Raw genomic sequence first — 124,490 nt, forward strand, 5'->3', positions numbered from 1 at the left:
ATTGACTTAGGTATCTTTAAATAGTAGATTTTAGTCTATGAAATCAGATTCTAGGTTTAGGAGTATGGTTACACATAAGAAAGATTATAGCACCCTCATAATATCCATCCAAAGGATGGTACTGATTTGATTTTAGATTATCCAAACCTTAACCATGTTTATGATTTACCAAAATATTAAATATTAAAATTAATCTTAAAATTACTCTAATAGTTTGGTAGTAATTTAAGATAATTTTTTCACCTTAGGAGAATTCATGGAGACTAGTTTCTCACTTTAAAAAGGTTCTGTTAATGCATTCATTAATTTATTTTTATTTAGAAAATAATTAGTAAAATCCTCTAATAGTTTGATAAGATTTACTTTGATGTAGATTTCTTAATAGTTTGGTGAGAATTTATTGTAAATTTATTTTTAGAAACTGTATTAAATTTTTTAATATTTTGAAAAGATTTAATTTCAGATACAAATCCTCAAATAGTTTGGTAGGATCAAAACAAAATCTTTTATACATTTCTTTTGTAAAAAGAATTTAATTTATGAAATTCTCTAATAGTTTGATAGAATCCATAAGAATTTAAATTCATGAAAAATCCTCTAATAGTTTGATAGGATTCATGAATTTAATTTAGAAATATTTTTTGGTCATTTTTTAATATAAACAAATGAATAAAATAAAGGCATTAAAAATAAATAAATAAAAATATAAATTATTTAGTTTAGGGTAATAAGTAAAATAATAATAATAATAATAATAATAATAATAATAATAAAATCTAAAAAAATAAATATAAAAACAAAGCAAAAATAAATAAAAACAAAAAATAAAGAAAAAGAAAAGAATTACTTATGGAATAAGTCAGAACTATAGGCAGGCAAGCACGCCAGTCAAATGCAGATCTAGGTCTTTAAAATGCTGTTGTTTAGACTTTGTATAAAAGGCAAAATTTTTGTTTTTTCTTCAATTGCCTCAGTTCCCTCTCTTTCTAGCTCTTTGGCTCTTTTTTCTTTTTAAAACAGCCTCAGATCCGGTCGTTGGAAACTAGGTTTAATCACCGATTTTTGGAAAATTTGTTGGAATCTAATTAGAAACTTCTAACCTGGTAAAACAACTTAATGAAAAATTCAATTGTTCAAACTGTCAACCTAGATTTCTAGATTTCCTAAATAAACCAACAATCAAATAAACCAATCCTTTCAAAGAACAACCTAAAAACAAATTATTCAGACAAAACCTAAAATTTACAAAAGCAATATCTTAGTAGAGAAACCTTTTGCTCCAAAAAAACTAAAACCTCTACCAAAAATTTTTCCCAAGAACCAAATGAAAACACAACCCTAGACTAAGAAACAAAAACCCAAAATCCCAAACTGATTCTTAAAAAAAAAACTTAAATGTAAAAAAAACCTTTAATCCTTTCTCTATCTTGTTTGTGGATTTTGTTTATTTATAGGGATTGAATCTTTTTAATTTTTGAAAGATAAATCAAATTAATTATGATTTTATTGTAATTTTGTAATATGTGATTAATTGTGTGATTTTATTTGATTTTGCATTGATTGCATGAATTAAGGCCAAATATTCATTCATAATCAACTTAGAGATGAAATCCCTAATTCCTTGTTTTTTTATTTCCTTTCTTTTTTTGACTTTTTTTTAAACAATAAAATTAAAATTAAAAATTCCTGTTGGGCTTAAAGTTTCACAATCAGGCCCAACCTACAATCAAAAGTCCATTTTTGATGCTGGAGAAACTCTCGGATAGAATGGGGTGTCTATAGGACCTTGATTGCCAAAACCAACTTTAGAGTAGGTTGCTCTTGATTTTGAATCGGCTTGTAGTAGATTGTGAGAGGTTTGACCCAAGCCTTGTAAGGTCAATCTTCTCTTACTACATTCACCATGTTTTTATCAACTTTCTCATAAAACTCAATTTGAGAGGCATCCATAATCTTTTGTAACTTTTGGAAAAAAGTATCATAATGCTGGATAGAATGTCCCAAAGCCTCTTCATGATATTTGCAAAGACTAATTCAAATCCATCTTGTCAAAATAGTTTTTGTGACTTATGGGTACTGGACAAATCATGTCTATATTAACCAAAGCTTTAAAAACTTATTCCAAAGGAGTTTTGACATCATCGACACTTCTCTTAACATGGCAAGTTTTATCACCATTTATAACATTAGTAGTTTTAGCATGAGTTTGGTAAGGGATTCTTACTAATGTTTGATCCCTCAGAGGTATCAAATTTTAACACACATTAGTTAATGAGATGTTGCACCTTATATTTCAAAGTAGGGAAATTTTTAGTTGAATGACCTATATTTCTAGCATGACAGTCACATTTGGCAATAGCATCATATCATTTAGGGTAGGAGTTTTTAATGGTGCCACATGGTAAGGTACTATAAGGTGACCTTCTACTAATTGAGGGAATAGTTTAGTATAAGTTATAAGGATGGGATCAATCTAGGTTCTTTCTTAGGTAGCTTAAGGTGCCCTTGAATAACTGGTTTATACATTTAGCATGGTAGTAAGAAAAGGGGCAAGGCCACATATGAGGGTTATGGGTTGAAAACTAGGTTGATAAGTAGGTGGTGCAAGATGGTAAAGATAAGTGTTTGGTGAAATGTTATGGGTGGAATGGTAAGGGTTTTGGTATGTGGGGTATAAAGGATATTGAGGGTACTCTTTAAATTATGGCCCTTCACGAGATACAACTTGAGCATTAGCCTTATTCTTTTGGGTGTAACTTTTTTTTTTACACTAAACTTTTCATTCCCTTTCTAGCTTCTTATTCTTAATAACATTTTTAATGATTTCTCTAGAGATTACCATATCAGTAAAATTCTTAGTGGTGTTGCCAATCATTCTTTTATAGTAAAGGGCTTTGAGAGTATTGATGAATAGAACTGTGATTTTTTTTTCAATCAATAAGGGTTGAACTTGGCCAGCCATATTCCTCTATCTTTGAACATATTCTTTGAAACTCTCACTTGCCTTTTTCTTGATGCTTTAGAGAGATGTACGATCTGGTGCCATGTCTATAATATGCTTATATTTTGTAACGAAAGTTTTTACAAGTTCTCTTCATCCAAGGATGTAAGATCTATCCAATTATACATAGCACCTAATTGCTAAATCAGTAAGACTATCTTGAAAAACATATATGAGTAATTTTTCATTATGAGTATATGTAGCCATTTTTTAACAATACATCTTGACATGTGTAAAGGGCATTTGGTCCCATCATACTTATTAAACTTAGGTACTTTAAATTTTGATAGAATTACCACATCAAAGACTAAACAGAGTCTAGTAACATCTATTAACCCATAAAAATCTGTCATCTTAATAGATCTAAGCCTTTTTTCAATCATGTCTATATTTTAGGTTTCATAGTTTTTTTTAATTGCAACAAGGCTAATCTTCAGCTTTTTTTGCTCTTTAGGATCATTAAGATTTGAAACTTATGTAGGATCAAGTATCTTGACGTCAAAAGCAAGGGTAAGGGGAGCAAAAGCAACAGTTGTTGGAGTATTAATCTATATATAGGGATAGTTTGTTGTGAATGGCATCTGATGCTGGGCTCTTTGAGATGTTTGTGTTGAACATGGGCCAAAACCAAGGGGATATAATGGATTAGCCTAATTTTGTATCACCACCATTTCCACTTTCTTCCACTTGTTCATATTTTTCAACAATTTAGTAATAGTTTCCAATTGTCTTTTCAAATTTTCTTGTGACTTTTGTAACTTTTAAAGATGAAAAGTGTTTTCTTCTTTCATGATCCTTACCTGATATGTAGTATTATAATACCTCAGATTGTTTAAAGATTAAAAGATCCTTAAACCTTGATTTATCATAAATTTTAAAAAAATTAGGATGACTTATTATCATGTACTTTAAAAAGATATTTATGTATGAATGCATGGATGTATGAATGCAATAAGAAGGATTTACCGCATAACAATTATTAACAAAGAAAATCTTTATTGAATTGAAAGTTATTTCTAACCAAATCCAATATTACATCCATGAAAAGTCTAAAATTTATTATGGAAAGACATCCTTAATTTGTTGATATTAGCCTAGCACTTCATTAAGGAAAGCTAGTAGCTTTTGGCCATGTGTTCCATTGGTGGTACCTTTGTCTTCCATTTTTTAACCTTTTTTACTATGTCTTTGGCTTTATAGGTAGCCATAGTGATTTGATCAAGCAGGCACTCAATTAGTTATGTTTTCTCACAAATGCTTCATTGGTTTGTTCACATTCTTAATTTACAGCACCTATTTGGGTTTTAATTTCAACCATTACCCCATTGAACATTTGGATGTGCTTTTGTGTTTCAGTGAGTGTTTTATCTTTTTCTTGCATCTATGCTTACAATTGTTCATTTTCTTTCAACAGTTGGGTTAGCTCACAATTGGTAGAGGATTGTGTGATGTTGAGATAAAAAAAAAAGATTCTTCCATTCATCTCTTTATTGTATAAGTGCTTGAATCTTTTTGTCCATCTTTTCCTCTAACTTCTTTTTTAGCCTTTTGTTTTTAAGCTGCACTTCATCGTTTTCAACTTAAAGCTTTCTTTTAGTGGTTTCTACTATCAATGAGGGATCAAGAAGAGATGATTTCATTGGTTCATTTGGAGTTGTTTTTTCAAGAATTTTAATGTCTTTACCTTGCGTAGTGTGCCACATAAAGTACTCAAAGGTAACTTCATTTGAGTGTCTCTTCTTATCTTCCCTTTAAAGTAAATTCCAAGTTTGTAGGGCTTTAGTTATCTTTATGGAGGCATCGATTTCAACATGCGAGAACTCTATTTTATTAAGTCCAAAATTGGCTGGGATAAACTGCTTATAGCCATATTGTCATTGCACCTTGGTGAGAGAATAACTCACTGCATCCCAAAGACCTAAGAAAGGAACCCAAAGCTTATCTTTACAACCATACAATACTTGTCCATATCACATCTTAGCTAGTGAGCTTGTGTAGAAACAAGATCTACGCTTTTTTGGATTTTTGTGTAAGTCATTCATTCTCACAAAATTCTTTAATGGGAGTACCTGTAGTGAAATAAGGCTTGTGAAATTTACCTTCATTATTTTCAATATGACTTTTCATCCAAATGATTAACAATTACGCACATCCAGTAAAACGATCCTTTCCATGCCCTTCCATTATTTGAGCAAGCTTTTTTTGGTAACCAATTTTTTTTTTATTTTTCTAATATATCTTATTAGGATTGAAGAGATCCAAGCGAAAAAGAGTTGAATATTTTTCAATAGTTGGCATCATGTCAACCTCATTATACACAAAGTAGCAATATGAAGGGTCACAAAATTGAACCATGGTCCTAATAAGCTAATCATCAACAGGGATTGAAAAAAGTAATGCAAGGTCCCCAAACTTCTTTTGGAAAATCTCTTTGGCAGTGACACTCTATTAGTTCCAAATACTAACCAAATCGCTAAGATCATTTTGTTTAAGATTAAATTGGATTTTGGCAGGTAGAGTAGTTATATAATTGACTGGCAAACAATCACCTTCTTTAAGCTGAGCTTCTTCAAACTTCATTTTCAGGCTTATAGGGAACTTTGATAGGGATGTAATTAAGATTTTTTTTTTTTGAAGATTGTTTTATGGCAATCACTCCTTATGTAAATCTAATGATGCATCCATACAAAATAAAGTAAAGAGAAAGGTTAGTTAACATATACAAGGAACAACATAATATATACAAGGAAAGATATATACAAGGAATAATATAAATTTGCAAGAATAATAACTATCCCATCATGTGTTCTATTTAGGTTCTTTTTAATTAAAGGGAACTAGGGCTTTAGCCTAGGTTTGGATCTTTAGGTTTATGTATATGCTAGGTTCAAAGGCTTGACAATCTAAAGGCTCCCAAACTGTTCCTTACATCATCATTCATTATAGACCAGTAGGGCACTCCTATCCTCGCCCACCATTATAGGCTCAAATGAAAATGGTTCAATTTGAGTGAGAGTTATCGCTAGCTTATTTGGAGGTTATCATCTCAAAAGAGTGTAAGTATCTACTTCCTCATAATAAAGGATAAAGCCCAAGTATAGAGTTTATACATGAATGCAAGTGTGGTGTGTGTAAAGGGACATACCGAATAATCAAATAAATAGGTGTGAATAGATAATATTTATAAAACAAACAAATAAGAAATCACAAACAAATAGGTTAGTAATATGAAAATCACAAATAATTACATAATAAAACCATCAAACCAAGGCTTAAGATAGCACATAACTAACTAATAGCTTGACTCTCTGATGTCCCCAGTGGAGTCGCTAAATTGTCATATCGTCTAGGTTGGGAAAACTTACCCATTAGACATAAAAAATTGTTAAGTTACCATTAATCTTTTTTACCTAGGCATGATTGGCCACCCATGTGAAGCTATCCTATTTAAAGTTGTTCTAAGTGTAAATTAAGGATCCTTAAAAGAATAGATTCTGATCTACATTATTAAAACTAAGGTTTAAGAGTCCGTTACATACAGGGAAAGTGTTAACACCCCATTATGTCTAAAATTGATATCGCATTAATTAGGTGTTATCTTTCTAAGCCTTGTCACAGAAGGTCATTATCATGCAAACCAAAATCATAACATGGTGATACAAAAAAATCTATCAAAATATTAGGCAATCATGCAATAAATATTAAATCATACCATGCAAAAATTATCATGCAAATATATTATAAATCATACCAAATATCATATAATAATATCATGCCTAGATCATGCTAGAATATTCATGCAAGAATACCATGCAAATATATTAATTATCATGTAATAATAAAATTATATATATAATATCATGCAAATATATTATTATGCAATAATATAAAATACCATGCAAATATATAAACATGAAATCAAATATAATCACACAAATATATTAGTAATTATTTAATGAAATATATTCATGCAATTATGCACACAATAAATATAAAAACATGCAATTAGACATCATTCAAAAATCATGTAATAATGTATAATATCATATCATGCAATAAATATAAATTCACGTAATAATAATAAGTAAATAAATAACTAAGCAAATAAATATATTAATGATCATAAAATCACACAAATAAATAAATTAATAATCATGCAAATAGACATGCAATTAAACATATAATCATGAAATTAACAATGCAAAACATTCAATTAAATATATAATCATGCAATTAATAATCTAAGTCATGCAATTAAATATATAATCATGTAATTAAATATTTAAATCATGCAATTAAATATATTATCATGAAATTAACAGTGTAAATCATGCAATTAAATATATTATAACAATATAAATCATGCAAATAAATTTGTAACTAAAATATCATGCAAAATAAATATAAAATCAAAATATTTTCTTTTCAGCATCATATTAGTTCCATTAATATTCAAAATAATAAAATTAACAGAAAAATAAAATCAAACAGATAATCAAACCAAACAAAAAATAAAAATAAACCCAAACAGAAAATAAAAATACAATAAATCAAGAAATAAAAAAATCAAAATGAAAAAATAGTCTAAAAAGAGAAAAAGGGAAACCTGCAATTCAAGTTAGTGTGTGGATCTCAAACGAGTTGAAGTCTAGGTCCAGGTTTGCTAAAACGACACTATTTCATATTGGTATAAAAGCAAAAAATTTCCCATTTCTTCAGACTTACCTTGCTTCTTCTCTTACTAGCTTTAGAATGCTTTGCCTTCTCTCAAGGTTTTTCTCCAAAACATCCAAACCAATGCAAAGTTCAATAGGATTCCTAGAAACCGGCACCTAAAAAATAAAATGTTATTAGAAAATTCAAAGAAAACACAGAAACAATCATAAGTTCTAGAATATAACTACCTTAAAATTGCTCCGATCGATGTAAGCCCACCGGTAAATTTAAGTTTTACTTGAAACTTTAAGCGTGAACCTAGAAAACTCCAATTGATTATGTTTTCTCACATATGCTTCTTGAGCTTATTCACATTCTTTATTCAAGCACCCATTTGTGTTCCAATTTCAACCACTAACCCATTCAGCATTTGGATGTACTTTTATGTTTTGTGAGTGCTTCATCTTTTTTTTTTTGCATCTATGCTTGCAATTGTCTATTTCTTTTAAAAGTCAGGCTAGCTCACGATTAGTGGAGGATTATGTGATGCTGAGATCAAAAAAAAGTTTCTTTTATTCATCCCTTTCTTGTTTGAGTGCTTGAATCTTTTTGACCACCATTCCCTTTAACTTGTTTTTTAGCCTTTTATTTTCAAGCTCCACTTTATCTTTTTTAACTTGGAGCTTTTTTTTTAAAAGGCTTCTACTACCAATAGGGAATCAAGAAGAGATGATTTCATTAGGCTATTTAGAGTTTTTTTTTTAGGGATTTTAATGTTTTTACCTCACCTATTATGCCATACAAAGTACTTAAGGTAACTTCATTTGAGCGGCTCCTCTTATCTTCCCTTTGAGGTAAATTCCAAGCTTGTAAGGCTCTAGTTATCTTTGTGAAGGCATTGATTTCAATATATAAGAACTCCATTTTATTAAGTTCGAAACTGGTTGGGATAAACTATTCATAGCCATGTGATCTTTGTACAATGGTGGGAGAATAACTCACTGCCTCCAAAAGCCTAAAAGAGGAACCCAAAGCTTATTTTCACAACCATACAACACTAGTCCATAAGGCATCCAAAAAGCTTTCATATCACATCTTGGCTAGTAAGCTTACGTAGAAACAAGATCCATGCTTCTTTAGATTTTTGTGTAGGTTATTTATTCTTATAGAATTCCTTAATGGGAGTGCTTGTAGTTAAATAAGGCTTATGAAATTTACTATCATTATTTTCGATATGACTTTTCATCCAAATGGTTAACAATTGAGCACATTCAGTAAAACAGCCCTCTCCATTTCGATGACAATGATTTAAAAGATCTAATAGTCTCAGCCAAAATTATAGGAATATGGTTGATTTGGTAATTAAATTGATCAAAGAAATTCACCACTGTAACATCAATATAACCCATTACTTTTGCAAATACCATCCTCCCATATAAAGTCAATGCTATCAAATTCATTCCTCTTTCAGTGCCAAAATATTTGTATATAAAGTCACAAATAGTAGCTCAAAGAATACCAACACTTTCACCTTTTTCTTTTAACCAATTATCAATAGTTTGGATGTTTACGACCATCATTTGAGCAACTTTTATCGGTAACCAATCTTTTTATTTTTTCAATATACCTTATCAAGATTAAGCGAGCGAAAGAAAGTTGAATATTCTTTAATAGTTTGCACTATGTCAGCCTCATTGAATACAAAGCAGTGATATGAAGGGTCTCAAAACTGAACCATGGCTCTAATAAGCTGATTGTTGACAAGGACTGCAAAAAGTAATGCAAGGTTTCCAAACTTCTTTTGAAAAATCTCATTGGCAGTGGCATTCAATTGGTTCTAAATACTAACCAAAAAGCTAAGATCATTTTGTTTAAGATTTAGATAGATTTTGGCAGATAGAGTAGTTATATAATTGACTGGTAAACAACATCTTCTTTAAGTTGAGTTTCCTTAGACTATATTTCAGGCTTATAGAGAACTTTGACAGGCTTTCCATAGATGTAATTATGATTCTCTTTGTTAAGAATATTTTGTAGTAATCACTCATTATGTAAATCTAATGATGTATGTATGCAAAATAAAGTAGAGAAAAATGTTAGTTAACATATACAAGGAATAACATAATATATACAAGGAACAATATAAAAGGTTAGTATGCAAAAATATATATAAGGAATAACATACATTTACAAGAATAATAACAGTTACATCATATGTCCTATTTAGGTTATTTCTAATTAAAAAGAAGGTAAGGCTCTAACCTAGGTTTGGATCTTTAGGGTTAATGTATATGCTGAGTTCAAAGGCTTGACAATCTAAAGGCTCTCAAACTATTCCTTACATCATTGTTATTTATAGACTAGTAGGGCACCCTAATCATTACCCATCATTATAGGCTTAAATGAAAATGGTTTAATTTGAGTGAAAGTTTTCACTAGCTCACGCGAAGGTTGTTACCTTACGAGAGTGTAGGTACTTGCTTCTTCCTAATAAAAGATAAAGTCTAGGTATAAAGCTTATGCATGAATGCAAGTATGGTGTGTGTAAAGGGACATGTCAAATAATCAAATAAATAGGTGTGAATAAATAACATATGCAAAACAAACAAATAAGAAATCAAAAACAAATAGGTTAGTAATATGAAAATCACAAATAATTAAATAATAAAACCATCAAAGCAAGGCTTAAGACAGCACATAACTAACTAATAGCTTAATTCTCTAATATCCCCAGTGGAGTCACCAAACTGTCATAATGTCTAAGTTGGAAAAACCTACCCATTAGACACAAAAAATCATGGAGTCACCACCAATATTTTTTACCTAAGTGTGATTAGCAACCCATGTGAATCTATCCTATTTAAAGTTGTCTTAAGTGCAAACTAAAGATCCCTAAAATAATAGGCTTTAGTCTATATTATTATAACTAAGGTTTAGGAATCGATTATATGTAATGAAGGTATTAGCACCCTGTTATACCCAAAATTAGTATTACATTAATTAGGTGTTATCTCATCTAAGCCTTGTTAAAGATGGTTTTTATCATGCAAATCAAAATCATAACATGGTGATATAAAAAAAATTATCAAAATATCAGACAATTATGCAATAAATATTAAATCATACCATACAAAAATTATCATACAAATATATTATAAATCATACCAAATATCATGTAATAATATCATGCTAGATCATGCTAGAATATTCATGCAAGAATGCTATGCAAATATATTAATTATTATGTAATAATAATAATCATATATATATATATAATATCATGCAAATATATTATCATGCAATAATATAAAATACCATGCAAATATAGAATCATGAAATTAAATATAATCTCACAAATATACTAGCAATTATTTAATTAAAGATAATCATGCAATTATGCTCATAATAAATATAAAAACAAGCAATTAGACATCATTTAAAAATCATGCAATAACATATCATATCATATCATGCAATAAATATAAAATCATGCAACAATAATAAATAAATAAATAATTAAGTAACTATGCAAATAAAAATTTTAATAATCATAAGCCCACTGGTAAATTTAAGTTTCACCTAAAACCTTAAGCTTGAACCTAAAAAACACAAAGATTTTTCCAAAAAAAAAAATTTCAAACCCAAAAATTCTGATTTAATTCTAGAATACCAAAAATGTTAGAAACCTAAGACTAAACCTAAAATCAAACTGCAATTCTCAAACAATCAAATTAGAAATCTCAAAAACCAAAATTTATAAACCTAAGCATAAATAAAAACTAAAAATTTTGATTACTTTGATTATGAGTCTTTTTCGTTGCTTCTGCTTCTATTTTTCTAATTACTTCCTTTTATCCCCTTTCAATTGCCTTTTTCTTCCCCTGATTCACAGATTGAGGCCACTTTTTATTGGGATTTCATCCTTTTTGGTTTAAAAACTAAGAAATCTTACTAAATCTAGGAAAGTTTCCTATATTCTATTTATTATAATCTTTCCTTTTTCCATTCAATTGGAATCAAGTTTTCTTAAATTAATTAAGTTTTACAAAATCAGAATCTAAACAAATCATATGTTCTGATTTGATTTTTTTTTCAAAATATTGTTTCTTTTCCAAAAAATTAAAAGTAACAACAAAGTCGAAGTCAAAAATTAAAACCAATTTTTTTCTCTTTTTTTTTTTTTTGAATTTTGTTTCTTTTTTTTACTAAAATTAGAATTGAAATTAAAAACAAAAACCAAAATTAAAAATTAAAATTAAAAGTAAAATCAAAATCAAAATCAAGATTAAAATTAGATTAAAAATTTCAGGCTTTTAATCATTAGGTCAAAATTCACTTTTTGTATTATGGCCCAATTACTCGATCGAAGCTCATTTTATCACCAACAATTTTTTTGGACAAAATGGGATGTCTACATTGTCTTTAGAGAAATTGAAATGCATCGTTTTGAAGGAAGCCAAAGAAACTAATGTGGCCCAACCCAAAATTAAAACCCAGTAGGTCAGAACCCATGCCTGGTGACCTAGTCTGGGTCTAGCCCTAATTGAAATAATTTGCTTTGGCTCGTGTGAAAAAAAATTCAAGTCCTTTCTTTTTTCAAGATTAGATTAGGATTTAATTGGGGCATTTAAGGTTCAATGTTCTTGGACTTCAATTTGCATTTAAACCAATAACTGGTACAATTTTTTTTTTATCTTGTGATATTGTTCATTATTTATTTTAATTATAGATATTTTAAAACTATAAAAATAATAATAATAATTTTTTTTTTTGAAAATAAACTCAAGATTCCTACCAAATGATTGGAATATTTAAATATCAAATTACGAGTTCTACCAAATGATTGGGGAATTTCATAATGAATTTTTTTTAAAAATAAATTTTTAATCCTACCAAACGATTGGAGAATTTAAATCTCTGAGTTAAATTTTACCAAACTATGGAAAGATTTAATGACATTTTTTAAATTTTCATAAAAAGGTTTTTAAATAAAAATCTCACCAAACTATTGAGGAATGTGCATTGAAATAAAATCCTACCAAACAATTAAAGGATTTTATTGATTATTTTTAAATGAAAAAATATTAATAAATCCAATGATGAAGCCTTTTTAGAATGGGACAAGAGTCTCCATGAATACTTTTGAGGTAAAGAAATTATCTTAAATTGCTACCAAATAATTGGAGTAACTTTAAAACCAATTTCAAATATTAAATTTACTTGGTAAAATTACAAACACATTTTAAGGTTGGCTAACACAAAATCAAACTGGTGTTGTCTTTCGAATAGGCGTTGTGAGGGTGTTATAACTTTTTTCATATGTAACCGTACTCTCGAACCTAAATATGATTTCGTGGACTAGAATCTACCTTTTAACGATATCTAAGACAAGTTTAGGACGTCTCTTTAAAATGGGATAGATTCGATTATGTGACAAATCGCACTTAAATAAACAAAAAGATTGATGAAGACTCTTAAAATCAAGTCTAGCTATAGGTCTACAGATTTATACGTTATGACAGTTTGGTGACTCCACTAGAGACAGCCGGGAGTCAGGCCATTAAATGGATATGTGTTGTCCAAGCCTAATGTTTCTTTAAAAAGATTTTTTTTCTTTTCTCTTGATTTATTTTTTTTAACTTTTAATATTCTATCATTTACTTGCATATGCATAACATGAGCTCTATAATTGAGCTCCATCCCTTAAGAGAGAGAAAAGTGCCTATATTTTTGTGAGATTTCATGTCTCCACATAGGCTACTGAAATACTCTTACTCAAATTAAATTATTTTCGCTTGTAGTGTATAATTAACAAGGATTAGAGTGTCTTACTAGTCTATAATAAACAATGATGTAAGAAACAATTTGGGAACCTTTTGATTTAACCTAAATCACATGTAGTAAAACATAAGAAGCCAACCTAAGGTTAGAGCCATATCTACCCATCATTGAAATGTAACCCTAGTGAGGACATATGAGTGAACCTTTTTAAGCTTTATATTATTTGATCTCTTATTTATTGTTAATTTTTTTTTATATGTTATGTGTTGTATTTTAATCTAGTGCCATTAACATATGTATTCATCCATGCATTATAATATGACAAACATCAGTACATGCATTCATTTACCTATTCATACATTGTTATACATGCAATCATGTGTTTATATATCACAATTTATTGTGTCAAGCATTCAATGCATTTATGTATCATGTAGGATTCTTAAACAAGTTAGGTTAATCTTGAAAACTTTCGCATAAACACTTAATAATATATGCATGTTAATTATGGTACATAAAGTTTAAGGATAGCTTGACCATCTAAGAACCTTGGTCAAATGACCTACCATTAATACAATACTAGAGTCTGAGCTAGACAAATGGAACAAAAAAATGCAAATTGTTTAAAAACATAGAGAAAACCCAAAAAAAACTCGAGAGGGAGTTGAGTAAAATTTTAGAAGCCATAAACAAGTTGAACAAAAAAAATCGTAAAAAAAAAGTCATCCTACAAGACCATCTATCACAAAAGGTTATTAATCTTTTTTATCCTCTTAGTTATGGCCTATATCAGGTTTAGTCTATCGAAGGCATTCCATCGCAATAGTTTACGTTTTGTGAGAATATACTTACCTAAGAATGCCATATACATTAAATCAAAGGCATTACCAAAGTTTTGTAAACCTCATCTTTATTGAAAAAGTAGTAGAGCTAATCCAAGTCCCCAACTTAGATGATCTTAAAGAAAAAAAAATTAAAGCTGAAGGTGATTAAGTCTTTAGAGGACTTAAAACCTTATCAAAAAATGAATATGCTTGAGAAAAAAATTACGAGCCATGGATAGAATTGATTTTTATGGCTCCATAAATACGATCAAACTTTGTTTGGTTCTTGATGTGGTTATCTCACCAATGTTTAAAGCCTTAAAGTTTGAAAAATATAATAGTACTAAGTGTTTAATGACTCATGTCACTATGTACTATCAAAATATGGTTGTTTATACTAGTGATGAAAAACTATTGATGTATGTGTTTTAAGATAGCCTTAATGGTTATGCTATGAGATGGTACATCTAATTAGATAGAACTCACATTATTTCATGAAAGGAATTGGCAAATGCATTCATCACCCAGTATCGGTATATCATAAAATGGGCTCCAGACCATCTCTCTTTACAAAACTTGGAGAAAAAGGTCATAGAATCTTATAAAGAATATGTTTAGAGGTAAAAAGATATGGCTGCTCATGCCCAATTACCTTTTATTAAGAATAAAATCACCGTCCTAATTTTCAACACCCTTAATGCTTTTTACTATGAGAAAATTATAGAAAATGCTACTAAAAATTTTGCTGACATGGTAATCTCGGATGATATTATTGAAAACACCATAAAAAATGACAACTAGGTGGAAAAAAGTCAGCCAACATAAAGAAAAATGAAATGTTAAAGAAAAAAGAGAATGAAGCTCAAGCTGTGAGCTATGATAATCAACAATTCATAAGTTTTCCCTAATACTTGCCACTAATGTACCCAATTCATTACCCATCCATGAATAATGTAACATTTTACCCCTATCAACCGCTCTTGCCATTTGCTTATCCACATACATTTTTGTTAATTTATACCTATAACTCACCACTGCACCTATTGTGAGGTCCACCCCAAAACTTTATAATCAGACCAGCTATTCAAAAGAATCATGTAAAAAATAGAAAGAAGGCTTCTTTTGATCCTATTCTTATTACATACGCATACTTGTTACCACAACTAATGAAAAATCATTTGTTGGTCCCTGTTCATGTTGAGCCAATGAAACTTCCTTATTGGAATGGTATAATGCTATTGCTCAATGTGACTATCATTATTAAATCATAGGTCACTCAACAGAAAATTATGTTGCCCTGAAGCATAAAGTACAAGGCCTCATCAATGATAGGTTGATCAAGTTTGACGATAATGAAGGGCTAAGTATCAATAAAATTTTTATCCAATGATACAAATGCATGATTTTGAGAAGATGTTTTTGGAGCTTCTTAGAATGGTCTTTTACGTGTTTATCTTGTGTTTATCTCAAATTTTAATAAAATGATAATTGTATTTCATTACATATTTTTTTTAGTTTGCTGTTATCCTTACTTTTATATATTCCTTCATATTTCACTCATTTTTATTCTAAGTAATGAATGTTCAGACAATTGTGACAATAATTTAGGATTCAATCTTGAAAATTTCATTCATACTAATGAGATTGACAATTCAAACCCCTAATCTGTCAGGTGAATTAAAAATGATATGCTTTCTTTATCCAGTAAAAGTATAAATAAATCCACCATAAGAGAATATAGTCATTTATATTCACAAGTTTGCTTTCATTTAGTATAGGTTTTTCAAAGAAAGTATTTACATTTGAGATAAAAAATGATCATTTTTCTTCTACCTTTCACAAAAGTGTAAAATCATGCATTTGCTACTCCTTTTAAGCCTATTGTGATATATTTGAAAGAAACCCATCAAGGATTACCCTCCATTTTGAAAAACAAAGGTTGAGAAAAAGATCTATTTGTAAAAAATATAAAGTCACAAATATTGTTGGGGTAAAAATATGAAAAAAAAAATCTTTTGTTTGTGAATCCTTATTGAAAAGGAAAATTGAAAGGAAAAAATGAGATGAAAGGAAAAAGGAAAAAGGAAAGAAAATATGAAGGCACTTGATAAAAAGTGGGGTAAAATGCCAAGAGGCTTTGGATGATCTTTTGGTTTACCCTTCAAACACATATATTTGATCCTATTTTATCAATTTTTCCATAAACCTTCACCATAGCCTAAATTACATGCCTTAAAAGTCCATTTCGATCAAACATGAATGCTAAAATTAAAGAATCATATATTAAATTGAGGCATACTTAGGGTATAATTAAATGACAATAAGGGCAATGAGGTATTATGTTTTAGGAATTCATATGAAATTCAATGGGAATACCAATGGGAGATAAAGTAAAAAAAATTAAAAATGAAAAATGAAAAATAAAAAAATAAAAAAATGAATGAAAAATGAAGAAATAAATAAAAAATGAAAAAGTAGAAAAAAAGAATACTTAAATTAAAATATCAAAAGGACAATTTTAGTAAAAAAAGATGTATTCGTTGGAAACAAGAAAAAGTTAGAATCCAATGAGCTAAGGGGTAAATTTTGGATTTTAAGCTTGAAAAGGTCAAATGTGGCAATAAAATGAGTTTTTAAGAAAGAATTCTAGATTATCGTAAAAAATTATCTGAATATTCATTATTTTGGATGTTCAAATCCCATCCAAACATTTACCTTATCAATAAGGTTTGACATTATCCATTCACCTACTATTCCTCACTAAACTTATTATTTCATCAAACATGAATGCTAAAATTGAAGAATCATATATTGAATTAGGGCATACTTAGGGTATAATTAAATGACAATAAGGGCAATGAGGTATTATGTTTTAGAGATTCATATGAAATTCAATGGGAATACCAATGGGAGATAAAGTAAAAAAAATGAAAAATGAAAAATAAAAAAATGAAAAATGAATGAAAAATGAAAAAATAAATAAAAAAAGAAAAAAAGACTTAAATTAAAAACTCAAAAGGGAAATTTAAGTAAAAGAAGATGTATTCGTTGGAAATAAGAAAAAATTGGAATCCAATGAGCTAAGGGGTAAAATTTAGATTTCAAGCTTGAAAATGTCAAATGTGGTAATAAAATGAGTTTTTAAGAAAGAATTCTAGATTAGTGTAAAAAATTATCTAAATATTCATTATTTTGGATGTTCAAATCCCATCCAAACATTTACCTTATCAATAAGCTTTTACATTGTCCATTCACCTACTAGCCCTTACTAGACTTGTTCTTTCATCAAACATGAATGCTGAAATTGAATAATCATATATTGAATTAGGGCATACTTAAGGTATAATTAAATGACAATAAGGGTAATGAGGTATTATGTTTTAGGGATTCATATGGAACTCAATGGGAATACCTATGGGAGATAAAGTAAAAAAAATGAAAAATAAAAAATAAAAAATAAAAAAATGAATGAAAAATGAAAAAATAAATAAAAAATGAAAAGGAGAAAAAAAGAAGACTTAAATTAAAAGCTCAAAATGGCAATTTAAGTAAAAAAAGATGTATTCGTTGGAAACATGAAAAAATTGGAATCCAATGGGCTAAGGGGTAAATTTTGGATTTCAAGCTTGAAAAAGTCAAATGTGGCAATAAAATGAGATTTTAAGAAAGAATTCTAGATTAGTGTAAAAAATTATCTGAATATTCATTATTTTGGATTTTCAAATCCCATCCACACATTTACCTTATCAATAAGCTTTGACATTGTCCATTCACCTATTATCCCTTACTAGACTTGTTCTTTTATTAAATATCCTTATTCTTCAAATCACCATGTTCTTTATAATTTTTTTCTTGTTTTCCCATAATGAGAAAATATATGATGAATCACATTTTTCATGAAATTAAAATGATGAAAAATAAATGAAAAAAAAAACATAAGAGATCCTTACATTACTTTGAAAAAAAAATTGATAGTGACAAGGGCAAAATGAAAATCATGTGAGCTTGTGCAAATGTTATCCATAAAATTTTCAAGAAGTATCTCGAGAAAAGTTTATATTTAGGGAAAAGATATTTTGGATTATAGAAGGTTTGATAGAAGTTATGAAGATAACCAGTTTTTGAGATGAAAAAAAGAGTCCTAAAAACTTTTTTTTACCATAATTATGGATGCATTCATTGCATTTACGACATTCATTGCAAATAAGAAGTTTGAAATAGCAAAAGGATAAGAATTTTCTAAAAGATTTGGAACCAGTAAGTTCTCAGTTGAGGGAAATTTTTAAAAGATAATTTTTTATTGAAAAAAAGATAAGACTTTAACTTTTGATTGAAAAGTTTCACGAAATGTTCCTTTGTTTCAAGAAGCATATTTTTAAAGAATGAGTACGATTTGTAAGTCCTCTAAGCATGATTATTAAAACCTGAGGTTGTTATTTTCTAGATCATTTGATCTTATATTTGGACTTAGGCTCCGATTTAGTCATTGTCGACCTCGGTTCAACCCAGGTTATTTAATTTTTTGACTTACGCTTCAATCTTGATCACTTATTTTTTACCTTAGTTCAGTCTATGTCATTTAATTTCTTGACTCGTGGTTCAATTTTGGTCACTCATTTTTTCTCGATTTAGTCTAGTAATTTAATTTTTTGATTTGCAGTTTAATCCTTGTCACTTATTTATGACTTGTTTCAATCTGATCATTTTCATTTTTTATCTTAGCTTACTCTAGTCATTTTCGTTTTTGACCTTGGTTCAGTTTGGTCATTTTTATTTTTGACATTGGCTTAGTCTAGTCACTTTTATCTTTGACCTTAGTTTAATCCAGTCAACTTTATTTTTTAATTTTTGGCTCAGTTCAAGTCATCATTTTTAGCCTTTGACCTTGGCTTAGTCTAGTCATTTTTATCTTTAACCTTTGTTTAATCTGGTCACCTTCATTTTTCAATTTTTGGCTCAGTTCAAGTCATCATTTCTATCTTTAACCATGTCTAACACATTTCATTTTGACCTTCGATTAGGTTCAAATAGCTTTATCTTCGAGCCCGAACATAATGGATGTCTATGTCTTTATACAATTCCTGTTACATAAAAAATGTGCAAAATAGAGGCAACTGTAAACACCCCAAAGGCCCAAATTGGTTGGGCTCAAACCTATTTCATGACTAATTATATAATTTCCTTTTATTTATTTATATACATATTTATCTTATTTATTTTTGTATTAAACTTTTATTTTTATTGAGGTTTATCTTTAATTTCATTTATTTTTTAATATTTATCCTTTCATCTGATTAATTTTTATTTTATTTTATTATTTATTATTTATATTATTTATTTTTTATCTTTCACTTTTTATTTTTTTATTTTATTTATTTATTTATTTGTTCATTAAAAAAAAAGATAATGAAAAAATGATGGATGGCTGAAGAAAAGATCAATGGTAATGTGGTATTATCATGATTAAATTAAATTTAAACTTGTCAAGATAAATTCTATTTTATCATAATAATTTTAGTTTTTTAACTTTAAATTCATCTAAAACTCTTATTTAGTCCTATAAATAGGACTTGCAATTCACTACGAAGAAAAACAACAGTAATTTAAGGTGAAAAACACACAAAATCAGAGAAGAAACATGCAAAGAAAGCAAATCGACAAAAAATAATCACTTCCGTTTGTCATCCTCGTCTAAACCACAATAAAAACCCTCTGTTCTTGTTGGCTAAACCTATTCTGCTTGCATTAATCTTAATTTCACCTTACGGCCAAACTAAATCACACAGCCCCAAACCTGAGTTTATCTTTCACTGTAGAGAGCCCACATTAAGTATACAGAGGTGAAACCAATACAAGCCAAAAAGATCTAAGAAGCAAAATCTTACCACTAACTTAGTCGAATCTATAACCCAAAAGTAGCTATAATCCTAGCCACAATCTAAAAACATAAAAAATTAAGAAGCCACCTAAACTGCTTCATCTTACCACCATTTGAACCATCATAATCAAGAAATAACCACCATCAATAGCCACTACCATCAGCAATATAAATATACATAGACATTCCTAACCCCACAGAGCATCCTACCATCCACCAACCTATCTATTCACTAATCCAGTAGTTTCATTAGCATAGGCAACTTAAAAATAGGCAATAATTGCAAAAGAAATCAAGGAAATAAGTAAACTTGTAAAATTATAAAAAGTAATACATTTATTTTTTTAGGCAGCAAGTGTTCTGTCAGATCGAAGAACATTAGAAAAGCTTTTCGAAAGCCTAAGTTCACTAAGTTGTTGAAAAGGTCTTTTTCGAAGCTCTTGGATAGACACCAATGGCGACAACATTATGACAAAAACAGTGTGCCTGTGGTGGTCAGCATGACTTTTAAGAGATTTGAATGGTGAAAATGGAAAACTTGATGAGTGTCACAACATACTAAAAGTTGGGGAAAATTAAATAGCAAAAAGTGGTTGAAACAGTAGTGGCAAAGTCCCATTTACGACTTCAGATTTGAAACATTATGAGGTAATTTTTGAGAAGCTGACTCCATATTTGGGACGAGGAAGCCAAAAAAGAGCTTATGGTGAAATTTGAGTGCCAACGAAGATCAGCAGGCAGCAATTAGTGGTTGGCGATCAATGATAACTTACAACGGTGGTGACAATGGAGCCTTGCTAGTTTCTGGGCTGCTTGAAGGATTGTGGTGGCTGGAAAACCTTTTTAGAGAGAAGGTTAGTGAACTTTTAGAAAAAGAAAGAAAAAGGCCTAATAAAAAAAAATAAGAGAGGTTTAATTATCTTTAATGAAATTGAAATGCACTGTTTTGAAGGAAGCCAAATAAACTAAAGCAATTTGACATAGAATGAAAACCCAACAGGTTAAGAACTATGTCTAGTGACCTGGTTTGGGTCTAGCCCTAATTGAAATAATTTGTTCTGGCTAGCATGAAGAAAATTCAAGCCTACTCTTTTTTTAAGATTGGATCAAGATTTTATTTAGGCCTTTCAAGGTTCAAGGTTCTTGGACTTCAATTTGGATTTAGATCAATAATTGGTTTAATATTTTTTATTTTGTGATATTGTTTATTATTTATTTTAATTATGGATGATTTAAAAATGTAATAATAATAATAATAATAATAATAATAATATTTTTGGAAAATAAACTCAAGATTCCTACCAAATGATTGGATGATTTAAATATCGAATTATGAGTTCTACTAAACTATTAAAAAATTTCATAATTAATTTTTTTAAAAAAATAATTTTTTAATCTTATCAAGCGATTGAAAGATTTAAATCTCTAAGTTAAATCTTACCAAATTATTGGAAGATTTAATGACTTTTTTTTAAAATTTTCATGAAAAGATTTTCAAATAAAAATCTTACCAAACTATTCGGGGATGTGTATCAAAATAAATTCATATCAAACGATTTGAGGATTTTATTAATTTTTTTCAAATGAAAAAATATTAATGAATCCGATGACAAAACCTTTTCAAAGTGGGACACAAATCTCCATGAATACTTTTGAGGTAAAAAAATTATCTTAAATTACTATCAAATGATTGGAGTAACTTTAAGACCAATTTCAAATCTTAAATTTACTTGGTAAAATTACAAACACATTTTAAGACTTGGATAATACAAAATTAAACTAGTGCCATCTTTCGGATGAGTGTTGTGAGGGTGCTTTAACTTTTTTCACACGTAATTGTACTTCAAATCTAGATATAATTTCATGGACTAGAATCTACCTTTTAAAGATATCTAAGATAAGTTTGGGATGTTTCTTTAAAATAAGATAGATTTGGTTAAGTGGTCAACTGCATCTAAATAAACAAAAAAAATTGATGATGACTCTTAAAATCAAGTCTGGCTCTAGGTCTATAAATCTATACATGATGATACTGACATGTAAATTTTCAAATATCAATATTACTTAAAGCATTCATAAAATCATCTATATAAGTAAAAGTTATAAATGTCTTAAATTGAGTCCCTAAATAAAAAATTGAGAGGTCTTAAATCGAGATATGTGGATGAAGAGGTGTTGAAAAGGGAGATAGACATGAAGAGTAGATTAAATGACTTCATGTAGTGGGAAGAGATTTATTTAAACATAAAAGAAGCGAAAAACTTTCATGCACAAGGAGGAGATAAAAATATTACTTTTTTTCATGCACAATCATCAAGGAGGCGAAGGACAAATCACATCCAAAAATTGGAAAATGAGAATAAGGTGTGGTGTGAGGGGGAAATAGAGCTGCAGGAAGTGGCAATGAGGTATTTTAAGGGTATTTTTAAATATCGAAGACCATCTAGCTATGATGATATCATTGAGGCAGTAACTCTTAAAGTAGCAAACAAGATGAACAAATTCCTCTTATCAGAGTTTATAACTAAAAAGATTTTTGAAGTTTCAAAACAAATCCATCAAATCAAGGCAACGGGTCTTGATGGTATGTCAGCTTTATTTTTTCATAAATTTTGGCATATAATAAGTAGTGAAGTCACTAGGTTTTGTTTGTCTATTTTAAATGGGGATGGGAGACCAGGTGATGTAAATGACACACACATTTGTTAATCCCTAAAGTCAAGAATTCCAAGTGTATATTGGGGTGATAATGGTTCGATCCAATTCAAACTGAATTTTATCGGTTAAGTTCATCGATTTTTAAAATTTTTTTTTGTTTTTTATATATTATTTTAATATGATTTTTAATATATTTAAATTGATTTAAATATAAAATAATTATTTTAATTTTATAAAAATTTAAATATATATAAAAGCTAATAAAAATATATAATTCTGTTTGATTTGATTTTTTAAAATTTTTTTCTTTTCAACCTGAAATTCAATATGAACCTAATATATACATTTAATATCCAAATTTAATTCAAATTGACTAAAAAAAATTGATTTGAACCGAACATTATGGTTTTGAATTGATTTTCTATTTTCTTAGTTTTTTCTTTCACATCCCTGCCTATTAGTCTGTGTAATGTAGTTTAAAAATCATTTTTAAAACACTGGTTAATAGGTTGAAACACATTTGTGTATTGGTGAAACTAGAGTGCGTTTGTACCAAGAAGGTTAATTATGGATAATGTGTTGATTGCATATGAAATTTTGCATGCCTTGAAGATGAAGAAAAAGGGTAGAATAGGTTGGGACAATTAAATTAGGTATGAGCAAAGCTTACGATAAGGTGCAATGGAGTTTTATAAAAACCATGATGAGGAAATAGAGGTTTAATAGACATAGATTAGGCTCATTATACACTATGTTTTGTCAATGTCTTATAGCATTAACTTTAATGGTTCTATCATTGATCAGTTTCATCCAGAAAAGGGCATGAGATAAAGAGACCCTCTTTTTCCCTATTTGTTTTTAATTTGCACAAAAGGACGTTCTAAGCTTTTGGTAAAAGACCAAGGAGAAGGTGTGCTACAAGGGGTTCGAGCTAGTGTGTATGGTCGAAGGGTTACTTATTTATTGCATATGACAATTTGCTTTTTGTAAAAGCATGTAATAGCAAATGCGAAAAATGAGGCACTTATTAAAGATTTATGAAACAAGGCCTGGGCAGAAAATTAACTTCAAAAAAATTAGGGTTATTTTTTAAGAGGAACACTAGCAATGACATGATAGACATGGTGAAAGGCATTTTTGGAAATCAAGTGACAAACAATCTTAAGAAATATCTTGGTCTACCTATGATAGTTGGCAGGAATAAGAAAGGAGCTTTCAAGGATATTCTTAATAGGTTAAAAGCTAGAATATAATGCTAGAGTCAAAGATGGATATCACAGGAAGGGAAAGATGTTTTCATAAAGGTTGTTTTACAAGCAATACTTTATATACAATGTCATGTTTTATGTTTGCAAATGATTTGTGTCATAAAATTAACATGATCCTCTACAACTACTGGTGGTGACGAGACCCGAAATAGAAAGGAGTACACTGGGTGAGTTGGAGCTGAATGTGCCTTGGTAAGAAGGATATAGGCATGAGATTTAGGGATATAAAGATGTTTAAGAAAGCTCTTATGGCTGAATAGGGATGAAGGCTGCTACAAAACACATCTTCATTGGTCTACAAAATCCTAAGGGCAAAATATTTCCTAGGGGTAGCATTTTTTGAAGCTAGGTTAGGGTTTTATCCATCTTACTCATTGCGAAATATATGTGCAAGGGGAGATGTATTGCAAATAGGGTTACGTTGTAGGGTTGGAAATGGCACACAAATTCAGGTTGAGAAAGAAAAGTGGATACCAACAGTAGACAATTTTGTACCAATTCCCAGGAAAGTTGACATTAAGGGTGAATTTAAGGTTATTTAATTTAATATTAGATGACATAAAGCAATAGGATATGGTGAAGCTAAAATCACATTTTTCACGTTGGAAATAGCCAAGAAAGTAGAGCAGTTCCCATTAGCAATATTGATAATCCAAATGTAATGGTCTGGCAGTATACTGACAATAAAGTGTACAGCGTGAGAAGTGGTTACCATATGCAGATGAATAGGTCAGTAAATGATGGAAAAAAACATCAGTGGAGCACATTGGGCTGGAGCTCAAACACAGGAGTGGTATTATTATGGAAAGCGGACATTCCTTCCAAAATAAAGGTGTTCAGATGGAGAATGTGCCATGATAGACTTGTTGTACATTCAAACTTGAAGAGAAAGAACATTGCCGATACGACAGTTTGTCCACGGGGCAAATAGCATGAAGAAACCACGTTGCATGGGATTAAGAATTGTGGCGCTGCAGTAGAAGTTTAGGAAAAGACTTAGGTAGAACAAGACTGGTTGATAGAAAATCCAAGAAACATTAAGGAACGGCTATAACATGTAGTAGAAAAGGTTGATAAAAAAAGTTTTGCTATGGGGATTGTTATTTGTTGGTCGATTTGGTTTCGTAGAAATGGGGAAGTCAAAGAAAACATTCACAAAAATTCTCAAAGCACAATTGAGATTGCAAGAGAATATTTGAAAAAGTACAATAAAGCTCAGAAAATGAGGTGTGGAAATATGGAGCTTAGGGTCGCGGATTGGAGTAAACCACAAAGAGACAGGATTAAAATAAATTTTGATGGAGCTTTAAATATTCTAGAGGCAAAAAGAGGTATTGGGGTGGTCATGCAAGATAAGCATTGAAATGTTCATGGAGGTTTTAATAAGATCATTCTAAAAGGAGATGCTTTAGATGTCATACAACATATCAATCAATATGAGGAAAACATGTCAAGGATGGTAATCTGGTTGAAGAAGTGAAACAAAAAAGAAATGTTTCCAAAAATGAGTTTACAAACATGTTAGAAGAGAAGCTAACGACGTAGCTAATTAGTTAGCAAAATATGCTTTTGAAAGTAGAGATAATGGGTGTTGGATAGATGAATGTCTAGGGATTGTGGAATCTATGATTGTTGAAGATTGTAATTGATTTTTGAGGAATGAAATTATAATGAGTTTATTTTTAAAAAGATTAGATATGATTTGGAATTATGTATTTATGTTTGTTAAAGGTATTAGAGATAAATTATTTATATATACATTTGAAACAAAATCATTTGATCGTTTTGGATGGAATTATGCCAACGGATTTTTTTTTTTTTTAACCAAAAGATGGCAAAAACGTTAAAATAGAGAGCCTGATAATAGTGCCCAAAGAGGCCAAGACTTCAAAACACGAACAGCCCGAAAGAGAACACACGTACACGTCAGCAGAGATGATGCGTTCCGTTTTGCGCGCGGTCTGAAATCCTATTGGTCAGAGCGCGTGGGAGCACATTCAAACGCCACGTGCACAGAAGTCCTTGGGACCCGAACCATCCGGAAGTTTTCCGATTCCCCGCGAGCCTATTTATTTTGCAACCGTCATACCCCTCCTCGTTCATTCATGCAACCGATACTCCAATTCAAAAATCAAGATTCATAACTCAAGAAAAATCCCCACCAGCGTTTCAGGTTTTGCGAAGATGAAAATTCGATCGCCATTGTCCTTTGCGCTTATATCAATGCTATTAGTTTTATACGGAGAAGCCAAAACTATTGATCCTTACAAGGTAATGAACTTTGGCCCCCTTCTAATTTCTGCTCTATTTCCTCAGTTCACTTCAATTTTCCCATATTATGATTTATGAGTCGTTTTTTTGGAAGTGCTTTAACGGGTAATCGTGAAATCTAAAGATATGCACTTCTAAATTGCAAAGAAGGAATTGTTGTAGAGATTTGTTAAAAGCTTTAGAGAAGCGTTTAGGAGATGAAGGATGAGCTTGAGCTCTCAATGAGAGACAAGAATATGTAGCATATTGCACATTCTTGGGTTCTTCAGTGTAAAAATTTTTATAATTAATTTTCTTGATCCTCAGGTGCTTGGCGTGGAGAAGAACGCGAGTCAAAGAGAGATTCAGAAAGCTTTTCACAAGTATGTTTTACTGTGAATTCTCATTTATTATGAAAACTTCGAATACATTCCTTGGTGATCTAGGTTCTGAATTTGTCATTTTTTTTCTTTCTTGATGTGTTTATGACACTGTAACATACATCATTTGAATGGCGGCCTTGATCAAATTGCAGTGCACAATAAAAGAGCCACAAAGTGTGTCAAAGTTTTTTACCATTCTAGATGAAGCATGCCCACTGTTATTTGCTTTGAAACGGAAAGAAGGTTATACCATTTTAATTAATTTGATTTGCTATAAATATGCAATGAATTAAATGCCTTTTTCTGTTGAATGAGAAATGTTTAATTTGTGGCATTACCTTATGGTATTCCTCCTTTTCATTCTTCTTTCTTTCAGTACATATTTCTTTTGCCATTTACTTGCACCTCAAAATGTTTCTTATTGCCATTTAAAAAAAAAAAGAGGAAATTCTATTATAGTACCCTTTTTTTGGATTTGTGTTGATCTCTTTTAATACATGCATGCTTCTGCATATTCATATATAATCATGTAACCTCCAACACATGCACACATGTTTCATTGTTTTTCCCTGCTCATTTTGCTTGAATTGTATTTGATAGGCTCTCTCTTAAATACCATCCTGACAAGAACAAAAGTAAAGCTGCACAAGAGAAGTTTTCTGAGATCAACAATGGTATTCTTAACTTCTTAATTGTTGTCCTCTTTTCTTTTTGCTGCACTTTCTCTCATATCTATTCTTTCATTCTTTCTCTTTTTCTTCCCTGAATTAGGAAGTATAGTCTTGAATCTATATGGTTCCTGAGCATATTGCCCAGATGTGAAATTATTAACTAATTTATCAATATAAGAACAGGATTGGGGTTATTGGACCTTTTAATTTTTGTGCTGTTATTGTTGTGGTTTTTGTTTGTTATTAAGAGATCTAATTCATCCCTTCTTGTTTGATCAGCATATGACATCTTATCAGATGAACAAAAGAGAAAAAATTATGATATGTATGGGGATGAAAAAGGTGCTCCTGGATTTGATGCTGGCCACCCTGGGGATCATGGTGGATATACTTACTTCACTAGCGGTGGACCTGGACAAAGTGAGTTTACATCTGGACCAGGTGGATGGCAGCATATGGGTGGGCAGGGAAGTTCCCAGACTTTCTCATTTTCCTTTGGTGGCGCTGGTGGGTCAAACACATTTGGTAGCCGTGGCCGACCAAGTTCCTTTGGTTTTGATATTGATGATATTTTCTCTGGCTTCTTTGGGGGTGGTATGAAAGATCAGGGTCAATTTGGTGGTTTCAGTGGTTCGAGCAGTTCTCAGTCTCAATCTGGGAGTTCACCTAAGAGCTCCAGAACCTTAAATTCTGAGGTCTTTAGAAAAGAAATAGCTGACCAAGGGATGACTTGGCTTTTGTTATCTTATACACCATCATTGCAGGGGAAACAATATTATGAATCTATCATAGAGGAGGTGGCCAGTTTATTGGAAGGAGCTATAAAGGTAATGTTGCATTTTTAAATATTTCTATAACATGTATTTGCTAATCAATGCTTCAGATATCTTACCTTTCTTTTGGTCTCTTCAACAGGTTGGAAACATAAATTGTGAAATTGAGTCGTCTTTCTGTAAGGATCTTGGTATGCATCCTGGGAGAGCACCAAGGTTGTTTGTTTATTCATACAAAGGAAGTGAGAGGGGTTCTCTGGAAGAATACAAGGGTGATTTGATTGCTAAGAATGTCAAAACATTTTGCCAAGATCATTTACCAAGGTTTTCAAGAAGGATTAGCCTAAATCATTTTGTCATGTCTTCTAGTAATGTCGAAAAATACCCAAGGGTGATACTTCTTTCTACGAAAAAAGATACACCAGTTATTTGGCGTGTTCTCAGTGGCTTGTATCATAAAAGATACACTTTCTACGATGCAGAGGTATGTTTTCAAGATCTTAGTATGTGGAAAATTTTTTTATACCTGTGAAAATTTGGTGCTTCGAAACCTTATTTGAATTAGAAACATGCCTGCTCTATTCAATTTTGTGCCTGGAAAGGAATTGATTTCCTATTCAATTCAGGCTCTTTCACTATTTATGTAGGTTCAAGATGTTTCTGATCCAGCCGTGAAGAAGTTAGGGGTTGATGCACTTCCAGCTATAATTGGGTGGCTGTCCAACGGAGAGAAGCACATCCTGAAATCTGGTATTTCAGTAAAGGATTTGAAGTCTGCAATCAAACAACTCAGTATGATGCTTGATAGTTTTGAGAAGAAGAATAAAAAGGCAGCTTCTTTTCAGACAAGCGAAAAGCAGACAGATGCCACAGAGAGACAATTACCTTTGTTGACAGTGTCAAACTTTGATTCTCTTTGTGGGGATAAAACTCCTGTCTGTATTATAGGTGCATTCCGATCATCCAGAGCTAGGGAGAAGCTGGAGTCCCTTTTATCTAAGGTGAGAAAAATTCCTCTCTTCAAAGAGAAGACTGTCAATTGATGAAAAATAACTGAAAAGGTGCAAGAGGAATGTTTTAGTTTCTAGATATGTTAATATTGTCCTGTTTAATTATAGAGTACTGGGTATGTTTTGATGATGATTTTATGTGTTTCTCTTTTTACTTTGCAATATGAACACACTAGTTGATGGTGAATCATGTAGATACCACCATTATCACCATATTGAAAGTTTGGATTGGAGATTGCTTACTTAAATGTCAAATGGCCCTTCTGATATATCATACATGAATTCAGTTTTCTTGTTGCATGATATGTACTTTCAGGTTTCTCAGAAATCACTATCAAGGAGCCTGAATGTGGCATCTGGTTCTAGGGATTCTGTATCCTATATCCTCTTGGATGCTACCAAGCAACCATCATTTATAAGTGTGTTTGATAAATCTGGATTCAAATCATCAGATAACTTCCTTGTGGCCTACAAACCTCGGAAGGGGAAGTTTGCAGCATTTACAGGTGACATGACCATGGAAGAGGTAGAGAAATTCATAAGCTCTGTTCTTAATGGAGATGTAAAATTTACCAGGACAAGGCAGAATCCTATACTCAAGTGAACCAGTCAATGGTTATGAACTCAGATTCTGGTTTTGTATACCATGTACAGAGTGTAGAGTCATTGCATCATCAGAACTCGTAATGCCACCTTGGGTGGTGTTCTTCCATCATATTCGTTTTATGGGTTGAGGAGCATCTGCATCATGAAAAGGTAGATTACAGAGGCATTGCTTGAATCTGGGCTGGAAAATCCCGGACCCATGGCACATTTTTTTCATATTGTTATAGTAATTTATCTTTTGACTTGTCAATGTAAATTCTGACCTTTTCTCAACAGGCACTAACATTTGACAGTATAGAAACAAGAAAATCAAGATTTCAAGGTTTTAAGTGACATTAAAATTTTTGGTTCCTTGTTTACTGTGTCAGCCCTTGGAAGTGAAGTTGATGCTTTTTGGTATATTGGTGGTCTTCTGCTTTTTGTGTCAAGAGTCAGAACACAAACAATTCCAACATTGCTTCCTCGCATTTGGTAACTTTTCCACCTTGTCCTTGCCTCGTGAAGTTGTCTCAGGATACTATTCCTAAAGCAAGACACTTCACAGCTTATCTTATCAATGGCTCACCCACCAAACTGACCATTGTTTCAGAAATTTACAGCTTTCTATTGGCTTCCTTCTTGCTTCATTCACTGCAGCTATGCAGCCACGCTTTGCATGCTAGATGTCGTTTTGAAATATCAAAATGGTTATTCTTGTTTTGGTACATTTTAACTTACCTAAAGCAAGAGACTTCACAGCTTATCTCATCAATGGCTCACCCACCAAATTGACCATTGTTTCAGAAATCTACAGCTTTCTATTGGCTTCCTTCTTGCTTCATTCACGGCAGATGTGCAGCCACGCTTTGCATGCTATATTTCCCTTTCAAATATCAAAATGGTTATACTTGTTTTGGTACATGGCAAAATGATTATTCAAGTAATTATTGTTTTATTATTATATACACTTTTCAGTTTTTCAATTGCACCAAACTTGGATTTTGGAAGTGAATTACGGGATTGTAAATTAATGGAAAAAAGGAAATACTAAAAAGAAAACAAATATACGAAATTTGCCTTTTCCGGTGTTAGAATTTTTTGATTTGGCACGCATAAACCCTATGGAAATAAATGAATAATGCAGATCTGAATAAGAATTTTCATATTTATTACTTACACTCTTCTAGTTGGGCAGCACAGATCTCTTCCATTGGCTGCCCTCCTTCCAATCACAGCACATGCTCGTGCTTCTTGCTGCGACAGCGTTATACAATGGCCACGTTTTGTGGCCACTCCACCCTCCACGTTTTACATTGTACCGTTTTCCTGTTTTTGTTCATGAATCATCACAAATCTTCATGTTCTTTTTCATGTTTAACCCTCTGATTTAAACAGATATTGGTTCTATTTATATCAGTATAAACATTATTAGTACTATTCTTAAACATAAAATTTTACAACCCATTTAAAGATATTAGACTTTAATACAAGCTTAAAGGTCGAATTTGATTTCAAATTCTCAGTACTTTTGCCTCTCTTATCTCATTTACATGCTTATAGTTTCACCAAATCATCAACACTGATCTTATAGATTGACTCGTTGAATTAGAATTCATTCGGTAGTGGAATGAAAAAGATTTCTACCGTGTTAAAATATTATTTTATAATTGAATTTTTCAATCACAAAACACAATTATAACACTATGAAAATCAGTTTATTGGCCAAATAAATACTTGATCAGTTTTTTTTTTTTTTTGACATTTTGATATAATTTAATTGATATATTGAATAAAAAATATATTTATGGAAAAAAATAATAGCATTACAAATCAATCCCCTTAAGACACTTGGTTGTAGAGTCCTGTTATGATTTTTGAAATGGAATTTCCTTTGTATGAACAAGCTTTTCAAATGGAAGAATTCCCAGCAATTCCTATGGCTTCCAAAAACCAGTGGATGAAATAAAAAACTTGTTTTGCTCCTGGTTTTTCAACCGAAATATGGAACCAAATCATTTACTGCATAGGATTCGGTCGGATACTATAGTTTTAATAAAAAAAAGAAGGGAGTGCTTTTTATGGGGGTTGGATTGGTTAACTGTCAATTCACGAGATCCAAAAGAGGCAAGTAGGACAGAAAAACAAAGTGGAGAACTAAATAAGTGCTGAAGCATTCAAAAACCATGGTACAGCTTAGCGACCGAAATTGCTATGTGTTTGACTGATGACGCTCTGATTCACGCCGCTTTTCTTCAGCACCACGAATCTTTTAACATGCCAACCGCCCTTGCATCCTTTGCCCGTTGACAATGCCCGTCGCCATACAAATCTATCCCTGATTAAATCTTGATCAGCGTAATTAACTATTATCTTACTATGTTTTCTCTGGGTGATCAAAATAAAAAATTATCATTTAATAGTTAAAATTAAATATGATATATATCTTTTAATATATAATAAAAAATTTACTAATTTTTTAATTGCATTTAGAAAATTAAAAAATTATAAACGTAAGTGAATATAATAATATAATGGAAGTAATGTGATGCATAATAATTATTATAAGCACACAAATTGAAATCGAATAATTAATTTTTATTGAAAATAATTATAATATTTGTTTCAGGGGTGTTTGTTGCGTCTACATATAACCTTTCTCGACGTTTGGAATTTGGATCCTTACAATTAAACAAGCGCGTGCTTCACACAGTTCTTGACCGACATTCTTTATAGTCTCTTCACAAAAAATCTCCGAAAAATTAATGTAATTTTGGTACGAGGGAAATGGGAATCCATAGAAAACAAACCTCCATTACGTCAATCAAAATATTATCACTAACAAAAACCGCCCGCAGTATCGTTTCCCACTCACTATCGTCCTTATAAATTCCTCCTTCATTTTTTTTCCTTTCACCAAAAAAAAAAAAGGAAAAAAACCCAACAACAAATTTCCCTATTTCGTTGAAAAAAAAAAGAAAAAGAAAACATCAAGCTTTTTCTCTCTTTTTCTCTAAGTTTGTCTCCGCCAGCTCTATTCTTGATTGCTAAAGCGGTGAAAAATCTCTTTTTTAAAATGGATATCAAGATTGGATCACTCGACACCTGTAAACCGACTTCCAACGACGTTGGCAGTCCACCAAAAAGCGCGGTTGCCACCCTTCAAAACTCCATTTCCCCCACCGTCATCAACTCCCCAGAAGCCACTATTGGCCGCCACTTAGCTAGACGGCTTGTTCAGATTGGAGTAACTAACGTTTTCTCTGTTCCAGGGGACTTTAACTTGACTTTGCTTGACCATTTGATAGCTGAGCCAGGGCTTAACTTGATTGGTTGCTGTAACGAACTCAACGCTGGATATGCAGCTGATGGTTACGCCAGGTCACGTGGCGTTGGCGCTTGCGTTGTGACGTTTACCGTTGGTGGACTCAGCGTTTTGAACGCGATCGCTGGTGCTTATAGTGAGAATCTGCCTCTTATTTGCATTGTGGGTGGACCAAACTCCAATGACTATGGAACTAACAGGATTCTTCACCATACTATCGGGTTGCCTGATTTTAGCCAAGAGCTTAGATGTTTCCAGACAGTTACTTGCTATCAAGTAATATTCTCTCTCTTTTCCACCTGTTTTTATAAATTTGCTGTTCTTTTGGTTTGATTTGGAGGATGATAAAAATGGGCCTTTGGTTTTTGCCAGGCTGTGGTGAATAACTTGGAGGATGCTCATGAATTGATCGATACAGCTATTTCAACTGCTTTGAAAGAATGCAAGCCTGTTTATATAAGCATCAGCTGCAACTTATCAGCAATTCCTCACCCTACTTTTAGCCGCGACCCTGTTCCGTTTTCACTCTCTCCAAAGTATATTTTTTTTAATCTTTTGCAAGTTTAGGATTATGCAGTGATTAGTTTTTACGTAGAGTAAATGTTCTTTTTTTTTTTTTTTTTTTTGTTAATGTGTGTAGATTGAGTAATAAGATGGGATTAGAGGCGGCTGTGGAGGCAACAGCAGAGTTATTGAACAAGGCGGTGAAACCCGTATTAGTAGGTGGACCAAAGCTGCGTGTTGCAAAGGCGTGCGAGGCTTTTGTTGAGCTGGTTGATGCTAGTGGTTATGCCCTGGCCGTGATGCCATCAGCTAAAGGGCTTGTCCCTGAGCATCATCCTCATTTCATTGGGACATATTGGGGTGCTGTTAGTACTGCTTTTTGTTCTGAGATCGTTGAATCTGCTGATGCTTACTTATTTGCTGGACCTATTTTCAATGACTATAGCTCTGTTGGGTACTCTCTGCTTCTTAAGAAAGAGAAGGCCATTATTGTGCAGCCTGATCGTGTAGTGGTTGCTAATGGGCCTGCATTTGGTTGTGTTTTGATGAAAGATTTCCTTAGAGAGCTTGCCAAGAGTCTCAAGCGCAATAATACTGCTTACGAGAATTACCATAGGATTTTTGTTCCTGAGGGGCATCCTTTGAAGTCAGCACCTAAAGAGCCTTTGAGGGTTAACGTTCTGTTTCAACATATACAGAAGATGCTCTCTAGTGAAACTGCTGTGATTGCTGAAACAGGGGATTCTTGGTTTAACTGCCAGAAACTGAAATTGCCTAGAGGATGTGGGTGAGTATTATGAGAATAAACACTTTTTAGCTTATTTTAATCCCAATTTAGACTGTGAATCAAGCAACAAAAGGAAAGAAAAAGGGCCAGGGTTTTGAATTTGACATTGAATTCGAATTGTTTTGCAGGTATGAATTCCAAATGCAGTATGGATCAATTGGCTGGTCAGTTGGTGCCACTCTTGGGTATGCACAGGCTGTTCCAGAGAAACGTGTAATTGCTTGCATTGGTGATGGTAGTTTCCAGGTACGCGTGGTCAATTTTGGCCTGTTGTTAAGATATTTTTGCGTGGGAAAAGAAGCTATAGAAAACCAGTTCACTAAGATTCATTCAGGTGTTTATAATATTCTTGGTGATTGGTTTAATAGGTGACCGCGCAAGATGTGTCAACAATGCTGCGATGCGGACAGAACACCATAATATTTCTGATAAACAATGGTGGTTACACCATTGAAGTTGAGATTCATGATGGACCATACAACGTGATAAAAAATTGGAACTACACTGGCTTAGTCGATGCAATTCATAATGGTGAAGGCAAGTGCTGGACAGCCAAGGTGAGTCAATTCAAACTTGGTACGTTGCTCCACCGTATCAAATCAAATCCTGATATAGGTGAATGCTGATTTCTATAAATTTGTTATTCTTTCAGGTTTTTTGTGAGGAAGAGCTCATTGAAGCAATTGATATGGCAACCGGAGCCAAGAAAGACTGCTTATGTTTTATTGAGGTGATAGCTCACAAGGATGATACTAGCAAAGAGCTGTTGGAGTGGGGCTCTAGGGTCTCTGCTGCCAATAGTCGTCCCCCAAATCCTCAGTAAACTCTTGGCGCTGCCTTCAGCAGGGAATTCTATTAGCTTTAACCTTTCAAGTACATGAGAATTTCTCGCATTACTGTGTGGATGAGTTAAATCTGTATTTTCAACATCTTGTGTAATCTGCGGAGTGCTAGCTGATGTTTGCGTACATTCGCTTTTAATTTCATTTCTAGTAATGAATGTTTTGGTTTCATTTCTCTTTGTTTTGGTTAATTTGATTATTAGTCAAGACTCGAGAGCGAGAGCGCAAAATTGACACGACAAGTAGGGACCAGTTGACATGATAAGGAGACCAAAAGGCGATTCGAAAATGTAGCGTGCGGCCGTTTTAAGGCACCTACGGATATTTTTGATAGATTGACCCTCCAAAAATCCCCCAAATGCTTTTGTTCTTTTCTCAGAAGATATTGGAAGGCAATTCCTAACGACCAAATAGGTTGCAGTGGATAGTTTAATAGGTTAAAATTTTTTTTTTTTATGAAAAAATTTTAAATTTCAATCTCATCGATTATTATTTATTAAAATTATTTTAAATATATAATTTATATTTATTTATTTTAAATTATTAAATATGATATTTTTATTTTTTATTTAAAAAATTAAAAAATTTATTTATTTTCAAATTTTTTCTTAAAAAAAAAAGAACGGCTGCAATGTGAGGTGCATTAAAAAGGTGTCATGAGGATGTGACTTGCCTTCTTAAGAAGCAGATTTTTTTGATTCTTTCTAACGTTGGGAATGAAGGAAAACTGATTATGTGGGTCATATCGAAAGATTAAAAGGCAAGGCTCTGGGTTGTCAGAATATAATAATGTTCCAATACAATCACATGTGGCCTCTTATTCAGTCAAAAAGACAGTGGCTGCACGATAATCTTTCATTCACCTCCAGATGTTTTCTTAGAACTAGTAAAATTTTCTTAGACTTTGACTTTTTCATAATTTCTGTTGTGCATATATTCAACGAGGAATATTGGTCAGACGTAATTATATTTTGGTATTTAAAATTTAAAAAATATATATAAATTGATATTTAAAAAATAAAATATATCATTTTTATTTTGAATTTTTATAAAATTGTATAATTTGCTCTTTAAAATTTAAAATTATATATTATGTTAATTTAAATTTTAGTCCCACCAATCTTATAACATTTGATAAATATTATCAAATTATGTATTAATCATATATATTATTAATATTTTTTTAATAAAAAATAAACAATATCTTTATTTAAACTATAAAAATTATCTAAGATCAATCAATATTATTTGTCCCATGGTATCACATAGTTGTTTACATAAAATAGTTTATATTTTTATTTAACAAATAACATGCATAAAATAAAATTATACTATTTAGATACCATATAAGCAAGTTAAATTAATAATATTATAATTTGAATTAAAATGATATATTATTTGAAAATTTAGGATGTAAATTTTATATTTTATTTATTTAAATATCAATTTATTTTTTTCAAAATTCAGATAAAAAATTTAATTAACTCTATTGCTAATATGGCTCCTGTTTTGACTACATCCAAGTGTTTGGGTTTCCAACTAAAGACGAGAACAAAGATTTCTAGTCCAGCTATATATAGTTTACCATTCCAGTAGAAACTGCCGACCCTTTGGAGTCAAGTCATTCTAGTTTAAATTTTAAACTGTAGAGAAGAAAATAGTTAAAAACTAGGAAGTAAGTCTCACTTCGATTGAGTACAAAATAATTTTATTCTAAATTAATGTTGAACAATTAAATAAACAGATATATATATTTATAATTAAACAAATTACAAATTTAACTGACAGATCTTACTGTTATATAAACAAGTAAGAACAATAAAAGTTAATATATACATAAGTAAAATTATTAAAATCAAACTCACGTTCTATGCTTCAAGTTTCCAATCCCACAACTCTAAAAAAGACTTCCACTTTATACATTAAGCAAGGTTCCATATATAATTGACTATTCTCAATGATAATTTGATTTAAATTGAACTTATAAAAAAAAAATCTTAATTGCAAGTTCGCAACTTTGAATCATAGCTACACAAAAAAATTTTAACATTATGCTAGGGGCATTTTATGTTCAAAGGGATAAGATAAATAATTTATTTTAAAGTGTGAGTCATCAGTCAAATGGGAGCAACTCTATCTTTTTGGTCCAAGTTGATATGTCGAGTCAACATGAAATTTTGAGATTAATGCCAGATCTTGAAATTTGATTTTAAAGGGGTAAAATAATAATATATATGATCTTAATTTTTTTTTTCATAAAATGAAACAAATGTATAAAAAATAAAAGACATAAAATAAATAATTATATTTAAAATTGTGAGTAATTATTTTAAATATATATAAATAAATCAATTGTTAAATAATATATTTTTATCAGAAATAAGAAAAATAAAACACACCATTAAATGAATAAAGTTAAAATTTTAAAATTATAAGTTAAAATACTTTATAATCTTTTCTAAAGTGCTTTCAATCTTAATTTTTATAAAAATCTACATGACAATAAAACAAGAGATTTAAAGTAGAATTATTGAAAATAAAAAATTATATGAGAAAGAGAAATTTTAGTCCCCAAAAGGAAAAGCAAAACATGTTTCAAGATTTCAATTCTGGTTGAATTAATATCGTTATAATATAATAAATTAATTTTAACTTTTTATAATAATGAAATGAAAATAATAATCACGATACTAAATTAAATTAAAAATAAATTTTAAATTCAATAAATAAATTATCTAAACCAATTAAAAGAATATTAAAAGAAATTGGGGAAAGGGATGTGAGTGCAAATTCCCAGATCCTGGGATAATACAAACTGCAAATAGATTTCATAGAGAGTACATAGCGATGCAAATAATATAAGCGATTTTTCGATTTGACGTGGATGTAGGTATTTAATTTGATTCAGGTTCAAATCAATTGGATTTGATTCAATAAGTTCAGTTAAACTCAAAAATTGAGTTTAATTAAATAGTTATTTATTTACATATTTATTATGTTATTTATTTTATTTTTTGAGATTTTATTTGTTTCTAATTAATTTTCAATTGATATTAAGAGATAATGATAAAAGATTAGAATAATTAAAAATAATAAAAAATAAAAATAGATCCTATTGTGAATAAGGATGGTAGAGTCATAGGTGAATTTAATCAGTATAGGATAGATTCAATGATTAATCTGATAATCCAAAAATCTAATAAAAAAGAAATCTGAATTAGTGAGGAACTTTGAGATTGATCTTTATAAATACCCATTGATCAGAAGAGAACACACAAAAAGCAGAACGACAAAACACAGAAGCAAAATAAAATTGTTTAGAAAAGCAGTGGCAGTTCTAAAATTTTTAGGATTTTTTTTTAAAATTTTGGTTTTTTTCTGGAAATTTTTTAGAAATTTCCTTAGATTCCGATTAAATTTTCGGCGTCATTTAAATTTTCTAGTGAGATTCTGACAAACTTTCCAGTTTCTGACCAGTTCCCTAGTTTCCAGCATCATACTCCAGAAACTGTTGAATTTTCTGGCTAACTTTTGGTGACCCTATCCAAATTTCGATGATAATCCCAAAATCCAGTGAAAGATTCAACCGATATTCTTGAATCCTAGCGAGATAAAGAGATAAAATAAGGGGAAGAGAGAGAAGGGAGAAAAGAAATCTGTTGAAAAGGAGAGCGAATTCAACCTTATATATCCTGTCAACATGACGTCGTTTTGGAGTTAAAAAACATTTAGGATTCGCGCGTTTTTATTCGGACCGACCCGACCCGAAGCGTTGACCCGCTTTTTACCCATTTTTAACTTTTGACTTAAGCCAAGTTGAGTCGTGAGCCGTGCCTCAAGCCGCGCCATTCCAGCCTCTTCTTATGTCTGTAGCTGAGTCGTCCTTAGCCGTTCCAGCTGAGCCATTTTTTGGTATTTTTTTTAGTATTTTATTTATTTATTTATTTTTATTTATGTGTTTTTTTTAGTATTTTTGCATGATTAAATTTAGGAAAAAATATAAAAGTAAAAAAAATTTGAGAATAAATAATAATTATCCAATGATGGGATTTATAGAAATTTCAAATAGTAAATTTTTGTAAAATTTTTAGGTGAAGAATTTTGTCTAAATTTGTCCCAAATGGTGGAATAATTTAGATAAAGTTTCAATAATAATAATTAATATTTATTTTCAAACAAAAATAATAAAAACAAAAAATATAAAAATATAAAAAATATAAAAATATATATTTTTTGAAATTAAATACAAATTACCCAAAGATGAGATTTTTGAGAATTTCAAATGGTAAATTTCTAAAAAATCTTTAGGTGAGAAATTTTATCTAAATTTATCTCAAATGGTGGAATAATTTAAGTAAAATTTCAATAAAAGTAATTGTATTTTTTTTTCAAATAAAAATTTAGGTTGAAAATACTTGATAATTATTCAAGAATGAGATTCTTAAAAATTTCAAATGGTAAATTTTTAAGAAATCTCTAGGTGAGAAATTTGTTTAAATTTGTCCCAAATTGTGGAATAATTTAAATGAAATTTCAATAAAAATAATTGTTATATTATTTTCTTTAAAAAAATAAAAAAATAAAAAAAATTTCTAAATAGGCCCAAATAATAAAAAATTTAAAAATTCTAAAGGAGAAAATATTTTTAATTTGGCCCAAATGGTGGAATAATTAGATATATTTTAGACAAAAAAAGAATAATAATTAAATTTTTCGACGACGGAGCCTCTTCAAAAAAATAAATGAGATTCTTAAACACTCTTGAGGTGAGAAAATATTTTAAGAGTTCTACCAGATTGATGAAAGATCTTATAAATTATTTTTAATATTTAACATAAAAATCAGAAACCATTAGAATCAAGACCCTAGGATAAATTTAAAATAATATGGTACCATCATTTGGATGGGCATGTGGGGATGCTATAACATTCTCTACATGTAACCGAACTCTCGAACTCTATTTTGATTTGTAGACCCGAACCTATTCTTTTAGGAACCCTTTGTCAAGTTTAAGAGCTCTTTAAAAAGATAAATTTCTTAGGTGGCCAATCACACCTAGTTAAAAAAAAATTGGTGGCGACTCCATCCATTTGTTAAGTCTAGCTATCGATTTACAGATCTATATGTTATGACAATTGAAAGTACACAAAGTTACAGAATATATACTATGGTGTTTTTAAAACTTTTGGAGGGGCCAAGGCCCCTTCTAGCTTCTATTATAGTCCGTCCTTGTTCAAGATCTATGTTAGCTTGACTACCTCAATTGACCACCAGATAGCACATGGGAATGTTGATTTGTCATCTCTAATAAGGTTGTCGATTGCCAGCTTAGGTTAGGTCAGCAACATAAGCCTTAGCTTTACCACTTAGAGTTCAAGCTACCTAGGCCCAACACTTTTCATCACACAGGTATAAATAACCTTTCGCAGGTACTATTAACTCATTTCCATAAATATCTACTTTAAAGTTTTTGCTCCTTCTTTCTATCTTCTCGAGTATTGACTTAAATGTCAAAACATAAAGTTTAAAGAAACCTTTAGCCTTTGTTATTAACCGACCTCCTATTTTATGATTTTAGGTTCCTGCCTTCACCAAGACAACTCGACACCAAAATTTTGGTGCACCAAGTAGGGAAACTTTAGTTTAACCAAGCTAACATGGCACCTAGGAATAAAGTTGTTGAATATGAAGATAATGTTGTAGCTTTGACTGACACCCAACTTAGTCAGCAAAACCCTGATTGACCTGTATAAGTAACCCCAACAAATAAAGTAATTTAAAGCCTGACCTAACAGTTATAATCCCTAAAATAGATGACAAAAAACTTAACTCCACCATAAACCTCTAAAGCATTGAACCCTACCAATCTTGAAAAATCCACTAACACGAAAGTTACCAACCTATGATGATAGTGTTGCCTCGTCAACACTTAATAAAGATGAAACACTTTTAAGCCATTATCCCACAAATACTCAAACACACAGTACCACCCAAAAGTTTAAATAGGCCACTTCAGAGCCACAATCTAATAAAAACTTGAAAGTTAAAATGGAGGCAATGAAAAAAAAGTTGAAGAATAAAGCTTCACATTTGATAATAAGCTAAAGTTCTTTGAAACTTCTCTATTTGTCGAGGTTATTGATCAAGTTTTACCACAGATGGGATTCAAAGTGCCAATTTTACAGACTTATGACAGTACCTCTGATCTTTTTGATCACCTTGAGCTTTACAGAATTAACATATTAATATAGAGGGTTAACGAGCCTCTCATGTGTAAAGGGCTCACCACAACACTCAAGGGGAAAACTTGGTCATGGTATACTAGTCTCAAATCGATGTGCATCTCTTCCTTCAAGTAGCTTGGTCATTTTTTTTATCTCACTTTATCATCAGTTGACAAATAAAAAAAACTATATTGAGCTTAATATCTATCTACCAATGAAAAAATAAAATTTTGAAAGAGTATGTAACATGTTTTAAAGCTGAAGTTATTTAAGTTAAAGATCTAGAACAAGCTATAGTAGTGGCCACCCTAAAAGTGGATTGAATGACAAGGACTATCATTTCAAGTTAGCCCTCTCCATACAACCACCAAAGACTTTAGCCAGCGTGTTCCTAATCATTGAAAAGTACATCAAAACTAAAGCTAAAATGAAAAATAATATACGTGAGAGAAGCACATCACCCTACCTCGACTTTAAAAGAGGAAGAGAAATCAATCATTTTAAAAAAAATCTAAAAGGTACTATAAGGTAAGAAGCTCGAGTAAAAGATATAATGACTACACTAAACTAAATACCTCTAGAAAGATGATTCTGATACAAATATAAAAAGATTTTGAGCTTAAATGGCTTAAGCTACTAAGAAAGAATAGCAAAAAAGACTCGACCAAAAGATGTACTTTTCATAGAGATTATAATCACAACATTAAAGATTGTATCAACCTAATGAATAAAATAGAAAACTTGATCAAAAAAGATCTACTAAACAACTTTATGGACTTAAAAAGGCAAGGACAAGGGAAAAGGGATTTTAGAGGTAAAAACAGTGAATAATAGTTAAAAAGGAATTAAAATGATAAAAAAAGAGGTGGTGACTATGGTAATACCAATTGCAAGGTTGACTAGAGGGATGAAAAAAGAAATGATATGCATAACAGACCCATTACAGGTATCATTAATATGATAATTGGCGGGACTTCAGCTTTAGCAAAAAAAAAGTTTGATTAGGGCACAGTTATGGCTATTAGATCCAAGGTTTCATAAAAAAAGTTAAAAAGATGAGCCAATCTCTTTTAACTTGAAAGATTTGAAAGCAATCTAGTTCTTATATGAAGATGCCATTGTTATCGATCATGGTGTATAATTATATGGTAAAAAAGATCCTATTTAATAATGGGAGTTTAACTAATGTCTTTTGTTATCCAACTATGTTGAGGATAAGGATTATTGAGGAGATGTTGAAACCTTTTACTACCACTTTGATTAGATTTAGAAATAAATAAATGCTAGTGAAGGGTATAATCAGCCTACCAATTACATTAGGGACTAAGCTGAAAAGTATCACCTTAGTCATTGAATTCATGGTAATAAAATTTTTTTCAACATATAACATGATTTTAGGTTGACTGAGCCAATCTATTGGCTTAGCTATTCACCTTAAGATAAAATTTTCTATTCTTAACAGGGTTGAAGAAGTTCAAATAGACTAAGCCATGGTAAGATAATGCTATGTTACAACCATGAGAAGAAAAATTGAAAAGCAAATAAGAAGCTTAGCTAAAACTGAGGTGACCTAAGCCAAAAATGAAATAGAGGTCAAAATCAAGACAATGGAAAAAGACATATAGGTTAAGAAGCATAAGATCGACCAAGTTGAAGAGAAATAAAAAATACTCTTTTAAGAGCCAACAAGCTCCCAAGTTCAAAATTTGTAAATATTTTTTAAAGGATTTTTTATACTGAGCTTTTAAATTGTTTTTGAAATTATACAAGTAAAATTTCAAACCAAGTTATCAAGCTAATTCCATGAATATACTTATAACTATATTTGCTGATTGTGAAGCTCACGTATTCATATTAATGCACAAATATTTATAGACAAATAAGTTAAAGAAGATGCTCGCATCGAGATTTATCTTTCTCGTAAAAAGTAGTTCAACTAAGTGAATAAAAAGAAATCATTGATTAAAGGTCTAAAATTAATATCAACTGACTAGATCTGATAGGACACCTTATACTCATGCCATTTTTTAAAAAATAATAAGGATAAATGAATGCAAATAGGAGTTAAGCTCGATCAAAAAGAAAAATTAGTACAACCATTAATAGATAATGCTGACTTATTTGCATGGACCCTATTAGATATGCTTGGGATCGATCCTTCAGTAACGGTCCATCGATTGCATACTAACCTAAACATGAAACCAATTTGACAAAAGAAAAGGGTTTTGCCCATGAAAGATAAAAAGTCATTAGGGAAGAGGTTGGCAAATTGTTAAGGACTGGCTTCATCAGGGAAGCATATTACCCTTAATGGATAGCCAATGTTGTAATGGTGAAAATACACAATGAAAAATGGAAAATATGTGTTGATTTCACTGATCTTAATAAAACCTACATAAAGGATTTTTTTTACCAAGTAAAGATTGGTTAATGGATGACAATGTTAAATATGGTCTGTTTAGATTTATGGATGCATATTTAAGGTATAATCAAATTAAAATATTGATAGAAGATGAGGAAAAAATGACCTTTGTGATCGAGAAGGGATTGTTTACTATAAGATGATGTCGTTTGGGTTAAAAATGAAGTAGCAACTTACTAAAGGTTAGTTAACAAAATATTCAAAGATTAGATCAATTATAATGTCAAAATGTATGTTGATGACATGATTGTGAAAAGTAAAAGCTTGGCCAAGCATTTGGGAGACTTGAAAAAAACCTTTAATACCTTAAAAAAGTACAACATAAAGTTCAACTTGAGTAAATCTGCCTTTGAGGTTACGTCGAACAAATTCTTATGATACATGATCAACTAAAGGGGCATAGAATCTAACCTCAAAAAGATTTAGGCCATTTTAGATATGAAGGCACCAATCTTAGTAAAAGATGTACAAAGGTTGACTGGGAGTAACTGCACTGAACAAGTTCATGTTAAGGTAGGTAGATTGGTGCCTACCAATTTTTAAGATATTCTGACTTTAATAGACATCTTAGTGTTAATGAACTTTTAAAGAACTCATGGGATTCCTCTTCTACCCTCTCATACTATCAAAACCTAAGGTTTGGTGAAGTGTTATACCTCTGCATTGTGACCATAATTAGGTTATTAGTTTAGTACTTGCTCGAGAAGAAGAAAAAAGTGACGTCAATATTTTTTATGAGTAAAGTATTAATTATAGTAGAGCTCAATTATCAAAGAACAGAAAAACTAACCTATACAATTATAACCTAGGCTAAAAAGCTTAGACTATATTTTCAATCCCACGTAGTGAATGTCTAGACTAACCAACCACTTAACTAAATCTTGTAAAAGCTTGAGTTGTTAGGCAGACTGATCAACCAACAGTTGAGTTTAATGAATATAACTTACACATACTCCTCAAATTGGCCCCATAGTCATAGGTATTAGCTGATTTTATTGTTGAGTGTATCTCGATCGAATCAAAACAATAATCCAGTATGATTGACGACTGGAATAAAAAAAACACGTGAAAAGTTTTTGTAAGTGGGTTGACCACTAGTAAAAAGAATGAGGTTGATCTGATTTTGATTAGTCTAGAGAATATATAGTTTTAATACGTGTTAAAGTTTGGGTTCAAGGCTTTGAATAATGAGGTAGAGCACGAAGCACTAATAGTAGGCTTGAGATTAGCTGTTGACCTGAATGTGAAAACCCTTTTGGTGTACAATGATTCGTAATTAGTGGTTGGACAAGTGAATAGAAAATTTGAAGCAAAAAAAGAAAGAATAAAGAAATACCTAGACAAAGCACATATGTACTTAGAGATGTTTTTAAGGGTTGAGGTAAGGAAGATGCTAAGATAAAAAAACACATTAGTTGACTTGCTATCCAAGTTAGCATCTAGGATCATAACAAACAGCTCTAACACATGTCTTAGTTAAAAAATTGCCTGAAAAGAGTGTTGATGAGAAACAAGTAGGCCAAATTGAAGAGATAGTCATGTATGTCATTTATCAAAGCATATTTGGTGACAGAAGAATTACCCAAAGATAAAATCCAAGCAAAATCTTTGATCAAAAAAACTCTTTGGTACATTATTATTAATGAAAAGTTGTATAAAAGGTCATTCAATTTGCCATATTTGAGATGTGTAGATAAGGAAGAGGCAGAATACGTACTCAGAGAGATTCATGAAAAAAGCTATGAAAACTACCTTGGACCTCGACCATTTGTATGTAAGGTCTTAAAACAAGGGTATTATTTGTCAACATTAAGAAAGATGTGATCGACTTGATCAAAAAGTGTGACAAGTGTCAGAAGTTTGCTCATATTCAGCATCTACCTTTGATCAAGCTAACTCTTATAATAAGTCGATAACCTTTTATGTAGTAGGGTTTAGATGTGCTGGACTATTTACCCCAACCCCTAGATAGAAAAAATTTGTACTAATGGTAGTTGATTATTTTACTAAATGGTTGGATAATGTGGCATTAACTACAATAATGGGGTCTCAAGTCAAAAAATTTGTATAAAAAAACATAATTTGCCTATTTGGTTTATCTCAGTCCATAATCACTAATAATGAAAAATAGTTTAAATTTTCAAAATTCAAGGAATGGTGCTAAAACCTTAGCATTGACTTAAAGTTGGTCTCCCATCCATAATCCAATAGTTAGGCTGAAATGGCCAATAAGACTATACTCAAAGCCCTAAAAAAAAAGTTTAGATGATGCTAAAGGCAAATGGGTCAAAGAGCTTCATAAAGTATTATGATCATTAAGGATGACCACTAAAGTCCCTATAAGGGAAACTCTCTTTAATTTAGCTTTTGGAACTAAGGTTATGACTCTAGTTGAAATCATTTTCCCTAACTTTTAAATCGATCTAACCATCAAAAAAAAGAATAAAAAGGCTTTAAAGGCCAATGTAAATTTGACTAAAGAGCAAAGAGACATTACTTTGAGAAGGATAATAGTTTATCAATAGAAGGTCTCTAATTACTATAATAAAACAGTCTAATGAAAGAACATCAACAAAGGTGACCTGATATTTAAAAAATTGGAAACCTCAAGAGTTGACGATCGAGGTGAGAAATTGGCCCTGAATTGGGAGGGCCCTTACATAATAAAAGAAGTTATCCAAACTTGACTTGTAAACTACATGATTTAAATGGAAATCCTATTATGAGAATGTGAAATATGGATAGTTTAAAATTTTATTACCAGTAAAGGCTTTGAAGCTAAGGAAATATATAATTATATGATCTGCTTGTATTATTAAAGCCCGAGCTAAATGAAAGCTTAAAGCTCAAGTACATTTTACTAACTTATTTATCTAAAGTTTGAAGTAATGGTATAATATATCCTTAAAATACCTGAAGTCTGAGCGAATTGAACATATTTTAAGTTCTTTATAATGGTATCGACCTCAAACTTATTAATTACAAATTCAGCTTTCATGGTTGTAATGTTTGAGCTAATTATATAAAATATTCATTTATAATTTATTAATGCTGAATTGAAAATTCATGAATAAGAGTACCACATTCAGAGAAGGAAAAAAAACCTTTCATTAAATTGTTAATGTGTATAAGTAAACAAATAAATAAATAATTATACTAAGCCCCCCTTAAGCTGCACCTTACAGCAGTTACCTCAAGTTCATCAAACTAGAGCTTTTTCCTTTGGCTCATCACTGTTGCTTCAATTTGCATATCCTCTTTGTCTTGGCTTTCTTTTTTAGTTGTGACTTATTAGGCTTTAAGATTGTTTATGTTGACCATTGATAGATTAAGGTTAACATAAATAGATTTTACCTTCTTTAGAGCTAAGTTGAAAAAACCAAACATCTAATCTCGAGCAAAGTCATTTACAAGTTGTAGAACTCATCGAACTTGAGGAAGTTCTCCATCACCCATTGCTTAAACTTTAGTAGCTTAGAGCTCACTCTTCAAGCATTTCACCTCGGCTAATGCCTCACTTAGTTTTAGGTCAAATTGTTGTTTAGAGACTTTACAATGGCTTTTTAGATTGACATGTCCTTAAGCTTTTGGCTCAAGTCATTAATTTTTTTATACTAGGTATTGGAGATCTTAAGCTTTCTGACTGCCTCATTAAGGGAGTTGAGCTCTCTGGCATAGTTTTTCACATCTTGCTCAATCTTGAAAAGAATGAGCAAGAGCTCTGTATGAGAACAGTAGGCCCTATCCCAAATTTTAGGACAAAGTGTGAGAATAAATCAAAAAATGCATGTACAAGAGTCGAGCTTAGAGATAAAAAATTAAACATTAATTTTTAAATTGAGCCTAAAGATTATGATAAACTTTTTTTGGACATGGTTGCCTATGTAATCTTCTTCACCACTTTGAGATCCTTATGCAAGTTTTTTTATGAATCAAAGTCTATAGTGACAAAGACCTTATCAAAAAAAAGTTAGAGCTCGACAATAGGCTTAATAGACAAGGACACCATCATTAACCTTTTTTTGGGCTTCTGCACTGTGGCTTTCTACTTAAGTTTCTGTATTGCAGCCGAGCTCTTGCCACTAAACTAATCTTTTTAAAAAAGTTATAAATCAATAAACTTAACTCATTATGATGGCTTATCAAGCTGAGGAAGAGCTTTGCCCCTTTCTCTTCGTCGAGGAAACTAGATGAACCTAGTCATGTTAAAACATGCAGCTCTCTGACCAACCATGTCTATGACAAAAACAAAAACTGAACATAAAGTTAGAAAACATTAATGTAAAAAAAAAAATAGCTATGAAAAGTTAATGAATAAGTTACCTCAATATTTGATCTTTTTTATAACACTATGGGCAATCAAATTATTCATATCTACTATTGACTTCCTCTTTTTTAGAAAGTCATTTATTGTATCTTGCGTCCAAGCTCATAATTGGTTAGAGGGTCAGTCTTTGCCTTTTCGAACAAGCTTGGCCCAATATTAACTTTTCACACCCCTTTGACCTTTTCAATATAAAAAAAAAAGACTTTTTCACATTTTTATTGAACTCGACAATTAACAAAAATCTTTTTAGAAGGTTGAGCTATGACATAGAACTAACTCTTATCGTTGAAATGCTTCTTAATGGCAAAAAAACTCTTTGAATAAGGGGATAGTAAAGAGAAAGCCTAATTATTTACAAAGAATGATAAAAGCCTTCTATGTACTTAAAAGAATTAAGGGTGAGTTGAGTGATTGTTAAATTGTAATCTAAAAGAAGCTCAATTTTTAAAAAAAATACAAAAGAAATCTAAGGCTTGCCATAATAGAATCTCAGTACATTTATATTTTATCAGGTTCTAATGGGTTAGTGATCTTGTCTTGGGACATTGGCATTACTATTCTTTACCTCTTAGTAGGAAAATCAAATTTAAATTTTACAGTAAGACGTGATGACTAGAGTATAAGTTAAGGTGGTCTTTAAGATTAGCTTAGCCCTTTAAATTTTTCATCACATCTTTTGGGTGTTATGCCTACAGGACTAGGAGTGTAAAAAAGAATGAGTGTAAAAAAGAATGAGGGAGTCATCATCAATGTTGGAACCTTTTGCACCCTTTTAATCTTCATTTTTTTTTGGCATCTTGCTTGGAACCTTCAGCTTGCTTACCTTTAAAAGCCTCATTGCTAGTTTGCTCGGCCTCTAGAATCTAAAAAGGTCTTTAAGCTTGAGAGAGAGGAAAAACCTTCATGACATCAAAGAAAAATGAAAATGATGTAGAAGCTAAAGATTCGTCGGAGTTAGACAACATCACCAAACTTTGAAATTAGACTATTAGATGGTTGGGTAAATGATTGGCTAGAAGTATTTGGTGGTGAAGTTGAAGAAGAAGAAAAAGGGTCAGACAGAAGGACATAATTTACCATGATTTTTGGAATAAGAGGATTTTAAAGGTTAGAATTAATTGTTACTATAAGCTTATCCATACCATGATAAAACCTCTCACCCCTAGCTTGGACATTCTTTTTTATTTGGTTTTTACCTTCTACGGACATTAGGTTTAACCAATAAGCAACTTCGCTATAGTATCTTCCTGTAATAATAGAAAGAACCTTGTCATTTGAAGAAACCTTATCTTGGCTGAGCTAGCCTCCTTTAATTTTTACCCTAAAGTTAGACAAACTTGAATAAGATGACATAGTGAGAAAAGATAGACATCAAAATTATTTAAAAATGAGGTTGGACAAAAAAAAGCTTGAACTAAAAAAAGTTGGGAAGCTAGAGATCAATGAAAATAGGTCAACAATAAAGCAAAACGAGTGTGAGGTAGTGAGAAACTGAGGCCCTAGAAGGCTTTATATAGCCAATTCTCATATCTGATGGATGCATCAAAATAAGCCACGTCATTATATGAAGATGACCATTTGGCTTTTAAGTCCAAATTTAGAGAACCACTTAAATTTTTCTTCCTACTAAAATTCTTCTCTCCTTAATAAATACATATTCAAATTGATTTGTGACGAGTTTATCCAAAATTCATAAATGTCATATCGATTATATTACACAAATGCTAGACCGATCATGGCACATGAACATCACATCAAATGTGCAGTGCACATATTGTTAGTATCATGTTAGCCATGCATAATGTCATGTAGAACATGCTATGCATACATCACAAATGTCACATCGACCATGCCATGTGAGCATAATGTCAATCATTTCAATTCCAATCTGGATGGCAAAACCACTTCATCTTTATCGATAAAGCTGCAAAGATTAGCTTAACATATCGAGGCCATGATAATTATAAAAATAATCCTTCAAATGATATAATGGAAACTCCAAAAAGAATTCATCCTTAACTCGTAGCTTGGTTTTAACAATAACAGATCGATTAATCCTACTTCTCATTAGTTTGACACCTTAGACTATTTGATGAGGGACAAAATGCTATGAGCATTTTATGGTATAAGGGACAAGATAGACATTTTGTTCCATAGTGAGTCATCAACTAAATGTGAGTAACTCAATCTTTTCAACTTGAGCTGACATGTTAAGTCAACCTAAAATTTTGAGACCCACATAAGCTAAACCACCTCAGCTGACTACCATTTGGCACATAGGAATGCTAACTTGTCACCTTTTAATTGGGTTGTTGACCACCAACTCAGGTTAGGCCAGTAACGTCAACCCTAGCCCCATCACTTAGAGCTTGGACCACCTAAGCTCAGTACTTTTATCGCATTAGTATAAATAACCCCCTTCAGGTACTCTTAACTCACTTTCATAGATATCTAGTTTAAAGTTTTCACTTTTTTTCTTTTTTTTTTTTAGCACTGACTTGAACATCGAAGCACAAACGTCAAAAAAACCTTCGACCTTTACTATTAATCGACCTTTCATCTTGTGATTTCAAGTTCATTCCTTTATCTAGATAGCTCGACACCACTACATTCATTATTAGCAATTGTTATCGGATTGGTGTGGGCATGCTAATGGTGGGAAGTACCTTTGCTTTTATAGTTCACCCGTACAATAATGAATTCAAATTTTCTATGTCTTATAATTCTAAATCCAAAGAAAAAAAAGTGAAAGGAATGAAAAGAAAATCTAAGAAAACTGAGATCTAAATATATAAAGAGAATGAAAAACTAAAAAGGTGAATCGTGAAAGCTTGAATTTTAAACCATATGTGTATGTGTTAGTATTTTACCCTTTTTTTTTTCATTTTTTATTACTATTAAATATGAAAAGGTACAATATTAGCACAATATAAAATAGAAAAATTAAAAAGCAATAGAGACAATGATACAACTATATATAACATTGTATATGAAAAGTAATAGTAAAAAATAGCTAAGAGTTTAAGAAGAATAAAGCAAATATAATCCATAAAACATAAAATGTATGAGAAATTAATTCAAAGACAAAGTTGACATACCAATAAAAGAAAGAAATACTTATAATCCAGTGCACCAACATAATTTACAAGCTCTACACAATAATGGTTCGTTTTCAACACAAACCACCCATTTGAAAAAATTGAAATTGATCATTGTAAATAACAAAATTATTAACAAATCACAAAAAAAAAATTGAGAACTTTGGTGTATGAAAAATGAACAAACAGAACAAATTCAAAATTCATATATCTTTTAGATTCTGGAATCATGTTCCTTCTAAGATCTAAAAGAGATATTTAGTTTTTAGCCTTTAGCTAATATGAAGTTATGTCACTACTTTGTAGTGCCAAAGAAATCCTCACCCTGATTAAAATTGTTCCCACTTTATTAGAAATAAGAAATAACAGCCTAAATCACATAGAGCATGATAACCACAAACATAATACCTCTTGTTATCAAATAGATAATATCATTTCGGTCTTTGGGAATTACGTTAATTATCAAAGCAAGCTGAAGATAATTTATGAAGAATGAAAATGTTGGAATCATCAATCTACATCAATAGGAACTTAATCTAGCTCTCCAGTAATGTTTTGGCTTGTTTTAGGCTTTCAACTAATTGAATTTTATCTAATTTCTTAGCTTGTTTTCATTATGTAAGAAATTATAATGGTGATAGATTTAAGATAATGTCCAATGTAATGTCGTATGCATGCATTCGTTGAGGCTAAAATGCTACAAAAGTAGCATTATATAAGATGTTAACGATAAAAAATAATAACTAATAATGAAAAGTGCAACCAACAATAGGATTTCAATTACAAAAGTTATCTAAACTTTTAAATGGGTCTGGTTGTAAACCATTGAATTTTAAACCATTCAATGGGTAAGCTTCCCTCATTTTCTCTTTTCATTATCCATAGGTAGCTTTTAGTTAAACATCATTTTACCTAGATCAGTCAACATAAAAAAAAAGTAACTCCCTAACAACATCATCAACTATTAAATCACATAAAAATTCACATTTAAAATTATTTTCCACTATACATTACATCCATTTAGCAATGTGATTACATTAATAACAATCTCAAAACCTAATTTATTATTATAGTATTAAAAGTTTAAAACAAAATATAAAATGGTCCAAAATGTAGCCACATGTTTTAACAATACTTTGGATTTTTTAGGTTAAATGATAAAAAATGCCATTGAACTATAATTTAATAATAATTTAAGCTCTTAATATTTTGTTATAATCAATTAAGCTCTTAATATTCTATTTCAAAACAATTGAATCCTTAAATAGACGAAATCTAGTTACATGACAAAATTTAATCAATTAATTTTTGAACTAATTTAATTGAAAACTTGTAATGATCTCAAAGATATGGATAAAGATAATAGAGAAGAAAAAAGAAAAAAGTTTATTTTTATTTAATTTTCACATATTAATTGCATCACGTGGCAAACTTTTATCTATTTAATTGATGTCACATGGAATTTTTATCTTAGTTGACAAAAAAAATTAACGGTGTTAACTTTATCATCCAAATAAGAGCTTAAATGGAAGCAAATAAATGTTTGAGGGGTTGATTGATTAAAATAAAAAAAATAAAGACTCAGGTGACTTTTTATTTATAGTTCAAGCGCTTTTAAACCCATTAGTGATTTTTTTTTATTAGAACAAATTTTTAGATTTGTTCTTTCTTCTCTCTAATATATAATAAATAATAAAAATACAAAAAAAATTTAAGGATTTATAACCTCAACATCTATATGATAAAAAGGAAAAAAAATTCAGATCCAAAAAGATTAGTCTAACTAATGAGTTACCAAACACAAATTCATGTTTAAATATTTTTAGAACCATTTTACTCTTAAAAAATAACCAATTTTCTTAGTTGAATTTAATTTTAGTGGAGTTGATTTTTTAGTGGAATTATAAAAACAGATAATAACTTTCAAGGATCTAATCTAGATGAGGCATAATATCTAAAACCTGACAAAATCCCACTTAAAACAAAACACCAAAAAATAAAATAAGGTTAATTTTGGATGCTTACTGCACAATGAAATAAGATTAAGACAACAAAAGGATTAGAATCAAGGTGAACATCCTCTAATTGAGCTATGGTGTTATAGAGCTCTTTAGTTAAGATTTATTTCAACAAAATTTATATAATGATGGCAACTTTATCGCAAGATCCAAAGTATCTTCAAAATCTCAGAAATATACCAACAGACATAGTATATGTAGTATGCTTAAAAAGGGACAATGACCTAGATATATTTGCTTCCAAGTCCCAACATTATATTTCCTAATATATCAATATGCATTCTGATGAAAAAAAATGACTTAGTTTTTGCACAACAAAAAAGTGCAACATTGTTTTATGGTGAAAAGAATGGATTACCAATTTTAGGTATAAAAATGACGATCCTTCCTTTCTCCAAATGCTTCATAGCCTTTATATATATATAACTATACTGCAATGCAAACAATTATATTTGGCAACATCCACTATATGAAAGGATTTAGACAATATTTGAAATAGTGAATTAACCATGCCTTTTTTTCTATGTTCTCATTTCTCCTCCCATCTTTTTCATTAAAATAAATTTAACTAATGACAAGGCACCTCTGTGTATTAGATGCAAATGAAAATATTAGAAAAAAAAATTACATAAGCTAAAAAAAAGTGTTTTTTCTTCCTTTTCCTATTTTTTTCCTTTTTCTTTCCTCCCTTCATTTTTTATCTTTATCATTAGAAAACATTTCATTATTCATCGTCATATGATTTGGTGTCTTTGGTGTTAATTTGGTCTGTTATGAGTAGATTAAAGGATAATTGTTCATTATCTTTTTTTTTTCTTTATTTCCCTTTCTTTTTCTTTATTTTTCTCTTTCCACCTCAAATGTCCATCTTTTTTTTGTTCTTCCCATCCTTTACCTCTTATTCTTCCTCATTTCCTTCTTTTTGGTTTTTTACCTTTTTCCTGCTTCTTTCCCTCTCTACCTATTCTCCCTTCTTTGATTCTCCATTCTCCAAAAGCTTTCTACCATTTCTTTTTCCTTTTTTTTAAAGTGTTTCTATTTGCACCTTTATTATTTCCCTTCACACCTTTTTTTTTTCGAAAGGGAGTTTCTATTTACACCTCAAGATTTGCTTTATACAATTTTTATTACAAAAATATCTCTAAATAAAATTACTTAATTAATCTTTAATAAATTACCTTTCAATCCTTCCATACACATATTCATTCTCTTCTTCATTTTCTTTTTTTCTTCTTTCTTCTTCTTTTTTTTTTTATCTCCATCACAAATCTAGACCATTATAACTATTGTTATTCTCTTGTACATCATGAAAAATGCATACCTAGAATGTAAAAAGAAATTGATCAAGATGAAGAGCGATAAATAAACTATTAAAACTATAAAAAAATTTGCATTTCTAAAAGCTTCTAGATTTATATTTTTAGAAACTTTTAAAAGTTTTCAAATTTACATATTTGGAAACTTTTAACAGCTTCTGAATTTACATATCCAAAACTTCTAAAAGCTTTCTAATTTGCATATACAAATTTGAAAACTTGTAATGTTATATGGAAAAGCATTTTTGTAAGTCACATTTTCACGCAAAACACTAATATAGTTTATGGTATTCAAACTCATTCAATCATAAAAAAATCAAAAAATTATCTCCATGTTCGAAAGGATATTTGAAATAATCTCCTTTTAAACTTGAGATTGTTGGTATTGATTCAACTAAGAATTGAATGAGGAAAAGAAATCAATTTAAGGTTGGATTAATTTAAAGTATGTGAATGAGAAAGTGAGGATAATAAAAGAATTGTAAATTTTGGATGTGAAAGTAAAAATAATTTTCTTGAGTTTGAATTTGGGGTATCAAAAGAAATATGATGTATAGAGCAAATTTGAAGGTGCAAATAGAATTTTTATTTTTAAAATTATTTTTAAATGAAATTATTTAATTACTTTTTTTTCAAACTAATCCTTCCCATTTTAAGTTTTTAGATTTACAAATTTGAAAATTTTTAAAATCCTTCAGATTTTCAAATCCCTAAACCTTAAACTTAAATGTAATTTTTTAAAAGCTTATCATATACAGCTTATTGAATTTTCATATCTTGTAAGTTTTATAATTTACTAAATTTTCATATCCGATAAATTATAAAATTTACCGAACACACATATCCAGAGACTTTTAAAACTAGGATTATAAATAATAAATAAGTAATTTCATTTAAAAATAATTTTTTAAAAAAAGCATAAAATATAAAAATTGAGTGTAGAAATAGAAATTTTTTTTTTTAATTCAATGAAAGGTAGTAAAAACCTTTATTGCCCTCAACATTTCATAAAATTTCTTTCAAGCTTTTTATGTGTCTACCAAATAAATGTCTAAAGTGAATATATATATATATACACACACATTAATATAAGAGTTACATTTTTTTTTTACTTTTAAATTAAAATTAAATCTATAATACTTATACTTCACCATTTTGGTTTAGGTAAAACAAATAAAAAAAATGTAACTGATACCAGAGAATCCCTCCTTTTATATATATATATATGGAGATTAACTTACACAATATAAAATTAAAAAAATTTTTATATTGCTTTAATTTTTTATTTTAATAGATTTAAAAGAAAAAAATAAAAATAAAAATAAAAACTTTAAATATATTAAAATTAATGATTAAAAAAATATGTAAAACTCAAAAAAATTTGCACTATAAATTCATCCCTCTTCATAAATATGTATATAAATAATCGGTGCGGTGCTTTTGGCATGTAGCGCGTCTCTTTTAAATCGTTTACTATAACACTAGAAGAATCACTGCTAGCCTACTTTAATAACCCAAAACACAGACATTTATGTCATTGCGGCTCTGTTGGACTTTTAACACTATATATGGATTTATCACCACTAACATAAAGAGGTTGCAACAGTAGACATGAAGGAGCAGAGAGAACCTTTTCGGGGCTTCCCCGTCCCTACTTGTTCTTCATAAATTAATAAAAAAGAGGCATTAGTCACAGGCATTTTGTCTTTTGGGGCTAACAACATGAGCAAAATTTGATACTTTAGCCATTGTTTTTCAATGTATATTACTATACAGCAAAAATTCTGGGAAGCATGGTTACCTAGGGGTCAAAGCCATAGTTGCTTTGCACTGGCACTATGCGACCATTTTTCTGTAGAGCATCAGGAAAAGGAGCTTGGCAGTTTCTGATATGTGATTTTAGCCTGGGTATTGTAGGGTGCGCACTTCTACACCAGTGGCAACACAGCTCCATCGACAACAGTCTGCTATCATCTTGTAACGTTGCTTTTCCATGATTATTAGCTTCCTCAATTACATCTAAAGAATCATGGGAAAAAGCAGTATTGACAGAGTTCCAATGCTTCTTATTCTTCAGGTGTTGGGAGTCAAAATCTTGGCTAATAACACGAAGGTGCAGCTGTCGCATCGAAGGGACCCGCAGAAGGAGACAAGCAAGAAACCATATTTTCAATTGGCGTTTTCCAATATTCACCAATCATTGAAGATTGGAAGATGAAGTATACACAGACCGATACACACGGGTACATCGATCGCAATCAGATGCGTAGAATGCCAGATTCTCCAGATTCTCCTACTCTCATGACCATAATATCCTATTCTTAAACTTTTTCATGAATGTTAAACAATTTTCATAGAATCCTTTAGCTATCAGTATTTAGTACTTCATCCATAACTATATTAGGCCATAACAACATCTCTGTTTCACATCTACAAGACTAAAACCTCTTTTGGCCTTTCCTCAACCACTGCATCTGCATGTACACATCATGTTGCTATTTCTGGCCACAGCGACTGGATATTGCATAAAGGTGAATCTCATCAAAAGATTCCATTGTTTGGTACTCCACCAACTTCTGGATTCATTCAAATCTTAGGTCTACAAGAGGTGGTGCATGCAACTAAGGTTCATTTCGTGCTAAATATGTTCATAGCAAAGGATAAAATGCCCAATAGGAGGAAACACCATGACTAACTGCTTGCAATTTCCAAGACTGAGTTTCAGTCTTACACTGAGAGTTGCATTTAAGTTTATTGGACCTAAAACTGTGAAAACAAAAACAAAAGAAGGAAAGGTGTTTAGCATACCGAGTGACATCCAAGGCGGAAGACCAATGAATCATCTTCATGCAAGAACTTATCAGCCCACTTCAAACCCACTTCATACATTGTCAGTAACAACTGCGGGTGTTCTTTACGTGCATATGCCAAGCAAACAAGACCTTGAAATCTTGCCAACACCAAAAGATGCCGTTTTGCCTGCAAAAAGGAAAAAAAAAAATCCATCCCTCCATTTGTTGAAAATTATCCAAAGGGAAGAGAGGCTGGAAGAAGGCAACAGATATTTATCTTGATGCTTCTCATTTAATACAACAATATCATCTAATGCCTCCAGCATTTCATCCTTATACTTCTCAGGCTGCATTGCAATGTTATATAGAGATTGAACCCATGGAGCCCAGGTTTTAGTCATAGTTCCACTAATCTTATCTTCTGGTACTGAAGGAGCTGACAGAATATTTCTACTACTTCTCTTGGGTCTTAGCTATAGATAAAAACCCTTCAAAAAGTGATCAGTATGCATCTTGAAGAGTTTTGCAGCCTTTGATATAGTCATCCGCAAGGCAATTTGGTCTCTCTGGGTTCATATTTGGTCCAAGAACATATATTACATGGGTCACTCCTTCCCAACTATACAAGTGAGAAGTTGAAGGGAGAGGAACAACCACAGTATTTCTAGGGAGAAGAGATACAACCCGATTATAGGTTGCAGCCTCTAGAGGTGGTCCAGCGACATTAAAGATTGCAGCATTCAGACCTCCACCTCCGGGATTCGGGTGCCTGAACAGGATTATCTTTCGGTATACATCCATTAGAAAAAATATATGCATGTGTGAGAAGTAACATGTTTACTCTCAGGAGTATCGGTATTATAAAGCAGGTATGACATATATCATCCTCACAATGAAAAGAAATACTTTCAGAACTATGCATGTTATTTCAACTAGTGGTGAGATCCTCAAAAAGAAAGAATAGTATAGTAGATTTTGTTCAAAAAATATTTTATATTAAAATCGATTTCAATTATAAATTGGATCTTGATTGAAAATTTAAATTTTAAGTCCAAAAATTAAAAGCCTAAATTTGTCTTTTTATTTTTAAGTTTAGTATTTTATTTTTGTTTTTATTTCTTCAAAAGAGTCCATTGATCAAAAGTCAACAAAGTCAAAGAACAAAAAATGTAAAAGGCAAAAAAAAAAAAGGTCATATTTTGCAAAAGGAAAACCTTGGATTCGACTGAAAGTTGAAAATTCAATAATTGATTGTTTATGGAAATGCTTGGCCCTAATTAATGAAAAAAAGCAAAATAAAAAATAATATATTTAAAAAAAAGTAAAATAAAAAATAATATATTTTAAGAATTTTTAATAGAATAGGTGGAATCTAAGATTTTTTTTCTTGAATTAGGATTTCAATCATGATATAAAGACCTTAAATATGCAATCATAAGGGATAAGCAAGAAGTAATTTCGAAGCAAACACGAGTAATTACAGTAGTTGAAAGTTTTTTTGAATTTGCTTTCTAGTTTTCAAATTCAATTCTGGCTTTTAATATTATGGGTTTTAATTCTGTTCTGGAATTTGGTCGTTGGAAATTATTCTAGGTTTTGATCTTTTGAGATTTTTTGGGATTTAGAATTTGGTGGTTTTTATTTTTTAGAATTGTTTTAGTCTTTTGGGATTTTTAGATTTCTAAGTTCCTTAATTTGATTTTGGTAGAAATTTATGGGAATTTTGGGTTTGCTGGGATTTTTATAGAATTTGCTTGAATTTCTAGGTTTCTTTGAATTTTTTTATGAGTATTTAAATTTTTTGACGAAATTTATAGTGGCCAAATTCTAGGTTTTTAGGCAATTATGGTTTGAATTTTTTATGTTGAATTTTGGGTTTTTGGCTAGAATTATGGGTTTATTGAATTTCACAATGAAAAGTTCTAAAGAGAGATCAGAGAGAAAATGCTTAGAGAGAGAAGGGGAAGAGGAAGTCTAAACCAAGAGGAGAATTTTTTACTGTTATAGCAGCACGTAATGATGTCATTTGAGGATGCTGGGATCCCCACTTTAACCTAAAATGATTTGCGTATGAACTCGCAACCGATCCGACCCTAATCGTAGCTTCTTGCTTTTCTTTTCTTTTTTTTATTTTGATTTTGATTTTATTTTTGATTTTTTTTTTTTTTGGTTTTCTTGTGTTTTATTTTATTTATTTATTTTATTATTTATTATTTATTATTATTTTAATTGTCGATTGAAGTAAAAAGGATGAGAAAAAGAAAAAAAAAAAAAAACCTTTGGTAAAATTTATATGTTTTTGTTTGTATATTTTTTTTGCATGATTGGATATTTAATTGCATGTGTTTTACATGGATAATATATATATTTGCATGATGTTTTATTAATGTAATATATTTGCTTGAGTTTGCTTAATTTATTACTTAATATTTTATTTGTGTGATTTATTATATTTGCATGATTTTTATAATATTCTATTCACATGCTTTTATTATAACATTTTTTACATGAATAATTATAATATATATTTGCATGATATTTTTGCATGGATTTTATTTTTTTGCATGATATTTTGCATAAATGATTGATTTATATATTTGTATGTTATTGATTTATTTGCATAATTATAATTTATTTAATATTAGTGCATTTTTTTATGATGTACTACATGATATTTTTATTTTGATCTTTGTATGATTTTTTATATGATTTATTACATGTTTGCATGATTTATTACATAAATATTTAATATTTTTGAAAGATATTTTGATAAAATCTTTGTATGACAATATTTTGTAAATAAATAAAATGAATTAAGATTTGATTTTTTATAAGATATTTAATGAATCTGACGACGGAATCTCTTCAAGTAAATAATAAGTTTATTTTAAATACTCTAGAGATGAAGAAAAAAAAAATTTTTGGTGAAAGCCTAAAGACTTTTTTTTAATATTTAAATATCAAAATTAATTTAACAAATCTTTGATTAAGGCTTAAATAAAATAACATGTGACTAATTTGGTATCAATTTTGAATGCTATGGGAGTGCTAAACCTTCTTTACACGTAATTAACTTTTGAATTTACTTATGTTGATGTTAACTAGAATTTATTTTTTTTAAGAACCCTTAGTCAAGTTTAGGTTAACCTTAAAAGACATAGATTCACATAGGTAACTAATCACACATAGATAAAAAAGATTGAAGACGACTCTATAGTTTTTTTATCTAATGAACAGATTTTTCAGCTTTATGAGAATTTGGTTACTCCGTTAAAAAATTGGAGAGTTAAGCTATTAGTTTGTTATGCGTTATCTTAAATCTTGCTTTGATAGTTTTATTATATGATTATTTGTGATTTTTCATATGCACTAACCCATTTGCTTATGATTCTTTTATGTGCACTAATTTATTTGTTTATTTTATAGATTTTGATTTTTCACATATATTAATTCCTTTACACACACTACACTTTTATTCATGCATAAGTTATAGATTCAAGTTTTATCTTTTTTTTAAAAAAAAAAATACATATACTCTTGTGAAGTGATAACTTCCAATGAGCTAACAAAAATTCTCACTCAAATAGAACCACTTCCGTTTAAGTTTATAATGGTGAGAGAAGATTGAGATACATTATTAATCTATAATGAATAATTATGTAAAGAACAATTTGTTTTTAAGATAAAAATATAATTGTAGTTAAAAATGTGAAAAAATATATTTTTTAGAATTTAACAAAGAAAACATTTTAAAGATAAAAATGCAGTTTTTAAATGTTGTATTTGTTGAAAACATAAAAAATATATTTTTCAAAATTTAGAAATAAAATATCTTTACTTAATATTATTACATATAAAATCTAAAATATATTTATTTAATATTATTATACATAAAATTTATTCTATGGACTACATCTTGAGAAATCCTTGAGAAAAAGGTTTACCATCCTTTCAAATCTCCACGACGATCTTACCTCGAAAATCAATTTGTGTATTTTTTTTACATAAAGCTAATTAACATTAGAATAATAATTAAAATTTTAAAATTATATTTGTTAAAAAATTTAAAAATTATTTTTAAAAATTATTTAATTTCAATTAAAATAACATTTTCTTCACGTATCACATATTATTTATATATTTATATTATGAATATCACATGTTATTTACATATCATCTATTATTCACACATCAATATTATGAATATCACATATTTTTCATATGTTTTGAAAGATAATATAATAAAAATTTTTATTAAATAATCTTAAATTCATGTATACTGAATACAAAAATTTTAAATTTCAAAATCAATAAAACCTTAAAATTCACACAATTTTTTTTTCAAAATTACCTTCTTTTTAAATTACTTTTCTTTTTCAAATTCACATACCAAACTCACCCTAAAATTATAGTCCATATATGAAAAGTAGCATTGAGTTTATTAAATTATCCAATCCTCGACACAAAATACTCAAATTTTACTATTGGAAAATCTCCAAAGCTCAAATTTGTTTTAATTTCGACTCTTGGCTTCAAACTGTCTTGTCAGCTTGGAAATTTTAATACAAAAGTCAGTCAAAGTCTTTGATATGCGGCTTCAATGTGTGTTGTCGGCTTGGAAATTTTGATTTGTATATATTTTTTGAAAGTCACAAACATATTTGATTTAAGTGGAACAAAATCAGTAATTATGTATCGTTCAAAACGTCAGTGAAATTTAAGTATAAAAGTTATTATTATTATTATAAAATGTAATTCTTATTTTTTAAAATAAATATTGGTCATATTCTTATTTATTTATTGAGAATATAACATTTTTTTGTTAAAAATTAGAGAATATAAAATATTACAAGAAAATATAAAATCTTATACTATATTTCACCATTTATCTTAAGTAGTATTTATTATAGAGTGAGCACTCTAAAAATTATAATAATCTAAATATATTGATTTATTATGATAATGATTTTGGATTATTAACAGTAATTAAATTATTGTATTAGAAAGTGATTTAGTTTTTATACAAAATTACAAAAATTTTTATCGAGGTAAAATGATATGAAAATTAATAATAATAAATTTTATTAATTTAATATGTGAATTAAAAATTTGTTACATTTTAAATTGTAATTATTTTATATATAAATTTTTATATTTTTAAATTAATATTCATTATAACAAGTTTAAATATAACTTACGTAGTTTTTTTAATTTTTTAATATTTTATATATAATATATATTTTTTATTATAAATTTAAAATATTGATTTTATTTTTTAATTTAAATATTTTTTTACATATTTTTTATTATATTTATCAATAAATATATTTATTAATTTAATTATATTTTATTATAAAATAAATAAATAGTACTAATATTTTATAAATTATTATCTTTAAATAATTAATTTGTATAATATTACAATATGCATGATTATTTTTATATTTTTAAATAAAATAATATTTGAATTTTGTAATACCAAAACAGTTATTTAAAAATTAATAATTTTTAATAAAACAAAATAATTTTAAATTACGAAGTGTCAAAATCACTAAAATCATTTAAATTTCCATAACAATCTTGAAAAAAAATACAAAACTGTAAAGTGTTATTTATTCATTTGGACCAGTTACAAAGAACTGTTGTAATTTCTGGCCCAACAAATCTAGCGTCAGTGAAATTGAACTTTTAATTCTGGTCTATTTCTGGCCCAACTTACAGTGGCGGCTCATAGGTAAGGCCTAGGATTTAAAATGGAAAACTGGTCTGTTTTGTTGCAGCCTCTGTATCAGCTAGGGTTTCTCGAGCAACTAAGAAAAGGAGAGTTAAGCTTTTCACCATCCCATCACCATGAGACCCAAGGTAATTCTATAAACCCACGGACACTAAGATGATTTTCTTACTCTGGCATTTCTGTCTATTTGTACAGCAGATTTTCAGTTCAACCTTAAGAAGGCGTCTTATATTATTGCTGAGAAAGTAGAGGAATTCATGGTAAGTTTAGTAATGCTACAATTGATTTAGTGGACTCGACTCACGAATCAAAAATTGTCCTGGTTGGTTCTAAACAACAACAACACACTAAGCCTTATATCTCATATTCTGGGGTTGGTTGTATAAAAGACCAAATAAGGGAGTCATGTTATATCTGACATGGAATCATTATTCTTTATTCTTTAGGATCTCAGAACTAGTTAGATCCATTATGCTTGGTTCTGAAAGTATTTATAGTAAACTGTGAGGCTGCAATATACTATATATGCTTTGTAATGACAATACACTGTGAATATAACATGATATTTTTTACAGATTACACGTAATTCTATTTATAAATTTCAATCAAAAGATCATTCTGTTCAGGCGCCTGAAGCCTGGAGGCGGAGGTGTAAATGCTGCAATATTTAATGCTGGTGGTCCTGCTCTTGACCCTGCAACCATTTATGGGGCTAAATCTCTTCTTCAGCGAACGCCCTTATTGTTCCTCTCCCTTCAACTTCTCCTTTGTATTGTAAGGAAGGGTTGACCCATGTGTTTAGTGTCCTGGGACCAAATATGAATCCACTTAGACTGAATTGTCTTGACAATGACTATTAAAGGCTGCAAAGTTCTTCAAGATGCTTACTCATCACTATTCGAAGGTTTTTAAAAATGGTTTCATCATCGTCAGGTGCAGCTACTGAGAATATAAAAGTAAGTGAAGATCCAATGCCTAGTTCTATTAATCAGAATGGTTATGATGTTCCTACTCTGGCATTTCCGTCTATATTTAAAGCAGATTTCCAATTCAACATTGACAAGGCGTCTGATATTATTGTTGAAAAAGTAGAGAATTTACGGATAAGCTGGGTAATGCCATGTTTGTTTTAGTTGTCTTGACTCACGGATCAGAGATTTTGTCTTTGGTAAGGGCTAAAGCTGCAGAAAAGAGCATCGGCTCGAAAAGGTTTTTCACATTTGTAGGAGATATAACACGACTTTATTCAGAGGGAGGTTTCTGCTGCTATGTAATACTAATGATGCCAACTGGTAAGTCGTTTGTATATCTAACTTATATGTTTGATGTCCAATGACTGGGTAAATAAAGATGCTTGAAATCTCTAGGAGGTGGAATCTGCTAGTAGCCGTGTTTCATTTTTTGAAGTTCTTCAGGTTTCCCTGTATAGGAACCCATCCACACGTGGGAAACTCCTAAGACTTTATCCTCTAGAGTTATTAATGTCTATGTGGAAAGATCAGTTTCTGTTTTTAATCGATGAGTTTAACGAAATGTAACTTATTTTATAACTTGTCTTCTGAGATGCCTAATTGATTTTAAACAGTTAAAAACCTTCTTGCTGGTTCACTCTGTGTGACATGAATGCTACTTGTCATAATGTTCAAGCTCAAGAACTTGTTCATTAGATATAAAAACTCTGGAATTGTCACAATTTTTTTTTGTATAGGTGTGATTGACTATTTGTATGAATTTATCATTTTTAAAATTATCCTAAGTTTTACTGAAGATTTCTAAAATGAATAGATTTTGGTCTACATTAATAAAACTAAGTTTGAGAGTTATTACGTGCGAAAAATGTTTTAGTATCCCCATAATGTTTAAAATTAATATCAAATTAATTACATGATATCTTGTTTAAACCTTAATTAAATATGGTTTTTTCTTAATTTTCATATTTAAATATTAAAAAAAAGTATTTAGGATTTCAACAAAAAAGAAATTTTACTAACTTCAAAAGTATTCAAGATAAAGTATTTCTTTACTAAAAAAGGTACAGCTATCGAATTTATTATATCTTATAAAAAGTAAGTCTTAATTCTTTTAGTTATTTATAAAATATTGTCATACAAAGATTTTATATCATGTAATAATATTAAATAATCATGTAAACATACAATAAATCATATGAAAAATCATGCAAAGATCATAATAGAAATATCATGTAGTAAATCATAAAAAAAAAATTATGCATTAATATTAAATAAATCATAATCATGCAAAAAAATCAATAACATGCAAAATATATAAACAAATCATCTATGCAAAATATCATGCAAATAAATAAAATCCATGCCAAAAAATGATGTAAATATATATTATAATTATTCATGCAATAAATATCATAATAAAAGCATACGAATAGAATATTATAAAAATTATATAAATTATAAATCATGCAAATATAATAAATCATAAAAGAAATATTAGGTAATAAACTATGCAAACTCATGCAAATATATTAAATTCATAAAAATATCATGCAATATATATATATATATATTATTCATGCAAAGCACATGCAATTAAATATACCAATCATGCAAAGAGAACATGTAAACAAAACCACATAAATCTTATTCAATTAAAATAATAAATAATAAATAAATAACAGAACACAAAAAATAAAAAATTGGAACCTGTGATTCAGGTCGGGTCGAGTTAGTTATGGGTCAACGTATGTATCTCTTCAAGTTGAAACACAAATCCCAGCATCCCTAAATGATGTCATTTGGTGTTGCTATAAAAGTTTAAAAAAAAATTATTTTACTTCAAACTTCTTCCTCCTTATCTCTCTCTAAGCCTTTTCTGTTTGACCCTTCTCTAAAACTTCTCATCGTGAAATTTAACAAACTCAAAATTCTAGCCAAAAACTCAAAATTGCCAAAAAAACCTAGAATCTGGCGACCGTGAAAATTTTTCGATGACCGTAAACACCATTGAAAAATTCAAATACTCACCAAAAACTCAAAGAAACCCAAAAATTCAAGAAAAATTCCATAAAAATCTCAGCAAACCCATAATTCCTAGAAAATTCTATGAAAATCAAATCAAGGAACTTAGAAATTTAGAAATCCCAAAAGACCAAAACAATTCTTAGAAAAACATCAAATTCCAAAATCCCAAGAAATCTAAAAGATCAAAATCCAGAATAATTTTCAACAATCGAATTCCAGAATATAACTAAAACCTAGAATATTAAGACCCAGAATTGAATTTGAAAACTAAAAAGTAGACCTAGAATTGAATTTGAAAACCAAAAAGTAGACCCAGAATAACTTTCAACAATTGTAATTGCTTGTGTTTACTTCTAAATTACTTCTTGCTTGTCTCTTGTGATTGTAAATTCAAAGTCTTTATATAGGAATTAAATTCCCAATTCAACTTAAAAAAATCCTAGATTCCACTGATTCTATTAAAAATTCCCAATATATCTTTTTTTTTATTTTCCTTTTTCCATTAATTAGGGACTAAATATTTCCAAAAACAAATATTCATTGAATTTCTGACTTTCAATCGAATACAAAATTGAATCGAAGTTTTCTTTTTGCTAAATATCACTATTTTTTTTTGTATTTTTGACTTTTTTATGTGATTTTGTTGATTTTTAATTGATTGACTTTTTTGGATAAAAAATAAAAATAAACTAAAAAATACAAAAATACAAATACAAATTTAGGCTTTTAATTTTTGGACCTAAAATTCAATTTCTCTTTTGAGGTCCAATTTATAATTGAAGCCCATTTTAATGCCGAAAAAATTTTCAGACAAAATAAAATGTCTGTAATTGTTCATCTTTGCATATTTTTTATGAAACAAGAATTATACAAAGATAAAAAAATATATATATATTCATTTTGTTTGGGTCAAGAAAAATAAAAAAAGCTCTTCGTTAACAAAGGCTTTGAAACTTTCGGAAAAAGAATGTTCTCTTCACCTAAAGCTTTGAAAACTTTGAAAATTTAAAATACTCCTCACACTAAGGCCTTTGAAACTTTTAGAAATTTAAAATGCTCACCTCATCAGGGGTTTTGAAACTTTCTAAAATTTAAAATGCTCCCTCCACCAAAGGCTTTGGAACTTTCAAAAAATAAAATACTCCTTCTCACCAAAGGTTTTGAAGCTTTCAAAAAATAAAAGAGATATTTGGAGTTTTTAAGATCATGCCTTAAGGTTTTATAAATCATTCTCCTCTTTGAAAAAGCTCCTCCTTAAAAGAGGCATTAAACTTTAACAAATATTTTTACCTTAAAGTGATTCATTTCATTTCAACCAATTCATCATTGACCATCTTTTAATGTCTCTTCTCAAAATCATTTCAATATCTACTTTCTCTTTCCTACTTTCCAAGCATATGCAATGAATGCATGTAATAAAGGAAAAGATTTTCCAAAATTCCCAAACTCAATTTCAAAACTCAAACTTTAATTTTCTTTCTTTTCAACCATGCATAATGAATGTAATGAATGCAATAAATGCAATGCATGAATGTAGTGAATGCAATTAATGTAATGCAAAAAATCAATTTCATGTATCTATAATTGTGGTAAAAGGTTTTCATAACTTTTCTTCGTGTCTTCTCTTTTTTTCAACTTTCCATTATGTTCTTAACTTTTTTTAGAACTAGCTAGCAAATATATCAACGAACTTGCGACCTAAAATTTTCTTTTATTAGTTTCATTATTTGATCTAAACATTTGGAATGTTTCTTTTCATTTGTAAGCCACAAGGATCAACATCCTTTTAAATTTTTTTTATCATCACATTTCATTTTCAATCTACCACAGTCACTCTCAACTTTTTTGAAATCATATAAGGATCTTTTATATTAATTATTTATTCATTCATCATCATTCCAAATTGATGACAAATGGAATCCACCACATTTTATTTATTCATCATAGGAAAGAAAAAATAAATGGTAAATAACATGAAAAATTAAAAAAAAAAGGATGTTTGCTATAAGAATGAGTCTGACAAAGAATAAATTCGCAAAGAAATCATTTCAGAGTAAATTATTAAAGATGCTGGAGGTTTTAGACTTGGAAACAATCAGATCAATGATACGTCCCCATGCCATTTGAAGAATATATCTAGATTGCGTGTCCTTGTTTTACAAGCCAATAGATTTCATGGGAACATTCATTGTCCTGAGAAGAGCCCCTGGCCTATGCTTCAGATTATTGAGTTAGCTTCCAACAGTTTTAGCGGTAGATTGCATCAAGAATTCTTGTTGACGTGGAAGCCCATGCAGGCTGTTGAATATGAAGTGCAATCAAGGCTCAAACATCTCCGGTTTGACAACTCAATCCATATTGCTATCTGGATGCCATAACAGTTACCATCAAAGGCTTAGACTTGGAGCTGCTGAAGAACCTGACAGTGTTTACCTCCTTTGACATTTCATGTAACAGCTTGGAAGGGCCAATACCAGAAGTGATCGGAACATTCAAAGCACTTTATGTCCTTAACTTTTCTCATAATGCTTTCACAGGGTCAGTCCCATCAGCTTTAGGAAACCTGAGACAACTTGAGTCCTTGGACCTCTCAAGTAACAACTTACATGGTAAGATCCCTTTCCAGCTAGCAAACCTCAATTTCCTTTCATTTCTTAACATCTCAAATAATAAGCTAATGGGACGGATCCCGACAACTACCCTGCTTCAATCATTTGCAAAAGCTTCTTTTGAAAACAATGCTGGATTATGTGGACCTCCTTTAAAGAGAAAATGCCAATTGCCACCAGCTATCAAACACAGCTCTTTCGATTCTAGGACTAGGAGCCACATCCACTGGAATTTTATAAGTGCTGAGATAGGTTTTTTCTTCGGGTTTGGAATTGTCATTACGCCACTAATCTTTTGGAAGAGATGGAGGATATGGTATTATAAGCGCATTGATCTTGCTCTTATCAGGCTTCTACCTTGGCTGGTTCTTGAAATCAGAAAGCATGGGAGGAGAGCTAACTGGAACCAAAGGAGGAGGCTCTAGCAACAATTGCAGGAATTGAGTGAAAAGAAATTTGTATTTTCCATTTTCTGGCTTCTATTTCACCTATATGCTTTTTTTGCCGCTTCTCTTTCCACCCTTTGCTTTCCTTGTAAAAGGTTTATCCCGGTTCTTTTGAAACAAATCGACTTATTCCCCACAAAAAAAAAAGGTCGCGTTCCAGCTACTTGTTCGAAGCTAGCATCTTTCGGTTTTAGCAAATACAAAATAGCTTCACTTATCTAGCTGATCACTTGCACGATTGCATTAATGGCAGAACGCTCATCACTTGGACAACTTATCCAGAATGACACTAGTGACTGAAGCTAAAAGTTAATCTAATACATGCCTGATAATAATTTAGTTTCACCTGATCTTATCTTGTTTGGAGGTTTGCTACATAATAAAAATGATACAGACTCCAACCACTTAGATTGGATGATTCACCTAAACCTTATCGATCGCCTCTCCATTGTGAAAATTTGTCATCTATTTTGCGTTATGTCAAATCTGAAATAACTTGTATTCAGAGCACCCATAATCATAAGATGAAGCTTTTGCTTAAAAAGTTTTACTAGTAATTCGTAAGACAGATTTTTCCTCCACATGATAAGGGAAGAAGGGCCGATAGATTTCAGAAGGGAAGTTATTGTAATGGTGGAGTAGTAAATTATACTGTCGTAAACAATGCAAGTAACAGTCTCGCTTGTAAACTTTGCATTAGCAATTAATAGTATAGCTTTTCCAATATATAGTCCTGATTTCCACATGATACATTAGAAATTTTCAAAATAAAATATGAGAATATTGAAAAATAAATAAATAAAATAATCGTTTAAATTAAGAGGAGTAGAAGTCCATAGGTAATGGATTTAATTTGGTAATGGACCATGAGCTTGAATTTTCAAGCTTGGCAGGTCTTATATTAATTAAATAATTAATATTAGTATTTAATTAATGCCATTTGACATTTAGTACTTGGCATAATAAATAAAATAATAATTTTTTGTTAATTAATTGTTTAATTAATTAAGTCTGTCCAAAATAGATAAACAATTAACTCTATCCAAAATAGACAGACAAATAAAAACAAATAATTTATACAAAATAAACAGATAAATCTATTTAAAATAAATAATTTTTAGCTGTTAATTTGTTTATTCAAAATAGACAATTATATTTGTAAAATAAATATATATTTAATTTGTTATATAAGCTCCTTTAGTTTTATGAGAAAATACAAAAACAATTCTCAAAACTCTCCTTTTTTCAATAAACTTTAGATTTTTTGTTATAAAGTTTTGCTATAGAAAACTTCATAAAAGTTTGTTGATCTTGTAATAAGTCGATATATACTCAGTAGATTGATTTCGTCAATATAAAATACAATTAGTCATTAAACTTCATTGTATCTTCAAAGTTTATTGCCTACAACTCCTTTGCAAACCTATTATGTAAATAATACAATGAAGGCGAATAAAACATTAAAAAAATGACACCATTATACACCTTGAAATTTTTTCTCGAAATTTTAAATTTACCAGAAACAGTAATTCTAGATTTATAATTTTGTTCTATCAGATTACACCTTTCATGATCAATCCTAATTTAACTTTTTGGTTCCTTAATTAGTTCATCTACAGCAATGCAGTGAAGGAGTGGTAAAGCTTCCTGAGTAACTTTATTTTAGGCGCCTCTGCCTGTTTCAGTGTAAGACTAAATGAATGCATCTTACTGATGACAATGCCATGCCCTCAGACCAATGTGCTTTTATATGGTATTTATTCCAGCAGGCTACTTACCAGAATTTCAAGCATTATCATATGATTTGCCATGATCTAAACGATTTCTTGAAATTATTTGAATTGTTAAATTTCTAACCTAGATAGCCAATCCAAAATCTAAATTGGTCTTTTTTTCAATTTTTTAGGCTATAATTAGGGTTTGAATCAGAGATCTTCAGTCTTTAAACCTAGCACCACTGAGCTAACATTTCAATGGCGGTTCATCCTATTTAACTCTTGAATTATCATACCAATACCATGCAGTAGTCCGATGTGGTCATTTAACGGAGGATTTATCCCTCTAATAAGTAAAGTCTTAAGCATAGCAAGAAAGAGAGCAAAGTCAATAATTTAGGCATATAGTCAGTAACCAAAGTCTATGGAATTAATTCAGGGTTCTGCCAAGACGTGGAAAAGCTTAGAAAATGGACTGCTACTCTGATATGGACATTCAACCAACCCTTGTAATAGTGATAATGGCATGGCTAGCAATTTTCTTCTGCCGTTCCTCTGATCATGCTTGTCTTGCAGAATATATTGCAGCAATCGGTGCCATAATAAAGACGCTTTATCCAAGGACCCATGCAGAATTTATGTTAGTGGGGGCAAAATTATAACATTGTTGAAGAAAACAGCTTAAGTTCCAAGAAAACTACAGTACAAAGAGGGGAACATCAACTTTCACATGTATTTCACCAGAAAGATAAATATTTTGCTCGTATTAGGACCAGTCAGTCTAATAGGTGTGAGGAAACGCCGGCCCTGGTTGAGCATTATTTCTTAGAAAGGAAGGGCATTTGTTCTCATGGGACTGTTGAAATATGAACATAGAAGTCATTTTCTTTTAAGGCTCTATGGAAGTTTACCGAGCCTCCACTATCTTCCCCATTAAGGAGTCCTTCTACCCCTTCAATCTGCTGCTGCTGGAATTTTTTGGTACGGTTCTCAACTTTCTTCTTTCTTATCATCAATAGCTGGTACAATCCCATCAAAATACTATTCATAAAGTAAATTTTGATTAAAAAAATCAAAAATTAAACTCTATTAAAAATAAAACTAAAAGTTTTTTTAACAAAAATTGAAATATATCTAAATAATTTCAAATCCATTATCTTGATTTATAATTCTTCTTTTATAAAAGTTCGAGATTTTCATGGAGTAATTTAAATATTAAAATCAAAATAAAATTCAAATGAAAAAATTTCAAACTATAAATGCATTTTTCCTTGTTTCCCCTCATTACCTTATTTCTAGGCTTTGCTAATAGAATCCAAAATCATATATACCCAAAAAAACCCAAACCGAATTATGAATTTTTTGGGCCAAAAATCAAATTATGAATGGGAAAACATTTAAATCCGCCGGAGAGCCTGTTTGATTTGGAGCATATAACTCCAGGGGTCCAAGGACTCCAAGTCAAAAAGACTAGTTATGGTCGTAACATCTAAAACCTATAGCGACGTGACACTTGCTAAAATTTATTGGAGGAGGTCCAACTCCAATACAACCAGGAAAATGTGATGGGTAGCCACTTAAACTTCATAGTCTTTTGTTTTGTCGTTTTTTTTTTAATATTACAAAATTATTTTTATTTACATTTAAATTTTTTATTTTTATGATATTTTATTTTTTGACATTAAAAATTTTGAAACTTTAATTTTATAAAAAAAATTTAAAATTTAATATTAAACCCATTAAAATCGAAAATTTTTTTAATTCTATAAAAGTTAATACATAACAAATATTTTAGAACAAAGAGAATAATAGATTTATTTAAAATTGATAAAATATTATTTTATTAATAAAAAAACTTGTAAAAAAAATTTTAGAAGAAAAGAATTACTGATAGATAATTTAGCATACTTATAAATAAATGAAAATTTTATAAGATAAGATATTAAAATATATATATAAAAGAGTTATAAAATTTTATTGAATATAAATTAAAAATTAAAAATTATTTTTATGAATGTGTATATTTGAATATATTATAAAAAAATTATAAAATCTATATATATATATTGTAATTTATATAAATATGTATTTATTTAGATTGAAAATATTTTATAATATTAGAGGAGAATAAAAAAATTATGAATATTAATTATGAGTGTTTATTATATAATTTATATCTTAATAATCTTTTATAATTAATAATTTTTTTAACAATAAATATAAATTAATTAAATTAAATTTCATTAAATTATTATCTTTGATTAATTGTTTCGTTTTCTTCTGCATTTAATTATTAATTAAATTGAGGTTTTTTTGGCTCACAACACGTGGGGCTAACGATGGGTTGCTCGCGGGCAGAAAATGTTTCCATTTTCCAGTCTCTAGACTCTAGTGTATGTGAACCCTGAAAACAGGGTTTCCAACAAATTAGCCGTTTTCATGTCTTATACAATGATAACTAAATAAACGGTGATAAAAAAATGTTTTGTCCTCATCTCCCATTTTTAATATTGTTTTCTTAATTCTTTTGCTGACCCTTTTTTTTTTTTTTTTACTTTATCCATTTATTTTCCCTGCTTTTCATTGTGTGGTTAGGACGGCGAGGTTAGTGTTCATCTGGCGGCAGTTGTTTCCTCTACAGTATTTACAGACCATTTTTTTAATGTGATATTACTGTTCAAAAGTCACGTGCTACTATATTTTATCTCAAATCAAATAAAAAACAAAAACAAAATTTATTAGAAGTAAAATACTTAGAGGAAAGCATTATTATAGAGTATTTTTGGGGAAGTAAGTTCGATTTTAGTCATAAAAATTAAATAATTGAATTTGGACAAAATTTATGTTCCAAATCAATAAGGTCTCAACATCCGTGATCCATTAAAACCCAACAGAGACTTGCGAATTCGTCAATGTTTTTCACCGCATGGTTTCACATTGTTAGTCACTTTTCAACATTTCTCACTTTCAAACAGAAGACTTTAACGACCATATAGTGTCGAATTGTACTAGTAATGTCAACGTCTTTTAACAGGTGGCAGTAATTTTTATCACAACATTTGTTTAATCCTACAACAATTTTGTAGCCTGGCTAGTGGAGATGAACCAAATAAGACTTTAAATCCTTTTCTTTCTCTTTCCTTTTGTTGAATCCAAGAACCTTTATTTAGTTGCATGTCTTCTAGTTGAGTTGTTCCTTTCAATATTTGGTTCTTTTGTTATATTAAAACCAGGATAGTTAGGCCCGGCCACGGTCTGAAAATTTTAACAATTGGTTAATTCTTTTCGCACTGAGCGAAAATGAGTGAAGCCTGAAAATGATAGTATTTGCTTACTTTTATTTTCCCAAAATCCGCTTTAAATTTTGTTTTCCTTGTTTCGAAATAGAATTAACAAAAGATTATGTTTAGATGAGTCAGCAATCAGTGAACACTGAATCATCAATTATTATTGCTAATCAATCGGTAAAAAAATAAAAGCCAAATCCTCAATTCCACTTGACAACAGTACAATAAGAAGCCTGGTGGGAATGCTGTTGGTCTGCTTATATTAAGTCAAGAGTGGCCAGAAGCTTTGCATCAACAGCGATCAAGCCTTTGGTTTGATTTCTCCAAGTTGGCTAGAACTTCAAACATAAAGAAGCTACCAGCCTTTAGTCAACGTCTTCAAAAAAATAATACAAAAGAAAAGCCGACCAAAAAACGCGTCTTATGCATACAACTAAAACTAACAACACACAAAGTACGCGGTTTACCTTTGACGGTTCTTCTTTGCTCACCATTCGATTCGCTGCCCCTCCCACTCCTTCCCCTTCTTCTTTCTACCTTCCTCATTCCGCATTTTTGGTTACCATCCTTTGCCAAAAGGTGTGGTCTTTGGTCGGCCACCATTCGATCAGGATATGCCAAAAGCTTTGGCTTGTGGCCCTGCATCCTCCTCAACCTACTCCCATTGCTATCTTCTTCACAATTCTTAGTTGTATGGAATACTCTCGTTACCGTTACTAATGAGGATTTCACTCTTTTCATGGATTTTCTTGAATTCTTTTGTAGCAGTTTTCATTAGCATCAATGTAGTTTGCGTTTCTGCCCAATGTCAAAGCGATCAGAGACAGTTGTTGCTCAAATTGAAAAGAAGCTTCAATTCCACTTCATTAGGAAAGCTGGTGAAGTGGAATCACACCACGGATTGCTGTTCTTGGGATGGTGTAAGCTGCGATGAAGGTGGTCGGGTTATCGGCCTTGACTTGAGCTACCAATCAATTTCAGGTGCAATTGAGAATTCAAGTAGTCTATTCAGTCTTCAGCATCTGCAGCAACTCGATTTGTCTTACAACAGGCTCAGCTCAGCTTTTCCTTCAGGGTTTGACAAGTTTGCAAATTTGAGCTATCTTAATTTGTCAAACGCAGGATTTAAAGGGCAAATTCCAGCTGAGATTTCAAGCATGACAAGGTTGGTTACTCTGGACTTATCTGTAAGTTTATTTCTTGGAAGACCCTTGAAACTTGAGAAGCCAAACCTAAAGACGCTCGTTCAAAATCTCACGAGGCTAAGATTTCTCCATCTTGATGGCGTAACTATATCAGCAAGAGGAAATGAGTGGTGTCAGGCCTTGTCCTCACTGACCAGTTTGGAAGTGTTGAGCATGTCCAACTGTAATCTTTCAGGACCTATAGATTCTTCCTTTTCGAAGCTTCGGTCTCTCACAGTAATCCGCTTGGACAACAACAACTTGTCTGCTCCACTTCCAAAATTCTTTGCAGAATTCTTAAATTTAACTTCCCTTCGTCTTAGTACTACTAGACTGCGTGGAAGACTCCCAGAAGAAATCCTCCAAGGGCCTACATTACAGATTCTTGATTCGTCAAACAACAAATTACTCTCAGGTTCGTTTCGAAACTTTTCTCCGAATGCATCTCTTCAGACATTGGTACTTAGTGACACAATATTTGGGGGACAAGTACCAGAATCTATTGGTAACCTTGGGCAATTGACAAGGATAGAGCTTGCACGTTGCAATTTCACTGGACCAATACCAGATTCAATCCTGAAACTTACAAACCTTGTCTATCTGGATTTTTCATCCAACAATTTTTCTGGTCCAATGCCATCATTCTCATCATCAAGAAATCTTTCACAGCAAAACCTTGCTCATAATCAGTTAAATGGCACAATTCAGTCCACCGATTGGTCAGGGCTTTCTAAGCTAGTAAGTATCGACTTGCGAAACAACAAATTCAGTGGAACAATCCCAACAACTTTATTCCGCATTCCTTCACTGCAGAAAATTCTTCTTTCACAAAATCAATTCAGTGGTCACCTCCGGCTTGGTGACCTCCATGGTGAGGCCTCTTTACTAGATACTCTTGATCTTAGTAGCAATAAGTTACAAGGGCCACTTCCAGGGTCTGTATTTGAACTTCAAGGTCTCAAGATACTGTCACTTGCTTCAAACAACTTCAGTGGCATTATACCGCTGAGTGCCATTCAGAACCTGAGAAATATTTTCAGCCTTGATCTCTCCCATAACCAGTTGTCTATTAATGCCAATGCTACTAATCCTTCCTTGCCTTCCTTCCCCAACGTTACCAAATTGAATTTGGCTTCTTGCAACTTGATGATATTCCCTGATTTCTTGAAAAATCAGTATAGATTAGTCTATCTAGACCTTTCAAACAACAATATCCATGGAGAAATACCCAAATGGATTTGGGAAGCCAGAGGTCTTCATCACCTAAATCTTGCTCAGAACTTTCTTGTAGAATTCGAAGGACCTTTGCAGAATATAATTTCTACTCTTACTGTTCTTGACCTTCATGGCAACCAGTTGCAAGGGAAAATTCCATTTTTTCCGCAAGATGCCACCTATCTGGATTACTCAAACAACAATTTCAGCTCTGATTTACCAGCTGAGATTGGAGACTACCTAAATTTCGCTTATTTCTTCTCTCTCTCGAGTAATAATTTTCAAGGGAGTATCCCCAGTTCAATATGCAACAGTACATATCTTCAAGTACTTGATCTGTCTAATAATTCCCTGAGTGGTGGAATTCCTGAATGCCTGACACATTTCAGTATGTCTCTTGGGGTGCTGAATCTAAGGAGAAACAATCTCAGTGGTGTCATTTCTGATACATTTCCGCAAGACTGTGGGTTACAAACTCTAGATCTAAATCGAAACTTACTGCAAGGAAAGGTTCCAAAATCCTTGGCCAATTGCAAAATGCTGGAGGTTTTAGACCTTGGAGACAATCAGATCAATGATACGTTCCCATGTCATTTGAAGAATATATCCAGGTTGCGTGTCGTTGTTTTACGAGCCAATAAATTTAATGGGAACATTCATTGTCCTGAGAAGAGCCCCTGGCCTATGCTTCAGATTATTGACTTAGCTTCCAACAGTTTTAGTGGTAGATTGCATCAAGAATTCTTGTTGACCTGGAAGGCCATGCAGACTGTCGAAGATGAAGCGCAATCACAGCTCAAACATATCTACTTTGAAGTCCTGCAACTCAATCCATATTACTATCAGGATGCAATAACAGTTACCATCAAAGGCTTAGAGTTGGAGCTGCTGAAGATCCTAACAGTGTTCACCTCCATTGACATTTCATGCAACAAATTTCAGGGGCCAATTCCAGAAGTGATCGGAACATTCAAAGCACTTTATGTCCTTAACCTTTCTCATAATGCTTTCACAGGGTCAATCCCGTCATTTTTAGGAAACCTGAGACAACTTGAGTCCTTGGACCTCTCAAGTAACAACTTTCATGGTGAGATCCCTCTCCAGCTGGTAAACCTTAATTTCCTTGCATTTCTAAACGTCTCAAACAATAAGCTAGTGGGAATGATCCCAACGAGTACCCAGCTTCAATCATTTTCAGAAGCTTCTTTTCAAAACAATGCTGGATTATGTGGACCTCCTTTAAACACAGAATGCCAATTGCCACCAGCTACTAAAGACAACTCTTCCGAATGTGGGACTGGGAGCCACATCAACTGGAATGTTATAGCTGCTGAGACAGGTTTTTTCTTTGGGTTTGGAATTGTCATTACACCATTAATCTTTTGGAAGAGATGGAGGATATGGTATTTTAAGCGCATTGATCGTGCTCTTATTAGGCTTCTAGCTTGGCTGGTTCTTGAAGTCAGAAAGCATGGGAGGAGAGCTAACTGGAACCAGAGGAGGAGGCTCTAGCAACAATTGCAGGAATTGAGTGAAAAGAATTTTAGATATCTCCTTTATTGTATTTTCTAGTTTCTGGCTTCTGTTTCACCTATATGCTTTTTTTTGCTGCTTCTCTTTCCACCCTTTGCTTTCCCTGTAAAAGTTTTATCCTGGTTCTTTTGGAACAAATTGAATTATGCCAAAAGAAATGGGTTGCGTTCGAGCTAAGTTGTATTCGAGGCTAGCATTCTGTTGGTTTTAGGCAAATAAAAGATGCCTCCACTAGCTGATCATCCTTACACGATTGCATTAATGACAGACCGCTTATCAGTTGGACAACTTATCCAATATGACACTTTTGACAGGAGCTAAAAATTAATCTAATACATGCCAGATAATAATCAGTTTCACCTGTTCGTGTTTTTTTGAGGGTTTACTACATAATAAAAATGATTACTGATTCCAACGACTTAGATTGGACCACTCACCAGAACCTTATCGCCTCTCCGCTGTGAAAAACTGACATCTATTTTGCGCTATGTCAAATCCGAAATAACTTTTATTCAGAGAACCCATAATCATAAGATGAAACTTTTGCTTAAAATGTTTTTTTAGTAGTTCGTAGCACAGATTTTTCCTCCACGCGATAAGGGAAGAGGGGCTGATAGATTTCGGAGGGACATTATTGCAATGGTGGAGTATCAAATTAAACTCTGTTGTAGTAAACAGAGTCGTAGTCTCGCTTGTAAATTTTGCATTAGCAAGTAACAGTATTGGTTTTCCAATATATTGTCCTGATTTCCATACGTTACACCTTTCCCGATCAAAATCCTAATTTAACTTTTTTTTTATTTCGTTTCAAGGAGGGCTAAAGCCCTGTTACAAGGGGGGAGGGAGGAAGCTTGGTTCGAAACCAAACATTTGTCTCCCTAAAAGCTTCTGTGACCACTAGGCCATGAAGTGGAAGACTAATTGAACTTTTTTGTTCTTTAGTTTATTTACTCAAATGCAGTGCAAGAGTAGTAAAGATTCGCGAGTGACTTTATCTTCGGCACCTCTGACTATTTCAGTGTAAGGCTGAAGGAATGCATCTTCCTGATGGCAATGCCATGCCCTCATACCAATGTGCTTTTATATGGTATTTATTTCAGCAAGCAGCTTACCAGAATTTCAAGCATTTACATATGATTTGCCATGATCTAAACGATTACTTTAAATTATTTGAATTGTTAAATTTCTAACCCAGTTAGGCAATTCAAAATCTGGATTCACCCTTTTTTTTTTTTAATTTTTAAGGCTATAATTGGAGTTATAATTTGAGATCTTCAGTCTTGAAACCGAGTAACACTAAGCTACCATTTCATTGTTGGTTCATCCTATTTAACTCTTGAATTATCATACCAATACCATGCAGTAGTCCGATAAGGTCATTTAACGGACGATGTACTCGTCTAATAAGTATGTCTTAAGCATAGCAAGAAAGAGTGCGAAGTCAATAATTTAAGATATAGCAAGTGCCAAAAGGTCTATGGAATTAATTCAGGTTTCCGCCAAGACGTGGAAAAGCTCCGAAAATGGACTGCTACTCTGATATGGACATTCAACCAACCCTTGTAATAGTGATAATGGCATGGCTAGCAATTTTCTTCTGCCGTTCCTCTGATCATGCTTGTCTTGCAGAATATATTGCAGCAATCGGTGCCATAATAAAGACGCTTTATCCAAGGACCCATGCAGAATTTATGTTAGTGGGGGCAAAATTATAACATTGTTGAAGAAAACAGCTTAAGTTCCAAGAAAACTACAGTACAAAGAGGGGAACATCAAGTTTCACATGTATTTCACCAGAAAGACAAATATTTTTCTCGTATTAGGACCAGCCAGTCTAATAGGTGTGAGGAAACGCCGGCCCTGGTTGAGCATTATTTCTTAGAAAGGAAGGGCATTTGTTCTCATGGGACTGTTGAAATTTGAACATAGATGTCATTTTCTTTTAAGTCTCTATGGAACTTTACCGAGAATCCACTATCTTCCCCATTAAGGAGTCCTTCTACCCCTTCAATCTGCTGCTGCTGGAATTTTTTGGTACGGTTCTCAACTTTCTTCTTTTTTATCATCAATAGCTGGTACAATCCCATCAAAATACTATTCATAAAGCAAATTTTGATTAAAAAAATCAAAAATTAAATCCTATTAAAAATAAAACTAAAAATTTTTTTAACAAAAATTGAAATATATCTAAATAATTTCAAATCCATTATCTTGATTTATAATTCTTCTTTTATAAAAGTTCGAGATTTTCATGGAGTAATTTAAATATTAAAATCAAAATAAAATTCAAATGAAAAAATTTCAAACTATAAATGCATTTTTCCTTTTTTCCCCTCATTACCTTATTCGTTGCCTTATTTCTAGGCTTTGCTAATAGAATCCAAAATCATATATACCCAAAAAAACCCAAACCGAATTATGAATTTTTTGGGCCAAAAATCAAATTATGAATGGGAAAACATTTAAATCCTCCAGGGCGCCAGGTTTGATTTGGAGCATATAACTCCAAGGGTCCAAGGACTCCAAGTCAAAAAGACCTGCTATAACTCCAAGGGTCCAAGGACTCCAAGTCAAAAAGACCTGCTATAGTCGTAACATCTAAAACCCAAATCGTAGTGACACTTGCTAAAATTTATTGGAGGAGGTCCAACTCCAATACAACCCGGAAAATGTGATGGAAATAGTCACTTAAATTTCATAGTCTTTTGTTTTGTCCCCGTTTTTTTAATATTTCAAAATTATGTTTTTTTAATATTTAAAATTTTTATTTTTTATTTTTTATATTTTAAAATTATTTTTTTATGATTTTTTATTTTTTGACATTAAAAATTTTGAAACTTTAATTTTATAAAAAAATTTAAAATTTTAATATTAATCCCATTAATATCAAAGTTTTTTTTTTAATTCCATAAAAGTCAATACATAACAAATATTTTAAAACGAAGGGAATAATAAATTTATTTGAGGTTGCTAAAATATTACTTCATTGATAAAAAAAATTTGTAAAAAAAATTTAGAAGAAAAGAATTACTTATAGATAATTTAATATACTTATAAATAAATGAAATTTTCATAAAATTAGATATTAAAACAAAGATATAAGAAAATTATAATATTTTATTGGATATAAATCAAAGATTGAAAGTATTTTTATGAATATGTATATTTAAATATACTAGAGAAAGATTAAAAAATCCACATAAATATTGTAAGCTATATATATTTATGTAGATTAAAAATATTTTATAATATTAGAGGAGAATAAAAAAATTTAAGAATATTAATGATGAGTGTTTATTATATAATTTGTATATTTATAATTTTTTATAATTAATAAATTTTTTTAGCCTTAAACATAAATTAAATAAATTAAATTTCGTTAAATTATTGTCTTTGATTAATTGTTTAGTTTTCTTCTGCATTTAACTATTTAATTAAATGGACGTTTTTTTGCCTCACAACACGTGGGGCTAACGATGGGAAAGGGCCAGAATATGTTTCGATTTTCCACTCTCTATAGACTCTTGTGTATGTGAACCCTGGAAAAAGGGCTTCTAAACAAATTAGTCGTTTCATATTAAATGATAAATAAATAAATGATAACTAAATAAATGTTTTGTCCTCGTCTCCCATTTTTAATGTTGTTTTCTTAATTCTTTTGCTGACCTCCTTTTTATGTTTTAGTTTTTTACTTTATCCATATATTTTCCCTAGTTTTCTTTATGTGATTAAAATTAAGGATATAAATGATATATTAGTACTCACAAATTATTCGAATTTGATTCGAAAAAAATTCGAATTCAATTCGATTATTATCGAGTCGAGTTCGAGTTCGAGTAGCTCGATTTATCGATCGAGTCGAATTTGAGTATTCTTATATCTGACTCGAATAACTCGCGAGCTTAATCGAGCTTTTATATTTAAATATATTTTTATTATTTTAATTAATAAAATATTTCGAGTCCGAGTTCGAATTCGAACATGAATAATCAAACTCTTGTCGAATATACGAATTGAATTTATTTTTACATATTAATCGAACTTAATTGAGCGAGCACGAGTAACTTGAATTCGATCACGAATCGAATTCGAATTTAAAAAATAAATCTCGATTGAGCTCGAATCAAATATCAAGCTCTGAGTTGTGAGTCGAATTCAAGCTCGAACTCAAACTTTTCGACTCGACTCGTTTACACCTCTAATCAGGACGGCGAGGCAAGTTTTCATCCGGCGGCAGTTGTTTCCTCTACAGTATTTACAGACCATTTTTTAATGTGAGATTGCTGTTCAAAGGTCACGTGCTAGTATATTTGATCTCAAATCAAATAAAAACAAAATTTATTAAAAATAAAAATATTTCTAGGAAATCATTATTAGAGTATTTTTGGGGAAGTAAGTTCGATTTTTGTCATAAAAATTACATAATTGAATTTGGACAAAATTTATGTTCCAGATCAATAAGGTCTCAACATCCATGATCCATTAAAACCCAACAGAGACTTGTTGCTTCGTCAATGTTTTTCACCGCATGGTTTCACATTGTCAGTTTTCAACATTTCTCACTTTCAAACAGAAGACTTTGACGACCAGATAGTGTCGAATAGTAGTAGTAATGTCAACATCTTTTTAACAGGTGGCAGTAATTTTATTACAACATTTGTTTAATCCTACGAGAATTTTGTAGCCTGGCTAGCGGAGATGAACCAAACAAGATTCTAAATCCTTTTCTTTCTCTTTCATTTTGTTGAATCCAAGAACCTTTATTTAATTGCATGTCTTCTGGTTGAGTTGTTCCTTTCAATATTTGGTTCTTCTGTTATATTAAAACCAGGATAGTCAGGCCCGGTCACGGCCTGAAAATTTTCACAATTGGTTAATTCTTTTCGCACCATTATGTGCGAAAATGAGTGAAGCCGGAAACTGATAGTATTTGCTTACTTTGATTTTCCCAAAATCCGCTTTAAATTTTGTTTCCCTTGTTTCGAAATAGAATTAATAAAACATTGTGTTTAGATGAGTCGGAAATCAGTAAACACTGAATCATCAATTATTATTGCTAATCAATCAGTAAAAAAATAAAAGCCAAATCCTCAATTCCTCTTGACAACGGTAGAATAAGAAGCCTAATGGGAATGCTGTTGGTCTGCTTATATTAAGTTACGAGTGGCCAGAAGCTTTGCATCGACAAGAATCAAGTCTTCGGTTTGATTTTTCCAAGGTGGCTAGAACTTTCAACATAAGAAGCTACCGGCCTTCAGCCAAAGTGTTCAACAAAATTATACTTCAGAAAAGCCGACCAAAAGACGTGTCTTATACATATAGCTAGAACTAACAACAACACACAAAGTACGCGGTTCACCTTTGACGGAACTTTCTTTGCTCACCATTCCATTCTCTGCCTCTCTCCCTGCTTCTTTCTCTTCTTCTTTCTACTTTCCTCATTCTGCATTTTTGGTTGCCGTCCTTGCCAAAACGTTAGGTCTTTGGTCGGCCACCATTCGATCAGGATATGCCAAAAGCTTATGCTTGTGGCCCTGCATCCTCCTCAACCTACTCCCATTGCTATCTTCTTCATAATTCTTAGTTGTATGGATATCTCTCGTTACCGTTACTAATGAGGATTTCACTCTTTTCATGGGTTTTCTTGAATTCTTTTATAGCAGTTTTCTTTAGCATCAATGTAGTTTGCATTTCTGCCCAATGTTAAAGCGATCAGAGACAGTTGTTGCTCGAATTGAAAAGAAGCCTCAATTCTACTTCATTAGGAAAGCTGGTGAAGTGGTGTCACACCCCGGATTGCTGTTCCTGGGATGGTGTAAGCTGCGATGAAGGTGGTAGGGTTATCGGCCTTGACTTGAGCAACCAATCAATTTCAGGTGCAATTGAGAATTCAAGTAGTCTATTCAGTCTTAAGCATCTGCAGCGACTCGATTTGTCTTACAACAGACTCAGCTCAGCTTTTCCTTCAGGGTTTGACAAGTTTGCAAAATTGAGTTATCTCAATGTGTCAAATGCTGGCTTTAAAGGGCAAATTCCAGCGGAGATTTCAAGCATGACAAGATTGGTTACTCTGGACTTATCGGTAAGTTTATTTCTTAGAAGGCCCTTGAAAGTTGAGAAGCCAAACCTAAAGACGCTCGTTCAAAATCTCACGAGGCTAAGATTTCTCCATCTTGATGGCGTATATATATCAGCAAGAGGAAATGAGTGGTGTCAGGCCTTGTCCTCACTGACCAGTTTGGAAGTGTTGAGCATGTCCAACTGTAATCTTTCAGGACCCATAGATTCTTCCTTTTCGAAGCTTCGGTCTCTCACAGTAATCCCCTTGGACAACAACAACTTGTCTGCTCCACTACCAAAATTCTTTGCAGAAATCCTAAATTTAACTTCCCTTCGTCTTAGTGCCACTAGACGGCATGGAAGACTTCCAGAAGAAATCCTCCAAGCACCTACATTACAGATTCTTGATTTGTCAAAAAACAAATTACTCACAGGTTCGTTTCGAGACTTTTCTCTGAATGCATCTCTTCAGACATTGGTGCTTAGTGACACAAAATTTGGGGGACAAGTACCAGAATCTATTGGTAACCTTGGGCAATTGACAAGGATAGAGCTTGCACGTTGCAATTTCAGTGGACCAACACCAGATTCAATCCTGAAACTTACACACCTTGTCTATCTGGATTTTTCATCTAACAATTTTTCTGGTCCAATGCCATCGTTCTCATCATCAAGAAATCTTACACAGCAAAACCTTGCTCATAATCAGGTAAAGGGCACAATTCAGTCCACTGATTGGTCAGGGATTTCTAAGCTAGTAATCATTGACTTACGAAACAACAAATTCAATGGAGCAATCCCAACAACTTTATTCCGCATTCCTTCACTGCAGAAAATTCTTCTTTCACAAAATCAATTCGGTGGTAACCTCCGGCTTGGTGACCTCCATGGTGAGGCCTCTTTACTAGATACTCTTGATCTTAGTAGCAATAAGTTACAAGGGCCACTTCCAGGGTCTGCATTTGAACTTCAAGGTCTCAAGATACTGTCACTTGCTTCAAACAACTTCAGTGGCTTTATACCACTAAGTGCCATTCAGAATCTAAGAAATCTTTCCAGCCTTGATCTCTCCCATAACCACTTGTCTATTAATGCCAGTGCAACTAGTCCTTCCTTACCTTCCTTCCCCAGCATTACCTCATTGATGTTGGCTTCCTGCAACTTAATGAAATTCCCTAATTTCTTGAAAAATCAGGCTGGATTAGTCTGTCTAGACCTTTCAAACAAAAATATCCATGGGGAAATACCCAATTGGATTTGGGAAACCGGAAGTCTTCTTCACCTAAATCTTTCTTAGGACATTCTTGTAGAATTCCAAGGACCTTTGCAGAATATAACTTCTGCTCTTAGTGTTCTTGACCTTCACAGTAACCAGTTGCAAGGGAAAATTGCATTTTTTCCGCAATATGCCCCTTTCTGGATTACTCAAACAACAATTTCAGCTCCGATTTACCAGCTGAGATTGGTGACTACCACAATTTCGCTTATTGCTTCTCTCTCTTGAGTAATAATTTTCAAGGGAGTATCCCTAGGTCGATATGCAACAGTATATATCTTCAAGTACTTGCTCTGTCTAATAATTCCCTGGGTGGGGGAATTCTTGAATGCTGAGAATATTGACTCAAATCTCGTAAGATATTTATTTAATTTGTTAAAGATTTGTTTGAGATTTGTCAGATATTGTTTGATGGACAAAAAGACTTGTAAAAAAAGAATTCCAAGAGAAAGAAGATTTTTAATAGGTAAATTTGACTTACAGGAGAAGAATTCTAAGAGGAGAGAGATTCTTAATGGGCAAGTTTGTATGGTTATAAATAGGTGAAGTCTCCAGGATTAGGTATGAGAAAAATATGTAAGAGAGTTGTAGGGTTTTGTGGGATAGACACCCCATAAGAGTATTGGGGTTCTACGTCTTATGGGTGTGTATGTTTGTTTATGAGTGGACTAGAGGAGACTGAGAGGGTCCACATAAATATGATGTATGAAAACATATGGGTATGTGTTTGGTTGTGTTGAAAGGGTGCACAAGGGTTTGTGTTTGTGTTTGTTTGGGTTGAGAATACTTCATAGGACTAGAGGAGATTGAGAGTGTCTTATGAGTATTGATTGCTGAGTGAGATTGATGATATGATGTATGTTTGTAATTCTCTACAACTAGTGAATCTTGTTTCTCATCCGTGGATGTAGGTCAGTTGGATCGAACCACGTTAAATTATTGTCTCTTGTGTGTTTGATTTGTTGTTTGATTTCGCTTCTGCTGGTGTGATTGGATTGGAGGTTTTTAGCCAAACAAATGGAATCAGAGCTATGGTGTTTCCCAACAAATGGTATCAGAGCTGTGGTGTTCCCCAACAAGTGGTATCAGAGCTGAAGGTTCAAAACGTGAGAAGAGTTGAAGATTTAAGATGTGGGAAGAGCCGATGGTTCGAGACATGGGAAGAGTTGACAGTTCGAGATATGGGAAGAGCTTGGTTTGAGACATGGGAAGAAGTAAGCTTAGAGGAGCTCAATTCAAAAGAAGAGTTCGAGTTCGAGTTTTGAAGATTGAGGATTGGTTTGTATGAAGCGTGAAGACACAAGAGAAGATGATTGTAAGACTTCCATTGCAGGTGGAGCCAAGCATGTCTAGCAGATGATTAATGGAATTTGAGTCAAGGTGGAGATTGTTGAGAATATTGATTCAAATCCCATAAGAGATTTGTTTGATTTGTTAGAGATTTGTTTGAGATTTGTCAGATATTGCTTGATGGACAAGAAGACTTGCAAAAGAAGAATTCCAAGAGAAAGAAGATTCTTAATAGGCAAGTTTGACTTACAGGAGAAGAATTCTAAAAGGAGAGAGATTCTTAATGGACAAGTTTGTATGGTTATAAATAGGTGAAGTCTCTACAAGATTAGGTATGAGAAAAATATGTAAGAGAGTTGTAGGGTTTTGTGGGATAGACACCCCATAGGAGTATTGGGGTTCTACGTCTTATGGGTGTGTATGTTTGTTTATGAGTGGACTAGAGGAGACTGAGAGGGTCCACATAAATATGATATATGGAAACATATGGGTATGTGTTTGGTTGTGTTGAAAGGGTGCACAAGGGTTTGTGTTTGTGTTTGTTTGGGTTGAGAATACTTCATAGGACTAGAGGAGATTGAGAGTGTCTTATGAGTATTGATTGCTGAGTGAGATTGATGATATGATGTATGTTTGTAATTCTCTACAACTAGTGAATCTTGTTTCTCATCCGTGAATGTGGGTCAGTTGGATCGAACCACGTTAAATTATTGTCTCTTATGTGTTTGATTTATTGTTTGATTTCATTTCCGCTGGTGTGATTGGATTGAAGGTTTTTAACCCAACAAATGATATCAGAGCTGTGGTATTTTTCAACAAATGGTATCAGAGCTGTGGTGTTCCCCAACACTTGACACATTTCAGTTTGTCTCTTGGGGTGCTGAATCTAAGGAGAAACAATCTCAGTGGTGTCATTTCCGATACATTTCCGCAAGACTGTGGGTTACAAACTCTAGATCTAAATCGAAACTTACTGCAAGGAAAGGTTCCAAAATCCTTGGCCAACTGCAAAATGCTGGAGGCCTTAGACCTTGGAAACAATCAGATCAATGATACATTCCCATGTCATTTGAAGAGTATATCCAGGTTGCGTGTCGTTGTTTTACGAGCCAATAAATTTAATGGGAACATTCATTGTCCTGAGAAGAGCCCCTGGCCTATGCTTCAGATTATTGACTTAGCTTCCAACAGTTTTAGTGGTAGATTGCATCAAGAATTCTTGTTGACCTGGAAGGCCATGCAGACTGTCGAAGATGAAGCGCAATCAAAGCTCAAACATCTTCAGTTTGAAATCCTACAACTCAATCCATATTACTATCAGGATGCAATAACAGTTACCATCAAAGGCTTAGAGTTGGAGCTGCTCAAGATCCTAACAGTGTTCACCTCCATTGACATTTCATGCAACAACTTTGAAGGGCCAATACCAGAAGGGATCGGAACATTCAAAGCACTTTATTTCCTTAACCTTTCTCATAATGCTTTCACAGGGTCAATCCCATTATTTTTAGGAAACCTGAGACAACTTGAGTCCTTGGACCTCTCAAGTAACAACTTTCATGGTGAGATCCCTCTCCAGCTGGTAAACCTCAATTTCCTTGCATTTCTAAATGTCTCAAACAATAAGTTACTGGTAAGGATCCCAACGACTACCCAGCTTCAATCATTTTCAGAAGCTTCTTTTGAAAACAATGCTGGATTATGTGGACCTCGTTTAAACACAGAATGGCAATTGCCACCAGCTACTAAAGACAGCTGTTCCGATTGTGGGACTAGGAGCCACATCGACTGGAATTTTATAGCTGCTGAGACAGGTTTTTTTCTTTGGGTTTTGAATTGTCATTACACCACTAATCTTTTGGAAGAGAAGGAGGATATGGTATATTAAGCGCATTGATCGTGCTTTTATCACGCTTCTACCTTGGCTGGTTCTTGAAGTCAGAAAGCAGGGGAGGAGAGCTAACCGGAACAGAGGAGGAGGCTCTAGCAACAATTGCAGGAATTGAGTGAAAAGAATTTAGATATCTCCTTTATTGTATTTTCCAGTTTCTGGCTTCTGTTTCACCTATATGTTTTTTTTTTTGCTGCTTCTCTTTCCACCCTTTGGTTTCCTTGTAAAAGTTTTGTCCTGGTTCTTTTGGAACAAATTGAATTATTCCAAAAGAAATGGGTTGCGTTCGAGCTAAGTTTTGTTCGAGGCTAGCATTCTGTCGGTTTTAGGCAAATAAAAGATGCCTCCACTAGCTGATCATCCTTTCACGATTGCATTAATGACAGAACGCTCATCAGTTGGACAACTTATCCAGTATGACACTTGTGACAGAAGCTAAAAGTTAATCTAATACATGCCTGATAATAATCAGTTTCACCTGTTTGTGTTTTGTTTGAAGGTTTACTACATAATAAAAATGATTACTGATTCCAAGGACTTAGATTGGACCATTCACCAGAACCTTATCGCCTCTCCGCTGTGAAAAACTGACATCTATTTTGCGCTATGTCAAATCCGAAATAACTTTTATTCAGAGAACCCATAATCATAAGATGAAACTTTTGCTTAAAGTGTAGCACAGATTTTTCCTCCACGCGATAAGGGAAGAAGGGCTGATAGATTTCAGAAGGGACATTATTGCAATGGTGGAGTATCAAATTAAACTCTGTTGTAGTAAACACAGAAGTAGTAGTCTCGCTTGTAAATTTTGCATTAGCAAGTAACAGTATTGCTTTTCCAATATATTGTCCTGATTTCCATACGTTACACCTTTCCCGATCAAAATCCTAATTAAACTTTTTTTTTTTCTTTTTTTGGTTTCAAAGGGGGCTAAAGTCCTATTACAAAGGGGAGGGGGAAAGCTTGGTTCAAAATCAAGACTTTATGTTTTCCTAAAAGCTTACGTGACCGCTAGGCCACGAAGCGGAAGACTAATTGAACTTTTTTGTTCCTTAGTTTATTTACTCTAATGCAGTGCAAGAGTAATAAAGATTAGCGAGTGACTTTATCTCGGCACCTCTGACTATTTCAGTATAAGGCTGAAGGAATGCATCTTCCCGATGGCAATGCCATGCTCTCATATCAATGTGCTTTTATATGGTATTTATTTCAGCAAACAACTTACCAGAATTTCAAGCATTTACATATGATTTGCCATGATCTAAATTATTTGAATTGTTAAATTTCTAACACAGCTAGGCAATTCAAAATCTGGATTCATCCATTTTTTAATTTTTAAGGCTATAATTGGGGTTATAATTCGAGATCTTCAGTCTTGAAACCGAGTAACACTAAGCTACCATTTCATTGTTGGTTCATCCTATTTAACTCTTGAATTATCATACCAATACCATGCAGTAGTCCGATAAGGTCATTTAACGGAGGATGTACTCCTCTAATAAGTATAGTCTTAAGCATAGCAAGAAAGAGTGCGAAGTCAATAATTTAAGATATAGCAAGTGCCAAAAGGTCTATGGAATTAATTCAGGGTTCCGCCAAGACGTGGAAAAGCCCAGAAAATGGACTGCTACTCTGATATGGACATTAAACCAACCCTTGTAATAGTGATAGTGGCATGGCTAGCAATTTTCTTCTGCCGTTCCGCTGATCATGCTTGTCTTGCAGAATATATTGCAGCAATCGGTGCCATAATAAAGACGCTTTATCCAAGGACCCATGCAGAATTTATGTTAGTGGGGGCAAAATTATAACATTGTTGAAGAAAACAGCTTAAGATTCAAGAAAACTACAGAACAAAGAGGGGAACATCAAGTTTCACATGTATTTCACCAGAAAGACGGAAGTATTTCACATGTATTAGGACCAGCCAGTCTAGTAGGTGTGAAGAAACGCCGATCTTGGTTGAGCATTAATTCTTAGAAAGGAAGGGCATTTGTTCTCATAGGGCAGTTGAAATATGAACATAGAAGTCATTTTCTTAGAAGACTCCGTGGAACTTTACCGAGCCTCCACTATCTTCCCCATTAAAGAGTCCTTTTCCACCATTAATCTGCCGCTTGAATTTTTTGGTACGATTCTCAACTTTCTTGTATCTGTTATCAATAGCCGTTACAATCCCATCGAAATAATATTCATAAAGTAAATGTTGATAAAAAAAATCTAAAATTAAATCCTATTAAAAATGAAATTAAAAGTTTTTTAATAAAAAATTAAATATATCTAAATAATTTCAAATTCATTACCTTGACTTATAATTTCCCTTTTACAAAAATTTTTAGATTTTAGAATAATTTGAATATTAAAAATGAAAATTAAATCCGAATAAAAATTTTGAAACTACAAATGCACTTTCCTCCCCTCCTTGGCTTGTTCGTTGCATTACTCGTAGGCTTTGCTAACATAATCCAAAATCACATATTTACCCAAAAAAAGAAAAATACACCCAAACCAAATTATGAATTTTTCGGCCGAAAACCAAATTATGAATGGAAAAACATTTAAAGCCGCCACAGAACCTGGTTTGATTTGGAGCATGTAACTCCAAGAGTCCAAGGACTCAAAGTCAAAAAGAACCGTTGTGAACGTAACATCTAAAACCTAACGGGCAATGACACTTGCTCAAATTTATTGGAGGAGGTCCAAACTCCGACGCAACCCTGGAAAATGTGGGGCCGACGATGGGCCTGACCGGGCAGAAAATGTTTACATTTTCCATTATCTCTGAACTCTATGTGAACCCAAGAAAAAGGGGACCCATCTTCAAACAAATTAGTCGTTTCCTTGTCTTATTAAATGATAAACAAATGTTTTGGCCCATTTTTAACATTGTTTACTCACTTCTTTGTGCTTACCTTTTTTTTTTTTTTTTTAACTTTATCCATTTATTTTCGTTAGTTTTCTTTGTGGGGTTAGGATGGCGAGCTAGTGTTCATCTCGCGGCAGCTGTTTCCTCTACAGTAATTAGAGACCATTTTTTAATGCGATGTTACTGTTGAAAAGTCATGTGCTACTATTCTCGATCTCAAATCAAATAAGAACAGAATTTATTAAAAGAAAAATATTTCTAGGAAAGCATTATTATAGACCATTTTTTGAGAAGTAAATTCGATTTTAGTAAAAAAAAAATTAAATAATTGAGTTTGGACAAAATCTATGTTCCACTCTAATAAGGTCTCAAAATCCATGATGAATTAAAACCCAACAGATTTGCGACTTAGTCAATTTTTTTCACCTCATAGTTTCACATTGTTAGTCGAATTTTCAACATTTCTCACTTTCAAACAGAAGAGTGTGACGATCAGATCATGTCGAATTGTCCTAGTAATGTCAACTTTCTTTAATTGCCTGTTTTCTAGTTGAGTTGTTCCTTTCAATATTTGGTTCTTTTGTTATTTTAAAATAGAAATAGTAATATGCTAGTACGTTATTGGGGGTCTAAATTTTTTTTATTTATAGTTAGTAATGTTCTTGATAAATTTAATAAATCAATAATTATAATTTGATTTATAATGTTTTAATAAAAATAATATTAACAAAAATTTATCAATTAATTTATAGGTAATATATATTCATTCTATTAATTTATATAATAAATCAAATTCATATTTTTTCTTTCAAATTTATTTTAACAAATATAGTTCAAATATATTAAAATAAATAATTAAAAACTCAAACTTCAAAAAGGTCAAAAAAAAAAAAAAAAAAAGGAAGAAAAGGAAAGAAAGCAAAATAGGGGTGCCAAGTGGATATATACAGTCAACAATGGCAATGGATCAAATAAGGTGAGTTTATACTTGTCACAACTTTGACTTGACTAGGGATGGTAACCCAATCCATCCTTGACAAATTTTAATCCGATCCATAAAGTCAATTATTATTTTTTTAAAATTAAATTTTAAGTTAGGTCGAATAATAGTAACAAAATATTGAGATTAAGTTTTAAGTCAATCTGTCTTGATATATATAAAAAATATTTTTAATTAATTATTTAATTTTAATTTTATATTTATTTATTTATTTTTATATTTACATTAAAAAATATTTTATTAATTTTATGTCATGTCAGATCGAGTAAAATTTTATATAATGTTGGGTTAGTTTGGGTATTAAAAAAATTTAAAAAAATTTGTTGGATCGGGTTTGGGTATTATAGGCATAAAGTTAAGTGTGGTTTGAAGCAAACAAAAATCCACCCAAATCCATTACCATCTATAGACTTAACATCTTATTATTTTTTTTTACATTTAATCCTTGCCAAACATATATATAGATGTATAACTCGCATTCAATTCAACTTGATAACAAAATTTAATAATATAATATTTATGAAAAATATTATTATTAATATAAATTATGTTTTTAATTATATATAAATATAATATTTTATCAAATTAAGGTATTAAATAATAATTATATTAATATAATACATATATATAAATATAAAATTAAATACATAACATATATTCTTATATATACTTGTGAAGGGGATGAGATGGAACATTCTAAATCCATCTCTGATTTAACTTTGATTTTCAAAAGGGAAAGTTACCCTACACTAAACCAATTTTATTTTAAAATAATTATTTTATTGAGTCGACAAGTCAAAATTCTTTGAAGATGAGTTATTTTACCATTATAACCTTTATTGATCTCATTTCTTACTAAATTTGTCTCATTAAAAAATGTAAAAAAAAAAAAAAAAACCCAAATCAAGATGCTACATTGACACTTTAATTGCTCATTATTTATCTTTAGAAATATAAGTAAGAAATGCTAAAATAGGTAATGAAAAAAAAATTATATATATATATATATATATATATATACAAGCGAAAAAAAAAAACCAAATGAAAGTATCACTTTGGGATGTCAATGGATAGGGTTTGAGGCAAGTATAATATTTTCATCCTTATCTTTGAAATTTTATAATATATCCATCATCGTATCCATACCCAATAGGTATTTTAAATTTATCCTCATTTTATCTTTGTTGATATTTAATGAGTATGGATAATCTCCATACCTATAGTTTTAAAAAAAAATAAAAATCAAAGTTTTTTTTTTAATTTTAATCTTGTATATTTATGTATTTTTTTATAAATATATATATTAATATGAACTTTTAAAATAAAAATATATTAATTTTAATTAATATAAAATAATAATTTATATTATTTAATAAAAAATCTATTTACTAAACATATATAAATATATGTAAGGTATGGAACTAATGCTGTATTACTTATCTCCATCCTCATCCTCATCTCGTACCTGATAAAAATTTAAAATTATACACATATCCATCCTTATAATTTAATATTCATCCCAATTTTGATAAAATATCTGGTTCTCTATTGAATATGGATAAAATTAACATTCCTAATATCATGCTGATACCTCTATTTAAGAATGAGAACATGTCAAGTTCGAGTTGATTTTTGCTCATCCCAAGTCTTAACCATTTTTTAATAATTCAAACCCACTTTGATTTTGACTCGGCATCAAATTATTATTTTTGTATAGCTAATCCCAATCTTATACATAAATTTATAAACCACATCTGACTTCCATTAATCCAAAATTAATTAAATGATTTAAATGTAGTATAATATCCATAAAAAATTTTTAATATAAATTATATCTTATATAAATATAATATTTTTATTAAATTAAGATATTAAATAATAATCTTATTAATATAATATATATATGAATATTAATTAAAATATAAAATAAAAATTATATTTTTATATATATCTTGGATGAGGAAGAACACTTTAAATCTACCTCTAACCATACCTTTATTTTCAAAAAGAAAAACTTGACTTGGTCTTGAATTTTTTTAAAAAAAGTACACCTATTAGACCAAGTAGAATTGAAATTCAAATGATATGCATTGTTTTATCATCTTTATCTATATTAACTTGTTTTTTACAAAATTAATCTAATTAAAATAAGTAAAAAAAAGGAATGACAAAAAAAAAAAAAGAAAAGAAAACCAAATGGAGATACCCCATGAACACTTACATCAGCCTCGTTTTTTTAAAAATTTATTTATAGATTTAAAAAAACAAAACTAAAAAAAAATAAAATTAAAAGAAGCAAAGGATCGAAAAAAAAATTATTAATATTATTTTCTTACAAAATTATTTAATTAAAAAAAAGTACTAAAAGAATTTTTAATAAAAAAAAATCAAATTAATTCCATACAAAAAATAAAAAAATGAAATTAAAAATATTTATTTAATATGAAAAATTAAAAATTAAAAAAAAGATAAAAAGATAAAGAAAATTAAAAAAAAAAAACAACAAATAAAAAAATGAAAAACTTATTAAGTGCTATGTGGCATCCAAATGAGTAAAATTAATAAATAGGATAATTAGGCATGGTCACAACTAAACTTAACACTTTTAGATACGATACGATAATATAATACAAAAATAACACGTAATAAATCGTATATATATTTTTTATAATCGTATTTCATATCTTAATTGTATCGATACTTTAGTACATAATGTTACACGTGTCATGTTTTAAATGTATTATACATTTAAGATATAATTAATTAATTAATTAATCATATTTTAGTCGTGTTATTGTATAAACACGTATAAATAACATGTTTGTAACACGTATAATATTTTATTATATTATCATTTTGATTTAATATTAAATTATTAATTAAATATTTTAATTTTAATCGTATTTAATCATGTTAATTATATATAATTATATTAATTGTGTTGTATTATATCATATTACTCATTTTTAAAATAAATTAAAATATATTTATCATATCACGTGACATGCAACATATGTAATAAATATATCATATTTATGTTTTAATTATTTATATCATTTAAATATTTATATTATATTCGTATTAATTATTCATATCATGTTTAATTCATCTAAGGGCTGAAAATTTTAACAATCGGATAGCTCTTTTCGCACCATTATGTGCGAAAATGAGTGAAGCCTGAAAATAGTATTTGGTTACTTTGACTATCCCAAAATCCGCTTTAAATTTTGTTTCCCCTCTTTCAAAATAGAATTAATAAAAAAAAATGTTAAGATTAGTTGGCAATCATCGAAGACTGAAGCATCAATTATTGAATACTAATCAATCAGTACAAAATAAAAGCCAAATCGTTTCCTCGTGGCAACAGTATTTGACAACATAGCAATTAAATGGTAATATATATTCTTATAAAACATTAAAATTTATGTATTTTATATTATATTTTACATAAAAATTATATGTTATGATTTGTATTAATATAAAAATATAAAATATATCTTTTAATTTATTAAATTAATATAAATTTATTATTAAAATTTTAAATTATATTATTTTTATATTTTATATTATTCATATTATATTATTATGTTACATTGATGAGATGTAATAAAAAACCTAATTGGAACATAGTAGGTCACATTATATTAATTTAAGGGTGGCCAGGAGCTTTGCATCAAAGGCTATCAAGCGTTCGGTTTGATTTCTCCAAGTCGGCGAAAACTTCAAACATAAAGAAGCTACCAGCCTTTAGTCAAAGTCTCCAACAAAATAATGGAAAAGAAAAGCCGACCAAAAAACGCGTCTTATGCATACAACTAAAACTAACAACAACACACAAAGTACGCGGTTTACCTTTGGCGGTTCTTTCTTTGCTCACCATTCGATTCGCTGCCCCTCCCACTCCGTCTTTCCCCTCCTCAACCTACTCCCATTGCTATCTTCTTCATAATTCTTAGTTGTATGGAATACTCTCGTTACCGTTACTAATGAGGATTTCACTCTTTTCATGGATTTTCTTGAATTCTTTTATAGCAGTTTTCATTAGCATCAATGTAGTTTGCGTTTCTGCCCAATGTCAAAGCGATCAGAGACAGTTGTTGCTCAAATTGAAAAGAAGCCTCAATTCTACTTCATTAGGAAAGCTGGTGAAGTGGAATCACACCACGGATTGCTGTTCTTGGGATGGTGTAAGCTGCGATGAAGGTGGTCGGGTTATCGGCCTTAACTTGAGCAACCAATCAATTTCAGGTGCAATTGAGAATTCAAGTAGTCTATTCAGTCTTAAGCATCTGCAGCGACTCGATTTGTCTTACAACAGACTCAGCTCAGCTTTTCCTTCAGGGTTTGACAAGTTTGCAAATTTGAGTTATCTTAATTTGTCAAACGCAGGATTTAAAGGTCAAATTCCAGCTGAGATTTCAAGCATGACAAGGTTGGTTACTCTGGACTTATCTGTAAGTTTATTACTTGGAAGACCCTTGAAACTTGAGAAGCCAAACCTAAAGACGCTCGTTCAAAATCTCCCGAGGCTAAGATTTCTCCATCTTGATGGCGTATATATATCAGCAAGAGGAAATGAGTGGTGTCAGGCCTTGTCCTCACTGACCAGTTTGGAAGTGTTGAGCATGTCCAACTGTAATCTTTCAGGACCTATAGATTCTTCCTTTTCGAAGCTTCGGTCTCTCACAGTAATCCGCTTGGACAACAACAACTTGTCTGCTCCACTTCCAAAATTCTTTGCAGAATTCTTAAATTTAACTTCCCTTCGTCTTACTACTACTAGACTGCGTGGAAGACTCCCAGAAGAAATCCTCCAAGCACCTACATTACAGATTCTTGATTTGTCAAGCAACAAATTGCTCTCAGGTTCGTTTCGAAACTTTTCTCTGAATGCATCTCTTCAGACCTTGGTACTTAGTGACACAAAATTTGGGGGACAAGTACCAGAATCTATTGGTAACCTTGGGCAATTGACAAGGATAGAGCTTGCACGTTGCAATTTCACTGGACCAATACCAGATTCAATCCTGAAACTTACAAACCTTGTCTATCTGGATTTTTCATCCAACAATTTTTCTGGTCCAATGCCATCATTCTCATCATCAAGAAATCTTACACAGCAAAACCTTGCTCATAATCAGTTAAATGGCACAATTCAGTCCACCGATTGGTCAGGGCTTTCTAAGCTAGTAAGTATTGACTTGCGAAACAACAAATTCAGTGGAACAATCCCAACAACTTTATTCCGCATTCCTTCACTGCAGAAAATTCTTCTTTCACAAAATCAATTCGGTGGTAACCTCCGGCTTGGTGACCTCCATGGTGAGGCCTATTTACTAGATACTCTTGATCTTAGTAGCAATAAGTTACAAGGGCCACTTCCGGAGTCTGTATTTGAACTTCAAAGTCTCAAGATACTGTCGCTTGCTTCAAACAACTTCAGTGGCTTTATACCGCTGAGTGCCATTCAGAACCTGAGAAATCTTTCCAGTCTTGATCTCTCCCATAACCGGTTGTCTATTAATGACAGTGCTATTAATCCTTCCTTGCCTTCCTTCCCTTCCTTCCCCAACATTACCACATTGAAGTTGGCTTCTTGCAACTTAATGAAATTCCCTGATTTCTTGAAAGATCAGAATAGATTAGTCTATCTAGACCTTTCAAACAACAATATCCATGGGGAAATACCCAAATGGATTTGGGAAGCCAGAGGTCTTCTTCACCTAAATCTTTCTCAGAACTTTCTTGTAGAATTCGAAGGACCTTTGCAGAATATAACTTCTACTCTTACTGTTCTTGACCTTCATGGCAACCAGTTGCAAGGGAAAATTTCATTTTTTCCGCAAGATGCCACCTATCTGGATTACTCAAACAACAATTTCAGCTCTGATTTACCAGCTGAGATTGGAGACTACCTAAATTTCGCTTATTTCTTCTCTCTCTCAAGTAATAATTTTCAAGGGAGTATCCCCAGTTCAATATGCAACAGTACATATCTTCAAGTACTTGATCTGTCTAATAATTCCCTGAGTGGTGGAATTCCTGAATGCCTGACACATTTCAGTATGTCTCTTGGGGTGCTGAATCTAAGGAGAAACAATCTCAGTGGTGTCATTTCTGATACATTTCCGCAAGACTGTGGGTTGCAAACTCTAGATCTAAATCGAAATTTGCTGCAAGGAAAGGTTCCAAAATCCTTGGCCAACTGCAAAATGCTGGAGGTTTTAGACCTTGGAAACAATCAGATCAATGATACGTTCCCATGTCATTTGAAGAATATATCCAGGTTGCGTGTCCTTGTCTTACGAGCCAATAAATTTAATGGGAACATTCATTGTCCTGAGAAAAGCCCCTGGCCTGTGCTTCAGATTGTTGACTTAGCTTCCAACAGTTTTAGTGGTAGACTGCATTACACATGCTTGTTGACCTGGAAGGCCATGCAGACTGTCGAAGATGAAGCGCAATCAAAGCTCAAACATCTTCAGTTTGAAATCCTACAACTCAATCCATATTACTATAAGGATGCAATAACAGTTACCATGAAAGGCTTAGAGTTGGAGCTGCTCAAGATCCTAACAGTGTTCACCTCCATTGACATTTCATGCAACAACTTTGAAGGGCCAATACCAGAAGTGATCGGATCATTCAAAGCACTTTATGTCCTTAACCTTTCGCATAATGCTTTCACAGGGTCAATCCCATCATTTTTAGGAGACCTGAGACAACTTGAGTCCTTGGACCTCTCAAGTAACAACTTTCATGGTGAGATCCCTTTCCAGCTGGGAAACCTCAATTTCCTTGCATTTCTAAATGTCTCAAACAATAAGCTAGTGGGAATGGTCCCAAAGAGTACCCAGCTTCAATCATTTTCAGAAGCTTCATTTGAGAACAACACAGGTCTATGTGGCCCTCCTCTCAATGTAAAATGTGCAATCGTACCTTCACAGGCACCACATACAGTACCGGAATTTCGAACAACAGATGAACTTGATTGGCAATTCATATTCATTGGAGTGGGGTTTGGTGTAGGAGCAGCGGTATTTGTATTTTGGAAGAGAGCAAGCAAATGGGTAGATGACAATGTTGATAAAATCCTTGCGGCAATCCTTCCAAAGGTGGGTCTGACTTACACACGTCCTGATGATGCAAAGGTTGAGGCAGATGAAAATCTTGAAGAGGACAACACAGAAAATGATGATGAAGAAAGCAAGGAAAAAACTGAAGAATTTCGCGGGAGATATTGTGTGTTTTGCTCCAAACTTGACAAAACCAGGAAGAAGGCAATTCATGACCTAAGTTGTACCTGCTATGATTCACCATCTTTATCTCCTTCTTCTTCCACCTCTTCTTCGTTTTCTCCTTAGACCCTTCATTTTTTGCTTTGTTTGTTTGTTTGTTTGTTTTGTATATAGATACAGAAAGAATCAACCCTGGAAAGGGGGTGATGAGAAATGAACATGTAATTTCTTTAGGATCCAAAGTAAATAATTCAAAGCAACTTTCCTCTTAATATACTCACATTCACAGCTCTTCTTATCCTGCTGATTAACTTCCATCACAAGCAAATGCACAACATGACATAACGCTAATTTTCGTTCAGGAATTTCTCCAAACACGTAAAGACTCGCAGATGATAAAGCTAATCAGAAAATTTAAGCACAATAGAGATCAGAATTTTCAAAACCAGTACCTGAATGCCAATAACACTAACAGGTTTCAGGTTATGCCAATTTGCCATTCTCTTTATGTGCATATATCGAAGGCCATGAATCCGTCTATGCACCTAAAAACAGCGTCCTATTTCCCTTCCGTTGCTTAGTCCGACACCATTCGCGCCTAAAAAACTTTTCTTTGTTCTTGATAGGCCGAACGTTGTCGCTCATGACCCGACAAATGGAATGTTGGGCCTTTTCATGTTCAAATTCAGCTTCAACTTTTGACCCATTAATTTCTATGATATTATGCTGTCCGATTGAGACATTTTTATCAAAGTCCATCGCTGTTTGAAATGTGGGCTAAACTCTAAGAGTTCCATTACAGGACATGTAATAAACAACTTCTCATTGTGACAACAGACTCAACGGAACAACACATTTTCTATTAACAAATTCCAAAATGTTACTTGCCAAAATATATAATATAAAATTATCACTCAAAATCTCTTGAAAAATTTGGATAACTTATTAAGGATGAATGTAACAAAAAAAAAAAAAAAACCTATAATTCCGTTTAGTTGATGCTTGTACTTTTCATTATTTGTTTCTTGTTTTTATTTTATATTTTACTTCACAATTTTTATTAAAAAAAAAGTAAAAAACAAAAAAACAAAAACACTAACCCCTAGTTTTATTTTATTTTCAATTTTTTTTCTTTTCACTTTTTATTAAGGAAACAAAAAATAAAAAGTAAAAATATCAAAAAAAGGAAGCCTGTATAAATCCACTAATAGGTTGTGTAATAAACCTAGTCAGTTATTAAATCATCCATGCATGTCTTAGTTGTCTTTTTTTTTTTTTTAGGTTAAAGGGTTAAAATGTTTTTTAATTATAATTTAATAATTATTTAAGTTTTTATTATTTTATTATGATCAATCAAATTCTTAATTTTTCTATTTCAACTCAATTGTACTTTTAAACGGATGAAATCTAATTACTTTGTAAATTTTAATCAATCAAACCCCTGAATTATAATCAATTAAACCCCTAAAAGAATCTTAGAAAGAGACGGTAAAGAGAAAAAATAGAAAAAAGAAAAAAATTATTTTATTTATTTTTACATATATTAATTATATCATATAATAAATTTTATATTTTATTGATATCAAATGAAATTTTATTTTAGTTGGTAAAAAATTACCCATTTTAACTTCTATAAAAACTTAATTGGATACAAATAGAAGTTTGAGAGACTGATTAATTATAATAAAAAATAAGAATTTGAATAATTTTTTATTATAGTTAGGGGTTTTTTTTTATTATTATTTGTACAAAAGGGTTAAAGTGTGAGAATCTAAAATTTTAATTTCTTAGCTTTACAGGAAATTCTAACCAGTGGGCAAGGGATTTTTTTTTTCTAATTTGACCACCTTTTTTTTTTTTTTTTTCAGCCTCAATATTAAATGGTTTGAGAAAGAAAATACAAAGATACAATTTATAAAAGCACCAAAAAGGGGTTGATTGGACTGGCAAAGCTTGCACTGCCTCCCAAGACCAACAATCTAGACCAAATCAAAAGTAGGCCAATTGGCTTTTATATGTCTACTTGAACAATGGATTTTAAAGATTAACTAATGTAAGGGAAAGTTTATGTGCCAAAAAAATTGTAAGGGAAAGTTTTTCGATAAATCATGAGCACTCCATATTAAGAGTATATGGTGAATTTTATAAGGTACGTGAACCTAATTGAACCAAAATGTAGGCTAATAATTCCCATGTTATTGCCTCCAAAGCAAGATCTTAAGTAATTTGAACTTTTTGTTCCTTTTAGATAATCATAATACTAATAAGTATTAAAAAACGTGGTCTACTTTATTTTTAAAAAGATTGTTTCAAATTCAAATTTCCTCCCTTAATTTAAATATTCGATCAAAAAGTATTTGCAAAAGGAATAATTAAAGACAATAAATGAAATTCTTAATATTGATATCCATAGATTTATTGGGGTTCCCCAAATACTAATATGTAAACATTAATATAAAATCATATATAATAATCAATACTATAATTATATACAAATTGGGATGTGTACGTGCGCAGTATTGCATGTGCAACTTTTCTCTTTTACTATTATATAATTTTGTCCTTGAGAATGAGAATATGTGTTCCTGTTCATGTTTATCAGGAAAAAAATTCTGGAATCCTCAAAAAACATTTAAAGCTCAAGAAATGAGAAATGATTTTTTTTTGCTTATAACATAGATAAATTATATGTTCTTGCTCGAGGACAAGGGAAGGGTATTATTTCACGGCGGAAGAACTATTATTGATATAAACAGCCAAAAACTAGATATTGGAAGTTCAATGAAGAACAGAACATGAAAAGCAGACTCCTCCTTGATTCCGGCTACATTAATAGACATTGTTACAAGATTTGATCATACTCATACAACCCCTTGATCAAATTCTTCCGTAATATTCTATTTCTAGACGACAATAAAACGAGAGAAATATTGCCTTACAACAAACCGTACACAATCGAGAACCTTACTGATTTTTCATTTATACATCATAAGGCATGGTTCGTTGGTCACCTTGGAAGCAAGAAGCCGGCAATGGCAGCAGCTGTGATGGTTGCACTGCTGCAGGGTTTAGGTTAGTGTTTGATGGGTAAATATTTCCTTGAACAGGAAAAGAGCTTGGAAAAAATAGAGATGAGTCATCATCTACGCAGTTGATCATGGCTTGGTGAAGCCATATCTGAGTTTTCAGGAACTTTACATAATGAATAGCTTCATCGAGCATGGAGACGGTGTCCATCTTAGTTCCTCCAGGAACCATGCTCTGCAAGATCTTGAAACGATCGCTGATTCGATGCCTCCTTTCTCTAGCAGCCACACTTTGTGGATCAGTCGATAGCCTTAACGCACCTTTGTTCCTTTTGCCAGCCTTCTTCTTCTCTTTGCTGCTGTTGCTGATTGCCACGGAAGAAGACCCATCAGTAAATGATGAGCTACTGTTAGCAGAGTGAAAGTAGGCCATTTGCAACAAAACTAGCACTTGTAACTAGGAGACAAGTTTGATTAATTTTGAGTATCTGATGCTAATTGATAGGGGTCCTTCGATAGACATGTATATATAGAGGAGGAAATGCAGGTGGTTCATTTGAATAAATCGAGAATATGTGCATGTCGTCATGTGGGTCAGCCGATCTTTGGCTCAGGATACGGGTGTTTGCCCTGGGGGCCTAGGCCAGCATGGAAAGCAACCTACGCAAAGGTATTTGCTTTGCCTTGTTAATCGTCTTGTTTGCTTATTATCTTTAATAGATACTTTCCTTTCTACAGATATCTGACCCACTTGCTAGGACCCCCCTTTCAAACGCACAAATGTGCGTAGAAAACGATAGGCGAGAGAGAAATTTTGGGTTTGCATTTGCTCAGGTGGTGAAGATCAGAAAGACATTAAAGGAGCAAAGGAAAAATAGGGTAGGGGGCCGGGGGTCCCCTCTGAAATCGAAGTGGATGTATCATTTATAGTTGCAGATGTGTCTAAATCCAAGAACCAAATCGTTGCTGGGCTTTTAATGTACGAAGCATGCCTTTTCCCTAAGGTTACACACTGTTTTCTGAAAGAAAATAACTATTCATGTTCCCTCGATTACTCCTCTTTAAGTAGAAAAGAAAAGAGAGCTTCCGGCCAGTCATATCAGCTCTTCTTTTAAAGGAAATTGTTTAGGAAAGTTGTTTGAACCAGTTTCAGATTTAAGCTAGATTCGTTAGCATGCAAACATCCCCTGATAACCAAATCTTTCATAGAAACCAGCGGGCAGGTGCATGTTAGCTTTTTTGCGATATACAGTTCAAATAGAACTATACAATAACATAGTGCAACTTGACAATCATGTTATTATGCCTTAAAATGTCCCTGCATTTCAGCTGAAGCCTAAGGGGAAGTCTAAATTGTAATTATATGGACCGACGATGTTCCGGGAATAGCCAAAGCCTCGAACATTCTTGGTCAAACAGCTGGAAAAGGAAAAAGAAAATGTACTCTTTCATCACTTACTAGAATCATACTGAAGACGTACGTCAAGGTAAAATCATGACCTTGACATAAAAATTAGTGCTAGAACAGTAATGGGAACTAACTAAAATAAAGAAAAAAAACTATTTTGTTACTGATTAAGAGAATCCATAGGTGAAATAGGGAACTCTGGCTCCTCGGCTGCAAAATTGGCTTCCAGGAAAGCATATCTGCATATATATAAACTCTGGATTAATGGTTTTATTCTACGATTTCCAAATTCTGTAAACTATAGCACAACAACAGACGTAAATCATTATTATGAGACTAATTTTTGGCAGTTATTATATGTAGAATATTTGATCCCTAATGCTCAGTTTATTGGAGAATTTATTAGGTTTAACTTTCATGCCCGGCCTCTCTCTTCATTGGCTGAACAAGGGAAACCTGCACAGTGCTTCAGTTTGTTAATTTGAACTTCCTATTTCCAGCCAAGATTACGTCACTAACCCTGGAGATCCTTACTTCATTCATCAGACATAAATGGTGAAATGGAAATTCATGGAAATACAAAAAAATTATTAAAAGCTAGAAAAAAATAGTCATCGAGAGAAGAAGGATAGACAAAGATATGCAAAGCACATGTGGGTTCCGGTTTTCGCGTTGGGGTCGGTAGAACCCTAATTATTCTTACTTGTTGGACTGAAATACCAGCTTTTCATGTCTTCTCATATCTAGTCAACACACATCAGTCACAATTTTCTTCAGATTTATCTGATTGTTCTGATAAATTTTATGCTAGTTTAACATAAATTAATGATTTCGTATACAGCTTTTGACTAGACTAGTTAACAAAACCATATCAAAAGAAGATAAAAACTATAAGAAGTCTACAGTTTTGGGACAGAGGCTGGTAGCCTTTGGATTAGCCATTTGATTGAAATAAAGGTTACTAATTGAGTGGAAACAGGGCTATAGCAAGGTCTGATATACTGTTTCCCGTGTTACCGAGACAGATACGATTTTAACTTGTTATAGTGGGTACAGAGTAACTGTTGTTTCAGTTTTTGAGTAAGAGAAACGTTACGAAAGATCTGAAGATAATTTGAAGAAGGACCCTCTGAAACATTGTGACCCGTTTCTTTCTTTTCCTTTTCTCCCTATTTAATATGTCAAGAAAAAGTGAAAAATGTCGGCTCTTCTTCTTTATAGGCTTTTCGAGAAAGAGATGTTTACCTTGAATGAAAGGGCGAGTCTTCTTTTTGCATAACAGTTACCAAAGACGAAGTTGTGAATTGTGATCAGAGTTGCTAAATGACTTGGTTTTTATTCGACATAAAGGAAACATAGAGGGTTCAATATCAATTCTCTAACCAGGGACGAATACGGGAGATTCATCTTTGGAGACCCCAGTCTTTCTCCCAAAGTTCAAGGACTCTTTCCTGTTTGCAGATGATTGACTGGATATGGTACACTGAGTTCCAAGCACCATACCGCTAAGAGACCAATTGATTTGAGTGTTACGGCAGGGAATTGGATACTAACTGTTGGTTTATTTGTTTCTCTTTCATCTTACTGCCCTAGCGAGTACCTGATGTTAAATTGTTAATTAACCAAAAGTTGGGCAATAGAACTTTAACTTCTTTTTTTAAAAAAAAAAAAATTGAGATAAATAAACTATTTAATTTTTCAAGTTAAAAAATGTACCGTATATAATAATTTAAAGTAAGTGATTGTAAATTATGCATTTAAAATAATTTTAACGAGTAATTATCAATAAGATTTAAACCAAAAAATTTTTTTATTGAAAAAAATAAATTTTAATTAATTGAATCAATTATTTGTCGATGAATTTTAACTTTAAAAATTTAGAACTTGATCTTGCGAGTCCATTTATTATTATTGTTATTATTATTATTATTATTATTATTATTTGCGAAAGGAGATTCAAATTCTTCTATTTTTCCATTTTTGAGTTCCTTTTACCCGTTTGTTATTAGCTCAATAAGCCCAATTATAATTCGAAGTCTAGGACATATACATATAAAAGACGAGAAAAAAGCCCAGTTCAATTGCTTTAAAGAGATATACTTACAAGGCTAAGCACAGCCTACCACCCAAGATTGCTCGAACTGTATAGCTTGTATTGAGCCTGGCCCAATTCAAGAAGAATGAATGATGCATTTTTCTAGGGGCATTCTAGTGAAATGCTGAATCAATGACAATAGGTGGCCACATTAAAATTACCTTACAAGGAAGTCCGTTTGATATCCAAAAACTGGTCAACAACACTCAAATAAGTGAGGAATGTTGGGGTGAACTAGGGTAAAGCCGAATCAAAATGTTGGCTAGGTAAACGTCCTGTAGTAAGAGGAATAGTTATAAACCCCGTAGACCATCCTTATGGGGGTGGTGAAGGGAGAGCTTCAATTAGTAGAAAAAAATCTGCAACCTCTTGGGATTATCCTACACTTGGAAGAGTAAAAAATAATAATAATAATAAATAGTGATAATTTGATTCTTCGTTGCTGTAGTAAATAGGAAAAAAATGTATTTCTTCGTCTTATTTATTTCTTCATCTTTAAAAAAAAAAAATGACACGTTAAAAAATGACACATTCAATAAAAAAAATCCTTTTCTAACAAATCGTTTATTAAAAAAAAATTCGAAAGGCATACCTCTGTGCTATACAAAGAACCGGAGATCTTGTTAACAAATTAGAAATTAAATCTGAGACCTGCAAGAATGATCCACATCTCTCCATGTGGCTCTCCCCGTGTCTACATTCCCCGCTTCTCGCACCTTCTGTCGCCACTACGAAACTTCCAGCACCACGTGTCATTTCCGTCCAGTCTCCACCTCCATATATAAACCATCTTGCTTGACAAATTCTAGTCAGGCAGCGAATTATAAGCAGAATTCAACAGAGGAAGCTTTTGTTGGGAATTTTTGTTAAGGCATGGCTAGTGATCAGGATCAATTCAGGGTTGTATCCCCTGCCATAAACCATGAAGGAAAGTTACCAAGGAAGTACACAGACGAAGGTCAAGGTGCAAAGAAGAATCTGTCTCCCCCACTAGAATGGTACAATATGCCAGAGGGGACTCAGTCGCTGGCCCTGGTGGTGGAAGACATAGATGCACCTGACCCCAGCGACCCGATCGTGCCTTGGACCTGTTGGGTGGTAGCTAACATACCGCCTATGTTGAAGGGTCTCCCTGAGGGATTCTCCGGAAAGGAAGAGGAGGCAGGTGGAGATTATGCTACCATCAAAGAAGGCAATAATGATCACAAGGTTCCTGGATGGCGAGGACCCAAGTTACCCTCTCATGGCCACCGTTTCCAGTTCAGGCTATTTGCTTTGGATGATCAGTTGAAACTTGGCCACAAAGTACATTTTCATCTTAAATATACACATGTTGCACATATATATTGCAATATTTTGTCTCATGGCATGGCTTATTAGCACATAAAATTGATATTTACATAACGTTGCTCACTGGATGACATTTTCTTTAATATTCGTCCTATTCTTCGTAATTTCATGATAGATCTGGTTGTTGGTTTATACAGGTGACCAAGGAGAAGCTGCTAGAAGCAACCGAAGGACATGTACTGGGTGAAGCAGTATTGACGACCAAGTTTTGAGCAAAAGATACTTGCACTAATATGTATCTTCTCTAAAATCTAGACATCAATTAATGAAAAATTAAGGACTTTTGCTTCTTTTTTTTTTCTTGTTGCAACCAAAAGTATTTCCTTTCGGAGTGTTTTTCTTAATTTGGCTTTAAACAGAAGGTTTTGTTGTGTGAATTGCTGCACTCTTTATGTAGACATTATTAAAGAGATTAATCCAAGAACTATTTAATTTGGATGAATTTGCAGCTCCCTTAATAGAAATTCATTCTTGCTTTCAGGTATACATCGGTCAATATAAGATAAAAATTTTCAACTATGTATAAATAAATAAATTCTTACTGTTTTTAATTAAACTTTAAATTAACCAGACTCGAGTTTAAAGTCGATCAATTGAGATAGGATTCTGTTGTGCAATTTGTAATTCTAATTTGTTGAGATATTTCAAAAGAAAAAAAAAAGTAATACTCAAAAGTATAAAAATTTGACTTTCACTTGAATTGCTTTGGTACGCCTAAAACATGAAGGGAGTGTTTTGTACTATATCTTATTACTAATTGAGATGACTAGTGATATTTAGATGAGGTGATTTTATTATTAGTAAATTTGTAATTTAGATGACTTATCATTCGTGAATTTATGATTTAGTAAATTTGTAATTTAAATGACTCCTCATTTGCGAATTTATGATTTAGATGAATTCATGATTTGACAATGGCTTTATTATTAAGATGATTTTATTATTAAGATAATTTTAAGTAGTGATATAGGTGATTTTATTATAAGGTAATTTTATTATTTGCGATTTAGGTGATTTTATTATTAGTGAATTTATGATTTAGATTATTTTATTATTAAGATAATTTTATTATTCGTGATTTAGATTATTTTATTATTAAGATAATTTTATTATGATTTAGAACTATTTTATTTTTTTATCGTTTGTAATTTAGAATTACTTTGTTTGATTTTATAAAAATAATTTTATTATTGCCATTAAGAATATTTTTTTTGTTAAAAATTACAGTATTTAGTATTATTAAAAATCAATATTATTTCGTCTAAAAGTGTCAAAATAATTATGTCATATTTAATAGTTAAAAAAGTTAATGATTTTAATATTATTTAAATATAATAAGTTGTAAAATATTAATAATATTTTATTTGTTTTATATTAAAATAATAATTTGTAAAATATTAATAATATTTAATTTATTTTATATTAAAATATAATTAAATGATTAAATAATAAATATATTTATTGATAAGTAAATTAATTTTTATAATATGAATTATATAAATGAATTTGAATTAAAAAATTAATAACAAATATATTTATTGATAGATAAATTAAATATAAATTATATAAAAGAACTTAAATTAAAAAATAACACTATCTTATTAATCATAAATTTTTTTTTATCATATTTAGAAAAAAGAAAGTAACTCAAATTATTTTTTTAATTAGTTATAACAATACTAATTTGAAAATATAAAAATTTATAATATAAAATAATTATAGTTTTGAGAAAAAAATAAAAATTTAATTCACTTAAGTAATATTGATTACTGTTAAGATTACATATCATTTTTATTTTGATGATAAAATTTTTCTACCTTTTTGGATGAAAACTAAATTATTTTTTAAGTTGATGATTTGATCACTTTTGATAATTTAAGTTTATCAGCATATAAAATTGTCAAATGCTTATCAAACACAAAAACACTTTGTAAATCATCACGGTTTTTTAGAATAATCATCTCATATCAAACATCATTAAAGAGATGACTTTTTCATCAAATTATAAGGATGACAATGAATAATAAATAGATATCAGTAGCTATTTAATCTAATTATATCGAATTTGAATAGTTAAAAATAAATAATTAATAAATTCGGATAAAAGATTTATTATTCATGATGGATTTTGATATGAACGGATAATATCCTTTGAATATCCAAAATCCGAATATGTTTAAATTTTAATAAATAATAAAAAAATATTTGAATCCATTACTTATTTACATATGTAAAATTTTATACTTAATGGATAGTTTCAAACCTTAGCAAATAACTTTTATTTGTTATTAATCAAGAGTGAACTTGAATTTTAAATTTAATTTTTATTTATTTTATATTTTGACAAAAAAAATAAATAAATATATATTTTAATCAATTCAAATATTTAAATGGATACTTATTTAAATGAATTCAAATTTGGATAATAATATTAAATTTAAACGAATTTGGATATTATAAATATTAAAGGATTCGAACATAGATACAAATACGAATACTTAAAAAATAATGAGCATCCACTCTGTTGATATCCCTACTTGTACTACTACTATTTAATTGAAGTACCAACTTTTTGCCATTTATTTTTTTGTTTTTAGAAAAATTCTTATCAAGAAAATACTGTTTATTTATTTATTTTGTTTTATGAGAACAATTCTTATCAAGAAAATGCAAAAATTAATTGTTATAAACAAAAGGGCAATAATAGTTGATTTAAAACAAAAAGTATTGCTTTTTATAACATAATTAGCGTAATTCCCATGCGTTGCCGCAGGGATTCAATGTAATATATGATGATAATATAATATTTTTTAAACTTTGTATCAATTAAAATACTATAAACACCACAAACACATAAATCGGAAAACCTAGCAAATTTTTTTATAGATAAGAATTAATAAACTATATGAAACCACAATAGTAGGTTGGACACTTAACCAACAATAGTTTAAGTAGCGAAAAGATGCATACAATATGAAACTTGGTTCTGCAAAAATGTTCCAACAGTACAACATCAAATGCATTCAATATGAAACTAGAAGCATTTGGTATTGTGTTAATCAGAATTGGGCTGCTGCTTGTGTTTCCTGATCCTATGTATCTTCCACTTTCGTATGTTAGTATTTAAAGCTTAACTTACATTAAAAATATAAGCTGAGAAACGACTACAATAATAATTAGAAATATGATAATGTAAAAGGCTCATGCTGTAAGCTTACAATAGATAGACACATCTCTCAAGCATATGTTTATTATTGTTATTTGAAAAATGACAACTTCTCAAATGTAGTGAAATACATACCTAAAAGTTTGGTGGAAGAACTTGATTACCTAAAATGGCTTGGATAATTAACCAACAGTAGTTCCAGCAGTATAAAATAAAATGCATACACATCTTATATGTTAATTTACCTAGAAAAGCAAACAACACATTTTGGCTTCTTATGAGTAATTATAAATTTCATGAAGCTGTTTAAAAATAGTTTTGAATGCTTATCATTTTAATGGTTACCATAATTAAATTATATTTCTATTACAGAATGAAAAACAAAAAACATAAATGCAATTTAACATAAATAAAATTTTCTTTTTCCAGCAAACCATGTGTTCATATGACCAATAAAAGCAATTAAAGATTATAGCAAATGAAGTAAAACTTGGTTTAATTTTTTAATGAAAGTTCATTAGTCATCCCTTCCTTCTCACCATCTGTTGAAACGATTGGTGCAACAATATGTTTTTCGCGGCTGCCATATAGTAGAAAATAACAGGATGAATAAAGTACCAAGCATAGAACAAAAAAACTTATAATTCATCAGAATTTAGATATCAAACACATTTCTAGCAACAGTAGTTTAAAATAGCTATTTAGATCCCGAAAAATTTTTTTGGCAAGTCCTTCTTTTGTCGGGATTTCTTCTGTTTCTATCATTTGATTGAATGCGTTTAAAGTTGGTTCTCTGGTTCAACAATAGAAAAGGCAAGTTGTTTAAAATAAATCAATTTCTACTGAAACATAATCACCATGAAACTTAAGCATTTTGTCAATGAAAAATAAAAGTTGAAGTCAACAATCATTATTCCATCTATATGGAAACATAACTTTGATACTTTGATAAATGAGTCAATCACACAAACACGTGAAATGGTAAAACAAACCTAATCCAATGTGCTTTTAAAGGTGATTCAACAGAATATAAATCGAAAGGAACATTAATAGCTGCTTGTATAAAAATAAAAATATATATATATATATATATCCATATAAAATAAAAATGAATAAAACATAGAAATGGTTTTAGGATGAAACAACGAAACAAATCATGAAAGCAATAGATGTATTTAGATCTTAAAAGTTTGTACCAAACTACAAAGTACTATTTATTAGAGCTAATGGGCTAAACAAATATCACTAAATTCTAACGTTAGTTATCTTTCTTTTCAAGAAAGGAAGTGAAATCTATACAACATCTTTGTCAAACATATTATGGTTAATAAAACAAGAAGAATGAAAAAAGAAAAATTAAGCTTCATGCATCATAAATTATCTCAATGTGAGCTTAAGTCAAAATATTAGCAACCAGTATAGTTAAAATGCACTTGGCTTTTATATAATAATATAAATTATTGAGTTCATGATATATTTCCTTATTAGCAAAAGGAATCCTTAATCTAACTTCAAAGGCTAAGGCAGTATGCTTTTCAATACTACAACAAATAAGGAGAAACTTATAACCACTAATCCATAGGAAAATTAATCCACCGTTTTGATAGCTATGCATTACTATGAGAAGAAGATGATCCTTTCAGTCAATATCAATAATGAAAATCAACAATTCTTTTGCAAGCCATGCATAATGTCATTAACTCATCACAAAATGATCCATCAAATTATATATATGTATAACATAGAATAGCATTCAAATTGACAGTTAAATCATTCCTTATTCTAGTAAGGAATAACAAATTATTGAATTCACATGGACATAAAAGACAACAGAAAACAAAAGAGGCATAAGCAATGGAACCTGTCAATATTTAAGTTTAAAGTTCCTTTTCCTCTCAAATTTAGAACAAAATACAACACAGCTATTTGAATTCTTATAAGGTGATATGTGCCAAGATTCACGTAGGTTCCAATGTGCTGCCACTGAGTTCCTTTGACAACACCTGATTTACAAAAAAAAAAAAAAAAAGAATTATATGGCTGAATTCACCCTTAAAAGTTAAGTCATTTTGATCTAATTCATGATGTAGTTTTTTGTTAAAGCACGGAACTGAGTAGAAAGTATTGTGCTGTCCATTGATACTGAAATGCAAAGTACAGTGGAATCATCTCTACAACGTAATTGACAACTTGCCATTTCATTGCTAAATAAGTATGCAAAAATATGATCGTTAGAAAAGAGAGCAATTACCACAATAATTGAACCTATAGTTGCAAATACCATTCCAAAAATACATAAAATTGAGCTACTATATATTTCCAGCTCCTAATTCATTTAAAACTCAGGTACTGTAAAGCAACAAAAGCATATATTTGATTAGACTCATAAAAACATTGCGTTTTATATTAAAAGTATATTTTTTGCTAATAAATAGGTAGAATTTTGTATAATAAATAGTTATGTATTCAATTATACGTTGCAGGTGCAGCAATAATTCCATATGGTACGGACAGTGTAACAAAGTGATTGTAACGCTTGTTATTGGAAAAATAAAGACATAATTAGTAGCATTCTTTTTGAAGACTTACATGATATCATAAATTATTAACATTTTTGAGAGGGTTAAAATAGTTGCACTGAGTTTGACAGAACACCTTTGCCAATTCTTGCAAGGAAAAAAAAAAAAAAAACTCAACATTAATCTAACAATTCAAACATATAAAAAATCAAAATAAGCAACAAATTTTAAAAGTAATGAACAATACAAAGCAAAACCAACCTTAAACTTTGTTGCTAGAATACATTGAGCTACTTGTAAGAAAAATGGTAAAAACAAAGAAATAGCAAAAAAATTGCAATGTCAATGAACTGAAAATTTGTAATATCAATTAAAAAGAAGTAAATTATAATTGCAATCATGAAACAATTATTTATAATATTTTAAATAATTTTAAATAATTTAATTTCTTTACTTACATGATATAATAAATTATTAACAATTTTATATTATAGCTCAATAGTCAAATTAATGCATATTTAAAAGTTATTCAAATATTTTCATAAATATTGTGAAATGTATTTCATAACCATATAAGAATGACAAAATAGTATTAGATATTTGTTTCTTTGTCTTTTTTTAATTATATGAAGTTAAACTCATAAATTTATTTAATTAAAAAAATAATAGATTAAAATTTTAATATATTAAAATTCACAAAATAAATCAATAGTTAGCCACTGAAGTTTAATCAAACACAAAAAACACAATTAACAATAACATTAATAATAGTGAAACTTTAATCATTTAAAATTAATCATTTTAAAATCATGCTAACACATACAAAATACTCATAAAAATTAATTCATTATTTAGCCTCCCTCTTTCCCTTTCAGTTTCAATTTAAATGATCTAAAAAATTTCTCAATTTATCATTTTCACTATTTAATTATTTCCCCTTCTAAATTTTTATATAAAAATATTTTTTTTTGGTTAGTACGAAGTAAGAAAGAGGTGAGACCTGACCAGGGCCTTGATCTCCCCTTAACTTAAAAGTCAAACAACGCACGTGACTAAACACTCAACCTTCCCAATCCCCCAATCCTTATCTGTTTCTTCTCCATCTCGCCCTCCCAACTCCCCTTGAGCAACTCACTTTTCTAGTTTTCTTCCCCAATCCAAGTGGCTTTTTCCTTTCCCCTGGATTGTGTGAAGAGACCTCTCTTTCGGATTGTGTGCAATGCATCCTTCGCCATTGTAGTTGCCATAACATTTTTAGCAATGGAAAGGTAGAGAAGTCATAAGGTTGAGAGAGAAAAAATGTAAAAATGAGTTTTCTTATGCTCTTTTCTCTCCTGATCCGTTATGCTATTTTTCTTTAACTTTCAACAGCCTCAAATCCCTTACACCTTTTTCTGTTTTTTTTTCTTTAATTTTTAAGAATGACAGACGATTGCTTGCGACAGGAACCAAAAGATATTTTTGTAGACACCCCGTTAAGCCGGGATTTAAATCGATTAAACCCGATCTAGTTTTAGGCCCACATATTTAACATTTATATTTTATTTCATATTTTTATATTTATCATTATTATTATTATTATTTTTATCTTTATCTTTATTTTATTTATTTTATCTTTATATTTTATATTTTTATCTATTCTTTATTTTATTTTATCTAGAAATTTTTTCTATTTATTGTTATCTTTAAGAAAAAAAAGTTGAAACCGAAAATGAAAATCGGAGTCTTTGAAGTGATTCAGATTTTAGATTGGATTCTTAATGGATTAATTCAACGTTGTGGATAATAAATTGTTGAATCCTTGATTGATTTGGAACTTTTATCGAATTGGTACTAAAACTCCTACAAGTATCTAATTGTTTTACAACAAAGAGGAGGATCATAAAACTGAAGGAAAATTCACCAATTCGACCTATGCTACCACCCATCATTGATCTAGTCGCCAAAACAACCACAAGCTCAGCCAAATAGACACCACTTGAAGCCATGGACCCTGCACACAGAAACCAAATCCAGTCCTCAAGAAACAACAAATCGGCAAACAATTTCATAGAGAAACACTTACAACCATTAGCCTAAACCACCCACCACCAAAATCAATCAACTAAGCAACACCCAAAATCCATAATACCCGAAACCAGTAGACAATTAAAATACAAAAATCATAATCAACCCATAAAATCAATCAACTAAGTAATACCCAAAACCCAAACCAGTAGACAATTAAAATATAAAAATCATAATCAACTCATAAAATCAATCAAACTAAGCAATACCTAAAACCCATAATACCGAAACCCAGTAGACAATTAAAATACAAAAATCATAATCAAATCATAATTAACCCGAGGTTCAACGAAGCAATACCGGAAACACAATCAAAATACAAAAATCATAATCAACCCACAGAGAGGTCTTTCAGAGTATACAAGCAGAAAGCAATACCAAAAAAGAAAAAAAATCAACCCACAGAGAGGTCTTTCACAATAACAGAGTATACAAAAAAAAAAAAAAAAGAACTCTGGTAGTAGCTTTAAGTTCTCAGTTCTGGCAGTAGACTTAAGGTCTCAGTCCTGGGTTTGGAGGGACTTTTTTTTCTGAGCTTTCGTATAAGGCGAGAACAGTTAGCTCAGAGTCAACAGGCGAGGAACGATTAACGATTTACAATGGATTTTTTGGTACAATAAAGCAGTGATAAAATGCAGTGGTGGTCATGATTTAAGTCGGTGGAGGTGGAGAGCGACGGCAGCGATCGGCGACATAGGACGAACGGCACGGCATAAGGCTGACAGAATTTGGATCCTATGCATTTCCCGGTGTCGGCGCTTAAACGTGTAAAGAGAGGTTAGAGAATTCTAGCCTTTAGAAAGAGAAAAGAATAATGCAAAAATGAAAGATAATATGTGGGTTTCATATTCAACGAATGTGCATTGGAAAAGAGAAGTAAAGAAGAGTCTTGAATGTGCATTGTAGAAGAAGTGTACAAAAGAGTTCTGGACCAAACTTGAACTAAAACCCGAATGCGTGTTCTAAACCCGGGCCGAATTGAAGCACATTTGGAAATAAAGACCAAGCCTACCGCCAAACCTGGATCTATTTTGGACCGAGCATTAAACCAAACTTTTGGCACTTGTCTTTCCTTCTTTACTTAATTTTTAATGTTATTTTTTTATTCATTTTTTTATTTTTTACTTATTTGTTTAGATTAAAAATATTTAATTATTGGATTGTAGAAATATAAAAATATGATTTAATAAAATAAGTTATTGAACTAAATTAAAATAAATTATATCAATTAAAAATAATAATAATATCTATCTAAAACCAAAATTTTAAAAATCATAAATAAGTGATTATTTTATAGTTAAGAAGTTTTGTTCTAAATACTTCCAAAAAGGTGAAAAATTTAGATAAAAATTTTAAATATAAAAATAATTTACAAACATTAAGAATAAAAATAAGAAGAATGTAACTCTTTAAAATAAATCAAAATTAGCCCAACAATAAAATTCTAGAAATCAAGGATGGTTGAATTTCTAAAATTTTTTTAAAAGAACTTTCTATTTAATATCTCCAGAAATGTGGAGATTTAAATAAAATTTTCAACAACAATACTGATATTTGCTTTCAAACAATAATAAAAATTTTAAAAAATAAAAAATAATAAAAATTTAAAAAGTTTTAGAGATAACAAAGATAAATCCTAGAAATAAAAATAAGGTAAATTTGATGATAATTCTAGGAAATCAAAAATAGTTGATTTTCTTATAAATTTCTAAGTGAGAAAATATTTTTAAATATTTCCATAATGGTGAAAAGTTTACATATATTTTTAATAAAATAAAGAAATCAAAATAAAAATAAAAAAAATTAAATTAAAATCATTAATAATAAATTAACCAAATCAATCAACAATGAAGCCTCTTCAATCGAGCGAATGAATTTTTTGAATACTTTTGAGATAAGAAAAATTGTTAGAAATTTCACAAAATGGTGAGGAAAACCTAAAATTCTTTCCACTATGTAAATGTTTAAATTAAGTAAAAGCCATAAATAAAAAGACCATCGAACCAAGATTCTTAGGATAATTTGAAATTAAATGGTATCGTATAGGTGTGTTATAATTTTCCTTAGATGTAATTGAATTTTCGAACTTAATTCTAAAATGTAGATCAAAACTTATTTTTTAGGGATCCTTAATCAAGTTTAGCACTTTCTTAAAATGATAGATTCATTGGATTATCAATTACACCTAAATAAAAAAGATTGGTGGCGACTCCTCTTGTTGTGTCTAGCAATAGGTCTATAGATTTATATGTTATGACAATATTGTTTAGGATTAATTTGATGGTGGAAGGAATGAATGGGAAAAAAAAGAAGAAAAAGGAGAAATAAAAAGAAAGTTGCTTTTTAAGAATGATGGTGGAAGAAAGTTATGTGTAAGGTAGAACAAAAGGTACTTTATTTGGCATTTGGTTTTTCTCTAGAAAGAAAAGAAAAAAAAATTGAATGTAAGAGAGGAAGATAGAGAAATATTTAAAAAAAAAAAAAAAAGCTGAAGAAGATGTTGCCATGTGATACTCCCAAAGATCTAAAAAATTTATTATATGAATGGATATGGTTAATTGATCACATGTAATAAATTTCATGAGTAGATTTGTCTTTTTACTCACTTTTTTGAAAATAGATGAAAAAAAAAAGGGCAACAAAAATATGCCATTAATGTGAAAACTTTTAGAAAGTTCAAAAGTCTAAAATCTTTATTATCAATGTGAATACTCTTAGAAAGTTCAAAAGTAAAAATTATTTATTGTATGAATTTTATTTTTAATATAAATTATATTTTAATTATGTATTAATAGAGTGTTTAATTAAATTAAAATATTAAATAATAACTTTATTAGCATAATACATAAAAATATAAATATAAGTATAAATATAAAAATAATATTTTTTATTAAATTAATGTATTATATAATAAATTTATTGATATAATACATATATAAATATGAAATTAAATAAATAATAAAAAATATTTTTATATATATATATGAGATGAGCACACCATAAACTTACTTCTAACCCAAACCCAATTTTTTTAAAAAATTCAACCCAATCTAAATTTTTAAAAAAAGATACACTAGATCAGAGTGAATCAAAATCTATTAGATATGGATTGTTTTATATATATATATATATATTAATTTATTAAATTAAGATATTAAATAATAACTTTATTAATATAGTATATATAATTAAATAAATAATTAAATATATATTTTCATATATACATGAAGCAAGATGAAACAAACTAACTTGCCTTCGACCTAATCTAAAATTTTTTAAAAAACAAGAAAAAACTTTGACTCAATCTATAATTTAAAAAAAAGTGTAACTATTAGATTGAATATAAAAAAATAAAAACTATAAAAGTCAAATAATAAAAAAAATTCAAGTGATATGTTGAAACCTCTATTGATATCTTTTTTACAAAATTATCTAATTTAAAAAAATTTTAAAAATGAAAAAAATTTTTGTAATTAATAATATCAATAGGGTCTCACATAATTTTTTCAAAATATAAAAAAATTTATTAAATAGAGAGAAAAATGAAAATAAAATGAAAAAAGAAATTAAAATAAAAAGAAAAAGAACAGAAAAATGAATAAAGAATGAAAAAAATGAGAGAAAAAAGTGCCACTTGTCAGGTCTTAAGAGAGTCAAAGTAGCAAAATTTATAGGATGGATTAGTTTATATAAAATAATATTCTTTTATTACTTAAAATTATAATAAAAAAAATGAAGATCGGTGAGAATGAGATCCTTAAGAAAACAAAGAAAGAATTTAAGAGAGTAAGGACAGTTCATGACAATGGCTCAGATATGGCAGCTGATGTTGAGGTTGAGAATGTTAACGGCCAGAGTACGTGCATGGAAAATGGGTCTAAATCATATAAGGATATGCCGGCCGATAATTGTGGCTCTCAATAGGATGCTTGAGATGATTGGTCTGTTGATGATCATAATGATGAGATGCACTTTGGTGAGACTATTTCTTATGATGAGGAGATGGTCGAAAGCCAAGAGCTGAGAGTTACTTTTCCAGAGAAGAAAAAGAGAAGATGAGGAAACCATGCCTAAAAGCTCTGATTGTCAAGTTGCTTGGCAAAGTTATGGGGTTCAAAACTCTTTCTTCTAGAATTAAACACATTTGGCAGTTAGAAATGAAGTTTAAGATTGTAGACTTGGGTCAAGATTATTTCCTCCTTAAGTTTGAGAAAAAATCAGACGATAAACATGTTTTGGAAGGAGATCCGTGGATCATTGAAGGGCATTATCTAACAGTGAGATAATGGCCTCCAAATTTTAATCCTTTTACAAACAAAATCAATAAGGTGGTTGGTTGGATCAGGTTTCAGGTTTACCTAAGGACTATTGTAGTCCTATTGCTCTGTCTAAAATGGGGAGTCATGTAGGAAGGGTTATTAGAATTGACAGTACAACTGAACACTACATCAAATCTAGGAATTTGGAAAAGGCAAGGCAATGAATCATCGTGATTCAAGGCTAAATTCTGGTAATAGATATGCCGGTTTAAGTGACCAAATTAATCTTGATGGGATAGCATTAATCTTATATAAAGAGGTTTTTCTTAAACTAAAGTAAATTAAAATCTTTATTCCAATAATAGGATATTTTTAATCTTATTTCCTTGAATAAAGTATTTTAAGTCGGTCAATGTCATATCATCCTTTACATGGTAAAATTATGTTACGTGGCAATTGAGTTTCGTTTCAAGTTTTTTTTTTATATCTATTTTGTTTTTCCTTTTAATAGCACAGTTAATCAAAAAATAAAAATTCAACATTGTTGCTGACAAAACAAAGTCTCTTCCCTAGAACGTAACAGCTCAGTTAGGATATTAATCCTCTTGCTCGAGTTGTCTGAATAAATTTCAACTGCGAAATCAAGCTTTGTACTGGTATGACTAGGATTTAACACTATTCTTCATATTTCAATAGTCCCTTCCCGGCGTTTCAACTTCATTTTTCATCTTAGCCAACGCAACACGACCTGGCAATCATTTCCAGACTAGGAGGTGCAGCCTTTGACATTTTGATCCTAGCTTAGCATTTAGCAATTTTCTTTACACTTTCTAACTATTGTTTTTGTGATGCTTCAACTGTTCGACGATTGAATTCTCTTTCTTCGTTCCTGATCTCAAGTTCCTTCTCAAGCACTCAAACCTTATATTTCAGAGAAGTATTATCTTTCCTTATGGATTCTGATCTTGCCATTAGTGGACTAAAATTTGTCTCTATTTGAGCACTTTGCTTGTTTAAATCATCAATCACCTTTTCCTTTACCAAGAAAGCCTTATTAAGACTAGCATTCTTAACACCTAATTTGGCAAGCCTTTTGCTAGTCTCTACGAATTACTCCTCTAAAATCGTCTGTGATTTCTCAAACTTTTTTGAGGCCTTCGTTATAGCATTATGAATCCTTAGTTCCTGTTCTTTTCCAACAAAGTGTAGTTGCTGCATCCATTCTTTAAAGACCTCATGTAAATGAGTTAACCTTTCTTCACATGTAACTTTCTGCAAAACTTCATCTAGTTCTTACTTTAGAGAAAGTGAGAAACTGCTTCTGCTTCTTCCTTCTCCCTTCCTGCATATAACTTGTTGAAAAAACAAAAGTAGCTAAATATAATCTATAGAATAAAAAAAAACTTAAAAAGTACGTAATTAACTGACAACAAAATCTAAAAGAGAAACAAAACTATACCTGCAACAGCTTTCAATGCCATCTTCTCGTAAATTGCTTTTTGTATCCCACCAACAATACTTTAATTCTACTACAAGACCATAAAGGGTATTCTCAGATTTCAAAATCCTTATTTAGAAAGTGATAGGAAGGAATTAGGATGTGCGTATGGAGAGCTTACCTTTTTCGTTATTTCTTTTGCTAGAAAAATTGTAAATGCTTTTTAACTTTTTGAGAATATTTTCGGATTTCTCAAATTTCAAAATGCCATATTAATGTTCATTCGATCAACTGCTCTTAGCTATTGGTTTTCATTTTTCATTGCTTGTATAGTGCAGGTTTATGATTAATTATTAGAGTTTTGTTTTTTTGTAATCATAAGATTATTAATGAATTTGATTACCCTAATATACATCTTTTAGGGCTTTTGGGATTATTGCTTGTTTAAGAGTTTATCAATTTAAATTATTTATGGATAGTTTTTCTTCTTTTGTTTCATGTGGATGCTAAATGGATTTTTCAATTAGTTGATGAATATTTGAGGATGACACCAGATTGGAAGTGTGTTTGTTTCTTGATAAAATTATCGGATAGACAAAAAAAATTGAAAAAAAATAATAAAAAATAAGCTCAACTGCCATTTAATTAATATTGACTATGTAAGCAATGATATGGCATTGATTAGTTGAAAACACCTTATTCAAGGAACAAAGATTAAAACTACCCCTATTTAAGAATAAAGATTTTAATGTACTCATTTATGGGCAAAAACTCCTTATATAAATATATAAAAACCAAAGTATTTTGAAAAAAAAAGAAAATGTTCAATATGAATGGCCTATATTATTGTGGACGACCTTAAGTGTCTTATAATTTACTTTATTTGAATTATTTTTTTAAAATTAAATTAATTACATTTATTTTCTATTATTATTTATCTTAAATCACTCTTAATTAAATTCATTTTGAAAATAATAAATCTTTAATTGCCATCATCATAAAATAATTTTGTGTTCTCTTTTTTCAATTATAATATTCAACCCTTAAATTACATTTATATAAAAAAAAAATTACTTTCCAATTTTTTAATCTATTAACCTATTTATTTACTCCACCTTTTAAGCTATGTATAAGTTCAATGTGTGTGTGTGTGTGTGTGTGTGTGTGTGTGTGTATTAATAGATGATCAAATCAATCAAAATTAATTTTGAAATATATCAAATAAAATAAATTTTATTACCATTATTATACTAATTTCAAGATCCTTAATTTTTCATTTCTCCCAAATAGGTTAAATACATAATTTGTTTGATTATTTTAATTGTCAAGTATAAATTATTCTTAATTTAAAATACTATTATTAATCTTGATTTAGTTCTTAAATTCATTTTAATTAATTAGACATTCAAAAATTACAAATCATTTTATAATTATTTTCACGACCCATCTTATAAATAAAGGTGTTTTAGGATGCTTTAAAAATAAATTACATCCCTATAATAGTTTTTTCCCATTGTTGTGATATTCTTTTTATCATACAGTAAACCTAACTTAGGTTCTTTTTTTTTTATCTTTTGTTTGTGATGTTATATTATGTTTGGTTTTATATTATTTTAGGTATTACTTTATTATTATTATTATTATTATTATTATTATTATTTTGTGTTAAGATCTTATTCATTATAGTTGTACAATTTTTTTTTTTGAAAAAAGTGATTTTGAAAAGAAATTCTTTGAAAATTTAATATTTTGGATTTCTTTTTAAGTTTTAGCTATTAATATTAGTTCTAATATAGTTTAAATTATACATATATTTGTATATATTTGTGTACTTTTTTTTTTTTAGTTTTGTTATGATATTTATTTATATACTAAATTCCCATTATACTCTATCATGAAAAAAAAGAGTACGTTAGGTGATAAATTAGAAGAAAGTGATAACTTATCACCTGTTTTATCATATGTATCAAGAATGCATTTTATTTTTTATATGAAGTGAATTAATTTATTTCTTTTCTTACTAATATGATTTTTTTAATTTGTCATTCAATATTATATTTGTGGCTATCATATTATCATTTTCATGATTTAACGTGGATTACAACTAATTACCATCCAAGTAAATGAAAATTAATAGAAATAACTCTTTAGTTTCAATTTTTTGATTTATGTAACAAGATAAGTGTTATAAGGTTTATGGGAAATGATAGTTTTTTTGACCAAATAATTCAAAAATATTGATTCAATGTAATTTTTTATTCATTTTACTATGCTATTAATTTTTATACAAAACTTTTAGGGGTGTAAACTTTTTTAAAAACATTTAGAATAGGTTGAGTTTCTTATAATTCAAAAAAACATATAGTATCATTTGAATTTAAAAAGAGTTAAATCTAAATGTAAATTTTTATTACATTTAATGAAATATACGGTCGGCAAAGAAAAATTAAGCGTGCATAATAAATTATTAAGTCTATATATATATTGAGATTAATAGGTTTAATTTTTTTATAAGAATACTAACAATATATTTTATCATTAAAAAATAATTTTATCAAAATTATAAAATAACGTTTTTCAAAATAAAATAGTTTAATATTTTTTTGATAAATAATAATCTAAAATTTAGATAGTAGTATATAAAATAAAAAATTATCTAATTTTGTAATTGATCTATCTTTTTTACATATGGATAATCTAATTTAGTATCTCATGTTTTTTTATTAGTACACTTTATTTGATTTAATACATATTTATTTTAAAAATAATTTTGACTAAATTAATTATATTTATTTTTTTAATTATCAATTGTTACTTCCATATATAGAAGTTTTACTTCAATTCAATTTATTTAACATAAATAATTACAATCCAACATTTAAAAATTAAAATTACAAAGTAAATTAATATTGGATAAAATTTTTCTATTTTTGTCCAAATTAATTTATTTGATGACATTTTACTTTCAATGATATTATAAATTTCGGCTTGAATATGGTAAAAGTCTCTAATTATTAGCCCAAAAGAATATATAAATGAAAATTCAATTACAATTCAAATAAAAAAAAAACTGCTACTCATATATACAAATATTTGTATATATCATGATCTCCCAATCAAATTTTTTATTGATTTTATTTTTATTGCTTTTAATTTTAAAGATATTTATTGATTAAATGAGTATTACTGCTATTAAGAATCCCTTTGTTCGAATATTTTTTATATAATTATTCTTATATATTATTATTATTATTAATAAATCATAACATTAAAAATTTTCATTTTTTATTTAAAAAATTATTATAAATTAAAATTATTATCCGTACATTACACAAATTTAAGTCTAATTTAACTAAAATGCAATAGACTTAAGCAAGGGTGCGGTTAATTATGCGTTTATATAGCGTAATTTAAACAAGGGTAAATCTGCAT

General features: G+C 30.6%; 7 protein-coding genes, 1 long non-coding RNA gene and 2 pseudogenes across 14 annotated transcripts; 8 read left to right on the forward strand and 2 right to left on the reverse strand.

Moving 5' to 3' along the window:
• Positions 1-26,163: 26,163 nt before the first annotated feature.
• Positions 26,164-30,699, forward strand: ATERDJ3A (DNAJ heat shock N-terminal domain-containing protein). 7 transcript variants are annotated; one of them, XR_002692774.2, is made up of 8 exons: positions 26,164-26,337; positions 26,644-26,699; positions 27,300-27,373; positions 27,650-28,197; positions 28,286-28,627; positions 28,791-29,144; positions 29,470-29,909; positions 30,128-30,699. XR_002692774.2 is itself a non-coding variant. In XM_089762883.1 (8 exons), exons 3-8 carry the CDS (start codon positions 26,908-26,910, stop codon positions 29,755-29,757), a joined length of 1,641 nt encoding a protein of 546 aa, XP_089619009.1. In that variant the 5' UTR covers positions 26,164-26,337; positions 26,644-26,699; positions 26,852-26,907; the 3' UTR covers positions 29,758-30,110. The 7 variants fall into 7 exon arrangements, 3 of the variants coding, with proteins under 3 accessions (XP_089619009.1, XP_022767787.2, XP_089619011.1); XR_002692775.2 differs by lacking the exon at positions 30,128-30,699 and adding an exon at positions 30,036-30,110; XM_089762883.1 differs by lacking the exon at positions 30,128-30,699 and adding an exon at positions 26,852-26,942 and having other exon boundaries at positions 29,470-30,110.
• A 1,951-nt stretch (positions 30,700-32,650) lies between these two features.
• Positions 32,651-35,364, forward strand: LOC111312073 (pyruvate decarboxylase 2-like). Its single transcript, XM_022912053.2, has 6 exons — positions 32,651-33,336; positions 33,433-33,596; positions 33,701-34,351; positions 34,480-34,597; positions 34,720-34,908; positions 35,004-35,364. Exons 1-6 carry the CDS (start codon positions 32,812-32,814, stop codon positions 35,172-35,174), a joined length of 1,818 nt encoding a protein of 605 aa, XP_022767788.2. The 5' UTR covers positions 32,651-32,811; the 3' UTR covers positions 35,175-35,364.
• Positions 35,365-56,399: 21,035 nt separating this feature from the next.
• Positions 56,400-58,191, reverse strand: LOC111310664 (transcription factor bHLH140-like). The gene is made up of 4 exons (XM_089743342.1): positions 57,991-58,191; positions 57,690-57,863; positions 57,407-57,577; positions 56,400-56,717 (listed from the first exon to the last, which is right to left on the reverse strand). Exons 1-4 carry the CDS (start codon positions 58,189-58,191, stop codon positions 56,400-56,402), a joined length of 864 nt encoding a protein of 287 aa, XP_089599468.1.
• Positions 58,192-63,170: 4,979 nt separating this feature from the next.
• LOC149520341 (uncharacterized) lies at positions 63,171-64,716 on the forward strand. Its single transcript, XR_016343087.1, has 2 exons — positions 63,171-63,384; positions 63,700-64,716. It is a non-coding gene; the product is annotated as an uncharacterized LOC149520341 (long non-coding RNA).
• Positions 64,717-68,333: 3,617 nt separating this feature from the next.
• LOC149520342 (uncharacterized) lies at positions 68,334-69,154 on the forward strand. Its single transcript, XM_089743387.1, has 2 exons — positions 68,334-68,458; positions 68,578-69,154. Exons 1-2 carry the CDS (start codon positions 68,334-68,336, stop codon positions 69,152-69,154), a joined length of 702 nt encoding a protein of 233 aa, XP_089599513.1.
• A 5,226-nt stretch (positions 69,155-74,380) lies between these two features.
• Positions 74,381-78,527, forward strand: LOC111312077 (receptor like protein 24-like). Its single transcript, XM_089762909.1, has one exon. The coding sequence runs from the start codon at positions 74,897-74,899 to the stop codon at positions 78,086-78,088; it is 3,192 nt and encodes a 1,063-aa protein (XP_089619035.1). The 5' UTR covers positions 74,381-74,896; the 3' UTR covers positions 78,089-78,527.
• Positions 78,528-83,102: 4,575 nt separating this feature from the next.
• LOC149520343 (receptor-like protein 7) lies at positions 83,103-89,163 on the forward strand (annotated as a pseudogene).
• A 6,965-nt stretch (positions 89,164-96,128) lies between these two features.
• LOC111312074 (receptor like protein 24-like) lies at positions 96,129-100,002 on the forward strand. The gene has a single exon (XM_089762901.1). The coding sequence runs from the start codon at positions 96,479-96,481 to the stop codon at positions 99,854-99,856; it is 3,378 nt and encodes a 1,125-aa protein (XP_089619027.1). The 5' UTR covers positions 96,129-96,478; the 3' UTR covers positions 99,857-100,002.
• Positions 100,003-102,462: 2,460 nt separating this feature from the next.
• Positions 102,463-104,208, reverse strand: LOC111312078 (transcription factor bHLH62-like; annotated as a pseudogene).
• Positions 104,209-106,697: 2,489 nt separating this feature from the next.
• On the forward strand, positions 106,698-108,218 carry LOC111311132 (PEBP (phosphatidylethanolamine-binding protein) family protein). Its single transcript, XM_022910502.2, has 2 exons — positions 106,698-107,564; positions 107,747-108,218. Exons 1-2 carry the CDS (start codon positions 107,133-107,135, stop codon positions 107,819-107,821), a joined length of 507 nt encoding a protein of 168 aa, XP_022766237.2. The 5' UTR covers positions 106,698-107,132; the 3' UTR covers positions 107,822-108,218.
• Positions 108,219-124,490: the final 16,272 nt, after the last annotated feature.

This window comes from Durio zibethinus, chromosome 1 (assembly GCF_047325235.1).
Source record: "Durio zibethinus cultivar Kanyao isolate XHJ-2024 chromosome 1, ASM4732523v1, whole genome shotgun sequence".
In the NCBI taxonomy this organism is placed as follows: domain Eukaryota; kingdom Viridiplantae; phylum Streptophyta; class Magnoliopsida; order Malvales; family Malvaceae; genus Durio; species Durio zibethinus.

Excerpts from the sequence above, each read along its gene's own strand:
- LOC111311132 (XM_022910502.2), top strand. The coding sequence starts at position 107,133 with ATGGCTAGTGATCAGGATCAATTCAGGGTTGTATCCCCTGCCATAAAC. Across the intron at positions 107,565-107,746 it reads AGTTGAAACTTGGCCACAAA|GTGACCAAGGAGAAGCTGCT; the intron begins GTACATTTTCAT and ends TGGTTTATACAG.
- ATERDJ3A (XM_022912052.2), top strand. The coding sequence starts at position 26,251 with ATGAAAATTCGATCGCCATTGTCCTTTGCGCTTATATCAATGCTATTA. Across the intron at positions 26,338-26,643 it reads AAACTATTGATCCTTACAAG|GTGCTTGGCGTGGAGAAGAA; the intron begins GTAATGAACTTT and ends CTTGATCCTCAG. Across the intron at positions 29,145-29,469 it reads TGGAGTCCCTTTTATCTAAG|GTTTCTCAGAAATCACTATC; the intron begins GTGAGAAAAATT and ends ATGTACTTTCAG.
- LOC149520342 (XM_089743387.1), top strand. The coding sequence starts at position 68,334 with ATGCTTCAGATTATTGAGTTAGCTTCCAACAGTTTTAGCGGTAGATTG. Across the intron at positions 68,459-68,577 it reads TCAAGGCTCAAACATCTCCG|CTTGGAAGGGCCAATACCAG; the intron begins GTTTGACAACTC and ends TTCATGTAACAG.
- LOC111310664 (XM_089743342.1), bottom strand. The coding sequence starts at position 58,191 with ATGGATGTATACCGAAAGATAATCCTGTTCAGGCACCCGAATCCCGGA. Across the intron at positions 57,578-57,689 it reads AGGCATTAGATGATATTGTT|GCAAAACGGCATCTTTTGGT; the intron begins GTATTAAATGAG and ends TCCTTTTTGCAG. Across the intron at positions 56,718-57,406 it reads TCCGCCTTGGATGTCACTCG|CTGCACCTTCGTGTTATTAG; the intron begins GTATGCTAAACA and ends TCGATGCGACAG.
- LOC111312077 (XM_089762909.1), top strand. The coding sequence starts at position 74,897 with ATGAGGATTTCACTCTTTTCATGGATTTTCTTGAATTCTTTTGTAGCA.
- LOC111312073 (XM_022912053.2), top strand. The coding sequence starts at position 32,812 with ATGGATATCAAGATTGGATCACTCGACACCTGTAAACCGACTTCCAAC. Across the intron at positions 33,337-33,432 it reads AGACAGTTACTTGCTATCAA|GCTGTGGTGAATAACTTGGA; the intron begins GTAATATTCTCT and ends GGTTTTTGCCAG. Across the intron at positions 34,598-34,719 it reads TTGGTGATGGTAGTTTCCAG|GTGACCGCGCAAGATGTGTC; the intron begins GTACGCGTGGTC and ends TTGGTTTAATAG.
- LOC111312074 (XM_089762901.1), top strand. The coding sequence starts at position 96,479 with ATGAGGATTTCACTCTTTTCATGGATTTTCTTGAATTCTTTTATAGCA.